General features: G+C 42.9%; 1 protein-coding gene across 1 annotated transcript; it reads left to right on the forward strand.

Annotated features, from left to right (window-relative positions):
• Window positions 1-25,162: 25,162 nt before the first annotated feature.
• Window positions 25,163-67,555, forward strand: zfand3 (zinc finger, AN1-type domain 3). The gene is made up of 6 exons (XM_084181760.1): window positions 25,163-25,517; window positions 49,984-50,024; window positions 52,124-52,312; window positions 57,972-58,040; window positions 60,578-60,748; window positions 67,400-67,555. Exons 1-6 carry the CDS (start codon window positions 25,447-25,449, stop codon window positions 67,552-67,554), a joined length of 696 nt encoding a protein of 231 aa, XP_084037886.1. The 5' UTR covers window positions 25,163-25,446; the 3' UTR covers window position 67,555.
• The last annotated feature ends 76,624 nt before the right edge of the window (window positions 67,556-144,179 follow it).

A 144,179-nucleotide genomic window follows, 5' to 3' on the forward strand; every position in this document is an offset into this window, starting at 1 on the left:
AATCTAAAATATATTTTGATTTGTTTAACACTTTTTTGGTTACTACATGATTCCATATGTGTTATTTCATAGTTTTGATGTTTTCACTATTATTCTACAATGTAGAAAATAGTGAAAATAAAGAAAAAGCCTTGAATGAGTAGATGTGTCCAAACTTTTGACTGGTAGTGTATATATATATTTTGTAATATATTTTCCTTTATTATTTTCCCCTAACCCTACCATCCCTCCCCTAATTGGAGTAAACTAATGGACAACAACACTTAGGCTTCTACTTCCAGCTTATACATACTATATACATTGTACGGACACAGTATATTTTACAATAGTTATCTTTTGTTTTTAGTCCCATCCTTCAACTCCACCCAACCCCTCCCATCTCTGAACACCATTGCCATCTATTCTTTCAACTATGCTGTGATGTTTCACAAAAGTTCTGAACCTTTCTATTCTCATAGATACTACATATTGTAAATAAATAATAATATTTTTCTATAAGAGTATCATTATATTATTGATTGATTGACTATGACTTTTTAAATCACCCAGCAGTGCTATTTGCAGAGGGGGACATAATTTGGCAGGGGGTCTGGGGGTCCTCCCATTTTCTGGGGCATCTAAAGCACATATCCTGCATTTCTACACAATCTAATATGACCCATCGCCCTTCTAGCCATCTCTATTTAGAACAACAAAAAGTAAGAAAAAATGCCCAGTCATCAAGCTAGGTAAGAGATTATTAAATATGTTTAAGTGATTGATAAGACTGAACTAGATCCATGATGATTAAATAATCAATATTGTGTTGCACTTTTAACCAATAGCCTAACAAATGAACAACTATTACGAATAAAGTACAAAGACAACTTTTGATTGTCTTTAAGACATCCTCTATATTTGTACATCATTTGTACATCACTGGGGCCAAGCTTTCTGCCATCCAGGACCTCTACACCAGGAGGTGTCAGAGGAAGGCCCTAAAAATTGCCAAAGACTCCAGCCACCATAGTCTAGACTGTTCTCTCTGCTACCGCACGGCAAGCAGTACCGGAGTGCCAAGTCTAGGTCCAAAAGGCTTCTTAACAGCTTCTACCCCCAAGCCATAAGACTGATGAACAGCTGATCAAATAGCTACCCAGACTATTTGCATTGACCCCACCCACCCCTTTTTTTTATGCTAATGCTACTCGCTGTTTATTTTCTATTATCTATGCATAGTCACTTTACTTCTACCTACATGTAAATATTACTTCAATTACCTCGACTAACCTGTGCCCCCGCACATTGTCTCTGTACCGCTACCCCCCGTATAGAGCCTCGTTGTTATTTTACTGTTGCTCCAATTTTTTAAAACTCTTATTTTTCTTAAAACTGCATTGTTGGTTAAGGGCTTGTAAGTAAGCATTTCACAGTAAGATCTACACCTGTTGTATTCAGCGCAAGTGAAAAATACAATTTGATTTGATTTCTATCAAATTTCAGCCAGCCTGCCCAGCCAAACCGAGCCGCCTACATGCCCGACCACCACCAGTGTAGTCAATAACTCAACTCCCTCCCCAACACAACTTCCTTCCAATCTTTTTTTTATGTCTCAAAGGAAAGGTTTGGAAAACAAAACTTAAATGAAAACACACATACACCCTTTTACAGTAAACAAATTGACAACAGACTTTCAGCACGCTTATAGGGAAGGACATTCAACAAGAACAGCACTTCAGTACGGCTTTTGACATTATCGATCATAGTCTGCTGCTGGAATAACGTATGTGTTATGGCTTGACACCCCCTGCTATATTGTGGACGAAGAGTTACTTGTCTAACAGAACACAGAGGGTGTTCTTTAATGGAAGCCTCTCCAACATAGTCCATGTAGAATCAGGAATTGCCCAGGGCAGCTGTTTAGGCCCTTTACTTTTTTCAATCTTTACTAACGACATGCCACTGGCTTTGAGTAAAGCCAGTGTGTCTATGTATGCGGATGACTCAACACTATACACGTCAGCTACTACAGCGACGGAAATGACTGCAACACTTAACAAAGAGCTGCAGTTAGTTTCAGAATGGGTGGCAAGGAATAAGTTAGTCCTAAATATTTCCAAAACTAAAAGCATTGCATTTGGGACAAATTATTCACTAAACCCTAAACCTCAACTAAATCTTGTAATGAATAATGTGGAAATTGAGCAAGTTGAGTAACCCTGGATTGTAAACTGTCATGGTCAAAACATATTGATACAACAGTAGCTAAGATAGGGAGATGTCTGTCCATATTAAAGCACTGCTCTGCCTTCTTAACAACACTATCAACAAGGCAGGTCCTACAGGCCCTTCTCGATTTCGAGGGGCCAGTCGAGACCTCCGTTGGGGGCCAACTGAGGGGACAATTCGGGACGGCCCAGTGGGAGGATCCGAATTATCACAGGCTGCCGCAGCAGATAGTGGTGGATGGACGGCTACTTCCGGGGTTGAGCGACTGGTGTCGCGCCAACAGGGGGAACTTCGAGAGGTATTGTTGCTGCCCCGACAGTACGTAGGAACTGTTCTTCAGCTGGCCCACACCCACCTGTTGGGGGCGCACCTGGTAGGATTGGAACCCGCTGCAATAGCTCATCTGTGACAAGGATTGACGAGTTGTTGCGTTCCGAGATGCCGTTCTCCGCACAACTATTGTACTGCGCCATTCTTTGTCTGTTTGTGGCCCGTCTGTTAGCTTGCACGATTCTTGCCATTCTCCTTCGACCTCTCTCATCAACAAACTATTCGACGCCCACGGGACTGCCACTGACATGATGTTTCTTGTTTGTCGCACCATTCTCGGGAAACCCTAAACACTATCGCGTGTGAGAAGCCCAGGAGGGTGGCCTTTTCTGAGATACTGGATCCAGCATGCCTAGCACCGAAAATCATAACATAACTGTAAGTCGCTCTACTAACTGTAAGTCGCTCTGGATAAGAGCGTCTGCTAAATGACTAAAATGTAAAATGTAAAAATGATTCTCAAAGTCACTTAAGTCACAAATCTTTCCCATTCTAACATTCAATCGAACAGTAACTGAATGCCTCAATGCTGAATGCCTTGCTTTATATAGCAAGTCACGGCCACGTGAGTCACTGTCTGTAGGAGCAATCCATTTTCGTGAACGGGGTGGTGTACCTAATAAACTGGCAGGCGAGTGTATATTGTGTATAGACAGTATGGACATTTTATGAATAGGAAAGGTGTGTACAGCAGTAGTTATATAGGATGAGCCATGACTAGAATACAGTGCATAAAGCAGTATGTAAACATCAGTTGCGAACCGTGACTAGGCTTTCAGAGAGACCAAAAATCTTCCAATACGTTGTGTCAAACAAAAAAATCGAGAAAATAACAGAAAACATAGCATCACTTAATGCTCCCGGAATTATATCTTCTGTAGTCGGACCATTCTAGTTCTAGTGGAGGAGGAGCAATACTTTTTGATGACATTATGAATCAAACAGGCCTGGCCGCGCTTCAGCTGCCGCACACACAGAAACAGAACCAGCATGGACACAACATGACATACAGCATAAAATATTGCACTGTTTACACAATTTATGGTAGCCAACATAAGCGTATCACACTATCACCAATAGCGACAACATCACATCAAAGGTGACAGGCTCATGGTGCTGAAAGGACAGAGACTGTAATACCTGTAAATTCGATGGCGCTGAAGTTATACATGTCAGCAGGGATGGAAATGAAGCTAGCCCGAAGCTAGTACTTTTCAGATTGGCTAGGAGACAATGTGCCAAACTAGCCTGACACAGCAGTGACATTTTGCCTTTACTAACATTGCATGCCACAGATTTAGGACCTGAATGTTACCCAGGCTTTTAGAAATCGTGGTCTGCTGGCCAGTGCCCAAAATCCTTATGTTCCATCTCTGTATGTCAGTCCCTTTCAGGACTGTTGGTCCTCCTCCGTGACCTCACAGCTGAGGGTTTTAACATTCCTCTTGAGAATTAGTATTATATGTACAGTTGTATAGCTCATCGCAATAGTACCCTAAACTGTCCTGATCATCTAGTTGAGCATTCCAGATAATTCCTCCATCCAAGCAGAAATGTCCCATCTATTTTACCGTTATTATAGGCAAGTCTGTGGGTTATGGTATTTTTAATATAGATGTTACCATTTTAATAATCAATTTAGCTATCTAGTAAAAGTAACTTTTTTTTTTGTCTTTCAGATGGGCGGACCGGAAACCCAGTGACAGCACTCGGGTCTGCAGCTGCCATTTTTTGGTGGGAAAGAGAAATGGCCCTGTATTTACCAGAAAAGGTAGCTCATAGCAAAAGAGGAAGATGCAGACTGTTAATTGGGAAACAAGAACATACAATGAGGCATGAGGATTGGGTGTTGAGGGACCACTTGTCACATTGTCCAAGGTGGGTTTGTGTTATGATAAACAATGCATTTTCTGTCCAGATAAAGATGTTGATACAGCATTGAAAAAGACCCACCAGTGACCAAATGTCTCTTTGTTTTCCAGTCCAACAGGAGTGCATCCCTCAGGCCCGAGTGCTGTCACTGGGAGATGTGCTGGAAGTGACATCTTGTGCCAGTGTGATCTGGTTGTGGAAACTACAGCACATCGAGCCTGTGGACGAACAGCTCAGTAAACTCATCAAATATGATACAATATTGTGTAAAACATTGAATTTGTAGATGCAACAAAATGTTAACTTTATTTCCCCGTTTCCCCATGTTTAAGACATTAGGCGTGACATGCGGAACATCAGGCTCGAGAAGCAGTGCGTGATCGACGCCACCCTCAGCAAGGAGATGTGCTGGAAGTGATGTCTCTCCCATCCTTAGATGTCCTCTCTCTCTCTCTCTAGTTAAGCAGTCCAGATGATTTTCTTAGGGTGTGTCCTAATCAACTCTACTTCCTTCTTATTTGGAGTTCAATGCTAACATTGAAGTTGCAGACTTGAAGGATGATGCCAGATGCCGGGATGGCAGGTAGCCCTTTGCTTTGATGTTGCTTTGCTTTGATGTTGGCAGTTCATTTGAAATATTGTCAGTTACATTTTAATGTTGTCAGTTAATCATTCCACTTAAACTGGCTCGCTAGTTAGCTGACAAACAAACATACTGTGCAGATACACTACCGTTCAAACGTTTTAGAACACCTACTCATTCAAGGGTCCGTAGTATCCGTAGTTAACTCTTTTGCTTCACCCCATTAGTTACAGTATGTGTATTGGTGGTATCTTACATTTAAGTGTGTGCTGTAAAATAGGGAGTACTGTATATATATTTTTTGGGTATAATACTTTAATTTCACTCACTGTTCTGTTTCAGCTGGTATTTCATGAGAAATGATGTGATTCATTCAACACAATCTGTAAGTACTACAAAACGTTTTAATAAATCCCAAAGAAACCCGAGAATAATTCTGCTAGAGTAATTATCAGTTAAGAACAAAATATTCACCAATTGACAGTGTAATGTCCGTAACACCAGATGAAAGGAGACTTGAAATCTGACAATGGTAAGTAACTATAGAGGCTGTTAAATTGCATTATTATCATGATTCCTTATTTGCCTTGATATTATTATCAAAGCAATATTAGCTCAGTGCACATCCCTATACATTTAACTGAAAAACATGCATTTTGTGGGATATACAGTATATCTACAACTTCACCTGACTAATTGATAGTTTGAGGAGGAGTGACATGATGCTGTGCTGTTACATGTGTAAATGACCTGGTACAACAGCAAAATGTTATGTAGCCATTTTGAATGCATTGATGTCCTCCTCTTCATTATCTGTGCCCCACTTTACAGATAGCACCCCATCCAACGACTGTGATCTAAGCACACTTTTTAGCAGCAACTGAGTAACGAGCTTGACCCTAACCACTGTTCCAAAATTGCAGGCCGTCAACCTCCCTCTCCTCATGGTGTGCCAGTTGGGGTTGGTGCGCTGTCCAACTGTTGCCTGCCGTATAGCTTCCTGCTTCTCCACCGACAGTGCCATGCCAGCCAGGATGCCTGCATGCCCCAGGTGCCCTTGTTTTTTAACAATCTCCGGTACAGACAGGGAGGACAGGGAGGGTAGCGGTTGTTCTGGCTCAGGTTCAAGGAGCCATGCCATTCCACTGAACCTGCCCCGGAGACGGTTCCTTAGCCACTGAAGATCCTCCTCTGTGGGATCTCGGGACAGAGGGTTGTAGTCTTCGGCCAGGTACAGGTCCTCCACTGACTGCACCTGGTTGGGCAGGCTGGCTTCCTCCACTTGCATTCCACATCCGAACAGCTGATATTGTGATCCGCAAAAACAGCCAATGCAGCCGCATGGCTACATTATGAGCTCCACGGAGGCATTCGCATGTGGTAGAGAGAATCCCCTGGTCACCTATAGGGACCTGCCAAGACGAAGGATGTTAAGTGCCACATGCCTTTCAATGCATGACTTTGAACACCTTGAAATGCTTTTGTAAGAAATGTGCTATATAAATAAAGTTTGATTTGATTGATGACATCACAGGAAGGCCAAAAAGATCATCAAGGACATCAACCACCCGAGCCACTGCCTGTTCACCCCGCTATCATCCAGAAGGCGAGGTCAGCACAGGTGCATCAAAGCTGGGACCGAGAGAATGAAAAACAGCTTCTATCTCAAGGCCATCAGACTGTTAAATAGCCATCACTAGCACATTAGTGGCTGCTGCTGCCTATTTAAATCACTGGCCACTTTAAGAAATGGAACACTAGTCACATATCTTGCACTACTCATCTCATATGTATACAGTGGGGGAAAAAAGTATTTAGTCAGCCACCAATTGTGCATGTTCTCCCACTTAAAAAGATGAGAGAGGCCTGTAATTTTCATCATAGGTACACGTCAACTATGACAGACAAATTGAGAATTTCTTTCTCCAGAAAATCACATTGTAAGATTTTTTATGAATTTATTTGCAAATTATGGTGGAAAATAAGTATTTGGTCACCTACAAACAAGCAAGATTTCTGTCTCTCACAAACCTGTAACTTCTTCTTTAAGAGGCTCCTCTGTCCTCCACTCGTTACCTGTATTAATGGCACCTGTTTGAACTTGTTATCAGTATAAAATACACCTGTCCACAACCTCAAACAGTCACACTCCAAACTCCACTATGGCCAAGACCAAAGAGCTGTCAAAGGACACCAGAAACAAAATTGTAGACCTGCACCAGGCTGGGAAGACTGAATCTGCAATAGGTAAGCAGCTTGGTTTGAAGAAATCAACTGTGGGAGCAATTATTAGGAAATGGAAGACATACAAGACCACTGATAATCTCCCTTGATCTGGGGCTCCACGCAAGATCTCACCCCGTGGGGTCAAAATGATCACAAGAACGGTGAGCAAAAATCCCAGAACCACACAGGGGGACCTAGTGAATGACCTGCAGAGAGCTGGGACCAAAGTAACAAAGCCTACCATCAGTAACACACTACGCCGCCAGGGACTCAAATCCTGCAGTGCCAGACGTGTCCCCCTGCTTAAGCCAGTACATGTCCAGGCCCGTCTGAAGTTTGCTAGAGTGCATTTGGATGATCCAGAAGAGGATTGGGAGAATGTCATATGGTCAGATGAAACCAAAATATAACTTTTTGGTAAAAACTCAACTCAACGTGTTTGGAGGATAAAGAATGCTGAGTTGCATCCAAAGAACACCAAACCTACTGTGAAGCATGGGGGTGGAAACATCATGCTTTGGGGCTGTCTTTCTGCAAAGGGACCAGGACGACTGATCCGTGTAAAGGAAAGAATGAATGGGGCCATGTATCGTGAGATTTTGAGTTAAAACCTCCTTCCATCAGCAAGGGCATTGAAGAGGAAACGTGGCTGGGTCTTTCAGCATGACAATGATCCCAAACACACCGCCCGGGCAACGAAGGAGTGGCTTCGTAAGAAGCATTTCAAGGTCCTGGAGTGGCCTAGCCAGTCTCCAGATCTCAACCCCATAGAACATCTTTGGAGGGAGTTGAAAGCCCGTGTTGCCCAGCGACAGCCCCAAAACATCACTGCTCTAGAGGAGATCTGCATGGAGGAATGGGCCAAAATACCAGCAACAGTGTGTGAAAACCTTGTGAAGACTTACAGAAAACGTTTGACCTGTGTCATTACCAACAAAGGGTATATAACAAAGTATTGAGAAACTTTTGTTATTGACCAAATACTTATTTTCCACCATAATTTGCAAATAAATTCATTAAAAATCCTACAATGTGATTTTCTGGAGAGAAAAAATTATCATTTTGTCTGTCATAGTTGACGTGTACCTATGATGAAAATTACAGGCCACTCTCATCTTTTTAAGTGGGAGAACTTGCACAATTGGTGGCTGACTAAATTCTTTTTTTCCCCACTCTACTAATTGACCAAAAAACTTTTTTTTTTGAGAAAATGTTTAAAAAAGGTATAATCTTTGTAAATGATATCATTGGTAGGACTGGTGGAGTTATGTCGCACATGCAGCTAACAAAAACATATGAAATGTCTGCTCTACCCAAAATTACAACCAAATAATTGCAGCCTTACCGCAAAAATGGAAGAGGGAAGTGGAAGAAGTAAGGAACTTGTCTGTCGGCCTTGCATTAAAGAACATAATTGGTTAAGGAAAACTGTGATAAATAAAAAGGTATATCAGTTTAATTTAAGGACCAAAGGATTGACAGCCGTCCCATATAGATTGCAAAATAGTTGGGAAGAGATTTTTGACGTACCGATCCCATGGCATAGTGTTTATGAACTGATTCGCAAAACGACACCGGATTCAAAACATAGAATCTTTCATTTTAAATTATTATATAAAATTATTGCTACCAATAGAATGTTATTTATATGGGGGATACAATCTTCCCAGCTCTGCAGATTTTGCTGCAAAGAGACAGAATCATTAGATCATTTGTTTTGGTACTGTCCATTTTTAGCTTGTTTTTGGACACAGGTCCAGGAATGGCTAAAGGATTGCAATATTTACCTGGAGCTAACCCTGCAGATAGCACTACTGGGTGATCTGAAAAGTCATAGTCAATCGATCAATAACATAATAATACTATTAGCAAAAATGTTTATTTTCAATTCACAATCTGTAGAAACAATGAGAATAGAAAGGTTCAGAACTTTTGTAAGACATCACAGTACAGTTGAAATATATATGGCAAATAGAAATCCTATATGGATGGTGTTAAAAGATAGATGGGAGGTGTTGAATGGAATTGAAGGATGGGACTAATAACAACTAACAACAAACAATAACAAGATAACTAATAATGTAGGCACGCTGTGTCCATAATAAGTGTATGGGTTGTAGGTTGGGAGCTTTTGTGAAGGAGCACAGTTAGAAAGATATGGCATATAGAAGCAAAACGGATGGACATCATGAAAATGATCGGAGAGGTTGAAAGTAGAAGAAGTTCAGGAGAAAGAACAAACAAAATGTAATTACTGTAAAATTGACCGTGTCCATAAAATGTAGATAGTGGGTATGGGCTGGAAGTAGAGGCCTAGGCGTTGTTGTTCACTAGTTTACTCCAAGTGGGGAAAGGGTGGCGGGGTTGGAAAGTAATAAAGGGGAATATATATATATTTTTTAAGGATATGTATGTGTATGTATGTATGTATGTATGTATGTATGTATGTATGTATGTATGTATGTATGTGTGTGTGTATGTGTGTATATGTGCATGTATGTGTATATATATATATATATATATATATGTGTGTATGTATGTATGTATGTATGTATGTATGTATGTATGTATGTTTATATATATATAAATTGGAAGTGATGCAGACAATTACATTGATGGAAGTTACAATCTTTCTGCAATATTAAGCTGATCTGCAATATTAAGCTGATCCCCCCCCCCCCCCCCCCCCCCAAAAAAAAAAAAAAAAGACTGTGTGAATGCATGTCCCACTCTGAATAAATAAATAAATACTGTGCCTTTTAAGATTTGTCTCTGGTCATCATGCAACTACAATACAGACTGGATGTTTAAACAAAGTCAATTCTGAATGTCAGATTTTTTTTATTAATTCTCAATGATTACAAGGTTCTAGAACTGAGTTATCACTCTAAATCTTTTCTCTGTAGTCAGAGAAAAGGGACAGAAAAAGTTCAACACTTTATTAAATTCATTTCAATACAGCACATGGATTCATCATGGATTGGGCCCAGGTCTCTGATGGCGCTGATGAATGGTAGCTGACAGTTTCGGCTAGAGATGACGTGCAGGAGATTCCTGCAGGAATTTGTAGACTTGCTGAGGTCTTCTCTATTGCTAATTAGCATTTCCATTTTTTTAGAGTACATTGAGGTGAATATATTGATAAAACTCAACTTGTCCGAGAATTACACAGTTATCAGAATGTCACACCAAGCACATACTTAGTGAATTTTACAAACACTTCAAACTATGTCAAAAATAAATAAACAATTTCTGTGTTTGACCACTAGGTTTTGGGGTATTATGACGCATCCACTATTGCCACCCCCTATGCACTCTTCTTCTTCTTCTTCTTCTTCTTCTTCTTCTTCTTCTTCTTCTTCTTCTTCTTCTTCTTCTTCTTCTTCTTCTTCTTCTTCTTCTTCTTCTTCTTCTTCTTCTTCTTCTTCTTCCTTCGGTATCATGGCGTTCACACATTTTGTTTGTGCATGCTGCCACCTACTGTACGGTAGTGTGTATTCAATCACATTACATTTGTGATACAAAAAATTAAAAGGGGGGGAAAATTACTAAAATGCACCACCAACCAACCCTACACCTATATACCACTATTAAAAAATAAATAATCTCAAAACATCTTATAACTTTTCTGCAGTAAAATCTCTTAGACCCAGGTACTTTTCTGCATCTGTCACTTACACACATTTAAAACCCACTACCCCATTCCACTACTTTGACCCTATCTGTCCTGCACCATGCCAACCAATGGAGAACAGCTCATAATAATGGCCGGAACAGAGGAAATGGAATGGCATCAAACACATGGAAACCATGTGTTTGATGTATTTGATACCATTCCACACAAGCCATTACCACGGGCCAGTCCTCCGCAATTAAGGTTCCACCAACCTCCTGTGATGCCAATGGCCTGGGAGGACGGGACACCACCCCTCAACACACCCTGTAACTCTTCTGAAGTCAAATCTCATATACCCAAATACTTCTCTGCAGCTGCCACCACAACATCTATTTTCTGTGATTTTGTTTCATTTCTGCAGTACAGTTGATAATCATTGCTATAAATGCTAAGAAGCCAACCTTACTGAAGCATAAATCACTCGTTGGCCTATCCCGCTGTGCTGGCACAGATCTACTACTCACTGGGATCCTCTCAGGATCCCTCAACCTTAACCCATCCTCCTCTACTTTCTTCACTGCCTCAGCATACGACACCTTCTGCACTACTGACTCTGGCCACTTCAACCTGCCTTTCTCGCACCGGACACTTCCAATCCCCAGCAACATGGGCACCCTTACAGTTTACACACACAACTTTATCCACCGAAACGACACAATCCTCTGTCCCATGCCCTCCTGCACACTTCCCACATCTTGGATTCTTCCTCCTACACACTGCTGCAACTTCTTCTTCTGTTAGTCTATTGCCGCCACTTTTTGTATTGGCTGTTTATCTGTTTATTTTGCACTCTCAGTAGTGTCTAAAAGGCAGAGACAACTCACTTGAAAAAAAAAAAAAAAACTGTCCCACCCACTGCAAATCAAAATGTGATTGGTTCATTCCACTGTCACTCCAAAATTCTACTCTAGTACAGTTGAATGGCAGAGGCCTTCTGTCCAGCTTCTGAAGGCCTAGCCAATAGTTGGCTGAGCTAGCTGGATTTTTTACCCAGAGACCACCAAAGAAAATCCTGATTGGATAATTTTTTATGTTCAGTATTAACCCTTCTCTTTCCAACACAAACTGAAGAGATGAAATCAGACAATTATTACAATTACTGTAAAGATGACATAGAAATTAAAACCACATTTAATAAAAATATATATATACAGTTTTATAAATCCTTAGGCCTGAAAGCCTAGAAGGCCCTGACGGTTCCCCACTGGTAAAGATCATTAAAGTGTTCAATGACTCTATAGGGCAGCAGTCTCTAAGGTGCAGGGTAGAGTACTGGGTGGTAGCCGGCTAGTAACAGTGTCTACGGCTAGTGGTGACTGTTTAACAGTGATGGCCTGGAGATAGAAGCAGTTTTACAGTCTCTCGGTCGTAGCTTTGATGCCGCCTTCTAGATGGCTTGGGTGTCTGATTTCTTTTGATGATCTTCTTGGCCTTCCTGTGACACCAGGCTCTGTAGATGTCCTGGAGGGCAGGCAGTGTGCCCCCGGTGATGCGTTGGGTTGACCACACCACTCTCCGGAGAGCCCTGCGGTTGAGGTGGTGCAGTTGCCGTACCAGGCAGTGATACAGCCCGACAGAATGCTCTCGATGGTGCATCTGTAGAAGTTCACATTTCTTCAGCCTCCTGAAGTTGAAAAGGCGCTGTTGCACCTTCTTCACCACGCTGTCAGTGATGTGCACGCCGAGGAACCTGAAGCTTTTGACCCTCTCCACTGTGGCCCCATCGATGTGGATGGGGGCGTGCTCTCTCTGTGGTCTCCTGTAGTCCACGATCAGCTCCTTTGTTTTCTTGATGTTGAAGGAGATGTTATTTTCCTGGCACCACTCCACCAGGGCTCTCACCTCCTCCCTGTAGGCTGTCTCGTTGTTGTTGGTAATCAGGCCTAGCATGGTGAGATATGATTGACTTTAACCTTCCACGCAGAGGACAGTCATATTAATCATTATTGCCCCGCTCTCTTCAATATAGTGTGTTGAACTCTACCTAGATTTACTTTAATGTGGTTTGCCTTGACTTGCATCATCTACATTCACTAACTACCGACCATCTGAAAAATGACATACGGACTCTCCCCAACCGTGACTCTGGATGAACTTCCATTACAACATCAAACTCATTCCACATTCTCAATGTTTTCTCGCTTCCTCCTTCACACCTCCTCTCTCTCTCCCTATCCTCATCTCGCTACCGTTTGCCAGGAGGTTTCTCTCTCCCCGTATTCTCTTTGATCTTCCTCCCCCTCTCTTCACTCCCTCCTTGCTCAGTTTCGGCAAATCAGGCCCCCACACAAACTTTAATCAAGCACCCGCTCTAGGAATCAGTGGTTGGTGCCAATTTGCCGTCACCTACGGTCAAACCCAAGTAGCGGTAGCTAGCGCTAACTATAGGTAGGGACGTGTCCCTATGCATTAACATTTCTGTATCTCATCTATCTGTTCTGTAGTTTTTCCCCACAACCATATTGAGGGGGTGGAGGCATACAAAAAATTAAGTCCCCCGCTCGTTAATTGCAGGGTGCTCTACTGCACTCTCCTGTGCTTCCCCCTCTGTAGTTTCTGGCTGTTTAGCGCTACTTTGATCAGCAGATAGAGCGATGGGAGAGAGGCCCGCCCTGCAAGCTTGCCTGCCGACCCCCCGCTTCCTCGCACAGTGGAAGACCAGAGAGAGAGACAGAGTGAGGGAAGAGCGAGAGAGGGTAGAGAGAGCGGGATGAGAACGAGAGGGAACAGAGAGAGGGAAAAGAGACGGAGAGAGAGAGGGGATAGAGATGGCAAAAAGAGAGAGGTGCAGAGAGAGAAAGAGAGGGTAGAAAGAAAGATAAATAGTTTGGGGGCGTTTTGCTTCACGTGTGTGTGGATCTGCAATTCCAAGTCAAACAGCTGTTGTTGCTTCCTCCATCCCGCCCTGCATCCTTTCAGATATTTACCCTTCTTATGTGATTGTGCTTCTAAACATCACCCAGAATCAAGAGCCTGATCGCTTAAGCCTTGTTGGTATATCCCAGCTGCCTCTCAACAAACCAAAATCTGGCCTTGTAATAACAGTCAATAGGCACTTCTGATGAACAACAAGAGAGTTCCATACTAACAACATGGGAGAAAAAAACGATTGTTTCAATCAGTTGCTCATGCAATACTTCACACTCCATTGCGCAACCCATTGCAATCCAGAATGTGGGTATAGAACCAGCGAAACGAATAGCTTGGCTGCTATAACAAGGTTAGGGTACAACTCTCAGGAGGGATACAGCCCGCAAGAACCCCCTTTGTTATCCCACTGGAGGATCTATAACCACTAAAACGGCACTTGCTTACGCTGTCAATAACTGTCGGTCCCGGTAGTCTGGGGAGGGTATTAAAAGATAAGAACGGCTCTCATTTATAGAAAACATGTATGCGTAAGGATTTCCCATGCAATCCATGGCGACGCATTTTGGCAGAGCCTGCATCTAATATTAGCCGCCATGAATCAACTGTTGTTATTGACACGTTGGGTGTTCACAGCATAAACAAGCTTAATCAGCTGGTGTTGTATATGAACAATGATTTGTATGGGCTGGTGTAATGGTATTCACATAGCCAAACCAGTACAATGTTGTGTTAGGCTAGAAATGCCACTTGCAGGATTGTGTCGATCCTATCCGCCATCTCAGATGTGATGTGGTTATACGTTTTCTCTGCTATTGAATGAATGTGACAGTATGGCTACATAGTTTCAAACGGGTTTCCAAATTTTGCAATTTGTATGATATCATACGTATTTTGCAATTCGTGTGATATGTTACGAATCCAATTCGTGCAATATGTTACGAATTTGTTGTGCTTAAGATCCCGGAGTGCATCTTTAACCATGGAACCCATTGTTATCGTCAGCTGCCCCTCTTAACCATTTGTGTTCTAAAACATGATTAAATTGGGCCTAGAGTGGATAGATGCCAATGCAAGGTTTCATCTGTCAGGTCTAATTTTTAAAGGGGTTGTGAATTCATAATATTGATACAAGCCTTCCAAGAACAGGACTTTGTAATCAGATAAGACATTGGTCCTCATCTGGCAGTTACAGTCCCCTGTAACCATACAAGTCCTGTCATGTCTCATGTATGGCACCAGTGCAGTTTATTTTGTTGACTATTTACTATTCCGTATGGAATGCTCCTAAAGATATGTGGACACCTGCACGTCGAACATTTCATTCCAAAATCATGGGCATTAATATGAAGTTGGTCTCCCCTTTGCTGCTATAACAGCCTCCAGTCTTCTGGGAAGGGTTTCCATTAGATGTTGGAACATTGCTGTGGGCCACAAAGTTGGAAGCACAGAATCATCTCGAATGTCATTGTATGCTGTAGCGTTAAGATTTCCATTCACTGGAACTAAGGGGCCTAGCCCGAACCATTAAAAACAGCCCCAGACCATTATTCCTCCTCCACCAAACTTTACAGCTGGTACTATGCATTGGGGCAGGTAGCGTTCTCCTGGCATCCGCCAAACCCAGAGTTGTCCGTCGGACTGCCAGATGATGAAGAGTGATTGATCACCCCAGAGAACGAGTTTCCACTGCTCCAGATTCCAATGGTGGGGACTTTATACCACTAGCCGACTCTTGGCATTGCGTGTGGTGATCCTAGGCTTGTGTTCGGCTGCTCGGCCATGGAAACCCATTTCATGAAGCTCCCGACAAACAGTTCTTGTACTGACATTGCTTCCAGAGGCAGTTTGGAACTCGGTAGTGAGTGTTACAACCGAGGACAGACGATTTTTACGTGCTACGCGTTTCAGCACTCGGCGGTCCCATTCTGTGAGCTTGTGTGGACTACGACTTCACGGCTGAGCCGTTGTTGCTCCTAGATGTTTCCATTTCACAATAACAGCACTTACAGTTGACTGGGGCAGCTCTAGCAGGGCAGAAATTTGACAAACTGACTCGTTGGAAAGGTGGCATCCTATGACGGTGCCACGTTGAAAGTCACTTAGTTCTTCAGTAAGGCCATTCTACTCCCAATGTTTGTCTATGGAGATTGCATGGCTGTGTGCTCGATTTTATACACCTGTCAGCAACGGGTGTGGCTGCAATAGCCAAATCCACTCATTTGAAGAGGTGTCCACATACTTTTGTATATATAGTGTATATGTTAGGCATAGTGTCTACAGGCAAAGCAGTCTGAATGGAAATAACAGACTGCCTCTCAAGCTCTTCAATGTGATGATGGATACATGAAAAGAGGAATGTAGCCTTGCCCTTGCATGACATGGCTGGGAAGTATTTTCCCTATAGCCAAACTAACCTTGTGTCACATGAGTGAGCATACAATAACCTGTGTAGAATTATTTCATTGGGCCATCACAGCAACATCATGTTCTCACTGCATCCTTTGCACATCAAAGTGTTGCTTACAGTATGTGACCGCCTGGTTAGAACTGGGTCACTTACATCACAAGACTGTGTTAGCCTGCTGAGCTAAAGCCTAGGCATTACTTTGGGGACCTAACGCATGTCTTCAGGTCTAAGGCAAGGTTATTCATCAAATTAGCAACCTACATTGCACATACTATTAGTTCCCTGAACTAACCTCACCTCCTAATATCTTCCTATTAAATTAATCAAAACTCCTCTGAGTTGCCTGTTTTTCATAATCCTCCTCAGGGCAGAAAACAACAAGAAGTCACACAGCAGCTAGGGAGTTACTCTTTTGGCTCTTTCCAAAGTTGAAAAGTATATATCCCTCTGTGAATACGACTGATTATGGCTCTTAGTATGATGTATGTACAGGTAACTGACAAAATAAAGGAAACACTTCAGTAAATTAGGGTTCTAGCGGCTCTGTTATAATAATATGCCATTTAGCAGACACTTTTATCCAAAGCGACTTACAGTCATGCGTGCATACATTTTTTGTGTATGGGTGGTCCCGGGGATCAAACCCACTACCTTGGCGTTATAAGCGCCGTGCTCTACCAGCTGAGCTACAGAGGACCACGTTATGGTGTGGGGTGCATTTTCCTGGCATGGTTTAGGTCCACTCAGCCCCTTAGAGGGCAAGGTAAATGGCAATAAATACACAGCCATTCTGAGATCACCTTCAACCTATAGTGAATAATTTCGATCCTGATGGGAGTGGTCTCTTCCAGGATGACAATGCCCCCATCCACAGGGCATGAGTGGTCACTGAATGGTTTGATGAGCATGAAACCATATGCCATGGCCATCTCCGTCACCAGATCTCAACCGAATTGAACACTTAGGGGATTTTATCGTGGAAGAATGGTGCCAGACACTATGCCAATTCGCATTGAAGCTGTTCTGGCAGCTCGTGGTGGCCCAACGCTCTATTAAGACACTTTATGTTGGTGTTTCCTTTATTTTGGCAGTTACCTGTACATGTCTGTCAGCCATTTATGTGTTATCGTTCTCTGTCGTTTATCTAGGTGAGCATTCATTGCAAGTGGGCCGCATCCATCCATCTTTTGATCCGGTGTCAAATTAATTCCTTAAGTGCTTGTATTTATTGTGCAGAGTGTATGTGTGAAGGTGGTAGTGATGGGGGAAATCAGGCTTTGAAGTTTGTGCTGTGCAGTCTCTAGAGACCCTCAGGCCTTGGGCTGGATGATGGCGCTTTTGAAGGGAGTAAACCGCAACATCCCTCTCCCTTCTCCCAACCACCACAACCAACTAACTATCCATCTATCCTCCTACCCACTCCTCCCATACCCTGCTGCAGTATCCATAGTTAACTCTGTTGCTTCACCTTATTAGTTACAATATGTGTATTGGGTGTATCTTACATTGAAGTGTGTGCTGTATAATAGGGTGTACTGTATATTTGTTGGGTATAATATGTTATTTCACTCACTGTTCTGTTTCCGCTGGTATTTCATGAGAAATGATGTGATTCATTCAACACAAACTGTAACTACTACAAAATGTTTTAATAAATCCAAAAGAAACCCCAGAGTACTTATGTTAGAGTAATTATCAGTTAAGAACAAAATATTCACCAATTGACAGTGTAATGTCCGTAACACCAGATGAAAGGAGACTTGAAATCGGACAATGGTAAGTAACTATAGAAGCTGTTAAATTGCAGTATTATCATGATTCCTTATTTGCCTTGATATTATTATCAAAGCAATATTAGCTCAGTGCACATCCCTATACATTTAACTGAAAAACATGCATTTTGTGGGATATAGGCCTAGTCGGCATGTCCAATTAAATATTTTCATATTTTGAGCACAACCATATCCCGGACCCTGATTACGCCTACTACTCCTGGACTAAAAAGCATGCTCAATGGATTATTTTTCTGGGTCTGAGAAACCGGACCAAGGTTATTATATACTTAACAAAAATATAAATGCAACATGTAAAGTGTTTCATGAGCTGAAATAAAAGATCCCAGAAATGTTCCAAACGCACAAAAATCTTGTTTACATTCCTGTTCGTAAGCATTTATTATTTGCCAAGATAACCCATCCAACTGACAGGTATGGCATATTAATAAGCTGATTAAACAGCATGATCATTCCACAGGTGCACCTTGTGCTGGGAATGTAATGTTAATTTCTCTACCATAAGCCGCCTCCAACTGTGTTTTTAGATAATTTGGCAGTACGTCCAACCGGCATCACAACCGCAGACCATTGTATGGCATTGTGTGGGGATGAGCGGTTTGCTGATGTCAACGTTGTGAACAGAGTGCCCCATGGTGGCGGTGGGATTATGGTATGGGCAGGCATAAGCTACGGACAAAGAACACAAATGCATTTTATTGATGGCAATTTGAATGAACAGAGATACTGTGATGAGATCCTGTGGCCCATTGTCGTGCCATTCATCCGCCGCCATCACCTCATATTTCAGCATGATAATGCACGACCCCATGTCGCAAGGATCTGTACACAATTCCTGAAAGCTGAACATTTCCCAGTTCTTTCATGGCCTGCATACTCACCCAATGAGCACGTTTGGGATGCTCTGGATCGACGTATACGACAGCGTGTTCCAATTCCCGACAATGTCCAGCAACTTCGCACAGCCATTGAAGAGGAGTGGGACAACATTCCACAGGCCACAATCAACAGCCAGATCAACTCTATGCAAAGAAGATGTGTCGCGCTGCATGAGGCAAATGGTGGTCACACCAGATACTGACTGGTTTTCTGATCCACAACCCTACCCTTTTTTTAAGGAATCTTTGACCAACAGATGCATATCTGTATTCCCAGTCATGTGATATCCATAGATTAGGGGTTAATTTATTTATTTCAATTGACGGATTTCATTATATGAACTGTAACTCAGTAAAATCTTTGAAATTGTTGCATGTTGCGTTCATATTTTTGTTCAGTATATGTACTGTATGTAATTTAGAGTAGTTTGTTAGACACAGTCAGTTGATGTAAGGATAGATAAGACAGCACAGCTTAAGTAGTAGTGTAGATGTGAAATTACCATAGGTCAGTGCTTCTCAATTATTTTCTGTTACGCCCCCCCTAGAAAGAAGTAAACATTTCGCGCCCCCCAACTCTCCGCCGCAACTGTAAATAGTATAATTTGTCTATAAAATTGTTGTAAGTGCACTTCTGCATAACATTGTATCCTTATTAACATTAAAGAAAAAAATGACAGAAAAAAAAAAGAAATCAACTTACAACAAAGAATAACTTTATTAACATAGTTTTTTAGTCTGTAACAGAAAATACTTAAAGTGCATCAATTTGCCTGAAATTTAAAAAAAAAATCAAGCCTTATTTAAACTGTAAACATTTTTTGACCATTTGATACTGAAAAATAAAATTAAATATAATCAATAAATAATAATAAATTCAAATTGATCAGCAACATTAACTCAGGGGCACAATATATGAAACACTTTGACCTATAAAACAAAAATGAATAAAACAATTTGTGCTGATTTATTTTTATCAAAATGAGGAAGTCAGGATTAATGGCTACAATGAGCACGTTTTGCAGTGCACAGCTTTTCGAAGTGGGGTTTGAAGCATGATACTGCAACTCTCAGCTCCTGCTCAATGTTTAGCTGGGACCTGTACTTGGTCTTCAGTGCAGCAACAGCAGAGAAGCCAGCCTCACAAAGATAAGATGTTGCAAAAGGAAGAAGAATGCCCATGGCCCTCTGCCCTAAGAGTGGATACTGCCTCTCTACACTCAGCCAGAATTCACTCAGTGTGTGATGTGAACCACAGTCTCAATGTGGAGTCAGACGTCATATCAATGAACTGGTCCTCCTCTGCAGAGCTGAAACCAGTTGGAGCTGGTGCATTGAAAGGATCTCTCACCCAGTCATTTTGGGAACTGTTTTCAGGGAAGTACTTTTTAAAGAATCCCATCAGTGATTAAATATGCTCCTTAATATATGGAATCACTGAGGTGGCATCATAGTCAGTAGTGTCAAGAAATTCATGCAGGTTCTCGAATGAATCAGTATTTCCTTCATCAAGTCGCCTGCCCCACATTGCAAGCTTTCGAGTGAAAGAGCTGATCTTGTCTGTGACCTGAGGGAGGTGTTCATCTTTCCCTTGAAGCTGTAGATTTAGTTCATTTAGCTTTCCAGATATGTCACTCAGGTAGGCCAGTTTTGCCGGAAGTTCTCATCACTAAATGTTTCTGCGAGGTCATACTTGTGCTCCTGCTCCGAAAACATTCTTATCTGCTCTCTGAGCTCAAAAACTCGGGACAATACTTTTCCTCGTGACAGCCACCTTGCTTCACTGTGAAACAGCACAGCTTGATGTTCAGCTCCCATCTCCTCACAGATAGCAGAGAAGACTCTTGTTTTTAGTGGTCTGGTCTTTATAAAATTGACTACACCTAAAATGTCAGTCATACCCTCACTTAATTCAGAGGAAAGGTGCCTTGATGCCAGTGCTTCTCTGTGTATAACACAGTGTGTCCACTCAGCATTAGGTGAGGCCTTCTTGATGAGTGCCCGAAGTCCTTTTCTCATCCCTGCCATGGTCTGTGCACCATCACTGCAAACACCAGTTCTCCCACTTTAGCCCATTGTTAGTCAGGAAGCAGTCCAGCATTTTGAATAGCTCTTCAGCTGTGGCTCTGTCTCTGACATATTTACAAAAAAGTAGATCCTCACACAGGGAGTTTGTCTTGTCAAAACGTACATAAGCGATAAACAAACAGTCTTTGTTGCTGTCAGTTGCTTCATCGAACTGTAAGGCAAAACGTTTGTTTTTGAGTTTATCTACCAGCTGTTCTTTAAGATCGTTAGCAATGTCATTTATACGTCTGGCGACAGTGTCATTGGACAGAGGGATAGTTTTTATTTTTGCAGCACTTGCGTCATCCAGCATGACAGAGACCATGTCTAATGCTGCAGGCAGTATCAGCTCCTCTGCTATGGAGTGTGGTTTTTTGCACTGAGCAATTTGGTATGCCACCTTATATGATGCTAACAGTGCTCGCTGGTTTACTGAAGTAGCATTCACAAAGCGGGACGATTGTTGGCAATATTCGGCACGTTTTCGTGGAAAAAACTCAAGCGGCTTATCAGCGTGATTGGGGTGTAATGTCTTTAAGTGACGCCTTAATTTATTTGGCTTCATGCTGTCCGCTGCCAACATGTTTAGACACAGTAAATATACCGGTCTTTCCTCATCTCCCAACGTAGTCACAGTGAAGCCAAGCGCTACATATGCTTTGTCATATTTCCTCGTCTTAGCTTTCGGGAGACTTACGTTTGTCTCATTATCTCCGTCTCTCTCCGCCTTTCTTTTCATCCTTGTTAAGTATTTTTCCATGGTGTCTCTTAAGGGTTTGTTATCTGCACTTCATATCTCCTGCTCTGTGCTGTGTGCTCTTGTTCGGTGCAAAAAAAAACCTACTCCCTGCGGCAAAAAACAGCATGTTCCCCGGGGTCACACGCGCCCCCCCTGGCATCGCTCCGAGCCCCACCAGGGGGGCGTGCCCCACTATTCGAGAAGGACTGCCATAGGCTGAGAAATTCTATTTAAAAAAATCATTTTGCATGGTAACATGTTTTCAATTACAGATGTAGGATCCTAATTTGAGCCATCTTGCTACAGCAGGAACATAATCCTGCAGCAACAGGAAATATTAATTATTATGTGGATTTTAATTAATGGAATTTTTTGTAGGTGTTGATACATTTTTCGAAATTACAAACTTTAGAAGCCTTTTTAAAACTCAAATACACTACAAATTTGCATTTCCTGCTTTGTAGGCACATTGGGGCGGCAGGTAGCTTAGTGGTTAAGAGCGTTGTGCCAGTAACCAAAAGGTCGCTGGTTCTAATCCCCGAGCCGACTAGGTGAAAAATCTGTCTGTGTCCTTGAGCAAGGCACTTAACCCTAATTGCTCCTGTAAGTCGCTCTGGATAAGAGTGTCTGCTAAATGACTAAAAACGTTTTTTTTTAAATAAATTGTCAGCAACAAAAGAGTGATCAAATTAAGGTCCTAAATCTTTATCCATGCAAGTATACCCAAGTATATAATAATAATAAATGTTGGCCAAGGTAAATAAAATAAACAGAACGTAAGTGTGATGTTAATGGCTCTGAGCACAGAGATCCTATTAAAATATAGGTGTTCTAATATGTAATTCTATGACTCTGAGTTGGTCATTGTTATCAAGTGCATCCTCAAGAAGTGGACTGGACCAGCGATGTAGTCTAGTCACTAAACATCAAGTCTGAGTTGAGTCCCAAGTCCCTAGTGTTTGAGTCCAAGTCCGAGTCCTTTATACTCGAGTCATGAGTCGAGTCACGAGTCCCTTGGTAGTACTAAAAGTAGCTGTCCAACCATTTCTTTAAGCTAAATTTCATTACACTGTTGCACATTTGTAAGACTAAATAGGTAATACAGCTATCTAACATTTGCTGTTGTAGCTAGTATGTTGAATTATGCAAAAGAGAAGAGATTTTCTGACAACAAAGTCAAACTGTTCAAGTCCGAGTCACCACTGGTCGAGTCCGAGTCGAGTCACAAGTCATGAAAATCGTGACTTGAGTCCCAGTCAAGTACTAGGCTACAACACTGGTATGGACACACACAACTTGCATTTTTAACTTTAACTATTTTCTTTATTTTTTATAAAAATACAATAATTAAATGCTGTTGTTTTTGTTTTTTACACCAAATATAAACATACACATACGAACAACCTACAGACGCACACAAACAACGACTACAAATCCTCTGCCAAGACCCACAGGCTCACACCCCCATCCCTATTATATATATATATTATATTATATATATTGCCTGCATTATTGTTTGCCACATGACCTGAAACTGCACCATTTTGTTTCTCTCCGTAGGCCATGCACTTTCAATATTCTAATAATAAATCATTGGATTGTTCCATTGTGTTGATGATGGCAGATTGATTGATTTCCAAGTTTTCAGTATACGTTTTTTCAAGATGAGTGATGAGAAGAGAATCGTCCAACCCATAGGGTATCTCATTACAAGATATACAAAACCATGCAGAGAGCAACTGACAATCTCTTAGAAAAAAGATAAACTATTGGAATAAAGACTTAAAAATAACTGATGTTGGCACAAGATGGTGGGAATGTAGTGTATATTCTAAAGTGAGTGTTAGGCCTACACAACATTTCTTTAAAATATGTCAGGTCTTTTATGACTTTATTGAACAGACAGAGAGAGGATGACAGTGGGGAAAGATAGGTTGTGTCAAAGGGCAGTAGACAGGATTTAAACCTATGCTGACACTGTAGACATGTGTGCCGGAGGTTAAGACAATACTGTTAGACCAGGCAGACCACCTACACACCTTTTCTGGTGCACTTCAAAATGGAAGGAACAGACATGATGGAATGTGCATTTCAGTGAAGGCTTATTCTGGTGCTGGAGTCTGGTCTAGTGGATAGCGATGCTGATCTTCGGACCACACATTAGCCTACCCCTTGTGGCATGGGTTCAAACCCTGTCTGCGTTCAGCTTCATATCTGTATTCTTCTACAGTACCTATCTTTCTCCCCCTCACATTTGTGCCTTTCTATCTCAATAATGCTTATTTTGTGTAATCTGTAAGATGTTTCTTTTATACTGTTTCTTTTATAGGAGGGGTGCGTCAGGCTTTTTTTCGCTATACTCGACTTGAGTGGGTTGAGTCACTGACGTGATCTTCCTGTCTGGTTTTGCGCCCCCTCGGGCTCGTGCGGTGGAGGTCAGTTGATATCCCTTTAGTGGTGTGGGGGCTGTGTTTTGGCAAAGTGGGTGGGGTTATATCCTGCCTGGTTGGCCCTGTCCGGGGGTTTCGTCGGACAGGGCCACAGTGTCTGGTGGTCATCTGTGAACATCTTGAAGAACGATCTGGATTTAATGGCCATGTACTCTTATAATCTACACCCGGCACAGCCAGAAGAGGACTGGCCACCCCTCAGCGCCTGGTTCCTCTCTAGGTTTATTCCTAGGTTCCTGCCTTTCTAGGGAGTTCTTCCTAGCCACCGTGCTTGTACATCTGCATTGATTGCTGTTTGGGGTTTTAGGCTGAGTTTCTGTATCTGCTGATGTAAATAGGGCTTTATGAATACATTTGATTGATTGATTATATTGTTTCTTGTTCAATGTGGTTATGTCCAATTGAGTTCCCTTCTATTTTACCCAGTTGTCAGTCACATTATTGTGGCAAGAGAATGTAATTTTGTCTTGTTTACCCCCAAACTCTAGATACCGATGTAGACTGAATATTATTCTAGATGTTTGTCACTCTACTATGTTTTGAGTTTTGACAAATTGCCAATGTTTGTGCATATGCTACCAAATAAGCAAGATAATATTAGTGTACTACTGATAAGACCTAAAGAAGATAGTAAAATATTAATAAGAAACAGTTAAAATAATAGAAGAGATTGGCAATATTGAATGGCTGATTCCATTTCCATCATCGGAGACAAACTATTTGACTGAGGTGGTGTCAAGAACATCATACAATAGAAATTAATATGGGCGGCAGGTAACTTAGTGGTTAAGAGCGTTGTGCCAGTAACCGAAAGGTCGCTGGTTCTAATCCCCAAGTCGACTAGGTGAAAAATCTGTCGATGTGCCCTTGAGCAAGGCACTTAACCCTAATTGCTCCTGTAAGTCGCTCTGGATAAGAGCGTCTGCTAAATGACTAAAATGTAAATGTAATATCTAACTGTTTGTTATCAATTCCTGTGAAATAGCTAACTTAGACGCGCGTGCATAAAACAAAGGTTTCAATACTCACCGCCCCTCTTTTCCTCATTGGTTCCGCCTTCACTCCAGCTGATCGGCCTCGATTACCGGGTATGGTCCTTCAGACTGTCCGCGGCCGTTATTTATAAATTATCAAACCAAAACTGTATGGTTGACAGCGGCCGCTCGTGTCGACAAAGCACTCAATGTTTGTTGACATTTTCTTCAGGAGATTTTTTTTTACTGTGGATAATATTTCTTTAGTTCGTGTCTTGGAATCGCTCTACAGTACCATAACTAGGCCGCAACCCAATCCCCGGTGTCATCTACGTGTATTTAACGTTAACTAGTCATCGACTGGAGACAACCATGGGGGACACAGGCAGTGAACGAAGCAAGCCGCCCAGTATACCACCGCGCTGTCCTTGTGGATTTTGGGGGTAAGAGCTAACTAGCTAGTTATGAATAATACATATAGCTATGTAGTTAACGCTAGCTTGGTACAGTTAATGACATGTACAATATCCCCCGGGCTTTCATAGCTTGAAAAGCCTATTGTGTGTCGCTAGCTAGCTAACGTTAGCTAGGTACAGAGGGCCAGAAACAGATTGGGGGGATGTGTTGTTACCAACTAACTAAAGTTAGCAAATTTAGCAACTAGTTAGGTGTTAACTAGCTAGCTGGCTAATCTGATGGAAATTGTCATTTTGTTTTTCAATATTAATGTTTGCCATACATTAATAGCTACTAACTCCATTTAACGCTATTAAGCTAGCTAACTGACTAGTTAGCTAATGTTAGCGTAGGCTTGACAGCTGACGGTTAGCTTTAACATTAGCTATCTAACAAACAAATCAATATCCGTTTTCGGTGCTGCTGGTTGCGGTTGTGACGCTAGTTTGACAGCTAAACCAATGTGTTTACAAGCCAGATTCAATCCAAACTAGAGCGTTTTATATTAGCTACGTTTCGAGAGAATGCCAGCGGTATGTTGCAAGCTTGTAAAATATTAAGTTAACGTTAGCTAATAGACCTAATTATCTATGTATGGGTCATATTTCCGAGGTCACACCAAATATTCACAGTACACCTCGATAGGGGATGGGACTGATGTATATGCTAACAATCTAGCTAACTAACTTAACATTCTACTACCGAATTCTTATGAGGGTTATTGTTTTATTAGCCTTGATAGCCCAATCTTTATCCAAAATGTCGACCAGAGTAGGCCTATAGTTAGTAGAGGACAATGTTTTTATGAACTCGTATGTAAAACTGTTGGTGACCGTTGTATCCACCTCATTTTCGAACGCTTTTAAAACACAGAAGCCAAACAGGGAAGCTATGGATGCAACTTCCTCCACACCACAAGACATCCCCGCATTAACATCTTTCTGTTAGCCTATACATCCTGACAAAATACATCAAATGAATGGCCTGCTAATGTGCCGGGACCTTGTAGGCTAAACTGCAGAGAAAATACCCATAACTGATCCAAATGGTTGCCCAATCAGGCAGGCTAGATGCAGTTATTTCGAAATTAAATGCATTCAAAACGCCAGGCTTTTGAGCGGTTATTCAAATGACATAGGCTATTCACTGCAGGTTACAGCCTAGACTATAGGTTTGTACTCACTTGAAAACAATAATAACATTATTAATTACATTGTGTTGTGGCCTAGGTAGGATAAATGTATTGTCCCTAAAAAACGGAATCAATAGGGTAGCTTTGCGCTTGATCACTGCAACACACCTTTTCCACACGGGTATAAGGCCCTCTCCCATCCTCCTTTCGGCAAATCTGACCACACCTCCATTTTCATTCTCCCCACCTACTAACAAAGACTCGAGGGAAGTTCCGGTGGCCAGGTATGTACAACGTTGGTCCGACCAATCAGAATCCATGCTCCAAGACTGTTTTGATCACGTGAACTGGAATATGTTACGTGTAGCCTCTGGGGATAACATCAATGAATACCGCGACTCAGTCACCGGATTCATAAAAGAATGCATAGATGTGATTCCGATAGTGTCTTTCAAAACTTACCCGACTCAAAAAACGTGGCTTGATGGCAGACTTGTAGGGAAACTGAAGGAGAAAGATGCTGCTTATAAACACGGCAAGGTGACCGGGGGACAATGGTGTGGTTAAATAGTACAAATACGACCGACGCAGATCGATCAAGATGGCGAAACACAAATATAGGGACAAAGTGGAGGAACATTTCAGCGGGTCAGACACAAGGCATATTTGGCAGGGGCTCCTAACAATCACAGATTACAAAAAGAAAGCCAGCCACATCGCTGACACCAACGCCGCCCTACCGGACGAGCTAAACACCTTTGCACTGCACACTGCCCTCACCCACCTGGACAAAAGGAATGCATATGTAAGGATGCTGTTCATCGACTACAGCTCGGCCTTCAATACCATAGTGCCCTCTAAGCTCACCACAAAGCTCACTGCCCTGGGACTGAACTTCTCCCTATGCAACTGGGTCCTGGACTTGTTGACGGGCAGCCCCCAGGTGGTGAAGGTAGGCAACATTACCTCCTCCACACTGATCCTCAACACGGGGGCCCCACAAGGGTGCGTCCTCAGTCCCCTCCTAGTACTCCCACGACTGCGTGGCCTCACACAGTTCCAACTCCATCAAGTTTGCTGACGACACGACAGTAGTAGGCCTGATTACCAACAACGACGAGATGGCCTACAGGGAAGAGGTAGGCACTCTAACGGCGTGGTGCCAGGTAAACAACCTCTCCCTCAAAGTCAGAAAAACATTTGAGCTTATTGTGGACTTCAGGAGGAACCAGGCTGGTCACTCCCCCATCCTTATCAACGGGGCCGCTGAGGAGATGGTCAAAAACGTAAAGTTTCTCGCCGTACACATCTCAGAGGAGCTGAAATGGTAAAACCACACGGACACCATGGTGAAGAAGGCACGACAGCGACTCTTCAACCTCAGGATGCTGAAGAAATTCTGTCTGTCCCGAGGGCCCTCGCAATGTTCTACAGGATCACCATCGAGAGCATACTGTCGGGCTGCATCACATCCTGGTACGGCAACTCCATCGCCTCTGACCGCAATGCGCTACAGAGGGTGGTACGCTCAGCCGAACACACCATTGGGTGCACACTGCCTGCCCCCCAGGACACCAACACCAGGTGTCGCAGGAAGGCCAAGAAGATCATCAGGGACCCCAGCCACTCGAGCCATGGCCTGTTCTCCCCTTTTCCATCAGCTGGCAGTATAGAAGCATCATGGCAAATTGTCAGACTGGCCAATAGTTTCTACCCCCAGACCATCAGGCTGCTGAATAGCCACCACTAGTCAGCTAACTGCTCCCCCTATGGATGTTGAACATGTGACTATTAAACTTTGTTCTCTGAAAAATAGCCTCTCTCTTCCAGCTGTTCTCGTACGCAATAGGCTATACGCAAGCCTCTCCGCAATAGGCCATTTCTCTTCTCGTGAAATCCAAGGAAAAGCTATAGGCTGCAAAAGCAATAGGACATTTTTTTATACTAGGCCTAATAGCCTATTCAGTGAAAGTAAAACAGGCCTACAGAATAGGCCAAATTAACTGTCGGGAAAGTTGAGTGCGTTGGTGTGATCACTATTGTCCGGTTATGATAACATTGTTGCACTGATGTATTGCAAATAGTTGCACAGGACAGACCGAGAGATAAGCAAAGTGAAAAAGAAGACCCAAAGGAATTGACAACCATTAGAAAAATGGAAATCACTTGCAAACCACTTGAGCAACGAGGCAATGTTGACATGCTGTAGCAGATGAGCAGGGTAAACGGCGTTAGTTGTTGAGTTGCTACATTTTAATACGAGTTACTATATAATTGTTCATTAGGCCTACATGTACATTGAAGTATCCTTTTATTTGCAGATTTCACTATGAAAAACCCTTAAATCACCGAATAGTCTTACCACCTTATTAATAGGCAGTGTGCAGTAGGATACGTTGATCTGTTGATTGACAGGTGTAGAACTATAGAACGATAAATGTTTCTAACGTGGATGCTCACAAACGTTTTGTAGTTAAACTATAAGCTACATAGCCTATCGTTACACTTATACTTGTTTTCTTTTATGCTTTAAGTTGACACCTTTGAATAATTTACTTTGGCAAGTTTGTCACCAGTGCGCTGCAGTAGGGAAGTAAAGCGGAAGTCAAATCATCACTTCCGTTGTTTGGTTGTGCCAATAGCAACATTAGAAATTAGGTGGATTGGTACTATTCTGGGAAGTACCATGCTAATCAGGGCTGAAATGACATTCTGAGCAACTTGTTTTAACCAAAAGGCCCTAAAAACTGCGAAAGACTCCAGCCACCCTAGTCATTGACTGTTCTCTCTGCTACCGCACGGCAAGCGGTACCGGAGCGCCAAGTCTAGGTCCAAAAAACTTCTTAACAGCTTCTACCCCCAAGCCATTAGACTTCTGAACAGCTAATCAAATGGCTACCCGGACTATTTGCATCCTCCCCCCACCCTCTCTTTTACGCTGCTGCTACTCTCTATTTTCTATGCATAGTCACTTTACCTCTACCTACATGTAAATATTACCTCGACTAACTTATGCCCCTGCACATTGACTCTGTACCGGTACCCCCTGTATATAGCCTCGCAACTGTTATTTTACTGCTGCTCTTTAATTATTTGTTATTTTTCTATTTTTATTTTATTTTTTACTTAACACTTATTTTTCTTATCTGCATTGTTGGTTAAGGGCTTTTAAGAAAGTATTTCACTGTAAGGTCTACTACACCTGTTGTATTCGGAGCATGTGACAAATACAATTTGATTTTATTTGAAAAGGTAAAATACCCCTTAGCAGACAGGTTTCTTTGAGAGTGGAGAGAGAGCGCTGAGGAGTGCAATGGCGGTCATTACAAGCCGAAGGGAAGTGGCTGTCATTTGCTGCTGGACTCACAAGATAAATGACAGCTGGTGGTTACTTTGTTACATTCTCAATGGTCTCTCGCTGGGTGACGCTAAAGAGGAGAGTTGTTGCTGAATAGCTTGTTCAGATGAAGTCTCTTGTGTGTTTGTGAAAAGAGAATAACATTAGTCTAGCCTACTCATTAGGCTGCAGTTTGTCAATGCTCAGGACAGATATTGACATAAGCTTGGCAACCATGAGACCTTTTTTAGCTCAATTTAGCCTAGTCTGGAACATCAGTCGTTTTTATTGGAAAGGGTTATACAGGCTAGGCCTAGGTCTACTCCAAAATATGCTCAGTTAAAAAAAAGTATTTATACATTCCTTCCTCTACTGCAGTGTCAGAACAATAATTATTTTACATTTAAGCAGTTTGACCTCTGCTTTGCCCTAGCTAGTCGACTTGAAGGGAAATAAACCCTTGTATTTTGAGTTGAGAACCTGTGTCAACAAGGCTTGCAGACTTTGTTTGCCACGGAGACTGTGTATTAGATTTCAAAAGCAGATGGCTCAGAAGTCTCCAACACAAGCATGTGAAGCAAAGGGATATTGGGTAAATCCATACATGTTTGCACAAGGAAGAAGTAGTCAGAAAGTGACTTTTTGAAAACTCAGTTTATTCAATTTTACACAGTTAGACAACACAATATAAACAATACAATCAACCAAAAAGGAACAGAATAAAAGGAATGCAAAGCTATAGCGATACCATACTTAACAAGATAAAGGCCCAGTGCAGTTAAATGTTTTTCCTTATTTGTTTTATTTCCACACTGAGGTGGAAATAACACAGCAATTGTGAATTTTATGATAATGCCCTTGTGTAAGAGCTGTTTGAAAAAACAAACAAAAAAACTGGAATTTTAGCCTGTAACATATCGTCACCCAGCGGTCTGATTTGAATATGAAGATGAACTGTCATTGGTCTATCTCCTCCTGCTGCCGGTCCTGCCCGGTCAAACTGGTACTCCTCATATTGACATTCACAAGAGAGGTATCTAGTAATGCACGGCCAAAAGCAAGAGATTGTGCAGTAGCTGGCTGCAAAGCAGCAAACGTATGGATTTACCCAATATCCCTTTGCTTCACATGCTTGTGTTGGGGACTTCTGAGCCATCTGCTTTTGAAACCAAAGACAGTCTCCGTGACAAACAAAGTCTGCAAGCCTTGTTGACACAGGTTCTCAACTCAAAATACAAGGGTTTCTTTCCCTTTGTCTGAAATGGCATATGCACAGCACACTTCGACAAGGTAGGTAGCTAGCTAGCTACACTTACGCTAGCCAGTGGATTTGCAGCTTTCATCCCCCTCCAAGGTTCTGTCCCATACATCTTGCATCCGGCAGCGGCAGGTGGCAGCCAGCAGCAACCTTTTCAAGAAGTAAGTCTAAATAGTTATTATTATTCTAGCTAGCTATTATTATTAAAAGTAAAGCAGGGCATAACGTTAACCTTTTTTTGCCACTTAAGGTTGATTTTATTTTTTACTTTTTTACTTGTCCAAAAGCTCAAGTCACTTGTCCAAAAATAAAAAATGGTCTGTAACACCATTTTTACAGCATTGTATGACGCAAGGAACCACTTTACAAAATACATTGCATTACTATCTTTTTACCTTAGTCAGACAAAAATATAGGCTACATATTCAAGGCTTTCTCAAAATAAAGCACTGCCCCTTTAACCCAATGAGTCCCCCCATATCGCCAGCGTGTTTTGGACTTCTAACATTGTGTGTTGTGAGCTACAGACTCCTGCGTTATACCATTGGATTCGTTTATTTCTTCAGCATCCGTAGAACCAAACATTCATTCGTCTGTGATTAACGGGGCCCATTTCTTAAATAGAAAAACGTCTGTAGAGTCCGAATGACTTGGCTATAAACTATTAAAAGCTATCTATGAACAGCTGAGATTATCACGCCCATGTAACATGTTTTGCTCTATGACGCTAACAAGCTACACTTGTCGTTAGAAGGTAAGGGGTTCTTCTATATAGAAGATCATTGAAAATCCCAGGACATAGTGTCTATAATACTTTATTAAGTTCACATAGTTGCTGTCGTAAACTCGACACAATTGTCACTGAATAGTTGAAATTCATTTCCTAGTGAGCAAACCATTTCTGTACTTACAACATTCATATCATCTACACTTTAGTCTTTTTAATTTATGTACATGAAAAATAGATATTATTATTCCATTGTTGGCCTCTCCGATTCTGATCGGAGTAATTGTTTGATATTTGGATTTTTGTGAAATAAATAAATACATACATATATATATTACATTACCAGTCAAAAGTTTGGACACACCTACTCATTCAAGGGTTTTTCTTTATTTTTACTATTTTCGACATTGTAGAAGAATAGTGAAGACATTCAAACTAGTAAATAACACATATGGAATCATGTAGTAACAAAAAAAGTGTTATAAAACAAATAAAAATATATTTGAGATTCTTCAAAGTAGCCACCCTTTGCCTTGATGTCGGTTTTGCACACTCTTTGGAAATACATACATACATACATACATACATGCATTTATTTTGGTTATTGCAGCAAAGGGGGGACCAACTCCGTATTAATGCCCATGATGTACGATGAGCAGGTGTCCACGTACTTTTGGTCATGTAGTGAACTTGCATGCCATGATTTGGACTTTCATTATAACCTTGTTTACGATCTGTTTAATTATGTTATAAAGTAACTGACAAAATAATGTATGAATAATGACAACCTTTCATTGCAGTCTGGTTTCTTTTTTTACTTTCAACAACCGAAAACATTTCAAAATGTGTAATTCAAGAGTGTTTACTCATTAGAAAATGTTTAATAAGTTCAAGTATAATCACAAAGTCTATTTCGTAAAATGATTAAAAACTTTCTGATACTGAAGATTATACTATATAGTCTGCCCTGTAGATAATCATGGCATTCTGCAATGAGTACACTACCGGTCAAAAGTTTTAGAACACCTACTCTTTCAAGGATTTTTCTTTATTTTTACTATTCTATACATTGTAGAATAATAGTGAAGACATCAAAACTATGAAATAACACATATGGAATCATGTAGTAACCCAAAAAGTGTTAAACAAATCAAAATATATTTGAGATTCTTCAAATAGCCACCCTTTCCCTTGATGACAGCTTTGCACACTCTTGAAATTCTCTCAACCAGCTTCACCTGGAATGCTTTTCCAACAGTCTTGAAGGAGTTCCCACGTATGCTGAGCACTTGTTTTGCTGCTTTTCTTTCACTCTACGGTCCAACTCATGCCAAACCATCTCAATTTGGTTGAGGTCGGGGGATTGTGGGAGGCCAGGTCATCTGACGCAGCACTCAATCACTCTCCTTCTTGGTAAAATAGCCTTTACACAGCCTGGAGGTGTGTTGGGTCATTGTCCTGTTGAAAAACAAATGATAGTTCCCCTAAGCGCAAACCAGATGGGATGGCGTATCGCTGCAGAATGCTGTGGTAGCCATGCTGGTTAAGTGTGCCTTGAATTCTAAATAAATCACAGACCACCAGCAAAGCACCCCCACACCATAACACCTCCTCTTCCATGCTTTACGTAGGAAATACACATGCGGAGATCATCCGTTCACCCACACCGCATCTCACAAAGACACGGCAGTTGGATCCAAAAATCTCAAATTTGGATTCCAGACCAAAGGACAAATTTCCACCGGTCTAATGTCCATTGCTTGTGTTTCTTGGCCCAAGCAAGTCTCTTCTTCTTATTGGTGTCCTTTAGTAGTGGATTCTTTGCAGCTATTTGACCATGAAGGCCTGATTTACACAGTCTCCTCTGGACAGTTGATGTTGAGATGTCTGTGACTTGAACTCTGTGAAGCATTTATTTTGGCTGCAATTTCTGAGGCTGATAACTCTGAACTTATCCTCTGCAGCAGAGGTAACTCTGGGTCTTCCATTCCTGCGGCGGTCCTCATGAGAGCCAGTTTCATCATAGTACTTGATGGTTTTTGCGACTGCACTTGAATAAACTTTTTAAAAGTTCTTGACATTTTCCGTATTGTCTTAAAGTAATGATGGACTGTCGTTTCTCTTTGCTTATTTGAGCTGTTCTTGCCATAATATGGACTTGGTCTTTTACCAAATAGGGCTATCTTCTGTCTGCCCCCCCCCCCCCCTGATTGACTCAAACACATTAAGAAGGAAGGAAATTCCACAAATTAACTTTTAAGAAGGCACACCTGTTAATTGAAATGCATTCCAGGTGACTACCTCATGAAGTTGGTTGAGAGAATGCCAAGAGTGTGCAAAGCTGTCATCAAGGCAAAGGGTGGCTACTTGAAGAATCTTTAACACTTTTTTGTTTACTACATGATTCCATATGTGTTATTTCATAGTTTTGATGTCTTCACTATTATTCTACAATGTAGAAAAATAGTAAAAACCAAAGAAAAACCCCTGAATGAGTAGGTGTCCTAAAACTTTTGACCGGTAGTGTAGACTGCAGACGGGGTATAGGCCAGGATTGTCCACGGCTGTTATGTACCTGCATCCTCTGCTGACCTGCATCGTCTTCTTGTGACCTGCATCGTCTTCTTGTGACCTGCATCTTCTGCTGACCTTTTGAAAACAGTACACCAATGATATAGCAAATAAGATGCATTATATATGCCTTTTGTTTTGATGACAAAACAAAGTAGCATACACTACTGTGGAAGTTCACTGTTTTCAGTGGCCAGCTCCAACTGACTGGTTGAATACCATGTGCCTTTGTTTTTTTTGAATGGTAAGGGAGTGGGCTCTAGACGATTCTGTAAATATATTCAAATTTGTAAACTCACGCCCACACAGTCAGACTGCATTTCAGTGGCCCAAGGAGGCTTGGGAAATAAATTGGTAAAAATATATTTGAGGTGTATATAAAAAAAAAAAAGCATGGGGGCTTTAAATGAATCTGCAGTTCAAACGAGAGTAAAACGACCACCCCGCTCCCACAAACAGCAGAGAAATTATTGTGGAGGCCAGATGACCTGGCCTCCACAATCCCCCGACCTCAACCAAATTGAGATGGTTTGGGATGAGTCGGACCGCAGAGTGAAGGAAAAGCAGCCAACAAGGGCTCAGCAAATGGGGAACTCCTTCAAGACTGTTGGAAAAGCATTCCAGGTGAAGCTGGTTGAGAGAATGCCAAGCGTGTGCAAAGCTGTCATCAAGGGAAAGGGTGGCTATTTGAAAAATCTAAAATATGTTTAACACTTTCTTTGGTTACTACATGATTCCATATGTGTTATTTCATAGTTTTGATGTCTTCACTATTATTCTACAATGTAGAAAATAGTAAAAATAAATAAAAAGCCGTGAATGAGTAGGTGTGTCCAAAATTTTGACTGGGACTGTATATTTATTTTGATTATTATGCCCCCCCCCCCCCACTTTTAAACCTAAGTTGGAAAGTCACTCATTTTTTGTTGTTTTGGCTCTGTAATCCAGCGCTTTGAATTTGAAATGATACAATGACTATGATGTTAAAGTGCAGGCTATCAGCTTTAATATGAAGGTATTTTCATCCATATCGGGTGGTAGCCAGCTAGTAACAGTGACTAAGTTCAGGGCAGGGTACTGGGCGGAGGCTGGCTAATGGTGACTAACAGTCTGAAGGCCTGGAGATGGAAGGTGTTTTTCATTTGGACTGTCTCCGCCTTCTCGATGGTAGCGGGGTGAACAAGCCGTGGCTTGGGTGGCTGAGGTCTTTGATGATCTTCTTGGCCTTCCTGTGACAACGGGTGCTGTAGATTTCCTGGAGGGCAGGCAGTGTGCCCCCAGTGATGCGTTGGGCTGACCACACCACCCTCTAGAGAGCCCTGCGGTTGTGAACGGTGCAATTGCCATACTAGGTGGTGATACAGCCCGACAGGATGCGCTCAATGGTACATCTGTAGAAGTTTGTGAGGGTCTTCAGGGCCAAGCCGAATTTCTTCAGCCTCCTGAGGTTGAGTGTTCTTCACCACGATGTCTGTGTGGATGGACCATTTCAAGTTGTCTGTGATGTGCACGCCAAGGAACTTGATGCTTTTCACCCTCTCCATTTAGGTTGTCTGGAATGCTCGCGTTGCTGGGCAGCTTGCGGCCGGTTTTCCCTTTTGTAATCCATTGAGTGTGCTGAACCACACAGCCCACGTACTTTCATCATTGTATTTTTTGCTCTCATTCTTTGCTTTTGGATTGTGTAGCCTACCCAACACTACCTAAATCTAAGCTACTCCTTTTTGTTTGTTCTACTAGACCTCACGCCTGTTAGAGTTGACCTTGTGTCATACTTCAGAATTGAGAGGGATTAGAAGCAAATAGTCTATTTCCTGGGATAACAGTGCTCCGCTCGCCACCGTCAAGCGCTCTCCACTCTCCGGGCATACTAGCCAGGCGTGACGATCGACAGACTCCCATCCTATTTATTTTGGGCGCCTCCACGACCTTGTCCCCGTTTCTAAATGAGGGGATCCATGACCGACCAACCGAACCGCCAGTGTCTCCTGTCACCGCCGGATACAGGTGCTGGTCTGGAAGGGGTGCGCAGGTAACCGTTGGCGCCGGTAACAACAATAATCACTGAGTTGACGGCAACGTAGGGGTTTGGCAATCACGGGTAATCGTCATAATCATAGGCCAATCAGGAAGGACGGATGGTGTGTGTGTGGAAGGGGGTAAATGAATAATGCTTATTAAGACATTAGGGAAACAGGAAGAGGACATTCTGAGAGTTTTAAGTAGGCAGCGAGGGCTAATGGCAAGCCATGGCGAGCGAGAGACAGAGCTCTCTGATTGGGGTAGACTGGCAGGCCAGGCTCTGTCGCTATGAGGACGGGACTTGAGTGACAGATGGGAGAGCGCATAGGGTGGTGGTGTAGGGATGCGAAACAGGAAGGAGGATGAGAGGTGGAGATGTGTAAAGAGGACTAAGTGGTGAGCGAAGAGGAAGCTTTGATGAGCAATGGCGACAGACTGGCATAGTAGGGCTGACCCCATTTAGTCGACTAGTTGATTGTTTGGTCGATAGGCTGTTGGTCGAGCAGTGGCAAATATATAAAAAAAATGTTATGGCAGACGAGACACCTGTCGTCTTCACGCCTGTCTGAGTGGACTAATCCATTGCAGGGGCTGCGGGGATGGCACACCAGTATCACCAGTAGTACATTTACCATTAAATACCATCATTTCTCATCTACAATGTTTATTTGGTTATGGTCATTTCTGTTAATAATAATAATAATAATAATAATAATAATAATAATAGTAATATTTTGAATGCATTATTATTATTATTATTATTATTATTATTATTTGGTTGTCATTGTAGGAGTGGACACATTGTTTGCAGAGAGCACAACCTAGGCTACACTTTTAAGAACATTTTTGGTTAATTTCATTCCATTTTCGAGTTGTCAATTTATTGTCTTTTGTTTGGAGCGCTCCTGTCAATCTTGACTAAGAACACACACCTGATTTACGCATAGAAGTAGGCCTAGGCTACCTGGCCTGCGTGCAAATGTAGGCTTATAAATGTGCCCATTTGGATATCTGATACTATTTCTGATTATTTTTAACTCGCCATCACTGTGGAGCTTTTAAAAGTATTTTTTTCTTTGCGTCAAACAGCAAATAAATGAAATCTGTTTTTACATCCATTGAGAATGACAATAGTTCCTCAATGTAGCCTATTTGAAAAATCTTTCCAGCTCTCTCCCTTTCGATAACCACTCAGCATGAAAGGGGAAAAAAATGTAATGCTCTGAACAGGTTCAAACATAATAAAAAAAGGCCTACCTGACTACTTATTATCCCTTGCACAAATAGCCCACAGCTGTGTCTGTCTGTCTGGAGCTCACTGGAGTGGGAAACTGAGGGCCCAGAATATTTTATACAATATTGCAAGTTTAGGCCAGACCAAGTTAATAGTTGATACAATGTTTCAAGTTCCTTGCAGACAGGCCAGTTCCTTGCAGACAGGCCATGCATAGCCAATGTGATATATAGGATATTTAATTTTTATCAGGATATTTTCTACCTGTGGGCTACAATGTCTTTATTTGTTGGCTTTATGTAGGCTATTTTTACATATTGGCAATGGCAATAGAAGTTACTTTTAGATTTGTATAAATTTCATTTAGATTGTATTTTTATTAACCACATTACATTTATTTTGAGATATGAAGGCATTATTATAAATGAAATTAAACTGTTCCACGAAAATGTGCGTATGAAAATCATAACTGGCACGCAGATCAGTAGAAATGATAGGATAACTTGGCACTCCAAATGGAAAAGGTTGCCGATTGACAACTTCAGGAGCGAAGGCCATCGGCAGCGGGAGAAGGAGGAGGGGGGTTGGGAACAGGTATTTTTTCTTCTGGTTAGGCTATATTGATCTTTGGCTCCCTCTTTTTACTCATTTGTGTGTCTTAATTTTTAATCACAGTGCTTAAAGCATTAGACAAGCTCAGCAGCCTACATTTAGTGGATTTTATTCAAACATAGGGTGTGTCTATATAATATGGACCAATTGAACAGACTCTCGGTTGACCCCCCCCCGTTGCGGACAGCCCTAGTTCGCAGAGATATTGACAGTGTACGAGATAATCAAATCCGTGATTCAATGTGGGTAAATTGTGACTGACTGATCTACAAATAATATTGAGTAGTTATTTACGACGCAAGGTGATTCTTAGATCTGTCAGTCGGCAGTCTGCTGCAATGTCGAACTAGCCCATTGTTTGATAGTGGGGGATGGCTGACCAGGAACTGCTGACACCACTTTGATGTAGTTGGTTCAAGGAAAATAGGAAGGAAATGGCTGTTACAATTGGTGTTTTTTTCAGTTGCAGAGCCTTAAAAGACATGCATAGGAGCTATAGGCTTTGCCAGATAGCACCAGGTACACTGGCTAGGTTTCCATCCAATTTGCGACAGATTTCCATGCGAATATTCTAAAATCTGCATAAAACAATATGCATTTTCCCACCAGACTTTTTGCGGGAAGAAGGCTGTGTGTGATGACGTAGTGCACATAAAAATGACTTTTACCGTTCAATTCCCATGTACCGAATGAAAAATACAAGTTAAATGGGTTTCCATAGCATTTTCAACTTGACATATGGTTTAGTCACAAACTGTTGCGTTATATAGCAAACAGCTGGAAGATACATTGTAGGTAGGCTACCTACATTATGAGATTATTATGGATAAGAGGGATATTTGTTTTTGTCAAATGGCAGCCAAGCATCGATCATCATGTCACCAGAATAAGACCCTCTATTTATTTGAAAGGAGCGTTAAGCTCATCTCCCACTCCTTATGAACTACCCTGTGAAGTTCATAACTTATTTCATCTGTCGCTTAATAAACTGCGTGCATGGGTTGTCGTAGTGGGTTGACCAAACAACATATCATCGCGTGACTCCAAGTTTACTTCGATATGATGGTTATTATATCAATATTTGCACATAAAGGCGTTTCCACCGCAATTAATTTTACAGACTCAAAAAGATCCCACCATGTCGAACAAACAAACTATCTGTCAGCATTTTTTACAATTTACACCAACATGTTATGTTTCCATCAGCCTGCTCATGACTTTTTTCATGCCTCAGGTAATTCATCTGCATGAAATGGTTGGATGGAAACGTGGTTACTGAGTAAACTTAATGACCCACACACATTAAACATACACATTCTCTCTCTCACTAATCTAACACACACACACCAATTTACTAACACAAACAAGCATGCGACGCCAGTGATGCATTCAATCCACACCTGTAGGTCTATCTATGAAAAGGTTATTTGATGAGAACATCATTAGCAAGCCTCTCAAAGGGCCATGGAGTGCTCCGACTGAACTCATGTTTTCAATGCCACAGCAGCAGGATTGAATGTGTGTGATGCCTTTTACAGCCGTTACCAGTTTCTTAGTTAAAGAGATACTCTTGTATACTTTTTAGTCAGTAGTTCTGAAAGTAACTCTCACGGAACAAAAGTGGTCCCTGTTTTTTTGTGTAAGAAGTCATCCAATGTGTAGGCCTACTATGTCACCCATTTTGTGTGATATATTACACATTTTGCAATATGTATGATTTATGAATTTAGCATTGTGTGATATCTTACAGATATTGCAATATGTATGATTTACGAATTTTGCATTTTTTGTGATACGTTACCAATCCAATTTGTGCAATGTGGTATGAATTTGTTGTGCTTAAGATCCCAGAGTGCATCTTTAACTACTCATAAAGGCCATTTCCATGGATTCCCTGGTAACTGAAAAGAGAGTTAGACTTACCCATGGCAAAGGAAGATCCTAAAGCTAGGTTTAAGTGGGTTTTCATATTTTTTCGGAAACCTTTTTGAGTAGGCAGAAATGCAGGGGTCAAATATCCTTAGCCTAGGCTAGTCAACAAATGTTTTGGATCAGACTAGAGTTTGAGCATTTGATTGAGCCTGCCTAGAGTGCAGGGTTTGCTTTTTAGGACTGAGTTATTGCCTTTGCTCTGTTGCTAGCTCAATCAAGCACAGCTAAAGTATTTGAACGTATTTGATAGCTCTTGCCTATTTTAATACAGGTATGGTTTGGGGGGAAAAAACATTTCCTGACCACAGCAGCACCTCTGAGCCGGACTTTGAATTTGAGAGAAAAAAAAGAGTGAGGAGGAAGAAAAGAAAGCTCTCGTTCTTTATTTTTCCCTGTCTTTCTTTCTTACTTTCACTCTCATTTTAACCCATCACTCCATGCCAATCAAGCCGGCAGCACTCCGGGGGTATAACAAGACAGGAGACCGGGATTAATTTGACATCTCCCGTTAAATGTCATCCGCAATTAAGGCTTATGAGGGCTGGCGTCGGCATAGAGCGCCAATCAAGACTCCGCCAGCCGGGCGGCCCACGTAAGTTAACCTTCGTCAGGCAAATCAAAGATGGGTGGTGGGAGAATAAAGTGTGTGTGTGTGCATGCCAAAGTAGCCTATTGGTGCAGAGTATTGTCTCCAATGGCGGACAATTCCAACAGGTAGCGTTTCCGCTACCGTTACTCAGGCGGGTCACCCCACTCTGTTTCCCCCAGGCGTAAAAACATTTGACCTCTTGGTTTCAATTTCATTCTTTGGTGTTTTTTGTTTTGCAGCCCAGAATGGTGCTTCGGGGGCCTGTGTGTGCCCCACTAAGGGGTGTAGGGAAAACACACAAAATAAACTGAGGTGCATAAATTGATTTTGAGTTATTTTGGAGCCTGGTGTAGCAGACTACTTGGCTGAATCTCAAACCGAACACTTGGCCGATGAGCCCTTTATTGAGTGGCCTCTTGTGTGTTGATAGTGACCACTCGAGTCTGCTACCGTTTCGGGCCAAATGAGAATTGAGACGATGCGCACTTCCATCCTAACTGCCAATTTGTCAATATTCGAAACCCGTTCGCAAGCATAGTCTACCAGGCTCTGTCGTAGCCGGCCGCGACCGGGAGACCCATGGGGCGGTGCACAATTGGCCCAGCGTCGTCCAGGGTAGGGGAGGGAATGGCCGGCAGGGATGTAGCTCAGTTGGTAGAGCATGGCGTTTGCAACGCCAGGGTTGAGGGTTCGATTCTCACGGGGGGCCAGTATGAAAAAATAATAATGTATGCATTCACTAACTGTAAGTCGCTCTGGATAAGAGCGTCTGCTAAATGACTAAAATCTAATCTAAATCTACCACAACCTATCTTGTAGCGTGTAATTCACTATGAAGATTAATGGGTAGCACTTGCTGCCAAGGGCACCGAGTTGACACAGGCTGCCCACTCGGTAGAGAGGCTGCCGAAGGGCTCAATGGAGCCCTCGATCACTCGACTAGCCATTTTGATTGACTCGTGATCGAGTGGTCAAAGTGTTCGGTTTGAGATTCAGCCCTAGCATGTTATACTGGTTTGCCTCCAAAGTAGGTGCAGCAAAAATAACAGCTTCCAAGGGCTCTGAGGAGCTGATCCTTCCAGAGTGAAGAAATGTGAGAGAAGGGAAGGGGCTTAAGATTTAAGAGCATGTCAACACACAAAAACAAAGTTATATCCCGACACCTGTTTTTTTGAGTGGAAACGAATGCACATACACACAGTCTGAGGCTGTGCCATGAGTGGTCATCAGCAGAATGTTACGCCCACCTATTCATCCACAGCCTTTCCTTTTATAAACGTCTGCTTTTTATCTAGCTTGATAGTTTCAGTGGTAGACTAAGGTACAATATAAGCGCCTAACACAGTACATCAGCCTTTGAAACCAGGATACATCAATTCCATCAAACAAAACACACAGCCGCTGTCACTCCCTCTCAACAATCCCTACCTTTCTAGCCTAACAGTCAAAGTGGATTAATTTCCCTCAGCGTGGCATCTGGTCCAATGTGTAGGCCTGCCAGTCAAGCAAGGTCTTCCTCACCGCAGCAGGCTTTTCATGAGCCAACACAACGCAACAATGCCTTGGGTGCCATGTTCAAGAACCTTAGCCTACAACTAACTGTGAGTCGCTCTGGATAAGAGCGTCTGCTAAATGACGAAAAATTTAAATATAAATGCTAAGGTGCATTTTACTCCAGGCGCAGTAAATTGCTCCCCATAGAAGAGAAACATTAAGGCTCGATCAAGCTCAACCGCCAACCGGTCAATGGCCAAGTTGAGCTGAGAGAATACTTTGTTGCTTTGCTCTGCATGTAAGACCAATGGCCATTTGGGCTGTTTATCATCTGCGCTGTTGCAGTTGGACAATAAATGGGCTAAGGGACCCGATTCAATGTAGGTTAAACCATAGAAATCTTATTTAATTACTAGAGGGGCTATGTGATAAACCCTTAACATTCCAGAATGGGGTGAAAATGGCAGGAATATTGGTCAGGGAGAAATCCAAACCATTTTACACTGACACAAAATATAAACACAACATGCAACCTCTTTACAGATAGGCAAACTACTGCTTCTTAACACACTGCTTGCTTAACCCGGAAGCCAGCTGCACCAATGTGTCGGAGGAAACACCATTCAACTGACGACCGAAGTCAGCTTGCAGGTTCCCGGCCCGCCACAAAGAGTCGTTAGAACGCGATGAGCAAAGGAAAGCCCCCTGGTCAAACCCTCCCCTAACCCGGACGGCACTGGGCCAATTGTGCACCGCTCTATGGGGCTCCCGGTCACGGCCGGCTGTGACACAGCCCGGGATCGAACCCCAGGCTGTAGTGGCGCCTCAGCTGCGCCACTCGGGAGGCTCGTGAGTAAGACCTTTTAAACAGCTTAACATTCGCAAGTCTGCGGGGCCAGACCGGATAGCAGGACATGTACTCAAAGCATGCGCTGACCAGCTGGCAAGTGTCTTCAACCTATCCCTGACCCAGTCTGTAATACCAACTTGTTTCAAGCAGACCGCCATAGTCACCGTGCTCAAGAATGCCAAGGTAACCTGGGTAAATGATTATTGACACATCTATAGCCATGAAATGCTTTGAAAGGCTGATCATGGCTCACATCAACACCATCATCCCAGACACCCTGGACCTACTCCAATTCGCATACCGCCCCAACAGATCCACAGATGACGCAATCTCTATTGCACTCCACACTGCCCTCACCCACCTGGACGAAAGGAATACCGATGTAAGAATGCTGTTCATTGACTACAGCTCAGCATTCAACACCATTGTCCCCTCCAAGCTCATCACCAAGCTCAGGACTCTGGCACTGAAGCCCTTCCTTTGCAACTGGATTCTGGACTTCCTAACGGGCCGCCTCCAGGCGGTGAAGGTAGGCAACAACATATCTGCAATGCTGACCATCAGCACGGGGCCCCTCAGGGGTGTGTGCTTAGTCCCCTCCTGTACTCCCTGTTCACCCACGACTACGTGGCATGACTGCGTGGCTGACGACACGACGATGGTAGGACTGATCACCGAAGACAGTGAGGTAGCCTATAGGGAGGAGGTCAGAGACCTGGCAGTGTGGTGCCAGGACAACCTCTCCCTCTATGTCAGCAAGACAAAGGAGCTGATCGTGGACTACAGGAAACCATATTGATGGTGCTTCCTCAGTGTCCACATCACTAAGAATTTAACATGGTCCACACACACCCAGACAGTTGTGAAGAGGGCACGACAGCACCTCTTCCTCCTTAGGAGGCTGAAAAGATTTGGCATGGGTCCTCAGATCCTCAGTTCTACAGCTGCACCATTGAGTATGTTTATATGCTCAGTAATAATTTGATTTTAATTGTGGTAGTAAGCAGATTATGCAATAGTGATGTAAACCTTACTCTGCTTATCTTAATCGGCTTAAGGTCAAATTCGAAGTAAGCATATGCCGATTAAAACACCTGGTTTTCTGAGCAATCGTTCATGTTATTAAGATATGTAGACATTTTAATCGGCATTCCAGCGGTGTATTTGATCTACGCATGTGCTAGCACCAGCCGAGAGCCTCCCTCTTTAGCACGAGTGAAGTTAGTTCGGATTAACTGAATGTATGCGTCTTAGTAGTCGTTTGCACATACAAACGTTATATGTCCGAACTCATAATCAAGTATGCTTCCCAAAAATAACAAGGACACTGTTGTAGAACGTTTATTTTGATTGGCGATTTTCTGCATTTATCATTGTCATCAGTAGCCTGATTTCAGATGTGTCCATGTAAACAGGATTATTAGGGAAATCGTTCTCATTGTAAAGCATGTAAATGTAATCGTATTATTGTGTGCATGTAACTATGCTTATTGAGAGCATCTTGACTGGCTGCATCACCGCTTGGTACGGCAACTGCAAGGCACCCGACTGCAAGGCGCTTCAGAGGGTGGTGAGTGCGGCCCAGTACATCACTGGGGCTGAGCTCCCTGCCATCCAGGACCTCTATCTATACCAGGTGGTGTCAGAGGAAGGCCCAAAAAACTGTCAGACTCCAGCCACCCAAACCATAGACTGCATGGCAAGCGGTACTGCATTGCGAGCGGTACCAGTGCAACAAGTCTGAAACCAACAGGATCCTGAACAGCATCTACCCCCAAGCCGTAAGACAAGACTGCTAAATGGCTACCAGGACTACCTGCATTGACCCTTTTTTGAACTAACTCTCTTGCACTGACTTTATGCACACACTGGACTCTACCCACACACTCACATACTTACACCCCAACACACACTGCATATGCCCACACACCTAACACGCGCACACATGCATACTGACACCACACACACACTTTCACCCTCACCACATCTGCTGCTGCCACTGTCTTATCAATCCTCTTGCCTAGTCACTTTACCCCTACCTATATGCACAGTACATAGCTACCTCAATTACTTTGTACCCCTGCACAGTGACTCGGTACTGGTACTCCCTGTATATAGCCAAGCATTTCGCTACACCCGCAATAACATCTGCTAAATATGTGTATGTGACCAATACAATTTCAAGATTTGGTTTGTTATTTTTACTCGTTATTTATGTCACTATTTAATTTATTTGTATTTGATCTTTAACCTTTTCACACATACCAACAAACGGGTGTGATCATTCTACAGTGGTCCCTGCAGCGTACGCTCAAACCGGTGTGATTAGAAAGCTTATTTAGAACGTCCAGTTTCGATTGACGCAACAGTCAGCATTTGAGCTAGCCACTGTTTTTTCACAGAAACATTTTGCACAAACACAGTCCTTACAAAGGTATGTCCTGAATGTGACCAGTTTATTTCTGGATGCAATGTTCAGACATTCACAAAAGTAAAGACAGCATACAAAATCATCCAAACTGGAAAATGTAGGTACATTAGACCTAGCGCTAACTGAGGTAAGATTGATTTAACACAAGCCATCATATTTAGATAACTCTCGGCTGACAGAAACCACAATATGAATGAGGTAATAGCAATTACTATTTATAATTCATCACATCACTGGTGAGCTACCCATTGATTGAAATAATTCAGTAAAACACTTTCTGGAAATCGAAAGTAATCCGACGATGGGTAGTTTGCGCGTCGCCATGTTTGTTTTTTCGTGTCAACCAAAGATATTAAGGTCGAGACAAGGTGAGTTTGGTCTGTTTGCAGTATGCATGTTGAAAGGGGTGTTGTATAACATATTTTGGTCTGACAGACGTTTATGTGACACCCAGAATGCATTGTATAATGTCAACAAACATGGCGCCACACATAGCATGCAAATAGCTTAGCATTAGCTCATTATAATCAGTAGAACCTTCAAAAAATTATTTTATACACATCATAGGTGTCCATTACAAGCTATGCAATAATCAGAATGCATTATTTGTCACCAGTACTTGAAAACGTGAATAAAACTGTAAATAAATTAGGCTCCATACATACATACTACATTAGAACCGACAACACTATATACAGAAAATAAGGCACTTACTTTGATAGGAACACACACATGTCCAAAGTTATTATTTGTAAGGAAAACAACAATGAAGGCAATGCGAACGCCAGACAGAAAATGTGCCAATTCGTGCAAGACTGAGCAAATGTCTGCATACTTGATCTGCGGAAACATTGGTGAAGTGCTTGGGCTCTCCTCGAAGAGAGAAGTTTGTTTTGCTCAGTAATGCCTCAAACATAAATTGTCCGCAACACTGAAATTGACTAATTCTATGTGAATTAATGAGGAGGCGGAACACACCTCAATTCAAACTGTTGTTAGAAAATCATTTGAAATTGACTAATTGAAACAGCCTATAGATAATTAGCAGGCAGCGTGTGTTAACTGTCCTGTTGCGTAACTGTCACATTTTGGAACAGTGAGTGCATTCTGACATCACGTGCATAAAACAATTCATGCAGGGGAGACCGTTAGAGATATTTGGAACTCACATGTGAAAAGGTTAACTCTGGACCCGTAAGTAAGCATTTCACTGTTAGTCGACACCTGTTGTTTACGAACCATGTGACAAATACAATTTTGTTTTGATTCAGCATTTAGTGCGGCAGACCCTAAGCAAACATGGCCTAGTGGTTCAAATCCTATCCACTGCCCTTCTAACTCGCATTCTCTGCTACCTTTCCTGTCTCCTATCTCAGTAAGATAAATAAAATAACAATAATTAACTCTTCCGAGTCGGCGAACGCTTCGGCGCGTTCAAATCGCGGGCCGGCTTTAGGACCGCGCAGCATCCAAACCAAGTGACGCAGAGGGCTGCCGTCGATTTCATGCAGAAATGGAGACCCGAAGCTACGTTTTGAGTGTTTGTTTCATGTAAATACACCAACTAAAACCAAAGTTATGATAATTTCAATTCCATGAAAAAAGTGCGTCAAAATATGCGCTCTTTTATGAGCGCTTTGCATTTATTATAATAACTTTGTCGTCTTTTGTGATAAAAAGGAACGGAAAAAAACGTGTGCTTGTGCTAACCCGGTTCTTCAGGATGCACACGAGTATATTGACCTGTCAGACCAGCTTCTCCAGTATTACTCAACCCATCGCAGAACTGCTTGCTGGTACCGTACCCTCTTCCTGCATTTTTTGGACATGGGAACAACAAATGCATACATCCTGCACTGTGACATCAGTGCGACCCAACAGGTCACACCCATGACGCACAAGAACTTTGTGGCAGAACTTGTGGCCCAGCTGTGCGGAGTGACCCAGACAGGGGTTCCACTTCAAAAAAGCACCAGCCATGTTCCTGTGGCCATTGCCAATGTTGCAGAGGCCAAAGACAAAGCCACAGCAGGCCGCAGGGTTTGTCAACGCTGTAAACAAGTTGACAAGAAGAGGTTTGTCACACCATGGAAGTGCAAGGCCTGTGATGTGGCTCTCTGTGTCATTGTGGACAGGAACTGTTTTGAAGAGTGGCACAAATAGGGTAAAGGCCAGTGGCTATACCTACTTTTTTTGTAAATAGTTGTGTATTGCTTGTATATATCTCAAGAATACTTTTATATGTTCATATTTGCACTTTGTGGTTCAATTTGAAGCTTTTTTTTTCATTTTGGACAGAAACTGTTTTGAGGAGTGGCACAAAAAGGTTTAGGGTTAGAATAGAAGAGAAACGCCAGTGGTTATACCTACTTTTTATTGTAAATAGTTATTTATTGCTTGTATATATCACCAAAATACTTTTATATGTTCATATTTGCACCTTGTGGTTCAATTTGAAGCTTTTTAAATGCTTGGTTCACCATGTTTGAGGGTTTTACAATAAAAAAACCATCTTTTTTCTAAACGGACTTTGTGTTTTCTGTGTGTGTTTGGGTCCAGTGTGTTGAAATAGTATGTCAAAGTGAAAAACTTACTAACAGATCATATAGGTGAGGTTGTGCTGAAAAAAAAGATACCCAACATTGGTCTGGTAAACATTTCTTTATGTACTATATCAGGGCAAAATTGAAGGTACCCAAAAACGGCCAAAAAAGCTCCAGACTCCGAAGAGTTAACAAGGCACTCTTGTGAAGAAAACAGATGTGGCTGAACCATCCTTCGTCAGGATACTTCTGTGTATTACCAAAGCAGTAGGCCTACTCCTACTCTGGTTCACTTTAGCAGGCATGACTGACTGACACCTCTAGATGATTGTTCTGTTGGGCCTATGCCTAAATGTAGATTATTGTTCAGCATACGCCCAATATGTTTTTATTTTTTTCTGGTTCTGAAAAGGTCTGAGTCAAAAAAAAACGCTGGACCTGGCTATAAATGGTATGCTATATAGGACTATAGGCAAAAATCCAAGCGATTTCAAAAGGAACTAGTTCAAGTTTATAAAGTCTTTGTTCTGGGGATTCGATCGTTGGTTGGCATTGAGGACGAAATCAAACAACCCTATTCATCTGATACTGCCTAGTTTTCCTTTTGTTTGCTTTTGTCTCTAGTTATTGGCATCAAAGGAACAACTTCATAGGAGTCACGCTGCAATTCATCCGTCACTATACTTAAAAAAGAAATAGTTTTTGATCATACCTATTGTCCAACCCCTATTCCAACTCTCGCCAGTTCGTCCGACGAACACAATAGCGACCATGAACGATAAAGAGAATGATGATGAACATTTGGCGCTCGTTCAGTTATTAACCTTTTCCCTAGGTAGCTTGAACCTGGCATGGCTATCTCTGTGTGTACACAGTTTTGACAGAGTCTGGTTTGAATTATTGAGAGTTTTTGCAGTAAAAGTGAGACGGGTGCACGTGCCTATGATTGTGGGCACAGTCGAGGTTGGCAGGAGTGGTGAAATGTCGTAGATGAAAGTTATGAAGTTGGCAGAGGTGAGGGACATACAGGTCCACTGTGAAGGACAATGGATTGGACACAAAGGAATTTCCTTCTTTTATTTAGGCTATTTGTCACATTCTGTTATTTTAGGGTGTCCATTTTTGTATACTAAATGTGACACGATGAATGAATTTCATTGGATTTATTTGGTCTTATCTAGCCATTTTTTTTTTGCCATTGGTTAGATGGTCATGTTACATGTGGAGAAATAAGTTGCTTAGAACTGAAGACTAAATTTTTCAATTGCAGATAAAGGAAACCACAGTGCGCTTTCATACCGAATGTTAAAACTGGCCCACAAGCTGTCACTCTTGTGAAAATTTTCATTGTAGGCAATATTGATGCAAAATCACAGCCTGGATAACCAGCCTGATCGCTGCGTTCACGTATTGGTCCAATCTGCATCCTCTCAGGTGGGTTTAGGACAAAATCCAATGTGGCCGAATACTGTGCTTTAAATTAGGCCATCCTCTTATTGGTTGAAGGTCATCCAATCCCAGACAAGTTAGTTTTAAAGAATGCCCCTTGTTACAGACGTAGTATCAAACTGTTTCCATAAGGAGGAATGCCAGACTGATGTGAAGTAAAATGGAATGTTGAATGCAGCGATCAGGCTTGCAGAAGTACACCTGTCCTGTGAATAAAAATGTGATGTGCTGACCTCTTTTCTAACCTGTCATTGTCTCTTTCTTCTCTTTAGGTCCAGCAAAACCATGGACCTCTGCTCCAAATGTTTTACGGGTATGTGCGTCCACTCAACTCCCCTCACACACCCTTTCCCCTCGAGTTAAGAGTGTGTTTAAAGCAGATTGCTTTGAGTCATGCAGCAATACCAAAGATCTGTGTGTGTGTGAGAGAGAGTTTGTGTTGGAGAGAGAATGTGTGTGTGCGTGGGAGAGACTGTGAGAATGGCTGTGTGTGTGTGTGTTAGCATAGGTGAGTATGCAAGTGTGTAGTTGTGTGAGAATAGGTGAATGTGAGGGTATAGTGAGTGAGTGTGTGTGTGTGTGAGAGTATGTGTGCCTGTACGCCACGTGTGTGTGTGTGTGTACTAGTGCCATCATGATTGAGCACATATCTGTTTGTTCACGTCCCTACTGCTGTGTTGTCACAAGCTGGAGTCCCCCTCTGCTGCTGTGGCCGGCCTGGAGTGGCTTTAGAGTGGCAGACGCTATGTAAACAGGGGGCTTGTGTGAAGAGGAGGTGGAGATAGGGAGAGGGAGGAGAAACCCTCTCTCCTCCACCGTTATGCTCCACGGACCTACTACTGGATAGTGGATCCATACTCTCCTGCCGTGTGTGGCTAAGCGTGACCTCTCGACTACTCTCTCTCTCACACACACACACACACAACAACAACAAGCAGACACACACACACACACACACACGAGCAGATATACAGAACACATACACAGATGCATACAGTGCATTCGGAAAGTATTCAGACACCTTGACTTCTTCCACATTTTGTTACGTTACAGCCTTATTCTAAAATTGATTAAATAAAGCATTTTCCTCATCAATCTACACACAATACCCCATAATGTCAAAGCGAAAACAGGTCTTTAGACATTTATAAAAAATAAAAACCTGAAATACCTTATTTACGTAAGTATTCAGACACTTTGCTATGAGACTCGAAATTGAGCATTTCGTGCATCCTGTTTACAATGATCATCCTTGATGTTTCTACAACTTGATTGGAGTCCACCTGTGATAAATTCAATTGATTGGACATGATTTGGAAAGGCACACACCTGTCTATATAATGTGCTATAAAGTCAGTGCATGTCAGAGCAAAAACCAAGCCATGAGGTCGAAGGAATTGTCCGTAGAGCTCCAAGACAGGATTGTGTCGAGGCACAGATCTGGGGAAGGGTACCAAAAAATGTCTGCAGCATTGAGGAAACCTGGCACCATCCCTACGGTGAAGTATTGTGGTGGCAGCATCATGCTGTGGGGATGTCTTTCAGCGGCAGCAACTGGGAGACTAGTCAGGATCGAGGGAAAGATGAACGGAGAAAAGTACGTAGAGATCCTTGATGAAAACCTGCTCCAGAGCACTCAGTACCTCAGACTGGGGCGAAGGTTCACCTTCCAACAGGACAACGATCTTAAGCACACAGCCAAGACAACGCAGGAGTGGCTTCGGGACAAGTCTCTGAATGTCCTTGAGTGGCCCAGACAGATCCTGGACTTGAAACCGATCGAACATCTCTGGAGAGACCTGAAAATAGCTGTGCAGCGACGCTCCCCATCCAAGCTGACAGAGCTTGAGAGGATCTGCAGAGAAGAATGGGAGAAACTTCCCAAATACAGGTGTGCCAAGCTTGTAGCGTCATTCCCAAGATGACTCGAGGCTGTAATCTCTGCATCAACAAAGTACTGAGAAAAGGGTCTGAATACTTATGTAAATGTGATATTTCAGTTATTCTACTTTTTTGTTCTAAAGACCTGTTTTCGCTTTGAAATTATTGGGTATTGTGTGTAGATTGAGGAAAAAAAACAATTGTAATTAATTTTAGAATAAGGCTGTAACGTAACAAAGTGGAAAAAGTCAAGGGGTCTGAATACTTTACGAATGCACTGTGTATATATATACACACACACACACACACACACACACACACACACACACAGTACGCACACACATACTCTCTCTCTCACACACACACACACACACACACACACACACACACACACACACACACACACACACACACTTCCCTATCCCCCTTCACAATCAAATGTCTAGAGGGTAGGAGTTCTTTTGGAATCCAGCATCTCTCTCACACATACAATCACACACCCACGCCAGTCACTCTCTTGTATAACCACAGACATTGAGAAGAAGCAGCCAGGCGAGGACTGTGCCCCAGAGCCCGCCCCCAGCTCTAGTAAAAGCCAGTCAGCCGTCTTCTGTAGCGAAACGAGCAGCAGCAGTAGCCAATCCCTGTCGTCGGCGCCTGTCAGCTCACTGGAGCCGTCGCCCGAAGACACAGGAGCCACACCTCTACCTGAACAAGATGGTAAGGACAGGGGCCTATGGCCTGCAGTTTAGAATGTTGATTTTATTATACATACAGTGAGGGGAAAAAAGTATTTGATCCCCTGCTGATTTTGTACTTTGCCCACTGACAAAGACACGATCAGTCTATAATTTTAATGGTAGGTTTATTTGAACAGTGAGAGACAGAATAACAACAACAAAAATCCAGAAAAACGCATGTCAAAAATGTTATAAATGTATTTGCATTTTAATGAGGGAAATAATTATTTGACTCCTCTGCAAAACATGACTTAGTACTTGGTGGCAAAACCCTTGTTGGCAATCACAGAGGTCAGACGTTTCTTGTAGTTGGCCACCAGGTTTGCACACATCTCAGGAGGGATTTTGTTCCACTCCTCTTTGCAGATCTTCTCCAAGTCATTAAGGTTTCGAGGCTGACGTTTGGCAACTCGAACCTTCAGCTCCCTCCACAGATTTTCTATAAGATTAAGGTCTGGAGACTGGCTAGGCCACTCCAAGATCTCAATGTGCTTCTTCTTGAGCCACTCCTTTGTTGCCTTGGCCGTGTGTTTTGGGTCATTGTCATGCTGGAATACCCATCCACGACCCATTTTCAATGCCCTGGCTGAGGGAAGGAGGTTCTCACCCAAGATTTGACGGTACATGGCCCCGTCCATCGTCCCTTTGATGCAGTAAAGTTGTCCTGTCCCCTTAGCAGAATAACACCCCCAAAGCATAATGTTTCCACCTCCATGTTTGACAGTGGTGATGGTGTTCTTGGGGTCATAGGAAGCATTCCTCCTCCTCCAAACACGGCGAGTTGAGTTGATGCCAAAGAGCTCGATTTTGGTCTCATCTGACCACAACACTTTCACCCAATTCTCCTCTGAACTGAATCATTCAGATGTTCATTGGCAAACTTCAGACGGCCCTGTATATGTGCTTTCTTGAGCAGGGGGACCTTGCGGGCGCTGCAGGATTTCAGTCCTTCATGGCGTATTGTGTTACCAATTGTTTTCTTGGTGACTATGGTCCCAGCTGCCTTGAGATCATTGACAAGGTCCTCCCGTGTATTTCTGGGCTGATTCCTCACTGTTCTCATGATCATTGCAACTCCACGAGGTGAGATCTTTCATGGAGCCCCAGGCCGAGGAAGATTGACAGTTCTTTTGTGTTTCTTCCATTTGCAAATAATCGCACCAACTTGTCACCTTCTCACCAAGCTGCTTGCCAATGGTCTTGTAGCCCATTCCAGCCTTGTGTAGGTCTATAATCTTGTCCCTGACATCCTTGGAGAGCTCTTTGGTCTTGGCCATGGTGGATAGTTTGGAATCTGATTGATTGCTTCTGTGGACAGGTGTCTTTTATACATGTAACAAGCTGAGATTAGGAGCACTCCCTTTAAGATTGTGCTCCTAATCTCAGCTCGTTACCTGTATAAAAGACACCTGGGAGCCAGAAATCTTTCTGATTGAGAGGTAGTAAAATGTTTATTTCCCTCATTAAAATGCAAATCAATTTATAAAATGTTTGACATGGGTTTTTCTGGATTTTGTTGTTGTTATTCTGTCTCTCACTGTTCAAATAAACCTACCATTAAAATTATAGACTGATCATATCTTTGTCAGTGGGGAAACGTACAAAATCAGCAGGGGATCAAATACTTTTTTCCCTAACTGTATGTGACCGACCACCTCGATTCGGTTTTATGTAGCAACATTTGAAACTGTTTTTTCCATTGGATAAAAGTAGTGTCTCAGAGCTAGACAATGGTATATCATACACTGCAGTTGAGGAACAATGGGAAAGTAATTCTTCTTTGAAAGTTGATAAATTTATAACCCCGCTTTTGAGAAAATGACCATAGAATGTTTTGGTACACCTACTGGACAGCTCTTCTTTGTATACCCATTCAGCATCATTCACACCCTCTTAAGCCTTAGCCCCACCCATTTCTTTAAGGATTCATATGTGAGGCCATTTGGTTAATACACCCTTTATCAAATAAAATACAAAACAATTTTGTCACATGCACAGGATACAGAAGGTGTAGCAATATCAAAAACAAAGTGTCCAGGTGAAAATATTGTATCATTATTAGATGACACTTACCCGACACACTAAATTGATGAGTAATGTGAAGGAAATGCTATAACCATCCCCCAGCCACATCTAGCTAAGTGGATGGGTCACTATTGTCTAGACATGTATACATGTTCATGAAATACAATAGATGGCTGTAATCACCCAGGCACACCTGGCTAATTTGATGGGTCATGTAATAATCCGGCCGAAGTGGAGTCTTGATTGTTTAGATGTGTAGCTAGCTAGCTAAACAATGAACCGGCATAATCCCAACTCATACTGCTACTAATACAAACATTGCCATAGCTGTAGTATGAATCTGCAGGTAGCTAAAGCTAACAAACTAGGTTCAGTTTTAACTAGCTAACATTAGGCTATAATTAGCAATGCAAATGGATTTTCTGATTAGAATAATATTACTACACAGATCATACACGTAACATTAGCTAGCGAACCAGCAAGCTAATGTTTGCTAGTTATCTAACAGCACGCTTTAACTTGCAATAAAAAACGACTTTCTGACAAAATTACAAACATATCTGAAAATGTAGCTAGATTTACCTGTATACATGGATGAACGTTTCACGGCAGACTGGAACCATTTAGCTCCGTTTTGTTTGTAGCTACATCTTGTTTGGCCAGCGTTGTGTCATGTCACTCCGGTTCACACTGACCGTGTTGTGTGCAGAAAGTAGCCCATCACTTTTTCCAACTGATCTGTCGATAGCACCTGCTAAATTCAGGGCATCAATGTTGTTGAGGAAGGTAGCAAAACTTTTGTAGTTCTCGATGGCTAACGTTATATCTTTCAAAAACAGTGCGATAGAAAGGACTGTCAACACATAGTGAACAGCTCACATTATAGACAGAAGCATGCTACATGGCAGACCAATCCAAACTCATCTCCCGGCATGTCCAGCCCATCCATTATCTCAGCCAATCGTGGCTAGCGGGAAGGTTCCTGTCTTTTTCTGTTGCTAAACTAACTAGGTTCGTAATTTAACAATTGTATTCGTATTTATGGATGGAATGCAAGTTTGTTAGAGCACATGAATGTTCACATGTTCCAGAAGGCATTTCTGCCAAAAAACGCAATTTGATAAAAAATAAATGTTTACGTTCAAATGCCGCTCCTGTGAAGTAGTGAAGTGCTACATACACCTAGTTTCCTGAAACGAGTTACATATACACAGTACATTTTAAAAACATAACCGGGATTGCACGATAAAGTTGTGGTTCCTAAACCACCAGTTAATAGATATTTGTGTGTGTCTTTCTGTGTGTTTCCATGAGACAGACTAACACAGTCTGCTTTCTTTAATAAACACACACACACACACTTAGTCCTTTAGTCCAGGAGCCTGCTATTGCAGAGGACACATCTGCTATTTTCTGCAGCAACAGTGGAGCTGCCCATACCAGGCTATATCTGTCCTGGCATAAATAGGAGAGAGAGGTGGGAGAATGGAAGGCAGTCAGAGTCCCAGTCATGACAGTGACCTGTCATGACTGGCACCCATTTTAATGAACGGTAAAATGTATTTCTGTAGCGATTAGTGTAAGATACTTGACTTGTCAGTCACATATTGACTCTTGGTTATTCGACCTCAATTGACATATAGACAGATATATATCATAGGTAGCTAAGTAAGTTAGCCAAACATAAAGGTAATTTGGATACCATTTATTGATAGAGAAAAATGATTCCCTGTCATAAAAATGATTAATGCTGCCAAGTTGCTGTTCCAGCAAGTCTAGAAGGGTGTATGAGTATGCAATGTCCAAGTCAGAGATTCAGCATTGGCCACCTTACGCCTATATAAACTCAGCAAAAAAAAGAAACGCCCCTTTTTCAGGACCCTGTCTTTCAAAGATACATCGTAAAAATCCAAATAACTTCACAGATCTTCATTGTAAAGGGTTTAAACACTGTTTCCCATGGTTGTTCAATGAACCATAAACAATTAATGAACATGCACCTGTGGAACTGTCTTTAAGACACTAACAGCTTACAGTCTGTAGGCAATTAAGGTCACAGTTATGAAAACTTAGGACACTAAAGAGGCCTTTCTACTAACTCTGAAAAACACCAAAAGAAAGATGCCCAGGGTCCCTGCTCATCTGCGTGAATGTGCCTTAGGCATGCTGCAAGAAGGCATGAGTACTGCATATGTGGCCAGGGCAATAAATTGGAATGTCCGTACTGTGAGACGCCTAAGACAGTGCTACAGGGAGACAGGACGGACAGCTGATCGTCCTCGCAGTGGCAGACCACGTGTAACAACACCTGCACAGGATCGGTACATCCGAACATTACACCTGTGGGACAGGTACAGGATGGCAACAACAACTGCCCGAGTTACACCAGGAACGCACAATCCCTCCATCAGTGCTCAGACTGTCCGCAATAGGCTGAGAGAGGCTGGACTGAGGGCTTGTAGGCCTGTTTTAAGGCAGGTCCTCACCAGACATCACCGGCAACAACGTCGCCTATGGGCACAAACCACCGTCGCTGGACCAGACAGGACTGGCAAAAAGTGCTCTTCACTGACGAGTCGCGGTTTTGTCTCACCAGGGGTGATGGTAGGATTCTAGTTTATCGTCGAAAGAATGACCGTTACAACGAGGCCTGTACTCTGGAGCGGGATCGAGGTGGAGGGTCCGTCATGGTCTGGGGCAGTGTGTCACATCATCGGACTGAGCTTGTTGTCATTGCAGACAATCTCAACTCTGTGCATTACAGGGAAGACATCCTCCTCATGACATGACCCTCCAGCATGACAATGCCAACAGCCATACTGCTCATTCTGTGCCTGATTTCCTGCAAGACAGGAATGTCAGTGTTCTGCCATGGCCAGCGAAGTGCCCGGATCTCAATCCCATTGAGCACGTCTGGGACCTGTTGGATCGGAGGGTGAGGGCTAGGGCTATTCCCCCCCTAGAAATGTCTGGGAACTTGCAGGTGCCTTGGTGGAAGAGTTGGCTAACATTTCACAGCAAGAACTGGCAAATCTGGTGCAGTCCATGAGGAGGAGATGCACTGCAGTACTTAATGCAGCTGGTGGCCACACCAGATGCTGACTGTTACTTTTGATTTTGACCCCCCCTTTGTTCAGGGACACATTATTCAATTTCTGTTAGTCACATGTCTGTGGAACTTGTTCAGTTTGTCTCAGTTGTCGAATCTTGTTATGTTCATACAAATATTTACACATGTTAAGTTTGCTGAAAATAAACGCAGTTGACAGTGAGAGGAAGTTTCTTTTTTTGCTGAGTTTAATTATCTACAATTCAACAAATTTAACTGTAAAACTGCGTTGTCTCACTTCTAAACAGGTGACTCTTTCCAAACTTAAAATGTCTCTAGATGTAGGGATTGACATGACATTTTAGGGCCACAAAACATCAGTCTATTAAATACCTCCAAGAAGAATACATGAAAAAAAGAAAATACATCTAAGATAGTCAATAAATAACTACATTGCATCACGCCTTGACCCTCCTTGTCCATCAGTCTGCTCTTTGTAGTTGATGGATTGTACTAACCACAAGTCTCTCTCTTCCTTTCTTCTTTTTTTCCCTTTCTCTTCCAGAAGTCTCCAGCACAGACACAGCCCACGGCACACTAGTATCCACCCCCACAAAACGGCCCTGCAACTCAGGTAGCTATGGTTCGATGGACCTAACACTGGTTTCTGTGTCAGGCGCTGTGTTCCCACTACGGGCCTGTCAACTCCACTTAACGGAGCCGGAATGGAGTGAGACTAGTGTCGGAGGGAATTGGAATCAACCACTGTTAATTGATCCAAAATGGCAGAATTAATTGACCCGATAGGTAGACTGTAAATTGAAAGCAATAATGGGGGATATGGGAAAAGTAGGCTACCTCACATTTGTTAGGTATTTTTCATTAAGTATATTCCCTACGCAATTGAAACTGCACACGCACTTCAGTGAGCAAGTAAGTGAAGTGACCATAGATTGTATTTGGGTATTGCTTAGGCTCTACAGTCTTATGTAATATGGCTGCAATATTTGACCTTTCCATCTTATTAAGGTTGACATTAAGGAGTGGACATGCGTTCAAGCGCACACCCACACACACTTGTCAGCGAGTCTTAAACGGCTAAGGGACCCCTCTTCCCCTGCCTGAGATCACGTGTTTCTACCATCCATTGAGGGCTGCGTTGCTAAAAAGAAGACCGATTTTAAAAAGGCAGAAAGACTGGAGATAACAAAGGGAGTCTCCATCCCAAATTGCACCCTATTCCCTACATAGGGCACACAGAGAGATTCCATAGGATAATGGGCGTGGAGGAATTGATCGCGACTCACAAAGATTCGCCGGTCAACTTGGCCTAGTTGTCAGAGATTTATAGAGCCGAGATCTTTGTTCCACAGCCGAAACAGGGAGGAAAGAAAAATCACTGGGATTGTGGAGAAAAATCCTGACCTAAAACTGACTACTGGGCAGATGTTTGACTCATTTCTTCAGCGGCAGCCATTTTAACTAAAGTAATGTATGGGTATTGTTGTCTGTTATTTTGTTGTAGAATGTGATTGGGGAAGTGCTTTAATTAGCCCAATGCAGCATTTCTCAAACCTCTCCTTGGGGACCCTCAGCTGTTCCTTGTATTTGATGTATTACAGAGGTAGCACACCTGATTCAACTTATCATCAAGCCCTTGACTAGCTATTTCAGGTGTGTATTCATTAGTGTAAACCATTGCAAAAACTTTTGCAACAGAACGTTTTGCCACAAATAAAAAGGATTATTGGAGTTCAGGTTAGTTTTGGCCCGTATTCTTTTGTTTGGTTCCTAGTGAATACATCCCAGGTGTGCTAATTCTGGGCTACAACAAAATTGTGAAATGTCTGGGAGTCCCCAAAGAGAGGTTTGAGAAACAATGTCTAATGTATTTGTTAACATGTACAGTGGATTCGGAAAGTATTCAAACCCCTTCCCTTTTTCCACATTTTGTTACGTTACAGCCTTATTCTAAAATTGATAGAATACATTTTTTTGCTTTGTCATTATGGGGCAATGTGTGTAGATTGATTAGGGGAAAAAAACAATTTAATAATTTAGAATAAGGCTGTAACGTAACAAAATGTGGAAAAAGTCAAGGGGTCTGAATACTTTCCGAATGCACTGTAAGTTAAGCGAGAACATATTCTCTTTAAACGACAACCCTGGACACACTAGTGAAGGGCTTTCCGAGTCTTTTCGGTGAGCCGGCTTATTTGGCTCCGTTCACGTAAAAGACCCAGCTCGTTTGGCTCCCAAACGGCGCTTCGTTCAAAATGCTTCAAAATCGCCCAAAACAATTATAATGCATCTCCAATGTAAAGCCCAAAAGGTAGTCTGCCATTGTCAGATCCTGAAATGCACATTCCAATAAATGTTTGTTTCTGCAGTGAAGATTCACCCTCTTAAAATAAAAATAGTCGGTCTAAGGAACATCAAAATCTGTCAGTTTAAGCTGTTATTTGGCATTGGATGCGTCTCAATCTACCGCATCCGTCGATGTCGCACTTCCACATCTGTGGTGAAAGGTGGCAGAGCAAGAGAGGTGTTTGTCAGACCATGAAACATCTCTAAAATCGGTTTCCTCACGAAAACGACTGTAGCGTCTGAACGGATTGACCTATAAACGAATATGACCACTCTATGGAAAGGGGAGACTCCGTTTTGCTCTACGACCCCCACAAGTGTCACGGGAGTCGTCTGAAGGTAAGCGGTACCGGTTTAAAAACATGAATGGAAGTACAGTATGAAGGTAGTTTTGTGCCTACACATAAAAAAGGGTTAAATATGTGTAGAAAATCATATATTTCCTGAGCTTTCTTATAAATTTGATCTCCTAGACTCTGTATAGGACAAACACTTCAAAACCTTATTTCTTACGATTAGTCTTTTTTTGCCATTTATGAATGTTCATTTCAGTGGGCTATAAAGGCCAAATTCAATATTTTATCAAATAATGTTTGTATTTTTTTGTATACCTAAATGGGTAAAATTCAAAATCCAATAGCTAAATGATCCATAGTATGACCATCTTAAAAAAATGCCATATGTCAGCTTAGACGTTCAGAAGGAGCCGTTCGTTTGCGAACGACCCTTCACTAAATCACACCCTTAATGGATCGGTGTGGCCTTTTTTGTGTGTGTTTTCTTTTTGTGTGTGTGTGTGAGCAGCCTCTGAGTCAGAGAGTGATGCATCCCCAGAGAAGAGGGTACGGGTGGGCCACGGGTCTAAGGAGTCGTCATCGTCCCACGGGGCTTCCAAGCAGAAGAGCCGCCGGCGCTGCCACCGATGCCAAACCAAACTGGAGCTGGTACAGCAAGAGCTGGGCTCCTGCCGCTGTGGTCAGTACACACACACGCACTCATAAAAACATAAACAGACATAGGTCTACATATGGGACACTTATACAAACATGCAAGCAAATACAGAGGCTCATATATGCTTACGTTCACACACTCGTTCTCATACAAATGCATGTATGCTAACATTCCTGTGTAGACACACAGTACAGGGCATTCTGAAAGTATTCAGACCCCTTGACTTTTTCCACATTTTGTTACTTTACAGCCTTATTCTAAAATTGATTAAATAAATAACGTTCCTCATCAAATCTACACACCATACCCCATAATGACAAAGCAAAAACACGTTTCTATAAATTTTAGCACATTTATTAAAATAAAAAACAGAAATACCTTGTTTACATAAGTATTCAGACCCTTTGCTATGAGACTCAAAATTGAGCTCAGGTGCATCCTGTTTCCATTGATCATCCTTGATGTTTCTACAAGTTGATTGGAGTCCACCTGTGGTAAATTCAATTGATTGGACATTATTTGGAAAGGCACACCTGTCTATATAAGGTCCCACAGTTGAAAGTGCATGTCAGAGCAAAAACCAAGCCATGAGGTCGAAGGAATTGTCCGTAGAGCTCCGAGACAGGATTGTGTCGAGGCACAGAGCTGGGGAAGGGTACCAAAAAAATTTCTGCGGTATTGAAGGTCCCCAAGAACACAGTGGCCTCCATAATTCTTAAATGGAAGAAGTTTGGAACCACCAAGACTCTTCCTAGAGCTGGTCGCACAGCCAAACTGAGCAATCGGGGGAGAAGAGCCTTGGTCAGGGATGTGACCAAGAACCCAATGGTCACTCTGACAGAGCTCTAGAGTTCGTCTGTGGAGATGGGAGAACCTTCCAGAAGGACAACCATCTCTGCAGCACTCCACCAATCAGGCCTTTATGGTAGAGTGACCAGACCGAAGCCACTCCTCAGGAAAAGGCACATGACAGCCCGCTTAGAGTTTGCCAAAAGGCACCTAAAGGACTCTCAGGCCATGAGAAACAAGATTCTCTGGTCTGATAAAACCAAGATTGAACACTCTGAACTGAATACCAAGCGTCACGTCTGGAGGAAACCTGGCACCATCCCTACGGTGAAGCACGGTGGTGGCAGCATCATGCTGTGGGGAAGTTTTTCAGCAGCAGGGACTGGGAGACTAGTCAGGATCGAGGGAAAGATGAACAGCGCAAAGTACAGAGAGCTCCTTCATGAAAATCTGCTCCAGAGCGCTTAGGACCTCAGACTGGGGCTAAGGTTCACCTTCTAACCGGACAATGACCCTAAGCACACAGCCAAGACAACGCAGGAGTGGCTTCGGTTCAAGCCTCTGAATGTCCTTGAGTGGCCCAGCCAGAGCCCGGACTTGAACCCAATCTAATGTCTCTGGAGAGACCTGAAAATAGCTGTGCACCGACGCTCCCCATCCAACCTGACAGAGCTTGAGAGGATCTGCAGAGAAGAATGGGAGAAACTCCACAAATAGGTGTGCTTTTGTTTAGGCCTCATTTAAGGGAGAAAAAGTGATACTGTTACTTCACTTGCCTCAGGAGCATTTCAACTGGACTGATATTTTGTACTTGACCGCCCCAAAAAGTAATACTGTTTTTAAAAAAACTACTTTGAGCTAATGAACTTGTTTTTCATACAAATGAGACTTCATACTTAAGACTCAACTCGTCAGAGTTAAGAACTTACTCATAAGTTGCTTTACCCTCGTATTCTAGAACTGCAGACCTGGAGGCATAGATTTAGACGGAGGCCTCACTCAAAAATGAAATAGGACACATGGTTGGAGTAAATTCCAGTTTGTAGCTACGTTCCATTTCATTGCAGTAAATTCTTGAAATAAACTGAAATTCCAATGGTAAGTTTTTTTTAATTGCGAAAATGTTACAAGGTATTTCATTTCATTTCCTGAATTGACTGAATTAAAAGGGAATTGACCCCAACCCTGATTGGCCATACCTCAGTTTAGAGACAACTAGAAGGTAGTTGATGGACCCAGATAATCAGCTAAACTAATTTGGTGTTGATTACTTTACTACTGTTTAGCACTAGCATTGTTGACTACCTCTATTTTCATGTTGTCAACAGCAAGTATAAATCAATAGTCTAAATCACTTTGAATGAGCTACCTCTTTAAGGCTTAGCTATATATATCTGATAAATCCACAATCACATTGTTAGTAAGCCTATCATTTCAGCCACTAAGCAGTAATTGTATGCTACTAAATGTGTCATTACTGAAGCCACCGCCTGTGCTTGCGTAGCACTGCTATTTGTTATGACAACGAGTCATTCTAATGATGGCTTAATGACACGTCTCGCTGTTAGTGACTGAATGCTTTGCCGCCAAATTGATGGCACCTTCTGTTAAGCGCTAGCAGCATTTTCACAGCAACTCTTAACTATCACTTGAGAAAGAGTTTTCCCTGCCGTTTGTCAGGAGAAGTACCTCACTTGATCTGTTTATCTATTGGCCGTGCTTTGTTTTGGGCTGTGAATGTTTTTGTGTACAATAGCAATAGCTTTGTCCCTTTATCGTATATTAACCATGCTCTATCTTAAGTTGAAGTTTTGTGTTAACTGTTAACACCAGTAGGTACATATGTTAGCATTTTATATGTCAGAGGTGAGGTGAGGTGTGTGTGTGTACGGTGCATATGTACACACACACACACACACCACTACAGGCACACATATCAGTTACTTTAGTCACCAAATCTCTTTCTCCTCACACTCCCACCAAACTCCCCTACCCCCACTCCCCTTTCGTGTCCATCAGCTGCTCCCTCTTCCACCGTTACCTTCGGCTCCATGCTAGCCCCGCTGTAGCACCACACTACCACATCTTTCTTTATTCATTCCCGTGCACGGCTTAATAATCGCCGCCGCCACTCTTCAATTAAAGGGCGCTGCGGGTGCTGTCGCTCTGAGACTTTAATCAGTGTTTGTCGCTGTCAGGAACATTATGCATATTAATGAATACATTAAGACTCTCAACGTAACTAACGAGTCTCTCTCTCTCTCTGTTAATGAGACTCCTTTCAGCTACCGGGCCTTTGTGGAGGGCTAACACAATGGAGACTCAATGGGGAGGATCGCTGGTGGTTGTGTCTTCACTGGCAATGATACTCCGGCAGCTTAGCTCCTAAGGGCTGATTTTGAGATCAGGGTTGTTTGACTGACAATGATACTCAGGCTGGAGTGTATTGAAGATGGTGGGTGTTGTACCTCCTAATGACTGACTAGAGGTCAGTCCTAGCTCCTTGTATTTTATTTAACTAGGCAAGTCAGTTAAGAACAAATTCTTATTTACAATGGCGACCTACCAAAAGGCATAAGGCCTCCTGCGGGGACGGGGGCTAGGATTCAAAATAAAAATATAGGACAAAACACACATCAAGACGAGAGACGCCACAACACTACATAAAGAGAGACCTAAGACGACAACATAGCATGGCGACAAGACAGCATGGTAGCAACACCACATGACAACAACATGGTAGCAACACAACATGGTAGCAGCATAAAACATGGTACAAACATTATTGGGCACAGACAACAGCACAAAGGCAAGAAGGTAGAGACAACAATACACAAGTGTCAGTAAGAGTGTCCATGATTGAGTCTTTGAATGAAGAGATGGAGATAAAACTGTCCAGTTTGAGTGTTTTTTGCAGCTCGTTCCAGTCACTAGCTGCAGGGAACTGAAAAGAGGAGCGACCCAGGGATGTGTGTGCTTTGGGGACCTTTAACAGAATGTGACTGGCAGAACTGGTGTTGTATGTGGAGGATGAGGGCTGCAGTAGGTATCTCATATAGGGCGAGTGAGGCCTAAGAGGGTTTTATAAATAAGCATCAACCAGTGGGTCTTGCTACGGGTATACAGAGATGACCAGTTTACAGAGGAGTGTAGAGTGCAGTGATGTGTCCTATAAGGAGCATTGGTGGCAAATCTGATGGCCGAATGGTAAAGAACATCTAGCCGCTCGAGAGCACCCTTACCTGCCGATCTATAAATTACGTCTCCGTAATCTAGCGTGGGTAGGATGGTCATCTGAATCAGGGTTAGTTTGGCAACTGGGGTGAAAGAGGAGCGATTACGATAGAGGAAACCAAGTCTAGGTTTAACCTTAGCCTGCAGCTTTGATATGTGCTGAGAGAAGGACAGTGTACCGTCTAGCCATACTCCCAAGTAATTGTATGAGGTGACTACCTCAAGCTCTAAACCCTCAGAGGTAGTAATCACACTGGTGGGGAGAGGGGCATTCTTCTTACCAAACCACATGACCTTTGTTTTGGAGGTGTTCAGAACAAGGTTAAGGGCAGAGAAAGCTTGTTGGACACTAAGAAACCTTTGTTATAGAGCTTTTAACACAACATCTGGGGAGGGGCCAGCTGAGTATAAGACTGTATCATCTGCATATAAATCGATGAGAGAGTTTCCTACTGCCTAAGCTATGTTGTTGATGTAAATTGAGAAGAGCGTGGGGCCTAGGATCGAGCCTTGGGGTACTCCCTTGGTGACAGGCAGTGGCTGAGCCAGCTGATGTTCTGACTTCATACACTGCACTCTTTGAGAGAGGTAGTTAGCAAACCAGGTCAAAGACCCCTCAGAGACACCAATACTCCTTAGCCGGCCCACAAGAATGGAATGGTCTTTGGCCAAGTCAATAAAAATAGCAGCACAACATTGCTTAGAATCAAGGGCAATGGTGACATCATTTAGGACCTTTTAAGGTTGCAGTGACACATCCATAACCTGATCAGAAACCAGATTGCATACCAGAGAGAATACTATAGACATCAAGAAAGCCAGTCAGTTGATTATTGACAAGTTTTTCTAACACTTTTGATAAACAGGGCAAGATAGAAATTGGCCTGTAACAGTTAGGATCAGTTTGATAAAGGACGCACCGTGGCTGCCTTCCAAGCAATGGGAACCTCCCCAGAGAGGAGAGACAGGTTAAAAAGGTCAGAGATAGGCTTGGCGATGATAGGGGCTGCAACCTTAAGGAAGAAAGGATCTAAACCATCTGACCCGGATGGGTTTTTTGGGGTCAAGTTTAAGGAGCTCAGACTCAGTGACCGCCTGCAGGGAGAAACTTTGTACCGGGGCAGGGGAAAAAGAGGGAGGAGCATCGGGGCTAGTCGCATTAGAAGGGGTAGGAGATGAGGAAATGTTGGACGGGCAATTAGGCAAGGCTGAGTCAAATAGGAATCCTGACTTAATGTAGTGGTGATTTTAAAGAGCTCAGCCATGTGCTCCTTGTCAGTAACAACCACATCATCAACATTAAGGGACATGGGCAGCTGTGAGGAGAAGTGTTTATTCTCCAGGTCTTTAACCGTTTTCCAGAACTTCTTGAGGTTAGACCCACAGAGAGAACTGCTCCTTAAAGTAACTAACTTTGGCCTTCCGGATAGCCTGAACGAGAGCCAGTCAGCCTGAGTATGCGTGTGCCGAGCCTTTCGCCAAATGGAGTTCTTGAGGTGGAGTAACTCTGCCAGATCACGGTCGAACCAGGGGCTGAACCTGTTTTTTAATTCTCATTTTCTTTATGGGGACGTTTGTTAACAATAACACTGAAATATCAAAAAAGAAGGTCCAAGCGTAATCGACACAGGGGATCAAGCTGATTCCATACCAATTTACAGAGGCCAGGTCATAAAGGAAGGCTTGCGCATTAAAGTTTTTTAGCAAGCGTCTATGACAAATCAGGACGTAAGGGTTGATTTTTTTATTACATGTTTCATGCGTAGAGTATTGAAGACCGGTGTCGTAGCTTCTAAGGACTGATTTGAGATCCTGCGTTTTATGTACACAGTGGTGTTCTTGTGAGCCGAGTATAATGGCATTAGAAGAATACTTTATTCTCTAATTTTAATTTTAATGTTTTGTTCACAGAATTGCATTAGCTGGGGTTGAAGCTTTACAATGTGGAGATGCATTTGTTGTCTCTGTTCTATTGAATTGGATCTGGCTTTATTGACATATTAGAGAAAATGTATGCCGCTATAGCTAGCTAACTTGGGAACGAGGTCTGGGCCCAATTTATCTTTTGAAAGAATTTGAAAAAGTACCCCGTCCTACACCCTTGCTCCCCATCTCCTCTCTTATTCTCCTCTTATCTATTCACATCTTAATTTAATCTTCTTTGTCCCCCTTTCTTGCCCATCACCATTAAAATATGTAGCCTAACAACAAGTGTGCTCCCAAACAGGACAAAATTATGCCTTAAAAATCTGGGGGAGGGCCAGAAAACGAAGGGAGTTTTTTAACTATTGGTGCAACGACACATCTGTCAACCAATTGAAAAAGGAGAACCACGTTTCTCCTGCCTCATTTTCTCCCCACTCCACCACTCCCCTATGTTGAAGAATGCATTTAATGTATTTAGGTTTGGAAGCGTCCTTGAGGCGTCCGCATGCTTCCCAGCCGAAACAGTTTGGGAGAGTTTGTGCATATATTATGACGACATTTTGTGACGTTTTTGTTCGTTTTGGACTTTGGTGAGGGTATACGAGCATACTCGTTCGGCTAAGAGCATAGTCAGCACCTCTTCAATGTTTTTGGGTGTGTGTCAACTCATGCTTTTTGAGCTATATCAAAGTAGAAAACATCTCACTTTCTCTTTCTCTCCACCAGGCTACGTGTTCTGCATGCTCCATCGGCTGCCCGAGCAGCACGACTGCCTCTTTGACCACCTGGGGCGTGGGCGCGAGGAGGCCGTCCTCAAGATGGTCAAGCTGGATCGCAAGGTGGGCCGCTCATGCCAGCGCATCGGTGAGGAGTGCTCCTGAACACCCCCCCCCCCCCCCCCCCCCCCCCCCAACCAACCCCAACCCCAACCCCGACGATGAGAGCGAGGAAGAGGAGAGAAAGAGACTGCGTTCCAATTCGTCCACCTTTATCCAGAAATGTGCAGTTGTACAGTCCCCGTCATGGATTTATGAAAAGTATAGGATTGGTGTAAAGCATTGGCTGCGTTGTTAAATCAATGTGAGAAAGTGTGTAAGTGGAGACTTCAGGGAAAAGGTGGCAAATGGGGACGCAGACAAATACACGCTTTATATACACTTTTGTCCCCAGTGCCCCTTTTTGTTGTGACTATGCTCTTACCTCAAATAAGCAGACAAAGCACTGCTAATTTTCGCGCCCCGGCAAGGGACTGCTAAAGCCACCTATCTGTCACTTCCCTGTCTGCCAACCTCATAATAAAGACCAGAGCCCCCTTATTTCATCACTTCTACCACAGAGTGGGATGAAGTTACCCCATAGACACTGATCTAAGGTCCGTTTTTAGTTCAGGTCAACCCAGTGATTAAGGGTATGATGCAAGGCAGGTTAAGCTGATCTTAGATCTTTACCAAAGGGGCACCTACCACCCCAAGACATCTCTTGAATCCCTCCACTGTTTTGTGTTTTTGACCTATGACTTTTGAGGGTGTCACACCCACCACTGCTTCTCAGCCTTAACCCCTCCCACCTCCAGGTCAGGGACATCCCTGTTCAGAAAAACTATACCCCTCCTCTGCTTATTGCTACTGTCCCGATCATCATCATCACCACCACCACCTCAGGTTTTGGGAGAATCCAATTAGAGGGTGGAGAGGCGGGGGGGTTGGACTATTGCAAAGGCCAACCCAGCCCAACTCCCTTACCCCCTCCCTTTCTGACCTGCCTGCCACTGTTGACACAGCAGCCATTTTCTGTAACTTGGGACAGAGAACTTTCTTTCTTGACAACAGGCACCGATCGCCCTCCCAGTTAGGGGGGTTGGATTCAAAATGGATTGGTCTGTCTGTCAGGGATTTAATCCATCTCGACGTGTGAGTTTTAGTCGCTATGGAGACAGAAAACATACTCCTTGAGATTTCCTTTGGCCATGACGATCATGCTGATACGGGTGCTGGCCAAAGATAAACTTCTAAGATGATGACATGGACACAGAAACAAAGAGCTGTCACGAGACTGTTCTGTGCCTCCATCGGAATCTGGTGCCCCCTGCACAGTTCACGCACAAACACACTTTTACGAACATGTCCGTGCGCAGAGCACAAGGACAGTTAAGCAAAATCAAGTGGACTGTGCTGACTTGGTGGATAACCTTTGAAAAAGTTATTCAGTAGGACGCTCATGGGTGTTCAGGTTTTGCTCGATATAACCCATAATGTCTTAGCCATGGACTTCATTTCCCATCAGCCCCCAATGTTTGAAATGTTTGAAATGTTTCTGTGACGCCTCTGCCTCTCGATGCCAACCCCGACCCCTCAGTGGGATTCTAACGCTCGCTTTCTCACACACTCTTCTCCCTGCCCTTGCCCGTCGCACACCACTATCTCTCTCCCCCTCTCCTTTCCTTTCACTCTCTCCATTCCGTTCCCAGACAGCATGTCTCGCTCTCACCTTTCTCTCCATTAATCCTTCCCTCTTTCATTCTCATTTCTCCACAGTATTGATTTTCTCAATTGCTCTCTCTCAAACACACACCCTCTTTCTTTCTTGCCAAAGAGCGAACACTGAGTGAGAGGTTGTGGCCAGGCCATAGGTGTGGCTGTGAGGCTACAAGCAGAGCGCGGAGGAAAAATTTAATAGTCGCAAAGAATATCCTGTATCTTAAAGAAAAATCCTTATTTAACACACTTTTTGCTTTACATTTTTTATTTTACTTACACATTAGCTTAGTGCTGCATTTTATAACAAATTACGTAAGAAAAAATGGATAAGAGAATTCTGTAGCCTTCGTTTCCATTGTTTTCTTTTGTTCCCTTTCTTTTTTTGCTGAAAAATTAAAAAATAAACTGGATAAGAGGTGGTGTAGTGTGGTCAATGTCTCTTATGTCTGCGGGAGAGATGGATGGAGGGAGGAGCATGAACGAGCACTGGGCCGCATTCAGCAGGGCAGAACTTTAGGTAGAAATATGCAACGCAGAACGAACATGCCTCTGTTGTCAGCTCTTGTATGAATGTGCGTACATCCTATTTCAACGGCGCGTGTGTATGGTGTCTGTGCAGTCTGCACACATTCGCACATTTAACAGGTCGTTTGCTACTTAGCGGTTGATGGTTGCTGGCACTGTGCGTGCTGTTGGCTCTGTTCCAATGTTAGCTGTAGTAGAGTTTTATGGTGATGTAAGTAGCTGTTTATTGGCCGCAGTATACCCACTTGCAGCTGTTCCAAATTACTGAAAGTATTTGTTAAGTGTGTGTGTGCGCATCTGTCTGTTGTATCCGTTTGAGTGTGTGTATGCATCTACGTGTGCCCGCGTGTTTTCGTGTATGGAGATTTTTACAAACAGGCAACGTGGGTGTTTGATGCCAGCGCATGTCTGTCTTGCGGGCCTCATATCCACTAATTAGTGTTTTCAAAAAAAGAGAACCTATGTATGATCAAAAGGTGGCTTCAATAAACGGCAACATTGGCCAGCAGCCAACAGCAAGCACATGGGCAGAATTTGTAGTACTCCAGTATCCCCAATTGGGATAAGAGATGCTTAGCCTACCAATATGCCAAGTTGCCTGCACACATAGCCTAGTTACATTTCTGCCATATTGCCTATCTCGGTTTAAGGTTGGTATCCATTCTATTGGAAAGAAATCTGAAATCCAGATCATTCATTTGATCTTGTCCATAATCTTCAGAGCTTATTTTCTGTTAATTCTTACGTCTGAACACTGTTATTACCACTGTGTGTGAGAGTGTAGCCTATGAGTATGTGTGTTTGTGTGTTTGGTTATTAGGAAATGTGATCTGTAACTGCCAGTGGCTCAATAGCGGTAAAGGGGGATTTGAGGAAAAAGTGCTGTTGAAGACAGGGTGAAGACTAATCCGTTTACAGCACAACAAACAAGGACCCCTGTCATTTAGCTGGGTCTTGGTCGGCCATGCAAATGTAATCCATACAGAATATTGGATATCTTTCTTGGATATCTTCACACACCCAATTTAACCTCCAATTTGGTTTAATGGAAGGTAATTGAACACAAATGGTTTTTGGAATGCGCAATTTAAGGCAGTTTATAATCTACAAAATTGTAGAGTTTGAGAGTGAGTGTGTGTGTGTGTGTGTACGTACACAGGCGGCCTTAGCTATGTTTCATAGGTTTTAAATTAAGCTAGGGCCCACACTGACCGTTTTAACGCTAAACGTATGTTAGCCACTGATTCAACAGCTTTATAGAAATGAAACACTTATATGAACAAGGTATTTTTAAATGTCAGATAATAATAATCACAGCAGTTAATTTACAGGTGGTAATGTCGCTTAGGGGTGCCCTTCAATGCATTTTAAAAAGAGGCCCCAAATCGCTAGGTCCGCCCAGGTGTACACAAGTGTTCCCTTAAGACTTGAGGTGGACACAGTAGTTGGAGTCTGATTCATTTACTAATGCAATAGAAGGGCTGATATCCGGGCAGCGAGTAAAACCCAAGCATATTAGACTTATATTAGATTCCAGAACAATTATCCCAAAAGCATGGGTTCAGTTACATCTTAGACACATTATTACCCACAGCCCATTTCAGCACTAATGATGTCAGTGATAGCCAGTCAATCAGCAAAGTGTATGATTAGTCATCTACTGTTATAATAATCCTTTATGGCACTTAGCAGATGCTTTTAACCAAAGCAATTTAGAGGTGGTTTCCTGGACACAGATTAAACCTAATCATGGACTAAAAAAGCATTTACAATGGAGATTCTCCATTGTTTACTTTTTATTCCAGTACTATGCTTAATCTGTGTCCAGGAAACTGCCCCTTACAGTACAGTGGGTGAATACATTTTTTCTGTTCCCTGCGGGAATTGAAACCACAACATTGGCATTGCAAGCCCCACGCTCTTACCACGCTCTCAGGACTATTAAAATCTGTGTAAACGATAGCCAACCTGTTTTTAGTTTCGTTAGATGCTTTTTGCGGGTATTTCATTCTGTGAGGATGGCGAAGATATCTGAGACGGCATTAAAAGGCCCCTTAGTGCACTGATAAGTATTGAAAGTGTGTTGTCCCAATTGGCACCCTATTCCCTATATAGTGCACTACTTTTGACCATATAGGGCTCTGGTCAAAATAAGTGCACCATGTAGGGAATAGGGTGCCATTGGGACACAGACAGCAAGTGATTCATGGATGTAACATTTTGTGATGTCATTGTATGTAATGTCTTAGGACAGTTTTCCCAGACACCGATTTTTTTTAAATCACTTCTTGGTTCAGAATTGGTCATATTAATCCAGGAAACTGGTTCTAGTATGGAAGCCCAATATCCAATTTTTGGCACAGTAGCCTTTAACCAGACATTTCCAAACACATATAAACGTCTATATACCAATTTGTCAACCATACAATTTCACTGATAATCTCACTTATCTCCATACCAAATTTACTTTAACTCTTTTCCTCCCACATAGGTTACGTAGAAGCAGCTCTCCCACCTGTAGACCCGTTGATATTTAGGTACGTTTAAGAGAAAATCGATAGCGACGGCCGAAGAATCCCAGTGCACCTATTAATATCAGTCTGGTTTTTTCTTGTGACCTTCCATGCCGCTGACAGTACAGTTTCTGAACTACCTTCAATAAAGCATTACAATGAATTAATCTTTGAGGCATTAGCGATGAATACGAGGTTCCTGCAGAGTCTGTGAAACAGGCAGGCATGGGTGACAGAGGTGGTAAGGTTTCAACCCGTCATGACTGGACAGTGTAGGCCTGTCACTGGGCAAAGACAGGTGGAATCAACATTGTTTCCATGTTATTTCAACCAACATTTTCAGTGTGATGGAATTGTTTCAACAGAAGACTAATTTGATTTTCGAAAAGTCATTAAAGTTCAAATATTTTGACTTGTTTCAACCCAACTTTTAACCATAATGCAATGACATGTCTCAATGTTTTGTTTATTTCACAAAGAATTCAGGTTGTGTTTGTGTTAAATGATTGCAGGTGTGAGTGTGACCAGCACATCCACCTGTTATCTTAAATAATGACTGCCCCTAAAAACCAACTAATTCCTTTGAAAACAGCTTATGTGGCATCAATATTAGTCAGAAACATTTATTCTAGTGTGAAAATTGACAAAGTGTAAATAGGATAATTTTGGTCATAAAGTCAGTCTCGTCTTGAATGGAGTTTGGAACTTGAGTGCGTCACAACGAGTAAATTAAGGTTGAGAGAATGCCAAGAGTGTGCAAAGCTATCATCAAGGCAAAGGGTGGCTACTTAGAAGAATCTAAAACCTAAAATATATTTTGATTTGTTTAACACTTTACTCCTGAGTGGCGCAGTGGTCTAAGGCACTGCATCGCAGTGCTATCTGTGCCACTAGAGATCCTGGTTCGAATCCAGGCTCTGTCGCAGCCGGCCGCGACCGGGAGACTCATGGGCGGCGCACAATTGGCCCAGCGTCGTCCAGGGTAGGGGAGGGAATGGCCGGCAGGGATGTAGCTCAGTTGATAGAGCATGGCGTTTGCAACGCCAGGGTTGTGGGTTCGATTCCCATGGGGGGCCAGTATAAAAAAATATGTATTCACTAACTGTAAGTCGCTCTGGATAAGAGCGTCTGCTAAATGACAAAAAAATAAAAATAAAAAAATGATTTCATAGTTTTGATGTCTTCACTATTATTCTACAATGTAGAAAATAGTAAAAATAAAGAAAAACCCTTGAATGAGTAGGTGTGTCCAAACTTTTGACTGCTACTGTATATATATTTATATATAATGGTATCCCTGTGTTGTGTGCATTCCATTCTGGTACCCAGTTCATGTCTCCATTGACCCTATCCTAGAAATGGTAAAGACAAATGTGATGCTTTAGTCTTGAAAGGTAGGTGCATTGTCTTAACTCTTTGTTAGACCCGACAAGATAAGCCTATATACATGAAATACAGCTCCCATCCATTGACTAGTCTAGGAGAGAGGCCATAATGATAAATGTCTATTCTCTCTTTGACCTTGTTTTTCTACAGGGAAACTAGTGTCTCCTATACACAATTATCTATGGGGATACAAATACAAACTCTGGTAGGAACCAAAATGAAAGGAACTCTGTATGTCATCCCCAATACACACAAGCGTACACACCCGCCCACTTATTTTTCCCATGTCTGTCAACCCCATGTCTGTCGACTGCACCACAACCACTGCAGGGGTAATATTTATCCAAACAACATTTACTTATTAATTTGTAGTTCTTGCAGGCGGCGCACTGCTGTAAGGCCTCCTTTATTCTACTGTCTGGGTGGCTGCCATCATTGATTTTCCTGTCTCTGTCTCTTAGCACGAGCCAAAGCCATTTGTTTGCTTTGCAGCGGTTCTCTGCCTCTCTCCTTTTTCTCTTGATGGCAGAAAGTTCTAGGTCATCTGGTTGGGTGTCCAGAGCTCTGAGGGTCTGGTTGAATAGAACAGTTTAGAGCGAGGAGGGAGAGCAGGACAGCCAGATAATGTCAAGCAGCCTGTGTAGCCAGCCCAAGTGAGCTTGAGTAGATGGATAGTTAATCCAAATTACTCCTTGAAAACAAATGTGTCTATGGGACAGAAGAGAATGCTTTGGGACACACTTTGGGTTTATTTACTTTGGCCACTGCTTCCAACAGCAACTGCTTTGTAATTGAGTGAACTATGCCTTTTAAGACAGCGCTCTAACACACTGGTCCTGGGAGCCCACAGGGTGTGTGCAGGCTTTTGTCCCAGCCCAGTACTGATACACCTGCTTGAACTAATCAAGGGATTGGTGATTTGTTGTTTAGCGAAACGGTGTGTTGGCTCTTTAGCTCCCTCGAACCATAATGTTCTAGATAGTAATGTAACGAATAGAGCTTACATGATGCCCAATGGCAGAGGTGCATAAATATGGTGGAATTCAGATATTACATTACTATCCAGAGTTTTTAAACCATGGTTCAATGCGCCAATATTCCGCTGTCTTGGAGCTAGAATTGGGATCATGTATACCAGTGCAGGCTGGTGGGAGAAGCTATAGGAGGACAGGCTCATTGTAATGATTGTAATGGAATTAATGGAATGGAGTTGAACATGTGGTTTCCATATGTTTGATACCGTTCAATATATTCCATTCCAGCCATTACAATGAGCCCGTCCTCCTATAGCTCCTCCCACCAGCCTCTAATGAAGTAGACTGTGCTAATACCGATACCAAAAAAGGGAACAATGTACAATACGGCAAACATTTTTGGTAAGTACATGGGGCCACCATGTTAATGCATGTCTGCTATTGTACCGACAATCACGTCTGTTCTACAAAATATTTATATGTTTACATTTTGTTACGTTTCCAGCCTTCTAAACAGACCCCAAAAGTGACTACTGGGGGACAAAGGTGCTTCAGTCAGGCGTGAGACAGGGCAGGTATACATACATTTGTCTTGTTTGCCTTTCCCTCCCCGTGTGATTTTACACTCGTAAATGTCGCCACGGATGGGGCTAGTTAATGGAAACCCGGGGTTCCAGCCTACACGCGCCCATACGCATCAGCCCATCATCCATTATCCCGCTGTGAAAACCTGCGAACATTAACGATCCGCCCGCACCTGATTTCCCCTCCTGTGTGTGTGTGTGTGTGTGTGGAGTCGCTATCTCTGCTTTCTCGTGTGGGAGCTGCTCCTGGGTAAACGAAAATCAACCGGCCCACCCAAACTAGACCCCATCACACACACAAAAATGCAGGCATACACACACACCACCCCCTCCCCACTCAATGTCTTGTAACCCCCTCAGCCCAACACCCCCCAGCCTTCTAACACACCTATCTCCCTTTATGATCCGCAGAATCGGTCTCACAAGTCCCCCAGACTTGGAGGGGGGTTGATGGTGTCTGTGAGGAAACCAGCGCTCGTCTGTCAGAAAGCGGTGACAACACAATCTCTCAGCCCACCCCGGATTCCATTACCCGGCACAGTGATACAATTCCTGTAATGACACCCCAGCTCTATCTCATCTCCCAAAAGGTTCAGATAGAAACATAAATTCCTGTTTGCCGGAGCGCTAGCGCCTAATTGCTAATTGCTGTAATCTCACATTACAGGCAGCAGGCGCTAACAAATAGCATGGTCAGGGTGGGAGGGGGGCAGAAACTACGTAAATGAATCTCTCACCGCCCTATCTGGAATGATCCACGGTATCGGACACCTTGATCCGGTTTGAAAGGACACAATAGCCATGTGACCTTCACCATTCAAGGCATGGCATGGTAGTGAATGTTTGGCCGACGTATGATCGTTTTTGGTAGAAGATGCCTTTGGCACAGAGCTAGGATCCCTACCCGAATTCTAACCTGGACCATTGGTTGTGGGGTAACCTAATGTAGCAGGCGTAAAATAAACGCCTGAGCGGAGTCCCCACATCTGGCTTTCAGGGGATGTTGTATCGGTTAAATACTGTATCACTGAAAACCGGAAACATATAGCTATAGCATCTCTTGAAACTATCCCACAGGTTCGCCAGTCCAAGAAGGTTGTGTGGTGATCCATCACCAGCAGGTCTGTTGTCTGACTTTGCTTCTTTTGTCTAACATCCATATCTGATATTGTCCTGTTATATCTTTGACAATCTGGGTTTGCTTTGGCAGTTCTGTTTTTTTAAATGTAAATGTGGGAGGACTCCACCTCGTTTGTGGAGCAACTGCACATGAAACAGCTGTAAGCTTATAGCCACAAGAAACGTACGCTCACGCCTTTCGTCTTTGGATTGATAATGTTGTCTTTAGACAAAAAAACATGGATTTGTCTCAACAAATAATAAATATGTATAGAAGCAGGAGCGTCGGGAGGATCATCAAAGGTGTCAATGCCCCTAAACTGGCACACATCGTCCTGATCGGATAAGTCATAGAGGGACACTTGGAGTGGTTGGTTCAAAAGGACACGCTGGTGCGAGGAATTGGAGACAGCAGCAGCTCTGTCCCTCTAAGGTGTTGAGGGCACACCCTTTTTAAATCAGCATACCAGTAAAAGGACAATTTCTCACATAGGAAGAATTCCAGTTCACAAAAACCTAGTACCTGCCAATACCTGCACTCTTACCATGGGTCTCCTCTCACAGAGGTGGTGATAAAAGCCTAGGGTAAACCTGGGCAGGAGCGACTTGCTGGTGCCCTTGCAGGTCTGGCCAGTACCCACTTGCACCCATGCCTCACAACTCCTCTCCATTCACAGCTATCTTAGATAATTAGCTAAGCAAAACCTAGCTGATTTCACCATCAAGATGAGTAGAGAATGCTTGAAATGTAAAAGTGACACCTCCACAATGAACCTCCCTTCAGGCCTGGTCTCCCCAATCCTACCTCAAAACACAACCCTTTCCAATCCGGAAAGCTGCAGTGGCAGTCCATCTGCTCAGTCATACTCACACAGGGACAGATGGACAAGCAGTGAAACAACCCAACCCAACACAGGGACATATGTATTTTCACAAAAACCCAAGCATCTAGCACAACATAAGGTAGCAGCAGAAGTGCAGCTGCAGAGGATGTACACTACAGTGCATTCGGAAACTATTCAGACCCCTTCACTTTTTCCACATTTTGTTACGTTACAGACTTCTTATAAAATTGATTTAAAAAAAAATTATCCCTCATCTACTCACAATACCCCCATAATGACAAAGCCAAAACAGGTTTTTAGACGTTTTTACAAATGTATAAGTATTCAGACCCTTTACTCAGTACTTTGTTGAAGCACCTTTGGCAGCGATTACAGCCTCGAATCTTATTGGGTATGACTCTACAAGCTTGGCACACCTGTATTTGGGGAGTTTCTCCCAATCTTCTCTGGAGATCATCTCAAGCTCTGTCAGTTTGGATGGGGAGTGTCGCTGCACAGTTATTTCCAGGTCTCTCCAGAGATGTTCGATCGGGTTCAAGTCCGGGCTCTGGCTGGGCCACTCAAGGACATTCAGAGACACTCCTGCATTGTCTTTGCTGTGTGCTTAGGGTCGTTGTCCTGTTGGAAGGTGAACCTTTGCCCCAGTCTGAGTTCCTGAGCACTCTGTAGCAGGTTTTCATCAAGGATCTCTCTGTACTTTGCTCCGTTCATCTTTCCCTCGATCCTGACTAGTCTCCCAGTCCCTGCTGCTGAAAAACATCCCCACAGCATGATGTTGCCACCACCATGCTTCAACGTAGGGATGGTACCAGGTTTCCTCCAGACGTGACGCTTGGCATTCAGGCCAAATAATTCAATCTTGGTTTCATCAGACCAGAGAATCTTGTTTCTCATGGTCTGAGAGTCTTTAGGTGCCTTTTGGCAAACTCTAAGTGGACTGCCATGTGCCTTTTCCTGAGGAGTGGCTTCGGTCTGGTCACTCTACCATAAAGGCCTAATTGGTGGAGTGCTGCAAGGATGGTTGTCCTTCTGGAAGGTTCTCCCATCTCCATATAGGAACTCTGGAGCTCTGTCAGAGTGACCATTGGGTTCTTGGTCACCTCCCTGACCAAGGCCCTTCTCCCCCGATTGCTCAGTTTGGCCGGGCGGCCAGCTCTAGGTGGTTCCATACTTCTTCCATTTAATAATGATGGAGGCCACTGTGTTCTTGGGGACCTTCAATACTGCAGACGTTTTTTGGTACCCTTCCCCAGATCTGTGCCTCGACACAATCCTGTCTCGGAGCTCTACGGACAATTCCTTCAACCTCATGGCTTGGTTTTTGCTCTGACATGCACTGTCAACTGTGGGACCTTATACAGACAGGTGTTTGCGCCTTTCCAAATAATGTCCAATCAACTGAATTTAACACAGGTGGACTCGACAATCAAGTTGTAGAAACATCTCAAGGATGATCAATGGAAACAGGATGCACGTGAGCTCAATTTCGAGTCTCATAGCAAAGGGTCTGAATACTTATGTAAATAAGGTATTTCTGTTTTTAATTTTTAATACATTTGCAAACATTTCCAAAAACCTGTTTTTGCTTCGTCATTATGGGGTATTGTGTGTGGATTGAGGATTTTCTTTTATTGAATTCATTTTAGAATAAGGCTGTAACGTAACAAAATGTGTAAAATAGTCAAGGGGTCTGAAGACTTTCCTGAATGCACTGTATGTATTTATGCTATTTATTTAAAATAAAAATACTGATTTATTTAAAGGCAAGACTGACACGTACTTATTGGGCTTGGGTTGGACCGGGCTCAATTTTCAGGCCCGACGACAACACTAACAATAAGTAGCCTATTGCACAGTAGGTGGCAAAGTAGGTCTATCTAGGGCTAGGCTATGTCTTCATTTGCTAGCCATTCATGGGCTTAAAAATTAAATGCTGTGGCTATTCAACTGGCAGAACCCTAACCTCAACCACAAACCTTAACCTTAAATCTAACCAAAAATTAAACCAATAATAATTCCTATCCCTAATTTCCTCCACCCTTACATTAACCTCACCCCTATGCTGGTTGTATATCCACTTCCAAATACAAATGTGACATCGAATTCCATATATTGCCTGTAACTGGGGGCGGGGTAATTGTTGTGATAATTGCGTTTGTTTGCTGTTAATTCATATGCCTTGCGACTGTGATATATAGGCCTAAAGGCCAAGACAATAAGAAGACAGTGGCAGAATAAATTCAACCACACCTTTTTTGTTTTATCACAAAACCGGATAGCAACTTCTGTCCGGAGAAGTCCAGGACGCATATTGCATTTAACAGACAGTTGCATGCTTAAGCAAGTTAATGTTTCCGACATTTTCAAATCAAATCAAATTTTATTTGTCACATAATCGTGTTTAGCAGATGTTATAGCGGGTGTAGCGAAATGCTTGTGCTTCTAGCTCTGACAGTGCAGTAATATTTAGCAAGTAATATCTAACAAGTTCACAACATATTCCTAATACACACAAAACTAGTAAGGAATGGAATTTAAGAATATATACATATATGGACAAGCAATGACAGAGCGGCATGGACTAAGATACAGTAGAATATTATAGAATAGAATACAGTATATACATATGAGATGATTAGTGCAAGATATGTAAACATTATTAAAGTGAATATAAACATTCGGACCACTAAACAACTATTGATTTAGAACCACAGAGTTGTTGCAAAGACAACAGGAGCTGCCTCCACTATTCCAGCACCAATTCAACTTCAACATTTCAACATCATCAAAACACCTCTGCTTAGTCTAATACAGTGACAACTAAAAGATTCCAAAAACAATTTAGTCCAATCACCATAAGCTAAATATGATGTGGCTGTCCATGGTTTTGATTTCTGTTTGCGCGTTTGTATGCATGCGCACGCGTTCGTGCAAGTAGAAAGACACGTTGACTCACCCCACTTGTAGAGAAACGCCAATGTCATCCTCCTCTTTCATGTTGACGAAACGGTCTATCACTCTGCCATACAGTACATGCCTTCTTTTTGTTGTCCTAGGCTACCTGGCTAAAATGCATGCGCGCTGGCCTAACTTCAATTCATTGGCAACATTTGCTAGTTAACATTAGCCTTTCACATCTAGCTACTGTACATTTTGAACTTCCATTTTAGCTTGCTAGCCACCTGAGGACAACAACACCACGAGATGCAACAATTCCAAGTTGTTTCTGTTAATGACGTATGCTCTCAAAGCGATTTGATAGGAGAGACGCCAAATCCAAACTGGCTTCCCTTGACACTTTTCACAGTTGAGCTCGCTCAGTTTAGCTCAACACTGATTGGCAAAAATAAGTTATACTTTTTTTGTCAAGGGATGCCAAATGCTTGTGGGCTTCCCTTGCTTTCAATGCTACGGGTGGCAACAATGTCATACTCTTTTGAACCAGACACGGGGCCCCGTGTAGCTCAGTTGGTAGAGCATGGCGCTTGCAACGGCAGGGTTGTGGGTTCGTTTCCCACGAGGGGCCAGTATGAAAAATGTATGCACTCACTAACTGTAAGTCGCTGGATAAGAGCGTCTGCTAAATGACTAAAATGTAAAAAATGTAAATGTATCAGATAGATGGCCTACACTTAGAGAGACTGTGGGGCCCTCTTTCGCTCACTCGGAGGCTTTCTCCTGTGAGATACTTTCAGCCTCTTGTGAATTGAAGAACATTATGAAACACAGATATTAAATATACATTTTCTTTTTTTTGGGGGGGGGTAAATTTTTTGGGGAAGCCTGGTTTCCCTTGGCGTCCATGAAAACACTCCTCTGGTCATACCATGGATCATAATAGTAGGCCAAACAGATGTTTTTGTGAGAATACCGTTTTTTGGATGTCTCCTGGTCTGAGAAACAAAGCTGTAGCTCTGCCACTTTCCACCGCAGATGCAGTGGATTGATAATTCGATATGGAATCAATTGTTTTTTGTTTTAAGATGGTTATACCATGGACGATTTAGCAATTTCATTTAGAATTTTAGGACCCCTTGAGGTATATACATTTTTTATTTTTTTTAATGATTTGATAAAATATAGAATTTGTCCTTTACTACTACACACCATAGAAACGCATTGAATAACATTCATAAATTGCTAAAAAGACATTCAAAAAATAAATAATAAGGAATAAGGTTTTGAAGTGTCTGTCCTATATAGTATATGTATTGTGATTTGATACTGCGTTTTTATTGCGATTCGATGTTCCAAACATATTGCTCACCATATGTCTGCTGCAGAGGGACAAGAGAGAGCCATGAGAAAATGAGTTTTGATCAGTCATGGAAATAAAAGTGCTGAAAATAAATGGGCTCCCTATTTAAAAAGAGGACTGAGAACAAGCTATGAAGGAAACCATACAACCTTGCACAGAACTGTTGCAAGTGGCGATGAGCCTCTCCAACTCGCTCCATTGTGATACATCTTGTACATAAGATGGTACAGGCTTTGACAAAATGTGATCATAATTGGCATCCTCAACAAGTCCCTTAACCTTTTCACGTGAGTTCCAAATATCTGTAATGGTTCCCCCATAGGGAGTTTTCTTATGGGCGTGTTGTCAGAATTCGCTCACTGTTCCAAAATGTGATTGTTACACAACAGGACAGTTAAGCCATGCTGCCCTCAAACCAAGGCACGCTGCCTGCTATTTACAGTTGAAGTCGGAAGTTTACATACACTTAGGTTGGGGTCATTAAAACTCAATTTTTAACCACTCCACAAATTTCTTGTTAACAAACTATTGTTTTGGCAAGTCGGTTAGGACATCTACTTTGTGCATGACACAAGTCATTTTTCCAACAATTGTTCACAGACAGATTATTTCACTTATAATTCACTGTATCACAATTCCAGTGGGTCAGAAGTTTACATACACTAAGTTGACTGTGCCTTTAAACAGCTTGGAAAATTCCAGAAAATAATGTCATGGCTTTAGAAGCTTCTGATAGGCTAATTGACATCATTTGAGTCAATTGGAGGTGTACCTGTGGATGTATTTAAGGCCTACCTTCAAACTCAGTGCCTCTTTGCTTGACATCATGGGAAAATCTAAAGAAATCAGCCAAGACCTCAGAAAAACTTTGTAGACCTCCAGAAGTCTGGTTCATCCTTGGGAGCAATTTTCAAATGCCTGAAGGTACCACGTTCATCTGTACAAACAATAGTACGCAAGTATAAACACCATGGGATCACGCAGCCGTCATACCGCTCAGGAAGGAGACGCTTTCTGTCTCCTAGAGATTAACATACTTGGTGTGAAAAGTGCAAATCATTCCCAGAACAACAGCAAAGGACCTTGTGAAGATGCTGGAGGAAACAGGTACAAAAGTATCTATATCCACAGTAAAACAAGTCCTATATCGACATAACCTGAAAGGCCGCACAGCAAGGAAGCAGTCACTGCTCCAAAACCTCCATAAAAAAGCCAGACTACGGTTTGCAACCTCACATAGGGACAAAGATCGTAATTTTTGGAGAAATGTCCTCTGGTCTGATGAAACAAAAATAGAACTGTTTGGCCATAATGACCATCGTTATGTTTGGAGGAAAAAGGGGAAGGCTTGCAAGCCGAAGAACACCATCCCAACCGTGAAGCACGGGGTGGCAGCATCATGCTGTGGGGGTGCTTTGCTGCAGGAGGGACTGGTGCACTTCACAAAATAGATGGCATCATGAGGAAGGAACATTTTGTTGATATATTGAAGCAACATCTCAAGACATCAGTCAGGAAGTTAAAGCTTGGTTGCAAATGGGTCTTCCAAATGGACAATGACCCCAAGCATACTTCCAAAGTTGTGGCAAAATGGCTTAAGGAAAACGAAGTCAAGGTATTGGAGTGGCCATCACAAAGCCCTGACCTCAAATGTGTGGGCAGAACTGAAAAAGCGTGTGCGAGCAAGGAGGTCTACAAACCTGACTCAGTTACACCAGCTCAGGAGGAATGGGCCAAAGTTTCACCCAACTTATTGTGGGAAGCTTGTGGAAGGCTACCCGAAACGTTTGACCCAAGTTAAACAATTTAAAGGCAATGCTACCAAATACTAATAGAGTGTATGTAAACTTCTGACCCACTGGGAATGTGGTGAAAGAAATAAAAGCTGAAATAAATCATTCTCTCTACTATTATTCTGACATTTCACATTCTTAAAATAAAGTGGTGATCCTAACTGACCTAAAACAGGGACTTTTTACTAGGATTAAATGTCAGGAATTGTGAAAAACATAGTTTAAATGTATTTGGCTTAGGTGTATGTAAACTTCCGACTTCAACTGTACATGATTCCATATGTGTTATTTCATAGTTTTGATGTCTTTACTATTATTCTACAATGTAAGAAATTGTAAAAAATAAAGAAAAACCCTTGAATGAGTAGGTGTGTCCAAACGTTTGACTGGTAGTGTATGTGATTACTGATTAGTAAACAAAGCACAACCATACAGAGAAGTATGCACAGAACGCAGCATTTACCACTCAGAACTAAATTAGCTTGCTATTGTGACATGGTCATCTGTCGTATTGCTGGATAATGAATGGATTGGAAATCTAGAAATTCTCAACAATGTCCCTCCAGCTCTTGAGGCTTAGAGCTACCACGAAAGCTCCAGCCTCCACATCCCTCTCATCAATGGTGAGATCATCAATGGTGGGAACACCAATATGTCATGTTCCATACCAATGGCAAGCTGACCCTCCGGAAGGGATGGCAGAGACCTCTTTGTTAGTTCTAATATGGGTTCCATAGTGGCATATGCTTGAATGGGAAAGCAACCTGGCACCTCTGTGGTAAGATTTAAGAGGAATATCATCATGAATCTCAAGTCTTGTGCATAATCAGGCACACCATACTTATAAGTATACTTATTCTGCACTTAACCAGGCTCAACATCATCAACATATTCCCCCTCCTGTATTGTTTGATCTAAACAGTCCCTGTCTGAGCCATGAGCAAGATCAGTGGGTGCCTGTCCAACTGCATCTTCAAAATAAACGACTGCAATTTGTGTTGCATCCTACTTCTTGTGAAATCAGGACAAATGAGAGGAAAAGGATGACTTGACTTTAAAAGTCTTGGCACATCCATGAAAAGAACACGTTATGTCCAGGCCCTCTTGCAAATGACAATTCAAGTGAAATACCAGCCCCATTAAACTTTCAAATTCTTTAATACATTACTCCCAAGAACACTTTAACTGCACAGATACATTGCGATTGAAACCTGGAAGTGCCCTTGTTTCATGGTGGTTTCTGAACGTGAACATTGAAAGAATTGTAAGAAGAAAACCTTCTACCACAATCACGGTAACCGCATGGAAAATAGCCATTATTGACATGTCTGAATGACCTGCAGTGCTTTAAATAAGAGGACATTTTGACACTGCGAAATTCACACAGGCCACAAGTCAACAACATGGTTGTGATGGACAAAGCAAAGAAAACAAGACCATGTGTCGTGGCCATGACTCTGAGGCACTTCCTTGCTGGCTACCAAAGGAGCTGCTAGAGAGCTAGTTAGCTATCTATCTATCCAACTAACCTTGACACAAGCACAACTACCTAGCTAGAAACGCAACACAACCAGTAGCCTAAAATTACCTTTAAACCATCCGTGACTGCCCCATGCTCCAGAATTATGACAGGATCGAAAGCAACCTTGACTGAGAAGCCTGTGTACGACGACAGCCACAATGTGTTATTATTGAGCCATGATTGGTGCAAAAATAAAATCTTCTCGAAAAATAAATTTCGCAGATGATCAAACTGCAGTATGGAAGGGAACAATCTAACATCTACGACAAACTATTGTTTGACATCTTTGAGTTATAAACTAACTAATATTTGAAATGGTATGCGTATTCTTTACATTAATAAGTGGCATATCCTTTTGATAAAAGATTTGTCAAATGAATGAGACTCATGTTTCATGTCTTAGTTTAATTGGTTTGAATAAAATTATACTTCCTTCAATTCAAATTCAATTCAAATTCATTGTTTGAATTGAATTAAACTCAGAAATTCGGAATTGACTCCAACACTGGTGTAAAAGAGAGTGGAGAGAGTGACAGGGAGAGAGATGGAGAGTGTTGAGAAAGACAGAGAAGAACATGAATGTCAGAGGGAGTGAGGTTGAGATGGTTTAGGAGGGTGAGAGTCATGGGTGAGATAGGGGGTTTGAGATGGAGAAAGGGAGAATTATAGAGAGGTGGGGACAGAGGAGAGAGGGATTAGAGAGGAGTAGATGGATATCAAAGGCAGAAAGTAGAGGTATATTGAAAGGGCTGAGAGTCCGAAAGAAGGAGGAGATGGAGAGAGTTTAGAGAGACAGAAAGAGAGGAAGAAAGATAGGTAAAGAGGTGGAGCACCTAGGAAAGAAGAGAGTGCCAGACATGGATAAGTTCCCCCCTCTCCCTCTCTCATTCTCTCTTCTCCGCTTTGCTCAGGGAATGCAGTCAGCAAGAGTAGGGACAAATCTGTTCTGTCAGAGAGTGGGAGAGAGAGACCAGCCAAGCATTGTCCAGCTGCCTCCTTCGAAAGCCTTTTCTTCCCTCTGCGCTATACAGTACATTGACTGCCCTCCTTTATCCTGCCTCCTCAACAATATGGTTGTGTCCCAAATGGTACCCTATTACCTCCAATTGGGACACAACACTCCTCCAACACACAAAGCCAACTAGATCAGAGGGCATGGAAGGTGACTAACACTTATGATAACAGAGGCTGAAGTGAAAAACTGCTTTTCTAAAGGGAAAACCGCCTGTGGAAAGGAAAAGGTCAATTTGCTCAGGCAATATTCTACCTGTGGACGCATGCTCTCCAAATTCGAGAAGGGAGAGTTTTTGTGAACAATTATTTTTATTAAACATAAATTACATACTGGGATTGGGACAGACAATAGGTGAGAGGGGAGATTTTAGCTGGTGCCAAGCAAGACACTCATGCAAATTGTTTTAAGAAGGTCATAACATGGATAATTTTGCTATTTGATTTTTAATTTTAAGACCACTTTAAGTATCCCAATTTTTTTTTTTACAAATTATTTGATGAAACATTTTTTGGACCTTACTGCTATTAGCCCATACAAACACATTGAATAACATATTCACACCATGGAACAACAGATAGTCCCCCAAAAAAATCTAAAGTAAGTTTGTTCTGAAGTGTCTGTCCTATATCTGAGAGATATAACAAAGATCAGGAAACAGGTCATATTAGTGTGTAGCCCAAACTGTTCGGACGCTACAGACAGAAGTTGGCAAATCGGCTGTATTAACTTCAGACGAGTCCCAAGATGCTTGTGGGTATCGTAGAGCAAAACGTAGAACACTATTGTGTTCGTGAGTCCCATAAATGTCTCATGGTCTGACAAACACCGCTCTAGCTCTGTCAACTTTCACCTCTGATGCGGAAGTGTGACATCGGCGGATGCGGTGTATTGAGATGCATCCAATGCAAAATAACAAATACTCTATCTCTAGCTTAAACGGACTGATTGTTATTGGGATTTTTTTATTATGCTAACTAGATTTCCACGGGGGTGCGGACATCGACCTTAGGGGGTTAATCAAATTAAATTAAATGGGGGGAAAACAATCGCTTTTTAGGTTTCTAAATAGGCTACGAGGTTCCCTGGCACAAGGCACATTTCTCTTTCCATGGTCACCGTGCATCACGGCTGGATAGCTACGCTTCTGATCTCAAAATCCAATGCCATTACCAACTGCATTACCACTAAGACCAGCTTTTGGTCAGTCTTAAATATCCCTAGTTGCCCTGACCAAAATTAGCGTGTTTATGGACACACTTCAATTATTTCCACCCCTCCAACCTCAACGCAAGCAAGGGCTCCCGAGTGGCGCAGCGGTCTAAGGCACTGCATCTCAGTGCTTGAGGCGTCACTACAGACCCCCTGGTTCGATTCCAGGCTGTATCACAACCGGCCGTGATTGGGCGCACAATTGGCCCAGCGTCATCTGGGTTTGGCCGGTGTAGGCCGTCATTGTAAATAAGAATTTGTTCTTAACTGACTTGCCTAGTTAAATAAAGATAAAATAAAAAAGTGGATGTTACTGAACCTGGCCCAAGAGGTAGAACATGCCAGTGCGCCAGTTTTTACATGAGGAAATTGCTAACTAACGTGCGTTTGGCACTTGCGCCTCCTTTGCGCCTGACGAAAATAGAGCCCTATATGTGAATTTGTCAAAATAACTTATTGAAAGGGGGGGACTAGATACATAAAGTGCTTTCATTTCTAACAGTAAAACAGATATGTATGACAACACCCTCAAATATAAGGTGACATTCTTTACTGTCGCTTCATATGAAACGTTTGATCTCAAATCCAAAATGATGGAGTATAGAGACACATTTAAAAAACTTTAGCTTCATTGTCCAAATAATTACGGAGTGGTGTATAGTGATAAGTGGTATATTCGTTTTTTCTGTCATTTTTTGTACTCATTGCCTGATTTAGACAACCATTTGTATTTTTTCCATTTATGAGTTCCATATGGTAATGGTTGACAAGGGGATTTTACATGCGTGATACCTCATTTTTATACCCAAGTGAAACAGGAAGCCATGGAAGGCCACAATACAGTTTCTTAAAATTAGATTCACTTAAAAAAGTTTAACGTTAATGCAGATTGTTTGATTTTATTTATAAGAATCTTTAGGGTGCCAACAAATTTGACACCTATTTTTTTTTGATTTTTTATTGTTAAACAAAAGGTATTTTATTTCGCTGATCAATTGTACTAGTATTATATATATATATATATATAGATATATTGTGATGTGTGATTTGAAGGAGTCAGGCGCAGGATGGTAAATCACAGAATACAGAGTTTATTCCGGAACACATAGTTACGCAGAGTAGCATCAAACAGTACAGTGCGCAAAACAGGCGCACTGGAACAAAACAGGCACACAGGAAAAAATATACCCCGGCAATACAAAATACACAGAGCCCAACCGAGCTACTCTCCTCACATTAAACAATCACCCACAAGGACAAGGGGGCAGAGGGAACACTTATACAAGTACTGATGAGGTGATATGAACTAGGTGTGTGTAATAGACAAGGCAAAACAAATGGAATTATGAGATGTGATGCGGCAGTGGCTAGACCGCAGGAACCTTCCCACATCCTGATTTACCCGTTCCACCTGCCCATTAGACTCGGGATGGAAACCAGAGGTCAGGCTGACTGAGACCCCCAGACGTTCCATGAACGCCTTCCAGACCTTGGATGGGAACTGGGGACCTCGGTCAGACACTATGTCCTATGGTACCCCGTAGTGCCGGAAGACGTGCGTAAACAGGGTGTCACGCCCTGGCTCTGGGGACTCTAGTATGTTGAGCCAGGGTGTGAGTTTTCATGTGTGTTGGTTCTAGTTGTTGTATATCTATGTTGGCCAGGGTGGCTCCCAATCGGAGACGGCTGTAGCTCGTTGTCTCTGATTGGGAGTCATACTTAGGTAGCCGTTAGGCATTCATTCATTGTGGTTTCTTGTTCCGTGTTGGTTCGTGTATGTAACCAGGGACGTCACGGTTTCGTTTTGTTGTTTTGTTCGTGTGATCATTATATAAATAAATATGTTCGCATTCAACGCTGCGCCTTGGTCCTCCTCTCTCACCGGCGATCGTGACAGAAGAAACCACCAAGACTGGACCAAGCAGCGTGTCCAGGAGCCATCGCCAGGGAGATCTCTAGCAGATCTCCTTCGCCTCCTCGACTGGGTCAAGCCGGGTGAGGAAGAGAAGGGCTTGACATGGAAGCAGAAGGGCGAAAGGCTGGCGAGGGACATGGAGACCTGGTCCACGGGTAGGAGAGACGCCCAGAATTTTTTTAGGGGGGGGGGGGGCTAACGCCGTGGACGACGGGCCAGCAGGAGACCGCGGCAGAGCGGCCCAGCGGGTTGGCAGAGGAGGCCGCCAGGTTACGGGGGCCACTGGTCGAAGAGGGGGTGGAAGGTGTAGAGGCACGGCGAGAGGTACTGGGGTGTGTTACCAGTCCGGTCCGGCCCATTCCAGATCCCTGCATAGGACCAGTGGTGTGTGTCCCCAGTACGGCCCGGCCTGTTCCTGCTCCCCGTACCAGGCCAATGGTGCGCGTCGTCAGCCCGGCTCGGCCCGTTCCTGCTCCCCGCACCAAGTCAGTGGTGCGCTTCGTCAGCCCGGCTCGGCCTGTTCCTGCTCCCCGCACCAAGTCAGTGGTGCGCTTCGTCAGCCCGGCTCGGCCCGTTCCTGCTCCCCGCACCAAGTCAGTGGTGCGCTTCGTCAGCCCGGCTCGGCCCGTTCCTGCTCCCCGCACCAAGTCAGTGGTGCGCTTCGTCAGCCCGGCTCGGGCCGTTCATGCTCCCCACACCAAGCCAGTGGTGTGCTTCGTCAGTCCGGCACAGCCCGTGCCTGTTCCACTGGTGCCTGGTTCAGCACGGGTCAGCTGCTTCACGCCGGAGCTAGAGCAATCCGCTCCACCAGTGTGCAGTCCAGCTCCGGTCAGCAGGGCCAGACCGGACCAGGGGTACTTTGGGGGGTTAGAGAGCGAGTGGGGATCATGCCCGGAGCCGGATCCGCCGCCAAGGCGGAGTGCCCACCCGGTCCCTCCCCCGTGGTATTTGGTTGGCGCGGTCGGAGTCCGCGCCTTTAGGGGGGGTACTGTCACGCCCTGGCTCTGGGGACTCTAGTATGTTGAGCCAGGGTGTGAGTTTTCATGTGTGTTGGTTCTAGTTGTTGTATATCTATGTTGGCCAGGGTGGCTCCCAATCGGAGACGGCTGTAGCTCGTTGTCTCTGATTGGGAGTCATACTTAGGTAGCCGTTAGGCATTCATTCATTGTGGTTTCTTGTTCCGTGTTGGTTCGTGTATGTAACCAGGGACGTCACGGTTTCATTTTGTTGTTTTGTTCGTGTGATCATTATATAAATAAATATGTTCGCATTCAACGCTGCGCCTTGGTCCTCCTCTCTCACCGACGATCGTGACACAGGGCCTCCGCAGTCTGCAGGGCTGTGGGGAGACCGGGCAGAGGAAGGAGACGGCAGGCCTTGGAAAAGCGGTCCACAACGACCAGGATGGTGGCGTTACCTTGAGAGAGGGGAAGATCAGTAAGGAAATCAATGCTTAGGTGAGACCATGGCCGTTGTGGAACTGGTAAAGGCTGTAACTTACCCGCTGGGAGGTGCCTAGGTGCCTTACTCTGGGTGCACACCGAGCAGGAGGAGACATACACCCTCACGTCCTTAGCCAAGGTAGGCCACCAGTACTTTCCGGTCAGGCAGCGCACTGTACGACTGATACCTGGGTGACCAGAGGAGGGTGACATGTGTGCCCAGTAGATCAGATGGTCACGGACAAGAGCAGGCATGTACTGCAGTCCAGCTGGACACTTAGGTGGCGATGGCTCTGTGCGTAACGCCTGCTTTATATCTGCGTCCATCGCCCATACTACCGACGCCACAATGCAGGAGGCCAGGAGTATGGGGGTGTTGTCTCTGGGCCTCTCCTCTGTGTCGTACAGCCGTGACAGTGCGTCTTCGTACCGGGATGTATGATAGAGTGAAATCAAACTGGGTGAAGAATAGGGCCCACCTGGCCTGACGAGGGTTCAGCCTCCGCACTGCCCGGATATACTCCAGGTTACGGTGGTCCGTCCAGACGAGGAAAGAGTGTTTCGACCCTTTGAGCCAGTGCCTCCACACGGTCAGGGCTCAGACAACAGCCAACAGCTCCCGATCACCAACGTCGTAGTTCTGCTCCGCTGGGCTGAGCTTCTTGAAGAAGAAGGCACAGGGGGCGGAGCTTGGGTGGCGTGCCCGAGAGTTGAGATAGGACGGCGCCTATCCCTACCTCGGACGCATCAACCTCCACTACGAATGGTAGTGATGGATCGGGGTGGGCCATTACCGGGGCTGAGGTGAACAGACCCCTCAGGTTACTGAAGGCCCTGTCAGCCTCAGCAGACCAGCGGAGCCGGGATGGCCCACCCTTCAACAGAGATGTAATGGGAGCTGTGACCTTGCCAAAGCCCCGGATAAACCTCCGATAGTAGTTGGCAAAGCCAATAAAGCGCAGCACCTCCTTAACCGTGGTTGGAGTCGGCCAATTTCGCACGGCTGAAATGCGATCTCCCTCCAGCTCCACACCTGAGGTGGTAATGCGATATCCGAGGAAGGAGATGGACTGTGGAAAAACAGACACTTTTCTGCCTTGGCATAAAGGTCATTTTCCAACAGTTGGGCCAGTAATTTGCGAACCAGGGACACATGCTCGGCGTGCATAGTGGAATACACCAGAATGTCATTGATGTAGACCACTACACCGCAACCAAGCATGTCCCGAAACACCACGTTCACAAAGTACTGGAAGACGGATGGAGCATTCATCAAACCGTAAGGCATCACCTGGTATTCATAATGCCCTCGTGGTTGTGCTGAATGCTGTCTTCCACTCATCCCCCCCTCGGACTTGCACCAGCTTGTACGCACTCCAGAGATCTAATTTGGTGAAGAAGCGTGCCCCATGCATTGACACGATCACCGAAGGAATGAGGGGGAGAGGATAACTAAATCGTATCGTCTCCTTGTTCAGTGATCGATAATCAATGCAAGGGCGCAGACCGCCGTCTTTCTTCTTCACAAAAAAGAAACTCTAGGAGGCGGGCGAAGTGGAGGGACATATGACGCAGGGACTGGCGCAGGGACTCGGGTGACGTATGTCTCCATAGCCTCCGTTTCAGCCTGTGACAGGGGATACACATGACTCCTGGGAGGCACAGCCTCTACCCGGAGGTATATTGCGCAATCCCCAGCCCGATGAGGTGGTAACTTGGTCGCCTGCGTTTTGGAAAACACATGCGCCAAAGCAAGGTATTCGGGGGGGAATGCTCACGGTGGAGGTACTGTCTGGACTTTCCACCGTGGTTGCACCAACGGAAACACTGAGACACCTACCCTGACACTCTCGCGACCAGCCCGTGAGAACCCTCTGCGGCCATAAGAATGTGGGGTTGTGGACTGCTAACCAAGGGATACCTAGTACCACATCAAAACTATGAAATAACACATGTCATAATGTAAACCAAAAAAGTGTTAAACAAATAAAAATTTATTTTATATTTGAGATTCTTCAAATAGCCACCCTTTGCCTTGATGACAGCTTTGCAAATCTCTTGGCATTCTCTCAACCATTCACCTGGAATGCTTTTCTAATAGTCTTGAAGGAGTTCCCACATACGCTGAGCACTTGTTGGCTGCTTTTCCTTCACTGCCGTCTGACTCATCCCAAACCATCTCAATTGGGTTGAGGTCGGGGGATTGTGGAGACCAGGTCATCTGATGCAGCACTCCATCACTCTCATTCTCTGAAAAATAGCCCTTACACAGCCTGGAGTTGTGTTAGGTCATTGTCCTGTCGAAAAACAAATGATAGTCCCACGAAGCCCAAACCAGATGCGATGGTGTATCGCTGCAGAATGCTGTGGTAGCCATGTTGGTTAAGTGTGCCTTGAATTCTAAATAAATCACAGACAGTGTCACCAGCAAAGCACCCCCACACCATAACACCTCCTCCTCCATGCTTTGCGGTAGGAAATACACATGCAGAGATCATCCATTCACCCACACGCATCTCTCAAAGACACGGCGGTTGGAACCAAAAATCTCCAATTTGGACTTCAGACCAAAGGACAAATTTCCACCGGTCTAATGTCCATTGCTCATGTTTCTTGGCCCAAGGAGTTATCTTCTTCTTATTGGTGTCCTTTAGTAGTGGTTTCTTTGTAGCAATTCAACCATAAAGGCCTGATTCACACAGTCCCCTCTGAACAGTTGATGTTGAGATGTGTCTGTGACTTGAACTCTGTGAAGCATTTATTTTGGCTGCAATTTCTGAGGCTGGTAACTCTAATGAACTTATCCTCTGCAGCAGAGGTAACTCTGGGTCTTCCATTCCTGTGGCGGTCCTCATGAGAGCCAGTTTCATCATAGTGCTTGATGGTTTTTGCGACTGCTCTTGAAGAAACTTTCAAAGTTCTTGAAATGTTCCGTATTGACTGACGTTCATGTCTTAAAGTAATGATGGACTGTCGTTTCTCTTTGCTTATTTGAGCTGTTCTTGCCATAATATGGACTTGTTCTTTTACCAAATAGGGCTATCTTCTGTATACCACCCCTACCTTGTCACAACACAACTGATTGGCTCAAATGCAATAAGAAGGAAAGAAATTCCACAAATTAACTTTTAAGAAGGTACACCTGTTAATTGAAATGCATTCCAGATTTCTACCTCTTGAAGCTGGTTGAGAGAATGCCAAGAGTGTGCAAAGCTGTCATCAAGTCAAAGGGTGGCTATTTGAAGAATCTCAAATATAACATATATTTTGATTTGTTTAACACTTTTTTGGTTACTACATGATTCCATATGTGTTATTTCATAGTTTTGATGTCTTCACTATTATTCTACAATGTAAACAATAGCAACAATAAAGAAAACCCTTGAATGAGTAGGTGTGTCCTAACTTTTGACTGGTACTGTATATATATCTTTTTTTTAGCATACAATATAGCTTGGTTCCCAAATGTGGCATCCCCCTTTGGTACTTTTCCACCCTCATATTTAATTCAATTTGACATTTGCATATAAATGGTGTATGCAGCACATATGAAGGCCTTATAAAGGGTTAATTAATGTTTCATAAAGCCATTGTTATTCATTTATAGTGGCACCACAAACAAGCAATCCCTATAATGAAGACATTTTGTTGCAGAACAGAAACCCAATCTATTTTTCTTTTCTCGTTCGTTCTGCTCCAGGTTTATCTCTGACAAACCAGGAAAACAGGACCATCAGGAACGCCGGAGAGACTCGTCCCAGGAGAGTCCAGGGATAATCCGTAGATGTCCCCATGAAATTCTATGAGCACATTGACAACGGCTACCTGAAATTCCTAATTCCAGCCTTCACTCTTTTTTCTTCCCAGTCAAGTTCAGTCAATGGCTCTTTGGCCCCCACGGGAAAACAAATGACAGCAGCTGCGTGTATTTAGCTATAGCAAATCTCCATGGTTTCGTTGCCTTCCCTCAGGAATCCACCACCTCCACCCCTAAACTGCTATCAGAAAAGCCCACTTGAGTTGCAAGTTTTGTTTTCATTGCAAAATACAGTATAACTCCCAGATGAGACACACCACACTAATGAGAGTTGGAGAGGAATTTTGTCAGCGTCTAAGAGTAGAATAGAGGTGTGCATCCATCCCTCCCTCGCTCTCTCCCTCCCTCCTAAATGGAACATGACAAATAATATAATTATCGTTGCTCACCTCCTTTGACAACATGAGCAGCTGGGATGTAACTGCAATATTCAGTGAGGTAATATACAGGTCCATACACACAATGATTAGACTGTAAATACACACACATACACACAAACATGCAAGCAGGCACATATACACACAGACATGCAGGCATATAATCGCACACAGACACACGCACACATGTAATCACACGCACACAAGGTGTTGGTGGGCGTACATTTTTCCCAGAAGGGTATGCTACTGCTAATCAACACACACACACACACACACACACACACACACACACACACACACACACACACACACACACACACACACACACACACACACACACACACACACTATACTGGGTATTGTCATGCTATGCTTTGTTCTAATCCATGTTCTGGAGGGTTGAAACCTAACAAGTGTAATAGGATGGCAGTTTTATTTTATTTTATCAAAGGTTCACACAGGGCCAGCTCTAGGCTTTTGGGGGCCCTAAACGAAATTTGGTTGGGGGGCCCCTCTTGAGAAAAATTGTGGCCCCCCCTCTTGATAGCGGAGAGAAAGATTACCATAAAACAACTGTCAATTGTTTGTTCTTTGCATTTGAATTACTTTCAGTTGATTGATTGCAATTTAGGTTGAAAAGGCAACAACGATAAAAATGTTTGTTTTTTAAGAAAACAAAACACAAGTTAAAATTCATATGAGGATGATGCAACCTTTCCTGAGAATTTTGGCAGCCTCAGGAAAAGTTCTCCATTCCTCATAAGAATTTGGTGTCAGTCTCAGAAAAGGTTATCTCATCCTCATGAATTTGGTGTCAATCTCAGGAATTTTTTTTAATCCTCATTAAAACACATTGTAAGTTTCTTTACTAGTTCATTTTTCTTTACAAATGTTTTCTTTATTGTTGTTGCATTTTCAACCTAAATTGCAATCAATCAAATGAAAGTAACTCAAATGCAAAGAACAGGCAATTGACAGTTGTTTTATGGTCGTTTAAATTAACAATATAGCCATTGATTCTAGAATCTGTCTATCAATATTTATTATACTTTTTTTTTTTTTTACCTTTATTTAACCAGGTAAGCCAGTTGAGAACAAGTTCTCATTTACAACTGCGACCTGGCCAAGATAAAGCAAAGCAGTGCGATAAAAACAACAACACAGAGTTACATATGGGGTAAAACAAAACATAAAGTCAAAAATACAACAGAAAATATATATACAGTGTGTGCAAATGTAGCAAGTTATGGAGGTAAGGCAATAAATAGGCTATAGTGCAAAATAATTACAATTAGTATTAACACTAGAATGCTAGATGTGCAAGAGATTATGTGCAAATAGAGATACTGGGGTGCAAAAGAGCAAAATAAATAACAATATAGGGATGAGGTAGTTGGGTGGGCTAATTTCAGATGGGCTGTGTACAGGTGCAGTGATCGGTAAGGTGCTCTGACAACTGATGCTTAAAGTTAGTGAGGGAGATAAGAGTCTCCAGCTTCAGAGATTTTTGCAATTTGTTCCAGTCATTGGCAGCAGAGAACTGGAAGGAATGGCGTCCAAAGGAGGTGTTGGCTTTGGGGATGACCAGTGAGATATACCTGCTGGAGCGCAGACTACGGGTGGGTGCTGCTATTGTGACCAATGAGCTAAGATAAGGCTGGGATTTGCCTAGCAGTGATTTATAGATGGCCTGGAGCCAGTGGGTTTGGCGACAAATATGTAGTGAGGACCAGCCAACAAGAGCGTACAGGTCACAGTGGTGGGTAGTATATGGGGCTTTGGAGACAAAACAGATGGCACTGTGATATACTACATCCAATTTGCTGAGTAGAGTGTTGGAGGCTATTTTGTAAATGACATCGCCGAAGTCAAGGATCGGTAGGATAGTCAGTTTTACGAGGGCATGTTTGGCAGCATGAGTGAAGGAGGCTTTGTTGCGAAATAGGAAACCGATTCTAGATTTAACTTTGGATTGGAGATTCTTAATGTGAGTATGGAAGGAGAGTTTACAGTCTAACCAGACACCTAGGTATTTGTAGTTGTCCACATACTCTAGGTCAGACCCGTCGAGAGTAGAATTCTAGTCGGGTGGGCGGGTGCCAGCAGCGTTCGATTGAAGAGCATGCATTTAGTTTTACTAGTGTTTAAGAGCAGTTGGAGGCTACTGAAGGAGTGTTGTATGGCATTGAAGCTCGTTTGGAGGTTTGTTAACACAGTGTCCAATGAAGGGCCAGATGTATACAAAATGGTGTCGTCTGCGTAGAGGTGGATCTGAGAGTCACCAGCAGCAAGAGCGACATCATTGATATACACGGAGAAAAGAGTCGGCCCAAGAATTGAACCCTGTGGTACCCCCATAGAGACTGCCATAGGTCCAGACAACAGGCCCTCCGATTTGACACATTGAACTCTATCTGAGAAGTAGTTGGTGAACCAGGCGAGGCAGTCATTTGAGAAACCAAGGCTATTTAGTCTGCCAATAAGGGGGGGGGGGGGGCATGGGCAAGTTGCAGCGGAGGGAGCAGAGCTGGTGGCCGGGGTAGTGGTAGCCAGGTGGAAAGCATGGCCAGCCGTAGCAAAATGCTTGTTGAAATTCTCGATTATTGTAGATTTATCGGTGAATATTGTTATCTGATGATGTGTCACGATGATGCTGGAGATGTTCAAGAGAGCAATACCATTCCTTGTAATGAAGCTTACATTTTACACAACATAACCCTATGGCTATGCCTTAGCTTGACCAGTTTTATATGCAGCCTAAAGAAACACCCAGTAAAAGGAATAAGAGCTCATTCTGAATAAAACACTCTCATGAACACCTGAATCTTATTGGAAAAAGATGAATGAAATTTGCTCCTTCTCAATGAAAACTCTGAATGCAAGGGGTGGGTTTTACCTGTCGATAGACTTTATCATTGGAAGAACATTAACATTTAAACATTTCTTTCAGATTACTTTGGTCAAACTGAATTCGTTCAGGGGTATTGTGCATGTGGCATGTGTCATATGTATTATAATTCTAATAATATTTATTATACAATAGAATCCTTGTCAAACCCTTTTGTAATTGTACAATTATGCCATATAAATGTCAGATGAACACAGGGAAGTGTTATAACATGGAGTGATTTGCACCAGTGCCCCATAAGCGAATGCAGGATCAGATGAGAAAAACAGCTGTAGCAAAAATGTGCAAGTTCTAAAACTTGGGTTTAAAATTAGGGGGAAATGGTTTAGGTTCGAAAAGGAATACTGACTGAAAAGGTTTCTCGTAAGAAGTGAATTTGGTAAGCATGAACTATTACAGTGGTGGCAAGAACTACTGCAGAACTACTGCAACAGGTATTTATTTGTTTACAGTGATAGCATGAGTGAAATCCAAAAGTTGACATCAATTACTGGTAAAACAACATTATTTAATGCCTGCTATATCCTAATGCGACCGGTGGACACTAATAATGAGCTTTTTCCTCTGTCTTGCCTGTCAAGTTTGTCTCATTGGCAATTAAGTCTTTGCCTTTATAAGCTGAGCGTTTGTGTTTATTCACACAGGCGAGACAGAGCTAATCATCAGTGCCTTCAGAAAGTTTTCACACCCCTTGACTTTTTCCACATTTTGATGTGTTACAGCCTGAATTTCAAATGAATTACATTGAGACTTTGTGTCACTGGGATACACACAATAATGTCAAAGTGGAATTATTTTTACAAATCAATTACAAATGAAAAGCTGAAATGTCTTGAGTCAATAAATATTCAACCCCTTTTGATATGGCAAGTCTAAATAAGTTCAGGAGTAAAAATGTGCTTAACAAGACACATAATAAGTTGCATGGATTCACTCTGAGTGCAATAATAGTTTTTCACATGATTTTTTTATGACTACCTTATCTCTGTGCCCCACAAATTCAATTATCTGTCACCACTTCCTCCGAAGCTGCCTCCCCTCCTTGTTCGGGCAGGCTTCGGCGTTCGTCGTCACTGGCCTTCTAGCCACTGCCGCTCCATATCTCATCATTCCATTTGTCTTGTCTTGTCAATTACACACACCTGGTTCATATTCCCCTCATTAGTACGTGTGGTCCTCTGTAGCTCAATTTGTAGAGCATGGTGCTTGTAACGCCAGGGTAGTGGGTTTGATCCCCGGGACCACCCATACGTAAAAATGTTTGCACACATGACTGTATGTCGCTTTGGATAAAAGCGTCTGCTAAATGGCATATTATATTATATTATTATTACGTGTTTACGTGTTCCCTCTGCCCCTTGTCCTTGTGGGTGATTGTTCATTGTGAGGATTAGTAGCTCGGTTGTCACGGATTCTGCCGAGGCTGCTCCTCCTCCTAGTTCGGGCAGGCTTCGGCGTTCGTCGTCCCCGGAGTACTAGCTGCCACCGTTGAATGTTTCTATGTTTGATTGCTTTTGTCTGTCTTTTACACCTGTGTCCGTTTGTGTCTGATTACTTGTTCTATAAGTTGCCTGTTTTGTATTGGTTAGGTTGTGTGTTGTTTTTCGCCTGTCCGTAGTGCTGCGTGTTTTGTATCTGTTTCGTTGTTTAGTGTAATACGCTTAGTTTGCGTATTGCTCGCCTCTGTTTTGTTTTGAGGCCGTTTACTGTATCTTTGCCTAGTGGTTTCACAGTAAACTTTGTTGGACTAAGCTTCGGTGTCCTGCGCCTGACTCCCACACCACATACACCTCAGCCTTGACAGAACAACACACCAGTATGGAGTCAGCAGGAGCAGTGGCGGCACCCAAGTCGCTGGAGGATCGGATCAGTGACCAAGACATCATGATCCGGCAACTTGGGGCCGCCATGAACGAGGTGTCCAACACTCTGCGCCGGTTGGTTACGGGAGAGGTGCCCACGCCTTCTCACACCATCCCATCACCAACGGCCAGTCCTCCTCTCTCAGCACCGGAACCCAGTGGCATTCGGCTCTCGCTCCCGAGGGCATATGATGGTTCTGCAGCCGGGTGTCAGGGGTTCCTCCTGCAGGTGGAACTCTACCTGGCCACCATACACCCAGCGCCCTCGGGATACGAGAGCGTCTCCGCCCTCATCTCCTGTCTATCCGGCAAGGCGTTGGAGTGGGCCAACGCCGAATGGAGGGGAATAGACGCCGCTACCATCACCTACGCGGAGTTCTCCCGCCGCTTCAGGGCTGTCTTCGATCATCCACCTGAGGGGAAGGCGGCGGGGGAGCGTCTGTTCCACCTCCGACAGGGGAAGAGGAGCGCACAGGAGTTCGCCCTGGAGTTCCGGACTCTAGCGGCGGATGCGGGGTGGAATGAGAGGGCCCTCATCGACCATAACCGGTGTAGCCTACGAGAGGACGTTCGTCGTGAGCTGGCCTGCAGGGACACCAACCTATCCTTCGACCAGTTGGTGGACATTTCCATCCGTCTCGACACCCTGCTGGCTACCCGCGGACGTCCCGAGTGGGGGTCGTCCATTCCACCCTCCAGCACCTCTGAGCCGATTCCCATGGAGCTCGGAGGTGCTGGCGCTAGAGAGAGGAGGAGAGAGAACTGGGGAGGGTCTCCTGGGAGAGGGGACAACAGGTCACGCACTGGGGAGTCATTTCAGGTGAGTAGGCGCCCCACTTACCCAGAGCTCTCTGTTGGTCACATGAGTATACCTGTGAGATTTCCACAGGTGGCACCTCATTCCCAGCATAAGGCGCTAGTAGATTCAGGCGCAGCTGGGAATTTTGTTGATCATTTTGTTATAGGTTAGGAATTCCCCTTCGGCCGGTAGAAGCCCCCTTTCCTGTTCATGCCCTAGACAGCCGGCCGTTGGGGTCGGGGTTGATCAGAGAAGTCACAGCACCACTTAAGATGACGACGCAGGGGGGTCATGAGGAGATCATTCAGTTTTATCTGATTGACTCTCCTGCGTATCCCGTGGTGCTGGGGCTTCCCTGGTTAAGCGCCCATGATCCTACCATTGCGTGGCAACAGAGGGCTCTTATGGAGTGGTCTGCCCAGTGTGTAGGGAGATGTCTAGGTGTTTCCTTAGGGGCGACCTCGGTAGAGAGTCCGAACCAAGTGCCCGCAATGCGCATTCCCCCTGAATATGAGGATTTAGCACTTGTGTTCAGCAAAACGAGGGCAACACGGCTACCACCTCATAGACAGGGGGATTGTGCGATAGATCTCCAAACAGGAGCGGCACTTCCACGGAGCCGTGTGTATCCCCTGTCTCAAGAGGAGACAGCGGCTATGGAGACTTACATAGCCGAGTCCTTGGCACAGGGATACATACGGTCCTCCACTTCCCCGGTTTCCTCGAGTTTCTTCTTTGTGAAGAAGAAGGACGGGGGTTTGCGCCCGTGTATTGATTACCGTAGTCTCAATCAGATCACGGTTAAGTACAGTTACCCTCTTCCACTGATTGCGACTATGACAGAATCATTACACGGAGCGCGGTTCTTCACAAAGTTGGATCTCAGGAGCGCGTACAATCTGGTGCGCATTAGGGAGGGGGATGAATGGAAAACAGCATTTAGCACCACCTCGGGTCATTACGAGTATCTCGTCATGCCATACGGGTTAATGAATGCTCCTTCAGTCTTCCAATCCTTTGTTGACGAGATTTTCTGGGACATGCATGGGCAGGGTGTGGTAGTATACATCGACGACATCCTAGTGTACTCTACTACACGAGCCGAGCATGTAGCCCTGGTGCGCCGAGTGTTGAGGAGACTGTTGGAGCATGACTTGTATGTCAAGGCAGAGAAATGCTTGTTCTTCCAGGAGACCGTCTCCTTTTTGGGTTATCGGTTGTCCGCGTCTGGTGTGGAGATAGAGGTTGACCGTGTGTCGGCCGTGCGTAATTGGCAAACTCCAACCACTGTAAAAGAGGTGCAGCAGTTTTTGGGTTTTGCTAATTACTACCGGAGGTTTATCCGGGGCTTTGGACAGGTTGCAGCTCCCATTACGTCCCTGCTAAAGGGGGGTCCGGTTCGTTTGCAGTGGTCAGCTGAGGCGGACAGGGCATTTGTCAAGCTGAAGAACCTGTTCACCTCGGCTCCGGTGCTGGCGCATCCGGATCCCTCTTTACCATTCCAAGTAGAGGTAGACGCGTCCGAGGCCGGCATTGGGGCAGTCCTGTCACAACGGTCCGGCACGCCACCTAAGCTCCGCCCCTGTGCGTTCTATTCTAAGAAGCTCAGCTCGGCGGAGCGTAATTATGACGTAGGGGACAGGGAGCTGTTAGCTGTAGTCCAGGCCCTAAAGGTGTGGAGGCATTGGCTTGAGGGGGCTCAACACCCTTTCCTCATTCTGACTGATCACCGTAACCTGGAGTACATCCGGGCAGCTAGGAGATTGAACCCTCGTCAGGCTAGGTGGAACATGTTCCTGACCCGGTTTGTTTTTAAGATCACATACATCCCAGGGTCCCAGAACGGTAAGGCAGACGCCCTGTCCCGGCGGTATGACACAGAGGAGAGGTCCATTGAGCCTACTCCCATACTGCCGGAGTCTTGTCTGGTGGCTCCGGTGGTGTGGGAGGTCGATGCGGAGATCGAGCGGGCACTGCGTACCGACCCTACTCCCCCCGAGTGTCCTGTGGGGCGGACGTACGTTCCGCTCGATGTTCGTGATCGCCTTATTTATTGGGCTCATACATCACCCTCCTCTGGACATCCAGGTATTGGCCGGACAGTGCACTGCCTTAGCGTGAAATACTGGTGGCCAACATTAGCTAAGGATGTGAGGGTTTATGTCTCCTCCTGCTCGGTGTGCGCCCAGTGTAAGGCGCCTAGACATTTGCCCAGGGGAAAGTTACATCCCCTGCCAACGACCATGGTCCCACCTCTCGATGGATTTTGTGACCGACCTACCCCCCTCCCAGGGGAATACCACCATTTTGGTCGTTGTGGATCGGTTTTCCAAGGCCTGTCGTCTCCTCCCAATGCCGGGTCTCCCTACTGCCCTACAGACCGCTGAGGCCCTATTTACCCACGTGTTCCGGCACTATGGGGTCCCCGAGGATATTGTGTCTGACCGAGGTCTCCAGTTCACCTCCAGAGTCTGGGGGGCGTTCATGGAACGCTTGGGGGTCTCGGTGAGCCTTACCTCGGGGTACCACCCAGAGAGCAATGGGCAGGTTGAACGAGTCAACCAGGATGTGGGTAGGTTTCTGAGGTCCTATTGCCAGGGCCGGCCGGAGGAGTGGTCTAGGTATATCCCCTGGGCAGAGATGGCCCAGAACTCTCTCCGCCACTCCTCCACCAATTTAACACCTTTCCAGTGTGTTTTAGGGTATCAGCCGGTCCTGGCACCATGGCACGAGAGCCAGATCGAGGCCCCTGCGGTGGATGAGTGGATTCGGCGCTCGGAGGAGACGTGGGACGCTGCCCATGTCCATCTGCAGCGGGCCATCCGTCAACAAAAGGCGAGCGCCGATCGCCACCGCAGTGAGGGACCGGTATATGCACCGGGAGATCGAGTCTGGCTCTCGACTCGAAACCTGCCCCTCCGCCTGCCCTGCCGGAAGCTGGGTCGGCGGTTTGTTGGGCCCTTTAAAGTCCTGAGAAGATTGAACGAGGTGTGTTACAGGTTACAACTGCCTATTGAGTACAAGAATATTAACCCCTCGTTCCATGTGTCTCTTCTCAGGCCGGTGGTAGCTGGCCCACTCCAAGAAAATGAGATAGGAGAGACCCCTCCGCCCCCTTTGGACATCGAGGGGGCCCCGGCGTACAGGGTCCGGACCATCTTGGACTCGAGGCGCCGGATGAGTGGTCTCCAGTATCTCGTGGAGTGGGAGGGGTACGGTCCGGAGGAACGGTGCTGGGTGCCTAGGAGGGACATCCTAGATCCATCCCTCCTGACTGAGTTCCACCGTGGGCATCCCACGCGCCCGGGTCCGCGTCCTCCTGGTCGTCCCCGAGGCCGGGGTCGGCGCACGGCTGGAGCCGCGCGTCAAGGGGGGGGTACTGTCACGGATTCTGCCGAGGCTGCTCCTCCTCCTAGTTCGGGCAGGCTTTGGCGTTCGTCGTCCCCGGAGTACTAGCTGCCACCGTTGAATGTTTCTATGTTTGATTGCTTTTCTCTGTCTTTTACACCTGTGTCCGTTTGTGTCTGATTACTTGTTCTATAAGTTGCCTGTTTTGTATTGGTTAGGTTGTGTGTTGTTTTTCGCCTGTCCGTAGTGCTGCGTGTTTTGTATCTGTTTCGTTGTTTAGTGTAATACGCTTAGTTTGCGTATTGCTCGCCTCTGTTTTGTTTTGAGGCCGTTTACTGTATCTTTGCCTAGTGGTTTCACAGTAAACTTTGTTGGACTAAGCTTCGGTGTCCTGCGCCTGACTCCCACACCACATACACCTCAGCCTTGACATCGGTTGAGCTCAGTATTTTGTATTGCCAGGGTATTTTTCCCGTGTGCATGTTTGTTCCAGTGCGCCTGTTTTGCGCACTGGACTGGTCACGCTGGATTATAGAATAAACTCTGTATACTGTGATTTACCCTCCTGCGCCTGACTCCTTCAAATCACACATTACATTATCAGTAAGGTCACTCAGTTGAGCAGTGAATTTCAAACACAGATTCAACCACAAACACCAGGGAGATTTCCCAATGCCTCGCAAAGAAGGTAGATGGATAAAAAATAAAAAATAGCAGACATTGAATATTTCTTTGAGCATAGTGAAATTATTAATTACACTTTGGATGGAGTATCAATACTCCCAGTCACTACAAAGATACAGGCGTCCTTCCTAACTCAGTTGCCGGAGAGGAAGGAAATCGCTCAGGGATTTCAACATGGTGACTTTAAAACAGTTATAGAGTGTAATGGCTGTGATAGGAGAAAACTGAGGATGGATCAACAACATTGTAGTTACTCCACAATACTAACCGAAATTACAGAGTGAAAAGAAGGAAGCCTGTACAGAATACAAATATTCCAAAACATGCATCCTGTTTGCAATAAGGCACTAAAGTAAAACTGCAAAATATGTGGCAAATAAATGAACTTCATGTCCTGAATACAAAGTGTTATGTTTGGGGCAAATCCAACAAAACACATCACTGAGTACCACTCTTCATATTTTAAAGCATGGTGGTGGCTGATTCATGTTATGGGTATGCTTGTCATCGGCAAGGACTAGGGAGTTTTTTAGGATAGAAAGAGAGCTAAGCACAGGCAAAATCTTAGAGGAAAACCTTGTTCAGACAAATTCTGGGATACAAATTCACCTTTCAGCAAGACAATAACCTAAAACCAAATATACGTTGAGGGTATAAAAAATTAGGAACACCTGCTCTTTCCATGACATAGACTGACCAGATGAATCCAGGTGAAAGTTATGATCCCTTATTGATGTCACTTGTTTAATCCACTTTAATCAGTCAGGTTAAAGAATGATTTTTAAGCCTTGAGACAATTGAGACATGGATTGTGTATGTGTGGCATTCAGAGGGTGAATGGTCAAGACAGAAAATGTAAGTGCCTTTGAAAGGCGTATGTATGGTGGTAGGTGCCAGGCGCGCTGGTTTAAGTGTGTCAAGAATGGCAATGCTGCTGGGTTTTTCACGCTCAACGGTTGTGTATCAAAAATGGTCCACCACCCAAAAGACATCCAGCCAACTTGATACACAACTGTGGGAAGCATTGGAGTCAACATGGGCCAGCATCCCAGTAGAACACTAGTCAATATTAGTGTTTTGGACACTCAGTTGCTTACCAAGACGACATTGTATGTGCTTGGGTGGCCTAGTTACAGTTTTGACTTAAATTGGCTTGAATATCTATGGCAAGACTTTAAAATGGCTGTCTAGCAATGATCAACAACAAACTTGACAGAGCCTGATTTTTTTCCAAAATAATAATAATGTGCAAATATTGTACAATACAGGTGTGCAAAGCTCTTACAGACTAATCCAGAAAAACACACACCTGTAATCACTTCCAAAGGTGATTCTAACATGTATTGACTCAAGGGTGTGAATACTTATGTAAAGTATATATTTCTGTATTTAATTTTCAATACATTTGCAAAAATATGTAAAAACATGTTTTCACTTTGTCATTATGGGGTATTGTGTGTAGATGGGTGAGATTTTTTTTTTAAATACATTACACAACAAAATGTGGAATAAGTCAAGAGGTATGAATACTTTCTGAAGGCAATATGCTACACTGTGTAAAACATAAAAGATGTGACTGACTGTAATTTATTGCTCTTCAAAGGATTGCCAGTCAGGTATTATTCAGTCAATAGCATACATTTTTTTCACACATTGGTTAAAGTTGCAATATGTAACTGTCACGACTTCCGCCGAAGTTGGTGCCTCTCCTTGTGCGGGCGGCTATCAGCGGTCGTCGTCACCGACTTTCAAGCTGCCACCTATCTACGTTTCTGTTTTCCATTTGTTTTGTCTGTATTGTACACACCTGGTTCTCACCACGTTAATTTGTTTCCCTATTTAACCCTCTGGTTCCCTCATGGTGTTGTGCGTGATTGTTCTTTGTTTGGTGTTTATACTGCTGTGAGCTGATGTATTTCCCTGCGTGGAAATTAGATTTGTTGTTTTTCGAGTAAAGTTCGTATATTACTCAGTTCTGTGTCCTGCGCCTGACTCCGTCCTACCGCTGCACACTGACACCTGACAGAAACTTTTTGGGCAACCTGACAAAATGCACATAGAAATTTGAGTTATAGATCTGTCATTCTCATTGAAAGCAAGTCTAAGAAGTGGTAGATCTGTTCTATGTGCGCTATTTCAATGTGTCCCTTTTTAGGATTCGTTTTTCTGTCTTTTACTTTCGGTTTTGTACACAAGTTTCAAACAGCTTAAAATACAATATTTTTGGTTATGGAAAATATATTTCACAGCGGTTTAGATGGTACAACGATTCTCTACACTATACTTTCTAGTTTTGTAACATAAACTGAAATTAGGCGAACTTTTAGCAACCAGGAAATAACAGAGCGATTTCTGAATATTGCATCTTCAAGTAAATGTATTAGTACACTTAATAATTCCTTATTGTTGCAGACATTACTAGTGACTTATGCAATGATAACTCTTTGCACCATTTAACTGATGTAGCAAAGTGCAATTATGTCTGAGACTAGATAAACACAGTTCCAACATAAGATGTAGTGCTTATGCTTTAGTTCCCACAAAACCTTGTGGGCCGCTATACTGTAGTGGTGTCAGCAAAGTCAGAAATCCATCTCGAAGGACCATGAAAGAGAGCAACCCGGCTCTACGGATTTTACTGGTTTGTGACCCACTGACACGGCCCCCGGTTAGAGGGAAATAAAGCAGCTCAAGAGTTAACACACACAGGAACTTTATTCAATCACTTAAGGTCTCAGGGAAGCTCATCTGCGTGCTTGTTGTCCTCACCAGGGTGTTGACCTGACTGAAGTTCGGCGTCGTACCCGACTTTAGTGGGCAAATGCTCACCTTCGATGGCCACTGGCATGCTGGAGAAGTGTGCTCTTCATGGATGAATCCCGGTTTCAACTGTACCGGGCAGATGGTAGACAGTGTGTATGGCGTTGTGTGGGCGAGTGGGGTTATGGTATGGGCAGGCATAAGCTACGGACAACGAATACAATTGCACTTTATCGATGGCAATTTGAATGCACAAAGACAATGTGACAAAATCCTGAGTTGTTTCAGCATGATAATGCACAGCCCCATGTCGCAAGGATCTGTACACAATTGCTGGAAGCTGAACATTTCCCAGTTCTTCCATGGCTTGCATACTCACCAGAAATGTCACCCATTGAGCATGTTTGGGATGCTCTGGACTTGTACAACAGCACGTTCCAGTTCCCACCAACATCCAGCAACTTCGCATAGCCATTGAAGAGGAGTGGGACAACATTCCACAGGCCACAATCAACAGCCTGATCAACTCTATGCGAAGGAGATGTGTCGCACTGCCTGAGGCAAATCGTGGTCACACCAGATACTGACTGGTTTTATGATCCACACCCCTACTTTTTAAAAAAAGTATCTGTGACCAACAGGTGCATATCTGTATTCCCAGTCATGAAATCCATAGATTAAGGCCTAATAAATTTAGTTTAATTGACTGATTTTCTTATATGAACTGTAACTCAGTAAAATCTTTGAAATTGTTGCATTTATATTTCTGTTCAGTATGTAGATCGCAATCAATAAACTAATGTTGTAGCTAGCTAGCTATCATCTTGGGTAGATATGATTTCTGGTGAATATGCTTTCCATAGCAAACTATACGTGATTATAATTTCAGCATTTGGTGGACAGCATTGTTATAGGACGATATTGCCTTTTAAGGCATACATTAGGGGAATGATAATCTCATACTCCGCAAATGTTAAAACTGAGTTAGAAATTTTAACTGAAGAAAAATACATCACTATTTTAGAAAAAGCCCATGAAAGATCTTTACAAGGTAAAGAAAAAACAAATAATCTGAACTGAAGCAGGAATATGATCTTTTACTTTTGAACAGAGCCAACAACTTCAGGTTAAACTCAAATGAAGTATATTACTTAATGGCAAATACAGTGGGGAAAAAAATTATTTAGTCAGCCACCAATTGTGCAAGTTCTCCCACTTAAAAAGATGAGAGAGGCCTGTAATTTTCATCATAGGTACACGTCAACTATGACAGACAAAATTAGAATTTTCTTTCCAGAAAAACACATTGTAGGATTTTTTATGAATTTATTTGCAAATTATGGTGGAAAATAAGTATTTGGTCAATAACAAAAGTTTCTCAATACTTTGTTATATACCCTTTGTTGGCAATGACACAGGTCAAATGTTTTCTGTAAGTCTTCACAAGGTTTTAAGACACTGTTGCTGGTATTTTGGCCCATTCCTCCATGCAGATCTCCTCTAGAGCAGTGATGTTTTGGGGCTGTCGCTGGGCAACACAGACTTTCAACTCCCTCCAAAGATTTTCTATGGGGTTGAGATCTGGAGACTGGCTAGGCCACTCCAGGACCTTGAAATGCTTCTTACGAAGCCACTCCTTCGTTGCCCGGGCGGTGTGTTTGGGATCATTGTCATGCTGAAAGACCCAGCCACGTTTCATCTTCAATGCCCTTGCTGATGGAAGGAGGTTTTCACTCAAAATCTCACGATACATGGCCCCATTAATTATTTCCTTTACACGGATCAGTCGTCCTGGTCCCTTTGCAGAAAAACAGCCCCAAAGCATGATGTTTCCACCCCCATGCTTCACAGTAGGTATGGTGTTCTTTGGATGCAACTCAGCATTCTTTGTCCTCCAAACACGATGAGTTGAGTTTTTACCAAAAAGTTATATTTTGGTTTCATCTGACCATATGACATTCTCCCAATCCTCTTCTGGATCATCCAAATGCACTCTAGCAAACTTCAGACGGGCCTGGACATGTACTGGCTTAAGCAGGGGGACACGTCTGGCACTGCAGGATTTGAGTCCCTGGCGGCGTAGTGTGTTACTGATGGTAGGCTTTGTTACTTTGGTCCCAGCTCTCTGCAGGTCATTCACTAGGTCCCCCCGTGTGGTTCTGGGATTTTTGCTCACCGTTCTTGTGATCATTTTGACCCCACGGGGTGAGATCTTGCGTGGAGCCCCAGATCGAGGGGGATTATCAGTGTCTTCCATTTCCTAATAATTGCTCCCACAGTTGGTTTCTTCAAACCAAGCTGCTTACCTATTGTAGATTCAGTCTTCCCTGCCTGGTGCAGGTCTACAATTTTGTTTCTGGTGTCCTTTGACAGCTCTTTGGTCTTGGCCATAGTGGAGTTTGGAGTGTGACTGTTTGAGGTTGTGGACAGGTGTCTTTTATACTGATAACAAGTTCAAACAGGTGCCATTAATACAGGTAACGAGTGGAGGACAGAGGAGCCTCTTAAAGAAGAAGTTACAGGTCTGTGAGAGCCAGAAATCTTGCTTGTTTGTAGGTGACCAAATACTTATTTTCCACCATAATTTGCACATAAATTCATTAAAAATCCTTACAATGTGATTTTCTGGATTTTTTTCCCTCTATTTGTCTGTCATAGTTGACGTGTACCTATGATGAAAATTACAGGCCTCTCTCATCTTTTTAAGTGGGAGAACTTGCACAATTGGTGGCTGACTAAATACTTTTTTCCCCCACTGTATACCTGGTAAACATCACAAAAAAAAAAGAATACACACCAAACCAGTTATAATTGTAAAAGATAAACATACGAATGCGTTAAATAGAAACAAGAATGCGATTAATGAAATTCTATATAAATCAGAATTAAACAACAGTTGGACTGATCCTTCAGCCTTCTTAGACTCAACCACCCTGAAGCAATTATCAGCAGACAAACAATTATCCCTAAAAACAGAGATCACCCAAAATGAAATATTAGATACTATTAAAACATTCAAGGGGAGAAAAGCACCAGGAATGGACGTCTTTCCCATAGAATTCTATTTAACATTTTTGCGACAGAGTAGTGCCCCTATTTACACAAGTGACAACACACATCACTCAATTTAGTATCAAACAGTTATTTAAGTTATATTAAAACCCTGCTGATTACAGACTCATAACATTAATAAATTGTGACAATAAAATAATAACAAAGCTCATAAGCAATAGAATGTCAAATGTCTTACCAGATTTGATACATATCAATCAAACATGTTTTATTAAAAATAGACACTACCAAACAAATACAAGAACATGTTTCAGTTTAATACAATACGCTAAAAAACAGGATATAGATTGATCAATAATGGCTGTTGTGCTGAAAAGGTTTTCGACCATCTTGAATGGCCTTTTCTATTCAAAACTTTTAAGCAATTTCATCAGATAATGTATTATTTGTGTATATTTTTACTTTAGGACATTTATATAATATTTGTATTACATTTATTATTTCAGCTGGAAAGTTGAAAGCTTCCAAAAGGGGCACAAGACAGGGATGTCCTCTCTCCCCCCTTCTGTTTGTACTGGCAATTGAACCGCTTGCAGAAAGAATTAGACAGGATCCAAATGTAACAGGTATCAGCATTGGTAAACATGAATATAAACTAAACTTATTTGCAGATGATATCCTGATATACCTGACCAATATTGAAAACTCAATGCCCCCTTGCTAAAAATATTTTCACAATACTCTAAAATCTCAGGATTTAAAATGATCATGGAAAAAAACGAAATAATGGCAATAGGAAAAATAAAAATAATAAATGATTTACAGCAATCCTTTAAGTGACCACAAAAAATATCAAATACTTAGGATGCTTAATAAGTGACAACAAACAACAAATATATACAAATAACTTTTTCCCATTACTCAACAATATGAAAGCAGATCTGATTAAATGGAACAATCTTACCATAACTCTTACAGGTAGAATAAACCTCTTCAGAATGTAATGGCTCCCAAAGTTTGTATATTTATTCTCGGTAATAACAATTACCCCACCGAAGACATTCTTTTAAAAAGTATACTCGGTCATAACAGACTTTATGGGCAAAAAAACCTCATAGAATAAAGTCTCAGGGTGGTTTTAACCTTCCAGACTTGGAATTGTATAAACTTGCCACCCAGGGCTTTTACTTGAGTCATATAGTTAAATGCACTAAAGAGTAACAATGGGTACATATTGAAGATGTGCATGCTCATCCCCAGAATCTGTTCATGTGTCTATTTTCAAAGGATAAAGCTAAGAACATTAACTTCACAGTTAAGAACACTATAACAATATGGAAGAAATGAAACGTATTCTACAAGAACCAATATCACTCCCTAAAAACACAACCCTATGGAACAATCCTTGGATAGCTTCACCGATAAATTGGTCCACATGGAAAACTAAAGGCATAGAAACCGTAAATGACTTGGTAATAGGAAATACATGTATTTCCATTACAGAATTAAAAAGCAATTTTGGAATGACCAATATTTTTATATACATGCAACTTAAGTTTCATCAGGATATTTTGATTAGAAATGTTTTTGAGATCAGCGCAATCTTGAGGGAATCCTATTTGAGACAGAAAAGGATATTCATATGATATGTAAGATATACAAAACCTTGCAGAGAGCATATCCAACTGACAATCTCTTAGAAAAAAAAATACAAAACTATTGGAACCAAGACCTAAAAAGAACTGATTTTGGCACAAGATGGAGGGAATGTTGGAGCATAACTAACGAATTTACAGTTAACAAAAATGTACGCTTAATCCAGTACAAACTAATGTATAGAATTTATTACAAAAGAGACAAAATTCACAAATTCTACAGCACAATGGCAGAGTCATGTCTTAAGTGTAAAACTAACAATGACTCAATAATCCATGCCTTCTGGGAATGCTATAAAGTCCAAAAGTTATGGGCGGAGTTAAAAAGTTATCTGTCAGAAGTATTACAATGTAAAGTTACTTTTAATCCATCTGTCTGCATATTTCAAGACATGGCATATGAGGGTGCAGTGAGATACCTGATGACTTGGATGATGCTTTTCTCACCATCATCTTGAAAAAATGTATACTTAAAAACTGGAAATCAACTAATCCCCCATCATTAACACAATGGAAAGGTCAAATGCTCGATTATCAAAATGTTTAAAGTGTGTGGGCGACGGAGAGAAACAAAATGGTACAGTTTGAGGCCATGTGGCGGAGAGTGATGCAGGTGCTGGAGATGGGGGTGTGAGCAGGTGGGTCCGGGCAGGGGTGATGTTGTGGATGTTTGTAAGTGCATGTTTTGTATTGTAAAAAAATAAATCTATACAGTACCAGTCAAATGTTTGGACACACCTACTCATTCAAGGGTTTTTCTTTATTTTTACTATTTTTACATTGTAGAATAATAGTGAAGACATCAAAACTATGAAATAACACATATGGAATCATGTAGTAACCATAAAAATGTTAAACAAATCAAACATACTTTATATTTTAGATTCTTCAAATAGCCACCCTTTGCCTTGATGACAGCTTTGCACACTCTTGGCATTATCTCAACCAGCTTCATGAGGTAGTCACCTGGAATGCATTTCAATTAACAGGTGTGACTTCTTAAAAGTGAATTTATGGAATTTATTTCCTTCTCAATGTGTTTGAGCCAATCAGTTGTCTTGTGACAATGTAGGGGGGGTATACAGAAGATAGCCCTATTTCAAATAAAATCAAATCAAATTTTATTGGTCACATGCGCCGAATACAACAGGTGCAGACATTACAGTGAAATGCTTACTTACAGCCCTTAACCAACAGTGCATTTATTTTTAACAAAAAAAGTAAAAATAAAACAACAACAAAAAAGTGTTGAGAAAAAAAAGAGCAGAAGTAAAATAAAGTGACAGTAGGGAGGCTATATATACAGGCGGGTACCGTTGCAGAGTCAATGTGCGGAGGCACCGGCTAGTTGAGGTAGTTGAGGTAAGATGTACATGTGGGTAGAGTTAAAGTGACTATGCATAAATAATTAACAGAGTAGCAGCAGCGTAAAAAGGATGGGGTGGGGGGGCAGTGCAAATAGTCCGGGTAGCCATGATTAGCTGTTCAGGAGTCTTATGGCTTGGGGGTAGAAGCTGATGAGAAGTCTTTTGGACCTAGACTTGGCACTCCGGTACCGCTTGCCGTGCGGAAGCAGAGAGAACAGTCTATGACTAGGGTGGCTGGAGTCTTTGACAATTTTGAGGGCCTTCCTCTGACACCGCCTGGTATAGAGGTCCTGGATGGCAGGAAGCTTGGCCCCAGTGATGTACTGGGCCGTACGCACTACCCTCTGTAGTGCCTTGCGGTCGGAGGCCAAGCAGTTGCCATACCAGGCGGTGATGCAACCAGTCAGGATGCTCTCGATGGTGCAGCTGTATAATTTTTTGAGGATCTGAGGACCCATGCCAAATCTTTTCAGTCTCCTGAGGGGGAATAGGCTTTGTCGTGCCCTCTTCACGACTGTCTTGGTGTGTTTGGACCATGATAGTTCGTTGGTGATGTGGACACCAAGGAACTTGAAGCTCTCAACCTGTTCCACTACAGCCCCGTCGATGAGAATGGGGGCGTGCTCAGTCCTCTTTTTTTTCCTGTAGTCCACAATCATCTCCTTTGTCTAGGTCACGTTGAGGGAGAGGTTGTTGTCCTGGCACCACACGGCCAGGTCTCTGACCTCCTCCCTATAGGCTGTCTCATCGTTGTCGGTGATCAGGCCTACCACTGTTGTGTCGTCGGCAAACTTAATGATGGTGTTGGAGTCGTGCCTGGCCATGCAGTCATGGGTGAACAGAGAGTACAGGAGGGGACTGAGCACGCACCCCTGAGGGGCCCCCGTGTTGAGGATCAGTGTGGCAGATGTGTTGTTACCTACCCTTACCACCTGGGGGCAGCCCGTCAGGAAGTCCAGGATCCAGTTGCAGAGGGAGGTGTTTAGTCCCAGGATCCTTAGCTTAGTGATGAGCTTAGAGGGCACTATGGTGTTGAATGCTGAGCTGTAGTCAATGAATAGCATTCTCACGTAGGTGTTCCTCTTGTCCAGGTGGGAAAGGGCAGTGTGGAGTGCAATAGAGATTGCATCATCTGTGGATCTGTTGGGGCGGTATGCAAATTGGAGTGGGGTCTAGGGTTTCTGAGATAATGCTGTTGATGTGAGCCATGACCAGCCTTTCAAAGCACTTCATGGCTACAGACGTCAGTGCTACGGGTCGGTAGTCATTTAGGCAGGTTATCTTAGAGTCCTTGGGCACGGGGACTATGGTGGTCTGCTTGAAACATGTTGGTATTACAGACTCAGTCAGGGACATGTTGAAAATGTCAGTGAAGACACTTGCCAGTTGGTCAGCACATGCTCGGAGTACACGTCCTGGTAATCCGTCTGGACCTGCGGCCTTGTGAATATTGACCTGCTTAAAAGTCTTACTCACATCGGCTACGGAGAGCGTGATCACATAGTCATCTGGAACAGCTAGTGCTCTCATGCATGCTTCAGTGTTGCTTGCCTCGAAGCGAGCATAGAAGTGGTTTAGCTCGTCTGGTAGGCTTGTGTCACTGGGCAGCTCGCGGCTGTGCTTCCCTTTGTAGTCTGTAATAGTTTTCAAGCCCTGCCACATCCGACGAGCATCAGAGCCAGTGTAGTACGATTCAATCTTAGTCCTGTATTGACTCTTTGCCTGTTTGATGGTTCGTCGGAGGTCATAGCGGGATTTCTTATAAGCGTCCGGGTTAGAGTCCCGTTCCTTGAAAGCGGCAGCTCTACCCTTTAGCTCAGTGCGGATGTTTCCTGTAATCCATGGCTTCTGGTTGGGGTATGTACGTACGGTCACTGTGGGGACGACATCATCGATGCACTTATTGATGAAGCCAGTGACTGATGTGGTGTACTCCTCAATGCTGTCTGAAGAATCCCGGAACATGTTCCAGTCTGTGCTAGCAAAACAGTCCTGTAGCTTAGCATCTGCGTCATCTGACCACTTTTTTATTAACCGAGTCACTGGTGCCTCCTGCTTTAGTTTTTGCTTATAAGCAGGAATCAGGAGGATAGAGTTATGGTCAGATTTGCCAAATGGAGGGCGGGGGAGAGCTTTGTATGCGTCTCTGTGTGTGGAGTAAAGGTGGTCTAGAGTTTTTTTTCCTCTGGTTGCACATTTAACATGCTGGTAGAAATTAGGTAGAACGGATTTAAGTTTCCCTGCATTAAAGTCCCCGGCCACTAGGAGCGCTGCATCTGGATGAGCGTTTTCCTGTTGATTTATGGCCTTGTACAACTCATTCAGTGCAATCTTAATGCCAGCATTGGTTTGTGGTGGTAAATAGACAGCTATGAACAATATAGATGAAAACTCTCTTGGTAAATAGTGTGGTCTACAGCTTATCATAAGATACTCTACCTCAGGCGAGCAAAACCTCGAGACTTCCTTAGTATTTGATTTTGTGCACCAGCTGTTGTTTACAAATATACACAGACCGCCACCCCTTGTCTTACCGGAGTCAGCCGTTCTATCCTGCCGATGTAGCGTATAGCCCGCTAGCTGTATGATATCCATGTCGTCGTTCAGCCACGACTCGGTGAAACATAAGATATTACAGTTTTTAATGTCCCGTTGGTAGGATAACCGTAATCTTAAGTCATCCAATTTATTTTCAAATGATTGAACGTTGGCTAATAGGATTGATGGAAGAGGCAGTTTACTCGCTCGCTGTCGGATCCTTACAAGGCACCCCGATCTACGTCCACGATATCTCCGTCTCTTCCTCACGCGAATGACGGGGATTTGGGCCTTGTCGGGTGTCTGTATGATATCCTTCGCGGCCGCCTCGTTGAAGAAATTTTTTTCGTCCAATACGAGGTGAGTAATCGCTGTCCTGATATCCAGAAGCTCTTTTTGGTTATAAGAGATGATGGCAGAAACATTATGTACAAAATAAATTACAAAAACGCGGAAAAACACACATAATAGTACAATTGGTTAGAGGGCTGTAAAACGGCAGCCATCTTCTCCGGCGCTGTTCAATCTAGTTTGGTAAAAGACCAAGTCCATATTATGCAAAGAACAGCTCAAATAAGCAAATAGAAATGACAGTCCATCATTACTTTAAGACATGAAGGTCAGTCAATATGGAACATTTCAAGAACTTAGAAAAGTTTCTTCAAGTGCAGTCGCAAAAACCATAAAGCGCTATGATGAAACTGGCTGTTCAGAGGGGACTGTGTGAATGAGGCCTTCATGGTCGAATTGCTGCAATGAAACCACTACTAAAGAACATCAATAAGAAGAAGAGACTTGCTTGGGCCAAGAAACACAAGCAATGGACATTAGACCGGTGGAAATGTGTCCTTTGGTCTGGAGTCCAAATAGGAGATTTTTGGTTCCAACCGCTGTGTCTTTGTGAGATGGAGTGTGGATGAACGGATGATCTCCGCACGTGTATTTCTCACCATAAAGCATGGATGAGGAGGTGTTATGGTGTGGGGGTGCTTTGCTGGTGACACTATATTTGATTTAATTAGAATTCAAGGCACACTTAACCAGCATGGCTACCACAGCATTCTGCAGCGATACACCATCCCATCTGGTTTGGGTTTAGTGGGACTATCATTTGTTTTTCAACAGGACAATGACACAACACACCTCCAGGCTGTGTTAGGGCTATTTTAAGAAAAAGGAAAGTGATGGATTGCTGCATCAGATGACCTGGCCTCCACAATCACCCGACCTCAACCAAATTGAGATGGTTTGGGATGAGTCAGACCGCAGACTGAAGGAAAAGCAGCCAACAAGTGCTCAGCATATGTGGGAACTCCTTCAAGACTGTTGGAAAAGCATTCCAGGTGAAACTGGTTGAGAGAATACCAAGAGTGTGCAAAGCTGTCGTCAAGGCAAAGGGTGGCTATTTGAAGAATCTCAAATATAAAATATATTTTAATTTGTTTAACACTTTTTTGGTTACTACATGATTCCATGTGTGTTATTTCATAGTTTTGATGTCTTCACTATTATTCTACAATGTAGAAAATAGTAAAAATAAAGAAAAACCCTTGAATGAGTAGGTGTTCTAAAACTTTTGATCGTTAGTGTATATGACATTGATTTTAGCGTTGGAAAATTGGCTTAGTCTCGTAGTGAGGACCCTATAAAACGTAGCTAGCTCCCGAGTGGCGCAGCGGTCTAAGGCACTGCATCTCAGTGCTTGAGGCATAACTACAGAACCCCTGGTTCGATTCCAGGCTGTATCACAACCGGCCGTGATTGGGAGTGCCATAGGCCGTCATTGTAAATAAGAATTTGTTCTTAACGGACTTGCCTAGTTAAATTAAGGTTAAATAAATAAAATAAACATCGTTTTGGGAATTCTGAAATGTATTGGAATAAATGACCAAACGATAAAACTAGCTAGCCAGCTAAGGGTAACTGTAGCTAGCTAGCTACCTGACAGGAGTGCTAGCTAGCTATGTTAGCTTGCTAGGTACATTAATAGCTTTAGGTTGGTTGTTTTTAAGCTCAATTTCAAGCTTTCCACCAAGGACGTTGCCTCTCCGATCATCAATCTCCCTCGGTTAGGCAAGGGACATTTAAGGTACACTCGGATGTGACGATGTAAATCGTCATTCAAGGGCTGAGGGTTTAGGGCCGAGGGCTGTCTACAGTGAGGGAAAAAAGTATTTGATCCCCTGCTGATTTTGTACGTTTGCCCACTGACAAAGAAATGATCAGTCTAGAATTTTAATGGTAGGTTTATTTGAGCAGTGAGAGACAGAATAACAACAACAAAATCCAGAAAAACGCATATCAAAAATTGTATAAATTGATTTGCATTTTAATGAGGGAAATAAATATTTGACCCCCTCTCAATCAGAAAGATTTCTGGCTCCCAGGTGTCTTTTATACAGGTAACGAGCTGAGATTAGGAGCACACTCTTAAAGGGAGTGCTCCTAATCTCAGCTTGTTACCTGTATAAAAGACACCTGTCCACAGAAGCAAACAATCAATCAGATTCCAAACTCTCCACCATGGCCAAGACCAAAGAGCTCTCCAAGGATGTCAGGGACAAGACTGTAGACCTACAAAAGGCTGGAATGGGCTACAAGACCATCGCCAAGCAGCTTGATGAGAAGGTGACAACAGTTGCTGCGATTATTCGCAAATGGAAGAAACACAAAAGAACTGTCAGTCTCCCTCGGCCTGGGGCTCCATGAAAGATCTCACCTTGTGGAGTTGCAATGATCATGAGAACGGTGAGGAATCAGCCCAGAACTACACAGGAGGATCTTGTCAATGATCTCAAGGCAGCTGGGACCATAGTCACCAAGAAAAAAATTGGTAACACACTACGCCGTGAAGGACTGAAATCCTGCAACGCCTGCAAGGTCCCCCTGCTCAAGAAAGCACATATACATGCCCGTCTGAAGTTTGCCAATGAACATCTGAATGATTCAGAGGAGAACGGGGTGAAAGTGTTGTGGTCAGATGAGACCAAAATCAAGCTATTTGGCATCAACTCAACTCGCCGTGTTTGGAGGAGGAGGTATGCTGCCTATGACCCCAAGAACACCACCCCCACCATCAAACATGGAGGTGGAAACATTATGCTTTGGGGGTATTTTTCTGCTAAGGGTACAGGACAACTTCACCGCATCAAAGGGACGATGGACGGGGCCATGTACCGTCAAATCATGGGTGAGAAACTCCTTCCCTCAGCCAGGGCATTGAAAATGGGTCGTGGATGGATATTCCAGCATGACAATGACCCAAAACACACGGCCAAGGCAACAAAGGAGTGGCTCAAGAAGAAGCACATTAAGGTCCTGGAGTGGCCTAGCCAGTCTCCAGACCTTAATCCCATAGAAAATCTGTGAAGGGAAGGTTCGAGTTGCCAAATGTCAGCCTCGAAACCTTAATGACTTGGAGAAGATCTGCAAAGAGGAGTGGAACAAAATCCCTCCTGAGATGTGTGCAAACCTGGTGGCCAACAACAAGAAACGTCTGACCTCTGTGATTGCCAAAAATGGTTTTGCCACCAAGTACTAAGTCATGTTTTGCAGAGGGGTCAAATACTTATTTCCCTCATTAAAATGCAAATCAATTTATAACATTTTTTACATGCGTTTTTCTGGATTTTTTTGTTGTTATTCTGTCTCTCACTGTTCAAATAAACCTACCATTAAAATTATAGACTGATCATGTCTTTGTCAGTGGGCAAACGTACAAAATCAGCAGGGGATCAAATTCTTTTTTTCCCTCACTGTACTTTGAATTTGGACTGCAGCCTATATCTCAATCGGGAGTTTTTCCTAGCCACCGTGATTCTACATCTGCATTGCTTGCTGTTTGGGGTTTTAGGTTGGGTGTCTGTCTAAGCACTGTGACATCTGCTGATGTAAAAAAGGGCTTTATAAATTTGATTGATTGACTGATTGATAAAAAAAAAATACTATTAGCTGGTGCTCCTAAATTTTATGTTGTGCTCCTAACTTTTCTAAGTTGGGAGCACCAGTGCTACCAATGAAAATGTATTATTTAGAGCCCTGTAGGTACAGTGAGGGAAAAAAGTATTTGATCCCCTGCTGATTTTGTACGTTTGCCCACTGACAAAGACATGATCAGTCTATAATTTTAATAGTAGGTCTATTTGAACAGTGAGAGACAGAATAACAACAAAGAAATCCAGAAAAACGCATGTAAAAAATGTAATAAATTGATTTGCATTTTAATGAGGGAAATAAGTATTTGACCCCTCTGCAAAACATGACTTAGTACTTGGTGGCAAAACCCTTGTTGGCAATCACAGAGGTCAGACATTTCTTGTAGTTGGCCACCAGGTTTGCACAAATCTCAGGAGGGATTTTGTTCCACTCCTCTTCTCCAAGTCATTAAGGTTTCGAGGCTGACGTTTGGCAACTCGAACCTTCAGCTCCCTCCACAAATTTTCTATGGGATTAAGGTCTGGAGACTGGCTAGACCACTCCAGGACCTTAATGTGCTTCTTCTTGAGCCACTCCTTTGTTGCCTTGGCCGTGTGTTTTGGGTCATTGTCATGCTGGAATACCCATCTACAACCCATTTTCAATGCCCTGGCTGAGGAAAGGAGGTTCTCACCCAAGATTTGACAGTACATGGCCCCGTCCATCATCCCTTTGATGCAGTGAAGTTGTCCTGTCCCCTTAGCAGAAAAACACCCCCAAAGCATAATGTTTCCACCTCCATGTTTGACGGTGGGGATGGTGTTCTTGGGGTCATAGGCACAGCATTCCTCCTCCTCCAAACACGACGAGTTGAGTTGATGCCAAATAGCTCGATTTTGGTCTCATCTGACCACACTTTCACCCAGTTCTCCTCTGAATCATTCAGATGTTCATTGGCAAACTTCAGACGGCCCTGTATATGTGCTTTCTTGAGCAGGGGGACCTTGCGGGCGCTGCAGGATTTCAGTCCTTCACGGCGTAATGTGTTACCAATTGTTTTCTTGGTGACTATGGTCCCAGCTGCCTTGAGATCATTGACAAGATCCTCCCGTGTAGTTCTGGGCTGATTCCTCACCGTTCTCATGATCATTGCAACTCCACGAGGTGAGATCTTGCATGGAGCCCCAGGCTGAGGGAGATTGACAGTTCTTTTGTGTTTCTTCCATTTGCGAATAATCGCACCAACTGTTGTCACCTTCTCACCAAGCTGCTTGGCGATGGTCTTGTAGCCCATTCCAGCCTTGTGTAGGTCTACAATCTTGTCCCTGACATCCTTGGAGAGCTCTTTGGTCTTGGCCATGGTGGAGAGTTTGGAATCTGATTGATTGATTGCTTCTGTGGACAGGTGTCTTTTATACAGGTAACAAGCTGAGATTAGGAGCACTCTCAGCTCGTTACCTGTATAAAAGACACCTGGGAGCCAGAAATCTTTCTGATTGAGAGGGGGTCAAATACTTATTTCCCTCATTAAAATGCAAATCAATTTATAACATTTTTGACATGCGTTTTTCTGGGTTTTTTTGATGTTATTCTGTCTCTCACTGTTCAAATAAACCTACCATTAAAATTATAGACTGATCATGTCTTTGTCAGTGGGCAAACGTACAAAATCAGCAGGGGATCAAATACTTTTTTTCCTCACTGTATGTACATAAAGATGTACAGTACCAGTCAAAAGTTTGGACACACGGGCATGATGACAAATGTTAGTGAAAAACAAACATTTAAAAAATAATGTCTAGAAAAGTTCTGAGATTACTCTGTGTTTTTTTTCGGAGCCCAAGTAAACAATGCCATCACAAATCCAAGTTTGTGGGCACGCCCATGTACAGTGGGGGAAAAAAAGTATTTAGTCAGCCACCAATTGTGCAAGTTCTCCCACTTAAAAAGATGAGAGAGGCCTGTAATTTTCATCATAGGTACACGTCAACTATGACAGACAAAATGAGAAAAAAAATCCAGAAAATCACATTGTAGGATTTTTAATGAATTTATTTGCAAATTATGGTGGAAAATAAGTATTTGGTCAATAACAAAAGTTTCTCAATACTTTGTTATATACCCTTTGTTGGCAATGACACAGGTCAAACGTTTTCTGTAAGTCTTCACAAGGTTTTCACACACTGTTGCTGTTATTTTGGCCCATTCCTCCATGCAGATCTCCTCTAGAGCAGTGATGTTTTGGGGCTGTCGCTGGGCAACACGGACTTTCAACTCCCTCCAAAGATTTTCTATGGGGTTGCGATCTGGAGACTGGCTAGGCCACTCCAGGACCTTGAAATGCTTCTTACGAAGCCACTCCTTCGTTGCCCGGGCGGTGTGTTTGGGATCATTGTCATGCTGAAAGACCCAGCCACGTTTCATCTTCAATGGCCTTGCTGATGGAAAGAGGTTTTCACTCAAAATCTCACGATACATGGCCCCATTCATTCTTTCCTTTACACGGATCAGTCGTCCTGGTCCCTTTGCAGAAAAACAGCCCCGTCCACCCCCATGCTTCACAGTAGGTATGGTGTTCTTTGGATGCAACTCGGCATTCTTTGTCCTCCAAACACGACGAGTTGAGTTTTTACCAAAAAGTTATATTTTGGTTTCATCTGACCATATGACATTCTCCCAATCCTCTTCTGGATCATCCAAATGCACTCTAGCAAACTTCAGACGGGCCTGGACATGTACAGGCTTAAGCAGGGGGACACGTCTGGCACTGCAGGATTTGAGTCCCTGGCGGCGTAGTGTGTTACTGATGGTAGGCTTTGTTACTTTGGTCCCAGTTCTCTGCAGGTCATTCACTAGGTCCCCTGTGTGGTTCTGGGATTTTTGCTCACCGTTCTTGTGATCATTTTGACCCCACGGGGTGAGATCTTGCGTGGAGCCCCAGATCAAGGGAGATTATCAGTGGTCTTGTATGTCTTCCATTTCCTAATAATTGCTCCCACAGTTGATTTCTTCAAACCAAGCTGCTTACCTATTGCAGATTCAGTCTTCCCTGCCTGGTGCAGGTCTACAATTTTGTTTCTGGTGTCCTTTGACAGCTCTTTGGTCTTGGCCATAGTGGAGTTTGGAGTGTGACTGTTTGAGGTTGTGGACAGGTGTCTTTTATACTGATAACAAGTTCAAACAGGTGCCATTAATACAGGTAACGAGTGGAGGACAGAGGAGCCTCTTAAAGAAGAAGTTACAGGTCTGTGAGAGCCAGAAATCTTGCTTGTTTGTAGGTGACCAAATACTTATTTTCCACCATAATTTGAAAAATAAATTCATTAAAAATCCTACAATGTGATTTTCTGGATTTTTTTCCCTCAATTTGTCTGTCATAGTTGACGTGTGCCTATGATGAAAATGACAGGCCTCTCTCATCTTTTTAAGTGGGAGAACTTGCACAATTGGTGGCTGACTAAATACTTTTTTCCCCACTGAACTTAGCGTGGCGGCATCTACATTTGCTATGAATGCTGGACTTTGTGGTACACTATGAGCAGACGACTAAACAGGAAGTAGAAACTTCCTAATTCTACAAGTGAAATGAAAATACTCTCCTTCTAGCTTGAGGTGTTTTCATGTTTATGACACACTTTAGAGCCCGCACACAGTATTTGCGCATGTGCAAGAGTTCGCTTCACGCTGTTACAGCAAGGTAGACACGGGACCAAAACAGCTGAGAAGCTGAGCCTCGCGCTTCAACGCTCTTAGTTGCTGCGGAAATAGAGCCACTATGCTGTTTACTTTCTGCATCTACGTCATATCGTAAGTATATAAGTAAGTAGTAGGCATGCCAGATTTAAGACACGGCCACTGTGTTTTTCTAAGGCAGGAGTGGGGGGCCCCCCAATGGAAATTTGAAATGGGACTCAAAATTGCTAAGTCTGCCGCTGGGCTGTACTGTCTAAAAAAGATCTCCGCCATCAACAGAGAATAAGCGGCAACAACCAAAGGAGAGGCTTGCCACCAAGAATGCCCGACCACCGTTATCCACCACCATTCACCCTTGCCCACACTGCACCAAAACGTGGCTCCCGGTCCGGCCTCTTCAGCCATCTGAAGACTCACAAGCAGAACCCACCAGGAGGACATTCATACTCGACCCCGAGTGATCGTCAATAGTGATTGTATTGGTTGCCTGTACTGGTTGCCTGTACAGGTTGACCCTACTTGCCTGTACTGGTTGAACCTATTTCAGGTTGTTGTCTACATCGATTGTTACAAAGTAACTACAAAGTAATTGCAAATGTCATACCTACACAATAGGTTTCACTTCATGTCAAGTTGTTTTTTCCTGAGTAGGTACATTGTAGTTATACGACTTTTCATTGTAACAACATTGTAATGACAGAGTTGATTTGATTTAACCTATAAGATGTGTAATACCATAGGTGGTACATTATAATTACATGCATGTGGGTGGTAACATTGTACCTACATAGAATTAGATTTTCCCTTTGGTCTTAACTGCAATTATTGTACTGGTTATTGTCAACTACCTAACTACATAGTAACTACAACGTTATTACAGAAGGCATACCTATTGTGTTTGCATTTTAGTATAAAAAAAAAATTTTTAGTCATTAAGCAGACGCTCTTATCCAGAACGACTTACAGTAGTGAGTGCATACATTTTCGTACTGGTCCACTATGGGAATCAAACCCACAACCCTGGCGTTGCAAGTGCCATGCTCTACCAACTGAGCCACACGGGACCCTGTTTCACTTGATTATGGGTTCACAGGGAAGTTGTGAATCCCTATTGTTATTGTCTGAATTCGTGTACATTTTTTGTCCACCACCAATGAAATTGGGAGAGGGACTATGGATCTGTCTATGTCCGTTAACATACGTACGTCACACACGAAATCTGACATTTACAAAATTACACTGATTGGCCCAATGGGGGCACTGCATCATTCGTGGGGGACGACATGTTTACTGTTGCCTTGTTTTCCTTGACATGGGTAAATAACTGAAGCATAGATTGGTAACTTTTTTTCTCATTTGGCACACAGAAACTAGAGGCCATGAGTATCTTGGTCAATAAGTATGGCACCAATTGGTCTATAGGGGGCGCTGTGAAAAGCGCTTGACGCAGAGACTTGAAACTTTGTATGTAGGTGTCATTCCTCATGCTGAACAAATTTGGCTCAGGGACCCATAAGGTCTGTCTGGATAGATTTTCCTCCATCTTGGAAATATTGGAAAACCTTTGAAAAACGTATTCTCATGAACCATAAGTCAGAATTTGGTATGTATGATACATCTCTTAACATAGTTTGAGAAAAGCTAAGGGACTGGTTAAGAGATGGCTTGAGTTATTGATAAATCAGGAAATCAGATTTTATGTGTCCATTTAAATCCTTTGTAAATCAACCCCACAATGGCCTATCAATTTGAAACTTTTTAGGTTAATCAAAGACTTAACGATGATGAACCATGTTAAGTTTGGAACTAATAAAAAAATGTTTAAGTAAACTATTAAAATTATATTTTTTGACTATGTAACGCTAATGCTTAAAATAAAAGTCATATTCACTCCAAATGTGATATTGGTACTCTTCACAATAGTCCCTGAAGAGTTTCAGAAAATAACATTGATGCATGTTAGTACGTATGCTAAAAATAATTTTAAACATCTCCTTTTCATGAACCATAAATCATATTTACTCCAGATTTGGTATACAGTAGACTCAATGAATTAGAGTAATGAATTTGAGAATGATTAGTTGCTACATTCAAAGTTGGCAACACTACACCACTAGATGGCACCATGTCACACCAGGGCTAAAATAACTGAACCGATGGACATTGGGCCATGCAATTTGGCACGTAAACCTTATATGTATGTCCTTAGAAGCTGTGTGAATATAAAGTCACTGCAACCTTAGATGGCTGCACCAGACCAGTTTGTGGCACTATAGATGTCATTGGCACCAGTGGCACCATAGGATACTAGAGCAATAACTATTGATAAGTGGATGTTAGATTTAAATTATGCAGACAAGCAATGTAAAATATCGTGATTAGTATATCTGTATAATCACATATTGTTGCCCTGTTATGTGATCTGAACGTAGTGAGCCAGAAGTTCTGTTGATTGCGCAGTCAGCGTGTTACAGCTTTGAGAGTGTATTGAAGTATTTTGGAATGCTAATGTGAAGTGTACCAACTGAGATTTAAATAATTTACCACAAACAGACAAAATAAAGTCCCAGAATTGAAAGATGACTGCAATATACCAATATACTAACGCTAAAAATATTTCACAGATCTTAACATAAACCATTAGTCAAATTGACCCCAGAATTGGTATATAAACTCAATACATTAAGTAATGACTTTAAGAATGATTACCTGCTGCATCCAACCTACAGCACTAGACTAAACTTCACTTTTGTCATCCTTGTGGTATTGAGAGATGAACATGGTAATGCTTTCACTGATTACACATAAAGGAATATATTGTACATGATAGAGTGCTTGCTTTGTTATCCAACGGATAGTGTTTCCTTTCTGTCATCTTGTGAACCCTGTTAATTGCTGCTCACCACTATATTTAAAATTCAAATTCATCTACTTACCAGTACTGTGTTCAAGACCCCTGACTCTATTATGTTCTACTAACTTATACAGTTACACACAATTATGTTGATGCAACGTGTAACTCGCAACCATAAACACCTCTGTGTATTACTGTCAACGTTTTAACAGTTGGTGAAACGTGTTGATTAGGCGATATAGAGGGAATGAATTTACAACCTCAATATCTCGCTTTCAAACACAGCAAGCAGATGGCATTTAAACAGGAGCTTATGAACAACTTAGAGCATTGGTGTCAAAATCTGTTTTCCTTGACAACAGTTGATACCCCAAACGGTCACACTTAAAGTGCATCTTCACACACATCTCCAGGGGTATAACACTTCTTAGCAGACAATTTTATCCAAAGCAATTTGAGTGTGTGTGTTGAACCACAACCTTTACTTTGCTAGCACCTTTGCTAGCAAGCCTTGATTGCAATCAGACAACGGTCCCAATCGATTCTTATTACTCTCTTACTCTCTCTTTCGCTCGACTGAGCAAATGCCGGAATGAGCCCACCTCATTGGCTGATCGCTAATTATGTTAGACACCCAATTAACACATGGAAGGCCCTCGGTCCAAGAGGAGCGATACCCCCACTTCATCCCTCCATCCTCTCCTCTTTTCCACCATCCACCTGAGCCCCAGTAATCCCTCGCTTCCCTGGTTTATTCCATTTTGGTTTTAGAATATGATTATGTTTAATGGGACCCCTTTTATTGTTGATAGGGAAAATAAATAAGATCGGGATGTCGCCTGTGAGAATTTTTCTTCTCTATTGATGACAAAATTGGATACTAATGACACATTTGCAGAGGAATGTAAGTTGTCCTGTGTGGCTCAGTTGGTATGAGTGTAGCGCCAGGGTAGTAGGTTGCTGGGGTCACATGTACTGAAAAGTAAGTACTCACTCTATTGTAAGTCATTATGCATAAAAGCGTCTGCCAAAGTTAAACTTGGTCATAGTGAATTAAACTCTCACCATTACTTTTTCAATGGCTATTCACTTTTCATGGAAGTTATATAAAGCCAAATATGCCACTGCACCTATCTGTGAAGAGGACATTTTGAAGTATTTTTACTCTTAAATGGCTCTCTACAGGAAAGCAGACAACTTATTCCTTTGTGAAGGCTACATAATTGGTGTCCTGGTTTGTATTCATTAGGCACCAAACGGAAGAAACAGGGAGAGACTACGTTTTGCTACTGTGTACCCTTATGAATACAACCCAGGGCTATCTGCTTGATTATCGACACTGTATGATATTGAGGGGATGCCATTGACTTTCCTACCATTAATGTGGTCATTAAGTTTGCTGGTGGTAGGCCTGATGACAGACGATGATGAGACAGCCTATAGGGAGGAGGTCAGTGCAGACAGTGCAGACAACAACCTTTCCCTAACGTCAGCAAGACAAAGGAGCTGATCGTTGACTACAGGTGGGCTGTAGAGGAGCGGGTCGTTGTCTGTGTCCACATCACTAAGGAATTAACATGGTCCACACACACCAACACAGTCATGAAGAAGGCACGACAACGCCTCTTCCCCCTCAGGAGACTGAAGAGATTTGGCATGGGCCCTCAGATACTCCAAAAGTGCTACAGCTGCACCATTGAGAGCATCTTGAGTGGCTGCATCATCGCTTGGTATGGCAACTGCTTGGCATCCGACCGCAAGGCGCTACAGAAGGTAGTATGTACGTCCCAGTAAATCACTGGGGCTGACCCCCCTTTGCACTAACTCTTTTGACTCATCACATACGCTGATGCTACTGCTTATTATCTATCCTGTTGCCTAGTCACTTTACCCCTACCTTTATGTACATACAGTGGGGGAAAAAAGTATTTAGTCAGCCACCAATTGTGCATGTTATCTCACTTAAAAAGATGAGAGAGGCCTGTAATTTTCATCACAGGTACACGTCAACTACGACAGACAAAATGAGAAAAAAAAATCCAGAAAATCACATTGTAGGATCTTTAGTGAATTTATTAGCAAATTATGGTGGAAAATAAGTATTTGGTCAATACAAAAGTTTCTCAATACTTTGTTATATACCCTTTGTTGGCAATGACACAGGTCAAACGTTTTCTGTAAGTCTTCACAAGGTTTTCACACACTGTTGCTGGTATTTTGGCCCATTCCTCCATGCAGATCTCCTCTAGAGCAGTGATGTTTTGGGGCTGTCACTGGGCAACACAAACTTTCAACTCCCTCCAAAGATTTTCTATGGGGTTGAGATCTGGAGACTGGCTAGGCCACTCCAGGACCTTGAAATGCTTCTTACGAAGCCACTCCATCGTTGCCCGGGCGGTGTGTTTGGGATCATTGTCATGCTGAAAGACCCAGCCACGTTTCATCTTCAATGCCCTTGCTGATGGAAGGAAGTTTTCACTCAAAATCTCACGATACATGGCCCCATTCATTCTTTCCTTTACACGGATCAGTCGTCCTGGTCCCTTTGCAGAAAAACAGCCCCAAAGCATGATGTTTCCACCCCCATGCTTCACAGTAGGTATGGTGTTCTTTGGATGCAACTCAGCATTCTTTGTCCTCCAAACACAACGAGTTGAGTTTTTACCAAAAAGTTCTATTTTCGTTTCATCTGACCATATGACATTCTCCCAATCCTCTTCTGGATCATCCAAATGCACTCTAGCAAACTTCAGACGGGCCTGGACATGTACTGGCTTAAGCAGGGGGACACGTCTGGCACTGCAGGATTTGAGTCCCTGGCGGCATAGTGTGTTACTGATGGTAGGCTTTGTTACTTTGGTCCCAGCTCTCTGCAGGTCATTCACTAGGTCCCCCCGTGTGGTTCTGGGATTTTTGCTCACCGTTCTTGTGATCATTTTGACCCCACGGGGTGAGATCTTGCGTGGAGCCCCAGATCGAGGGAGATTATCAGTGGTCTTGTATGTCTTCCATTTCCTAATAATTGCTCCCACAGTTGATTTCTTTAAACCAAGCTGCTTACCTATTGCAGATTCAGTCTTCCCAGCCTGGTGCAGGTCTACAATTTTGTTTCTGGTGTCCTTTGACAGCTCTTTGGTCTTGGCCATAGTGGAGTTTGGAGTGTGACTGTTTGAGGTTGTGGACAGGTGTCTTTCATACTGATAACAAGTTCAAACAGGTGCCATTAATACAGGTAACGAGTGGAGGACAGAGGAGCCTCTTAAAGAAGAAGTTACAGGTCTGTGAGAGCCAGAAATCTTGCTTGTTTGTAGGTGACCAAATACTTATTTTCCACCATAATTTGTAAATAAATTCATAAAAAATCCTACAATGTGATTTTCTGGATTTTTTTTCTCTCAATTTGTCTGTCATAGTTGACGTGTACCTATGATGGAAATTACAGGCCTCTCTCATCTTTTTAAGTGGGAGAACTTGCACAATTGGTGGCTGACTAAATACTTTTTTCCCCCACTGTATCTACCTCAATAACCTCGTACTCCTACACATCGATTCTGCACTGGTACCCTGTGTATATAGCCAAGTTATCATTACTCATTGTATATTTATTCCTTGTGTTATTATCTTTCTATTATTTTTCTATTTTTCTCTCTGTATTGTTGGGAAGGGCCGTAAGTAAGCATTTCACTGTTAGTTTACGAAGCATGTGACAAATACAATTTCATTTGAATTAGTCCAAAGCATGTCTCCACAAGCAACCTTTCAGATGCCAGAGGGGTATGTCACAAATGATCTGTCAAAGTGCATAGATGGAGAGTAGTTTAGCCTGTGGATTGGTGTTAGCACCATACAATGTTAAGTGCTTTGAGACCTCGTGAAAATAATAATATAAATGTATACCATTACTGTTATTGTCATAGAGATAGATAGGGAATATGACTATGGTATTGTGGTATCTCGATGTTACGCATATGCACACACACACACACATACACACACACACACATACACACACACACAGGCCGTGTCCGAAATCTGTCTCACCTATTACTTACTTAAACTGCATACTGTGTACTAATCGTACTACATACTAAATTATTTAGAGCGTACTGTTTGGTAAAAACGAATGCAATAAGGAAAAAAATATCAACATACTAGGCTCATCCGTACTCTGAATGTTTCATCTAATGCGCGATTGCATTGACTCCCGCCATTCGTTCATTTTGGTACAGTACGTCAATTTATCTGATTATCAGCTGTTGTCAAACACGAGTCTGAAAAGATTATTCTCTTCCTCAATAGTGTGCAGCGAATTCTAATACATCAAACACTTAAATGAGTATGACATCCTGGTATTTAAAGAATACAACATTTTCAACATTTCACATACTATAAAACTTTTGATTTTCACATACCCAAAATGCCTACTATTTAAAACGCAAGTACGGGTATTCGGACACTGCCCCACACACCCTGTGGACAATTTCTAGCTTGTGTCCCTATACTACTACCCTATTCAATGTTTTGCACCATATCAATACATACATTCCTCAAAACAAGTATCTTGTTTTAAATAGTGCACACAATAACTCCTCAATATCAGCTATAAGAATAAATCAATTAATCCAACTAATTTGTTGGAGTGCATTTTCCCTTCGCGCCCTTGAGTACAACAGAATGTATACAGTCTCTCTCTCTCTACCAACTCATGTGTTTCGAAATGTTGAAACAATGTTTGACCACCATCTCTGATTGATACATTTCCCCTTGTTAAGTTGCATCAATTCAAATCTGGTATTAGGAACAAAAGAGGTCACTAGTATTTTAATTAATGCAAAACCTTCAATGGTAAATATGATGTTCGTATATACGGGCTCCCTGAAATACCTCGCAGGGCATTCAGAGAACTAATCCATTGTTTCAGATTGTTCTTCAAATACTCTTGACAGTTCTCAGTTCCCGCTCTCTAATGGCCAATCAGGGTAGAGACTGAGCGTGGATTAGACTTACTCAGCCAATCCGTTGGCGCACCCCTGTTGCCAGGCATAAGTTCATATCATAACAACCTGTCATGGTGAGAAGAGCCAGCTCCCCTAGACACCATTCCTACGTCCAAGGATGGTTCACAGATCACAAAGAAACAGTATAGTCTAGTATTTGGAGACACAAATTATTATCTTATCTTACCCCCTAAAACAGCTCTTCACATCAATCACAGCTTGCCAGGTAAAACAACCTACATCAGCCCAGTCTAGAATGCATTCTTTCTAAGTTAGTCATCCCATCAATTATGAGAATAAAAAATCCCCCACAATCCCCCTTTTCACACCCACTGGGTGTGAACCCAAAATAAGAAAACACAGGGTGTCATTCATTAAAATACAATACAAACAAAAATAATCACACTTTTATTAATAGGCCATAATGATACTAAAAAATAAAAACCCTCAGTCCATCTACACCCAACTTGCAAATTGTTACCAGTCACCAAGGAACTTCAAACCTTCACATAAGGAAAGACAAACATTCACAATGGTTAACTTGATTAATAAAGCATAAAACACAGGATTAATAGAACACAAAACATAAGATTATTAAAACATAAAACACAAACAGGGAAATAAATTTTGACCCCCTTTAGACACCCTCTAGAGTGTCACTCCACCAAGCCTGGTAGGTCATATCCTTCATTCCTTAGGTTGGAGTCCAGGATTGGGCCGTATCTCACCATCTGTTGGGAAACCACCTTCTCCATCTCCTTTCTCACCAAACCTCAGACACAGGAAATAAGACAACATCCACAAAGAACAAGTATACCCATAGAAGCTATAACTTCACCCAGAATAGTTACAACAATAGTTTTCCATTTACCAAATATGTTATCAAACCAACCGTTTATGGAGCTATCAATACCAGAGTTCTCAGCCAGTTCGTTCGCCAACGTGGTGAGTCCCTCAAGCTCTTTTGTCACGGACCCGTCCGGTGCTATGTTGTTTGAGGATGAAAGTACAGCACATATATCCAAACAGAACACAAACTCCGCCCCGCTCAGCCAAAAGCATATCTAAAGCTATTCTATTCTGCCATGTCATTAAGCTAGTTGCCGCTGTCTGCTCAGCTAATCCCTTTATTGCATCACGAGTGTGGTTTATAAATCTTTGCTGGTTATAGTAAATATAATTCATCCAATCTACGTTTTTATTAATTGTTGACCACCAACAAAGACTTGATTCAAACTCAGCTGCGATCTGATTCCTAGCTTTGAATTGTTCTGGAACCCCTCGAGGTACTGCTATCCCATCAATATATATATCCTTTCATCAAAGGATCCCGAGAGGAGGTCCCACTTTCTACGTGACAACTCACCAGTCTCTGACACGTTTGATTGTTTACATATGTAAGTGAGTTCACAATCAGTTATCACCACACAACCATCAGATGTCAGCACGGGCCTGGTTTTGGCTCCTAAAATCCTCTGGCTGCAACAAAGAGGAGAGATTAGTCATGGTCTCTTTTAGTTGTGATATTCTCTGTGTGGGAGCAGGAGCTAAGATGCCCTACCCTGTATCCTATCTTACTAGTCCTAGAAAAACAATTAGAATCCCCTGAGACTTCAAACGGAGGCAACCTAGGTCGGAATGACTTTGTTATCGGGGGATACAGATAGTTCAAGTTACTACAAGACTCTTTCACCACATTCCCAGGTGGCTTGCATGGAGGATAAACCTGACAGAGAGTTAAAGCCTGTCAAGGGGAACGGAGTAGTTGTTAACCTTGGTTTGGCTGTCCCACAGGCATAACAGTCCTCTTTAGACATAGTTCTTGCCGTATACTAAATCCATTCCAACCACCGGTCAAGATTTCTACACCCCGTCTCCACCTGTCCTACTTTCTTCAGGTCTATAGTTTGTACTATCTTTACCATAGCCCCGGTCTCACTACCTCCCTCAGAGAGGTTTACTCTATAGGGTGCCCCAGTTGAAGAGGATATCTCACTTGTTCAGGTCTGTGACCTGTTTTAGCATAATTCAGACTTTCAGACAGTACCTACCCTTAAATGGGTCGCACTGCCATTTCTGGTAATTCCCTACTTTCACAATACTACACCTGTCCCTAAACTGTGTATGGAGATTGACATACCCCCCCCCCGCTTGGTATAAGCAACTACATAGTCCCAGGATGTACATGGTGACATACATATGGCAATGTCCTTCCCTAAAGTCCCTAGTACTTCCCCTTTCCCCACGTCTAGCTGTCTCCTATGCCTTCGTAGACTGTGCTCAGGTATTATTTTATCAACTTGTGTTAGGTTAACTACTACTTCTGACTGATCAGGAGGGTTTGAGTGTGTTAGAAATATGGCCCCCACAATCAGACAGCTACCTACCGTCAGGAGAGGCCAACCCATTGCTTTACCTTCTATCGAATTCACACAGGGATGATCAGACAGGGTAAGTGAATCTTCGTTAAGGAGCCAACCCCCGAGCCCTAGTGGTGATCGGTTCTTTCTCCTAACTCTGTGTTTGTTCGTCAGGTGTAACTGGGTTTACCTTTTTGCAGTGTGTGACATGCACCCAGGTGGATCTAATAGGACTTGATAGGGCCCTTCCCAACAGGCCTGCTTCCCGTTTTTCTTATTTTAGGGACTGGATCCACACCCAGTCTCCTGGTTAGATAGAGTGGGTCACCTTTTCCTTTAGTTCACCTGTGGGGCACAAAACCTCTGACATACGGGTGTGGTTAATAAACTATCTTCACACATACATGTTCAGCTCTCAATTTCTATTGTTGTTTGTTTTTTTAAAAAAGTATTTTGTCCTCTCCTTCGTATATATTTATTATGTAATCCTATCACTCCCCTTTTGACACATGATTTGCCCATGTGTCAATATTACCACCTACCTAAACAATCCCTTAGGTAATTTATCAACCAATTGCCATGCCTTTCATTTTTGAGATTGTCTTTTGCTTCTTTATTGCTCCTCCCACTTCCTTTGTCTTTTATGGCAGCTAAATTCGACTTTCATCCAGTTCAGAATCAATTAGTAATCCAATCATCAATCTCTTATCTTGTAAAAACCCTTATGTTTAGTTCAAACTCTGTTCTACCCAGGCTCTCCCAGGCTTGACCTGAAGACTGATTGTTGGGCATGACAAGTCCATATTTAGGTCACCTAAGTCTTCTGCCTAGCAACAAAGAATAAAAACCTCTATGTTCGTGATTAACCCAGTTATATCTAATAGCCCACCAAAAAAACAAAAAAACAAACCCTCATCATCTTTAAATCGCGACCAATGTCATATCCCTCTTTACTCTCTACCATTTGGATAACATCCCTGATGTATGTATGCCTCCTTAGAGTTCCAAATGATTTTACCATGGGCTGCCATTGCCTTCCCATAGATAAGATCACTTAATTTACCCGTATGCAGTACATAATGGAGTACCCAAGCTTTACAGCAGTTTATCATTACCAAAAAGCTCATCATTTGTTTTTTGTTTAACGGTTTTGGCGCTTCAAGTATAGCAGTTTTCCTGGATGAGTTTAACATTCGCCCCTCCTGAGTTATAGTGTGTCCTAGGTAAATGACCTCGCTCTGCCAAAGTTGAAGTTTCTTTTTGCTCACTTTGTGTCCCTGTTCTGCCAGGAAGGTTAACAATTGGATTGTATCCCTCTTACATCCCTCCTGAGTGGGATTAGCCAATAAAATATCATCTACATAAACTAACATTTGGCTTCCTTCCCTAGGTTCAAACTTTCCCAAATTCCTAGTTATAGCCTGGGCAAAGATTGTAAGACTTTCCGAGTAGCCTTGAGGCATCCTAGCGTAAGTCCATTTCCTTCCCTGAAAAGTAAAGCCAAACCACCCCTGACTATCCGGATGAACTGGGATACTAAAGAAAGCATTAGCTAAATCTATCACTGTAAAATAGGAGTTCTCTGGTTTCAATTGGTTCAGCAATGTATGTGGATCTGGTACACATGGAGCTCTGGGAATTATATTTCTATTAACCCCCTGCAAGTCCATGACCATCCTCCAGTCGGCGCTAGGTGCCGCCTTTTTAACAGGAAATACTGGAGAGTTGCATTGTGCCTCATCTCCAGGAATTATCACCCCTCCAAATGTAGGTGTTATCCCTTTTATTGCTTCTGGTTTCATAGGGTATTGCTTTTGGTATGGTCTATGATCGGATCGAGGAATCACTTGTACTGGAGCTACCCCCTTAATTAGTCCTACATCGGCTGGTCCTTGTGACCATAATTTGAACGGAATTGCTGCTAACTCAGCCTCCTGTTCCTGAGTTAAGAAAATCTCTTCCTGTCATCCGTTAAAACTTGTCTCCAGGTGGACCCCGGGCAGGGTTTTTGCTCTCCAATTCAACTTTCTTCTATATCTCCCAGTGGAGTGGCTATACTGATCCCCATTTGGTGTATTCTGCCAGTCAGTAATGTTTTCCCCCTGTTTTATCCATTTACCTAGTGATAACCATTCCTCTGAATGTTCTTTCACTAGGGCAACATGGGGGCTCCACCTTTCTCTGTACAGCCTCTGGCTCTGTGAACCCATTTTAACCCAATTGTTTTTTCTGTGGTTCTTAACACTTCTTCCTCATAATCTGGGTTAGGGCCTGGGTGCTCATTACACCATACTGTACAGTGTAAGTCATCTACTGTCATCTTAGTTGATCCAATCACTAACTCATTTCCTAGGTCTATTAGTGCTTTCGGTATGTCTGTAAGTCCCCCTCTTAGCAGATCCTGGCTATACCAATAGCATGGTTTTCCCTCCCCGCTCAATACAATATTATCCCTTACGACATATGCCTTCATACCCCTCAGCGTAGGCTTCACAGCTACGTTCAACCGAGTCATGGCATCCCTTCCTAGTAAATTTACTGGGCACAGGCTTGATACCAGTACAGGTATGCATACCTCTCCCCCTGAATCTTCATGTTGTAAAGTCACAGGGGCTGATAATCGCTCCATAAATTGATGGCCCAAGGCCGAGCGTACCATGATTTTTTCCCCATTAATTCTAATTATTTTGGGTATGTCGGCTACACAGATTGCTGTTCGACATGCCCCTGTGTCACACAAGAATTTAATATTTTTCCCCAATATTGTTAAGGTGAGGTATGGTTTCTGTTCTTGCTGCAGAGCCAATTCAATTGTTTCCAATTCAAACACTTCACACCCCGTATCAATGGGTTCCTCTGACCCCTCTCCTCTCTTAGGGTGCACTACACCCTCTATAGCTCTTACTACATCTCGCTGTGTCCACGCCCTATATACATCCAGTGTGTCTGGTGCATGCTCCTCCCCAGCCCTTGGGTTCGGCAAGGCTATCAAAGGGTACTGGTCATCCCCTTCCTCATCATCTAACCACTCTCTCTTCCCTGGCTTATTATAGTCTTCTAATCTCTTCAACTCCCTGTGTTTAAACTCTCTGTGTTTACTTTCTCTAGCTCTTCCTGCCTCTTTCTCTCTATCCTTCTATCATTACTGAATCAATGATAATAACTGCAATAACTATCAATAATAATTATAATAACTATTACGAATTATTTTGTGCCCTTTTTCTGATGTTATAATTGTAGTCTATTCCATGACTTTAGTTTAAAATATAAATTTATTTATAACAAATTCAGAACCCACCACAGGCTGGCGCTATTTCCCCAGCACAACAGCCAATGCCACTTGCTTCCCGTAACCAAAATAAATTATCGTTCAAAAATGTACCAACAATTTATATTTTCCCGCTAACCCATTTCAGTTCGCTATTCAATTTCTTTAACTGTTCTCTCTGATTAGGCCCTAATTAATAAAACAAATGCTTGATATCGTTGATCAGCATACACTTAATGACATTCCTACCATCTGAACTATGTACTGTCTCTCACCTCTCCCCTTGCTCCTTCGGGGAAAGCGCATGGGGACCTTATAACATATTTTCATAGACCTTTCTAGAATACTTCTATTTAAGCTATCTAATTCAACCTTTCACATTTCTCAATCCACATAGTAATCTAGGTATATAGCCCCACTGCGAAAGCTTTACTCACTGTCCCTACATGTTTTCGAACCAGGAACCCTCTACATCCATCGCCAGGCACTCCACACCATCTGCGATGCTCTCAAAGTAACTACTTCCAGTTCATAGAGCAAATGACGTCACCAAATGAAAGTCGCACTAGCTTTCACCTCATTCAGCAACACAAAGTAATGCTATCTCTCCCTTCACCCATTCTCTATTGAATAAGTGAGTCTTTCTATTTAACCCCAAAACACGCTACAAATAGTCCATTCAACATTACCAAACCAAATACTCCATCGTACCCATTCAATCAACACATCAGCAGTGGAATTTACACTCATAAATGCACATTGTTACTCCATGCCTTGAAATGATAAATAGATTTTCCACCAATAGCACCATTACAATGATTTCTCATCTTACCCTCTGACACAAAATGAAGTTCCCTCACTGTACTACGTTAGCTCTACCATGATAATTAGTTCAATTGAACCCTCTATTTGCTTTGTACTATATTATACATTACGTCTAAAACAACATTACTTATGGTCAGTTTATTCCACCATCACATGATCCAACAACGCCACAACCTTAAACTCATATGGGGCAGCAGGCAGCTTAGTGACCAATAGCGCCGCGCCAACAACCGAGAGGTCGCCGGTTCCAATCCCCGAGCCGACCAGGCGAAAAATCTGCCGATGTGCCCTCGAGCAAGTCACTCATCCCTCTTTTCCCATAAATCGCTCTGGACAAGAGCGTCCGCCAAATTACCAAAAATGCAAATGTAAATGTTCTCTACTTCCTCACCCATGATGTATGTCTACGTTCGGGTGAGCAAGCCCATACGTATATATCGTTATAAATTTATAGGTACCTCTCAAACAATCGCCCCGTGGTGTTCCCAGCCAAACCCCAGTCTATCATGGCTCCAAAAGCCACACTTTCGCTGTCTCCAGCCCCTCCCCTCGCAACTCTACCTTCCGTGTCCTCTGGGAGTAGGCTCTTTTGAGGAGCTGTGTATCTTGTTTTAGTGTTTTCAATATTCTGCCGTTAATTAAGGTACTTTAGTCTATTTATTTAAATCAAATCATTCCCACCTAATTAGTTAAAGTTGGTGCACGTTTATATTTAAACGATAAACCAAATTATTTCAGTCTAATTGTTTAACCAGTATTTTGCAGGGTCAAACATCAAACGTTACATCAAATAATCAACAAAAAAGCCTCAACCCAAGCACCTAAAACCAGTATTATGCTATGTCTAACACCAAACGCCACAGTTCAATCATATCAGCTCAAACGTTTCAGTTCAGTCCAACAATTCATCACTTTAGCTTTATGTTCCTAATTGTTATTAACGGGTTATACGGTTTAAGCAACCACAAACCCAACAGCTATCCCCAAATTATACAGTTTGGACAGCCACAGACGTCTTTTGATTCCCAATTAGTTTTCTATCAAGGTATACAGGTTTATCATTCACACTCTCATGCATACGACAACACTCGCACTGTCTAACTTTTTATAGTACCTCCGATGGGTGTCTTTTGTTAACGTTTGCACACTTTAAACTTTATTTCCTAATTGTAATTCTCATTATTTACTGTTTTAAAATATTCTTTGTATTCACAGCCAAAATGGTACACAGTTAAACGTAGTATACAGTTATCACACAGCAAAAATAGTACACAGTTATCGCACTCACTCACAATATACAGTCATAATCCTATCACACAGTCAAACATGTCACACAGTCATAAATGACACACCTACACCCCACACACAATCTATTTGGGCACACAGCCTCTTCTATTTGGGCACACAGTCTCCTCTACTATTTTTAAAATACTCCGCTGAACCTAGCCGTACCCTCGAAGTTACGGACCTTGCCAGTCGCTAGTATTTATCTAAAATTTCCCGAACCTAGCCGTATCCTTGTAGTTACGGACCTTGCCGGTGTAATTCTTCGAACCTAGCCGTATCCACGTAGCTACAAACCTTGCCGATAGCAATTACTTAAGTCAATTATTCCCTGTATCTCCGAACCTAGCCGTATTCTCGCAATTACGGACCTTGCCGATAGATGTCAGTATTGTCTCCTGAACCTAGCCGTATCCCACAGTTACGGACCTTGCCGGTAGCACAAATACTCTCTGGTACCATGGTTTAACATCACATTCACCAAAGGTTTGCATGTCACAATATTGTGCTTATCTACTCATAATAGTTTCATAATTTAGTTCACTTACATCAAACAGGTGTTTCAAAAAATTTATTTGGATAAAGCCAATGTGCAGAACTTTAGTTATATAACAATAGGTTTCTGCTTACCTTTTTTAGTAGTCCGGACTCTTTGTGAAACACACCGTCCAATGACAGAGATGACCAAATGGGCCGGACAATACCCAGCGAAGTCCCTTCTACCAGATCACGTCGGAAGTCACCAATTGTTAAGTTGCATCAATTCAAATCTGGTATTAGGAACAAAAGAGGTCAATACACGTCTTCTAAATAGACTAGTATTTTAATTAATGCAAAACCTTCAATGGTAAATATGATGTTCGTATATACGGGCTCCCTGAAATAACTCGCAGGGCATTCAGAGAACTAATCCATTGTTTCAGATTGTTCTTCAAATACTCTTGACAGTTCTCAGTTCCCGCTCTCTGCTGGCCAATCAGGGTAGAGACTGAGCGTGGTTTAGACTTACTCAGCCAATCCGTTGGCGCACCCCTGTTGCCAGGCATAAGTTCTTATCATAACAACCTGTCATGGTGAGAAGAGCCAGCTCCCCTAGACACCATTCCTACGTCCAAGGATGGTTCACAGATCACAAAGAAACAGTATAGTCTAGTATTTGGAGACACAAATTATTATCTTATCTTACCCCCTAAAACAGCTCTTCACATCAATCACAGCTTGCCAGGTAAAACAACCTACATCAGCCCAGTCTAGAATGCATTCTTTCTAAGTTAGTCATCCCATCAATTATGAGAATAATAAATCCCCCACACCCTTCTAGTAACTGTTTCTATGGTTGTGCCTGGCTCTTATGGGTAATCATTCTCCGCTTCACTTAAAGTCCTGTTTCTCCGTTCTAGTATTTCTATCTCTATGGTTGAGTGTACCCATTAGTGTACAAATTGCTGTGGTCTTAGGGACTTTTCTCATTCTTGGCCAGGATTCAATACAATTGCTCTTGTAGAGCACTGTCGACAATGCATATTTTAAAGGCAATGTTTGCGCAATGGAGAAGATCACATACATGGTTAGCACTTCATATGTCGGCTCAATCAGAAATGACCTTTAAATGTCAAGTGCGTGTAAGGAGTTAAGAATGTGCAATAAACTCAATCCACAGCTAGCTTTAATTGTTGTGGATGGAGCACTCCAGTTGAAACGCTGTCAAGGATTGTGTTGCGAAGCAGAGGTCCCAAGTTCGAGCCAGGTATGAGCTGAATCGGGAGGAAGTGTGTCGCTAAGCAAGCAGCGTGACCCCCGTAACATGCGCAATAACGCCTGGCTCTTATGAGTAATCCCTCTCAGCAACACCCTTCCAGTCCTGTTCATTACCATGCAGAGAGCTGACCCCAATATTTGGCAGAGAACAAGGAGCTCACTAATTTATTGCCTTTCTCTAGCCTTGTTTCTCCTACTAATAGGCCTGTGCCGGGTTAGGAAGCCACAGAAGTCACTAGATAAGACAAGTAATTCAATAGGAGTAGAGGGAGCTTAAAGAGAGACTTCGTGCTTGTTTGTTGTGAGGGGGGGATGAGTGTGGTGGTGGTGGTGGTGGGTGGGTGGGTGCTTGGCAGGGTTGGACAGGGCAGGGGTGAGGGAGAGAGAGAGAGAGGCTGGGGAGATGATGATATTATGGCTTTCTTTCTTCTTAATATGTGGAGAAAAATAGGTAAATTGGTGTTTCTAAGCAAATGTCTAACTAGAAAAGATGTCTAACATTCCAGAAGAAAATGTATGTGCCGGTGTCTAAAGGTAATTTTTAAGGTTGTGGGAGAAGTTAAATTAAATCAAAATCAAATAAAAATGTACTTGTCACATGACAGAATACAACAAGTGTAAACCATACAGTGAAATGCCTACTTACAAGCTCTTCCTCAACAATGCAGGGCTCAATAATAAAAAATAAAAAAGCAAGGAAATAACACTAGGTCAGATAAAAAAAAAAAAGCACACGAGAAATAAAACACAGAAATGTAAGTTATATACAAGGTCAATAGCATATCAATGTGCAGGGATACGGTGGGAGTTGAGGTATTATTGTATATACAGTGAGGGAAAAAAGTATTTGATCCCCTGCTGATTTTGTATGTTTGCCGACTGACAAAGAAATGATCAGTCTATAATTTTAATGGTAGCTTTATTTGAACAGTGAGAGACAGAATAACAACAACAAAAAATCCTAAAAAACGCATGTAAAAAATGTTATAAATTGATTTGCATTTTAATGAGGGAAATAAACATTTGACCCCCTCTCAATCAGAAAGATTTCTGGCTCCCAGGTGTCTTTTATACAGGTAACAAGCTGAGATTAGGAGCACTCCCTTTAAGAGTGTGTTCCTAAGCAATCAATCAATCAGATTCCAAACTATCCACCATGGCCAAGACCAAAGAGCTCTCCAAGGATGTCAGGGACAAGATTGTAGACCTACACAAGGCTGGAATGGGCTACAAGACCATCGCCAAGCAGCTTGGTGAGAAGGTGACAACAGTTGGTGCGATTATTCGCAAATGGAAGAAACACAAAATAACTGTCAATCTCCCTCGGCCTGGGGTTCCATGCAAGATCTCACCTCGTGGAGTTGCAATGATCATGAGACGGTGAGGAATCAGCCCAGAACTACACGGGAGGATCTTGTCAACGATCTCAAGGCAGCTGGGACCATAGTCACCAAGAAAACAATTGGTAACACACTACGCCATGAAGGACTGAAATCCTGCAGCGCCCGCATGGTCCCCCTGCTCACGAAAGCATATATACAGGCCTGTCTGATGTTTGCCAATGAACATCTGAATGATTCAGAGGAGAACTGGGTGAAAGTGTTGTGGTCAGATGAGACCAAAATCGAGCTCTTTGGCATCAACTCAACTCGCCGTGTTTGGAGGAGGAGGAATGCTGCCTATGACCCCAAGAACACCGTCAAACATGGAGGTGGAAACATTATGCTTTGGGGGTGTTTATCTGCTAAGGGGACAGGACAACTTCACCGCATCAAAGGGACGATGGACGGGGCCATGTACCGTCAGATCTTGGGTGAGAACCTCCTTCCCTCAGCCAGGGCATTGAAAATGGGTCGTGGATGGGTATTCCAGCATGACAATGACCCAAAAACACACGGCCAAGGCAACAAAGGAGTGGCTCAAGAAGAGGCACATTAAGGTCCTGGAGTGGCCTAGCCAGTCTCCAGACCTTAATCCCATAGAAAATCTGTGGAGGGAGCTGAAGGTTCGAGTTGCCAAACGTCAGCCTCGAAACCTTAATGACTTGGAGAAGATCTGCAAAGAGGAGTGGGACAAAATCCCTCCTGAGATGTGTGCAAACCTGGTGGCCAACTACAAGAAACATCTGACCTCTGTGATTGCCAACAAGGGTTTTGCCACCAAGTACTAAGTCATGTTTTGCAGAGGGGTCAAATACTTATTTCCCTCATTAAAATGCAAATCAATTTATAACATTTTTGACATGCGTTTTTCTGGATTTTTTTGTTGTTATTCTGTCTCTCACTGTTCAAATAAACCTACCATTCAAATTATAGACTGATCATGTCTTTGTCAGTGGGCAAACGTACAAAATCAGCAGGTGATCAAATACTTTTTTCCCTCACTGTACATGTAGGCAGGGGTAAAAAGTGACTAGAACTGACTAGGCAGCAGGATAAGTAATAATAAATAGTAGCAGCATCATATATGATGAAAGTGTGTGTGTATGCATGATAGTGCGTGTGTATGTGTGTGTGTGCGAGAGTGACAGTGTAACTGTGCGTGAATGAGTGGCTAGAGACCTGAGAGTGTGCATAGAGTCATGAGTGCAGGTAGAGTCAGTGCATGTAGTCCGTGGATGGGGAAGAGCAGCAATCGGTTAGCTATTCAACAGTAAAACCGTCAGGAGATGCTAATCTAGAATATAAACTGAACATATACTGAAACCGTTGAATATAGTATAATAGCTGTGTGTTTTTTTGTAGACTCCTATATCAAAGTGGGCGGTATGAACTAATGTTATTTTTAAGTGAACTACCTCTTTAAGGCTGTATGTGAGCATGCGAAGACTTCTGCTATAAGACGCTTCACCTGAAACCATAGGTTGTCTGTTTTAAGCCCCACCCTGACTGTTCCCCCTCCATAGCCTTTTCTTTTGGGTATCTAAGAACACAGGACAGTATCAATTTCATTGCGGGGAAATAAATGCACAAAATAAAATAAAATAAAAGCTCACAGTTCACCCTGAAGAAGGCACTGCGTGCCGAAATGTTTGTTATGTTTACCCATTAAATTGTTGGGAGCATGTATAGAGTGAGCAACTTTCTTTATTTCTTTTTAGAAAGTTTATGCTCCGTTAGTCAGCACCTCTACAAACATTTCTGGGTGTGCGTCAGCTCATGCTTTTACTAGAAAAGTACAATCTGAAAAATCCTCCCATCCTCACTTTCACTCCTTAGTCGATATTACACATTTAAACTACAATTCACAGCAAGGATATGTTCATCTGTAACATATCCTGACAGTAAATGACAATCGTTTTTATTGTGAAATGTATACTTCGCACAGGAACAATTGGAGCTCAGATAACCTCACACTGTTAAAATGAAGTGCTGTGTAACACCAAAACTACTGGCAACTGAGCTGCCACCAACTTGAAGGAGACGAAACCTTAACTTTGCTAGAGTATTGAAACACATCATCCTGAGATGTTTTGAAACATTACATGGTGTGTTGTAACATCGCTAAATCAAGTGTTGTACAACACCTTGCCAGGGACTGGGAGCACTTACAGAAAAGGTTGAAAACACAATTTTGGTGTTTCGAGTCCTCGTTAGTGCAGAATTAGATACCTTCTCTTTTGGTGTCATTTCCTCTCTCTAAAGCTTCTAAAACCCATTATGAAGTTTGGAATCCTGTCTAGTGCAGAATTCAATCCCTTTTTCTGAAGTGTCTAAATGTTTAAAATTGTTTTATGAATTGCATTATTTGCCATTATGTAATGTTTTGGCAGGCATTGCCAAGCACAGTTTTCAAACTACTAACAGTAACTGGAGATTGAAATGCAAGAACTGAAGATTCTGCACTTG

This window comes from Coregonus lavaretus (assembly GCF_964263955.1).
Source record: "Coregonus lavaretus genome assembly, chromosome: 18".
In the NCBI taxonomy this organism is placed as follows: domain Eukaryota; kingdom Metazoa; phylum Chordata; class Actinopteri; order Salmoniformes; family Salmonidae; genus Coregonus; species Coregonus lavaretus.

Bases quoted from the DNA above. Each gene is read 5' to 3' on its own strand.
- zfand3 (XM_084181760.1), top strand. From the start codon at position 25,447: ATGGGGGACACAGGCAGTGAACGAAGCAAGCCGCCCAGTATACCACCG. The intron at 52,313-57,971 runs GTAAGGACAGGG...TTTCTCTTCCAG, and splicing joins ACCTCTACCTGAACAAGATG to AAGTCTCCAGCACAGACACA. The intron at 60,749-67,399 runs GTCAGTACACAC...TCTCTCCACCAG, and splicing joins GCTGGGCTCCTGCCGCTGTG to GCTACGTGTTCTGCATGCTC.